Source organism: Dasypus novemcinctus, chromosome 6 (assembly GCF_030445035.2).
Source record: "Dasypus novemcinctus isolate mDasNov1 chromosome 6, mDasNov1.1.hap2, whole genome shotgun sequence".
NCBI classification, from domain to species: Eukaryota; Metazoa; Chordata; class Mammalia; order Cingulata; family Dasypodidae; genus Dasypus; species Dasypus novemcinctus.
The window spans coordinates 51,853,219-51,997,397 of NC_080678.1; the positions used below are offsets into that span (position 1 = coordinate 51,853,219).

The window sequence follows — 144,179 nt, forward strand, 5'->3', positions numbered from 1 at the left end:
ATTCTATTAACACACAAGAATATGTAAACAGTTGGCACAAAAATGCAAGTGACATATGGCATAGTCAAACTAAAGTAGATTTGGAATTGAGTAATCATGCTAATGACTTAGAAAATGCTATTATATATCTAGGAGATACTGTATATAATATTCAAATGAGGCAAACGCTGAAATGTGATTGGAATGAATCAAATTTTTGCACCACTCCCTTGGCTTATAATAATAGTGAATATAATTGGACTGAAGTGTGAAATCACATTTTAGGATATAGACATAATTTAACTCTAGATATTCTAAAATTACAAAAACAAGCTTTAGACATGTCTCGGAATACTTTAAATATTCAATCTTCTGACTTTTGGGGTGAATTAATCACTAATCTAAATAAATTGAATCCATTGCATTGATGGAGTGATAAGATATTCCAGACTCCTTCTCTGGTGATGATTGGAGGACTCCTATTATTATCTGTGAGTCTCATTATTATGTACAACTGCATAAAAAGGTGGCTACGAGCACAAATACAACCCTTACAACTGATCCAGTCTGGTTTGACACAAAAGTACCCCTAAAATAATCATAGCTCAGCTGGTAGTCAATGATGGATAAGACTTTCAGAGGAAAGCAACCTAAGACAGGCACAGTTGCTTGATTAAATAAAAAAGGGGAAATTGTGAGATGCTGTGACCATGGTTAAGGTGCAGTTATTATCTGGGAAAAGGGCACAAAGAATGATGATCCAGAAAATAAAAGCATGTGTACTTGAGATTAAGAGGAACTCCGCATTCTCCTAATTCCTGTTCTGTGTCCAAGAACATGAAGGAGAGGAAGTGGGAGTGACAATCATTGCCAGAGTTGGATAAGGAGAATTTATTAAGTAGGTCAGCAAAAGATATAAAAGGACAGTTTAATAAAGAAAAATTGCCTCATTTCTTTAGAGATGATGGCCCCCTGAACCCTGTTGTGTTGTGTCTTTCTTTTCACCTCTGTGTTCATACAGGTTCTTCTACAACATACCATCACCAACCATCCATTACCAAAAGATTTCATCACCCACAACAGAAACTCTGCACCCTTTAAACAATAACTCCTCATTCCTCCAACCCACCAGCACCTGGTAACCTTTAACCTACTTTATGTCTCTATGAATTTGCTTATTCTAGATATTTTAGGTAAGTGGAATTGTTGTAGAAGTTGAGAGAGGTTCAATTATTTGTGTATAGAAAGGCCAGGACTCAGGAATAATTTCAGGAAGGAAAAAGATTTATTTACAGCCAGCTGGACTCAGGAGCCTTCTGTTCAAAACCTGAGCCCCGAAGAAGATTATCAAGTTTCTTTTATACAGGGTGGGGAGTCAAATGGTGCTTTTATCAAAGAAAATGACTTTCTTTGTAGTTAAGTGTTTGTCTGAGTACAAGATATGTTTTGAATTAACATATTGCCCACATTCCATTTGGATGCAACCTTGAATACACATCCTTTCTCAACATTCAAAGTCTAAAGGGCCTATATTACTTAATTGGATTTCTAGGCACACTTGGATACAGAATTAGATAATTTTGAATTCATGCACAGGCTATATTATATTTCCCCATTCAAGGCCAAGTTTAAGTTTATTTAAGCTTTGGCATCACTATTATCAGAGTCTCTCTGGACTGACTGGTATGTATATAGAGTTTGTATTGCTAAATTGTTTCCTGGTACTGGAGTTGTTGCCATGGTTACCAAGGGCAGGGCTGCAGCTTCTCACTGTCCCACTTGCACAGCTCAGGATACATACAGCTCAGGTTATCTACGAAGAGATGAACAGCCTCACACCCATAGCCCACATCAGAATTAGACAATGTTTGCTGCGGTGTTTTTAGTTTATTTCACTTAGCATAATGTTTTCAAGGTTCATGAATGTGGTAGCATGCACCAGCACTTTATTCCTTTTTGTGACTGAAATCATATTCCATTAAATATGGATACATATTTTGTTTATCCATTCATTTGTCGATGGACACTTTTGTATATTGTGAATAATGCTGCCATGAAACATTGGTGTATAAATATCTGTTAGAGTCGCTGGTTTCATTTATTTTGGGGGGTACACCCAGGAGAGTAGAAATGCTGGGTCATATGGTAGTTCTAGGTTTAACTTTTTGAGGAACTGCTAAACTTTTCCACAGCAACTATACCATTTTACATTCTTATCAACAATGCACAAGTTTCCAATTTCTTCACATTCTCATCAACCCTTGTTATTTTCTATTTTTAAAAAATAATTACAAGGGGACAACCAACAAGATGGCAGCAGAGTAAGGAGCTCCTGGAGTCAGCTCCTGCTACAGGGCAGTTAGTAAATACCCAGAGCTCTCTGGAGCTGGCTGAAGCACCTGTTTAGGGGCTCCAGGAGACCAGAAGAGCTTCCTGCCACATCCTTGAAGGAATGGAAGGAGAAGACTGCCCATCTGCAGAGAAGACTCATAAGTAGAGCGCTCCACGCCCCGGAGGCCGTACCCATCCACCACTGGAGGCACAAGTTGCCTCAGGAGCTGTTCCGTTGCTGGAATTGAAAGCTCCACTTCCCAAAAATGGGGGAGGAAGAGACAGTTGACACCAACATCAGCTACTGAGGAGTAAATTCAGTGGGCTAAAGCATAACCCTGAAAACAGCTAAAGTTTGAGACTGTCCAAGAGAGAAAGAGGCTGGGAGCCGCAATCTTAACTCCGCACCTGGCACAAGGGGAAGTGGGGTGAACTGAAAATCCCAGTGCTGGTGGGGACCAGCTTCTTCCCATCCAGATCAAATTGCAGGTCTCGCCTAAGCCCCAGCCCCATCTCCGGGAGGGAGGAAGCTGGGGGGCCTGCACCAGCCTCTCTAGGAAATTACTGGCCAAGGCTCAGAGGCCGTTGATTGTCCTACTTTGGCAGCACAAGTTGCCCCAGGAGCTGGTCTGTGACTGGAATTGGAAGCTCCATTTCCCAGAAATGGGGGAGGAGGAGAGAGTTGGCCACTGATTCTGGCTACTGATTAGTAGATTCAGCTGGCTAGGGAATAAACCTAGAACAGCTGGGGTGTGAATCTGTCCAAGTTGGAAAGAGGCCAGTAGCTGCCATTTTAACTCTGCCCCCAGCCTGAGGGGAAGCCAGGACCAAAAATCACAGTGATGGTAGGAACCGGTTTCTTTCACCCAGATTGGTCTGCAACCCTAGCCTAGGCTTCAGCCCCACCTCTGGCAGGGAGGAAGCTGGCAGGCCCCTCACCAGCTTATCCAGGTAACTGGAGGTACCTTTGGCTGGCAGACTGAATAATCAGAAGTCTACCGGGGCAACTGCGGTCATGCTGGACCTGCACTGCATAGATTGCTGCCCACACCTGCAGCTCCATTCCTGCCCCAAGCAGGGGGAAAAGGGGTGTGAAGCCTCATCAGTCTCTGGGCAACTAGAGTCTAGGCCTGCACAACTTGAGTTATTCCACATAGCTGTGACTCTGTCCTACCCCTGGCAAAGGATAAAGTTGGGAGAAGCTTCATTGGTCCCTGGGGCAATGAGGGCATCCTGAGCCTCCACAGCTTATAGGACCAACTACATCCTCGGCTTCTACTGCACAACCAGCAAGGGAGAAATGATAGGAAGCCCTAAACTAAAGAGAAAAACTATACCCAGAATAAATACTCTAGTAAAGCCCGATGCCAAGACACAAGCAAAAAATCACAATACACACCAAGAAACAGGAAGATATGGTCCAGTAGAAGGAACAAGATAAGCCTCCAGATGACATAAAGGAGTTGGGACAATCATAGATATTCAAACAAATCTTAATAAATTTCAATGAGAAGGCTAAAGAGATTAAGGATATTAAGAAGACATTGAGGGATGAGGATTTAGCTCAACTGATAGAGCATATGCCTACCATACGGGAGGTCTGGAGTTCGAAACCAGGGCCTCCTGACCCGTGTGGTGAGCTGGCCAATGTGCAGTGCTGATGTGTGCAAGGAGTGCCGTGCCACGCAGGGGTATCCCCCACATAGAGGAGCCCCATGCATAAGGAGTGCATCCCGCAAGGAGAGCCACCCCGTGCAAAAAAGGACAGCTGCCCAGGAGTGATGCTGAACACATGGAGAGCTGACGCAGCAAGATGATGCAACAAAAAGAGACACAGATTCCCAGTGCTGCTGACAAGAAGGCAAGTGGACACAGAAGAACACACAGCAAATGGACACATTCTTTTTTTTTTTAAAGAAGACATTGGATGAGCACAAAGAAGAATTTGAAAGCATACATAGAAAAATAGCAGATCTTATGGGAATGAAAGGCACAGTAAATGAAATTTTAAAACATTGGAACTGTATAATAGCAGATTTGAGGAGGCAGAAGAAACGATTGGTGAGCTTGAAGAAATGGCCTCTGAAAGTGAACATAAAAAAGAAAAATTTGAACAAGGTCTCAGGGAACTTAAAGACAGCAAAAGATATGCAAACATACGTGTCATGGGTGTCCCAGAAGGAGAAGAGAAAGGAAAAGGGGCAGAAGGAATATTAGAAGAAATAATGGTAGAAAATTTCCCAATCCTATTGAAGGACATAGATATCCATGTCCAAGAAGCACAATATACTCCCATCTGAAAAAATCCAAATAGACCAACTCCAAGACACGTACTAATCAGAATGTCAAATGCCAGAGACAAAGAGAGAATTCTGAGAACACAAAGAGGAAAACAAAGGATACCAAATAAGATTAAGTGCTGATTTCTCACCAGAAACCATGGAGGCAAGAGGACAGTGGTATGATATATTTAAGATACTACAAGAAGAAAACTTCCAGCCAAGGATCTTATATCCGGCAAGATTGCCTTTCAAAAATGAGGGTGAGATTTGAATATTCACAGATAAACAGAAACTGAGAGAATTTCTGACCAAGAGACCAGATTTTCAGGAAATGCTAACGGGTGTGCTAGAGCCTGAAAAGAAAAGACAGGAGAGAGGGGCCTGGAAGAGAGCCTAAAAATGAAGATTATAGCAATAAAAGTAACCAAAAAGTGTCAAAAGAGTGGTGAAAATAAAATATGACAGATAAAACTCAAATAGGAATAAACTTAACCAACAATGTAAAGCACTTGTATTCAGAAAACTGCAACTCAATGTTAAATCAAAAAAGCCCTAAATAACTGGAAGAACATTCCATGCTAATGGATTGGAAGACTAGATATCATTAAGACATCAATTCTACTCAAATTGATATACAGATTCAATGCAATCCCGATAAAAATTACACCAGCACTTTTAAAAATTGAAAACATGATTATCAAATTTATTTGAAAGGGTAAGGGGTCCTGAAAGCCAGAAACATCTTAAAAAGAAAAGCAAACTCTCATCTACAGACTTAAAATTTTATTACCTAGCTATAATGGTAAAAACAACATGGTATAGGCATAAAGACAGACTCATAGACCAATGGAACCAAACTGATAGTTCAGAAACAGACCCTCACATGTATGTCAAGTGATTTTTGATTACCTGTCAAACCCACACAGCTCAAGCAGAACAGTCTATTCAACAAAATGGTGCTGAAAGAACTGGATATCCATAGCCAAAAGAAGGAAAGAGGACCTCTATCTCATACCTTATCCAAAAATTAACTCAAAATGGATCAAAAACCTAAATATAAAAGCAAGAATCATAAAGCTTCTAGAAGAAATTGTAGGAAAATATCTTCAAGCCCTCATGGTAGATAGTGGTTTCTTAAAGGAGATAAGAGGAAGATTGAGACGGACTACTGAAGTTTAATGTATGTAGGAGTTTTAATTAGCTTTAATGTAAAACTGTGGAAATGTGTAGAGTGGATGGTAACAAATAGTAACAGCTAGTTTATAAATGGTAGTGTAGGGATGTAAATGCCTGTTGACAGAATGCTAGAGAATAATCTAGGAACTGAATAACACAGTAAACCAAGAGGTGAATGAGAATTGTTGATGGTACAGATGGAAGAGTGTCCTTGTGAGCTAGAGCTAGAGCTAGAGCTAGAGCTTGGGAATGTGAAGCGTGGGAAAAATATAATTGGAGTGACCTATGGACTGCGATTAGCAGTAATAATGTAATATGCTTGCATCTATGCCAAAGATGTACTGTGTTGATAAAGGGGCAGTATGGAGAATGTGTGCCAAATGTGCACTATGGACTTGATAACAATCAGATGATATTATTTTATCTGCAACAAATATTCCACCACAGTGTGGTGTGCTGATAGATGGATGTTGTTTGGGAATTCTGCACATGTGCATGATTATTTTATAAATTTACAACTTCTGTCATAAAAAATATATTTAAAAAATATAATAGGGTGGGTTGAGGAAAAATACACCAAATGTAAGATAAAAACTATAATTAGTAGTAAGATTTTGACAATCTTCTTCCATAATCTGTAACAAATGTCTCACACCAATGCAAGGTGTTGGTGGAGGGTTGATGTATGGGACCCCTGTATGATGTTATGCATGTCTGCTTAACATCATACAAGGGTAAAAGTAAATTTCACAACTTTTACTATATAGTAAAACTTTTACTATATATTGTTTATGTATGTTCATATATAAATGATAAAAGATAAAAATACTTTGGTTAGTAGTAATATTTTGACAATGCTCTTTAATCATTAATTTAAAATGTTTAACAATAATGCAAGGTATTGGTGGTAGGGTGAGTTATAAGAATCCTGTATGATGCTGTGTATGCTTGTTTTGTAAGTTCACAGCTATTACTAAATATTTATTGTTTATATATGTTTATATGTGACTGTTATTATTCAGTAAATTTTTTAAAAAGCACCCCCCCAAAAAAAAAAAAAAAATTACAGGGGAGTGGATGTAGCTCAAGTGGTTGAGCACCTGCTTCCCATGTTCGAGGTCCCGCATTTGATACCTGGTACCTCATAAAAAAAAATTACAGATCATGTTTTAAGTGATCATATCATTTAAATCATTTAAATGATCATTTTTTAAATGATAAACAAGAATCTGTGGATTATAATGAGACAAGAGGATAGAAGACACTATAGATGAATTATTTTAAGATATCACTACAATTTCATTCTGTTTCTAAAAGTTGTTTAAGTGTATAATAGAACAACGATTAACTCAATAAAAAAACAATATTAAATACCATAACACAAACATTTTCAAATCAGTAAAAACCAAAGTTCTTACAAGGACGTATGAGACCATACATCATGCTTCCTTGCCCCCCATTGCCCACCACATTGTCCCTTGGTTGCTACTTGGCATGCCATGTGCAGTCAGGGTCTCTGCACTTGCTGTGTCCCCATCTGGAATGTTTCCTGGCCCAATAACTGCAGGGCTGGTTAAAACCCCTCTTTAAGTAACACTTCCCTTGGTAAAATTCGACATCCACTAACCCACTTTCCCAAGTAATCCTCCCTTACTAGGTTGCAGAGGTTTCCATTTCCCCTTTTTTAGAACTCTTACCTCCTAATGTTTATGCATAAGAAGCTTGCTTTACCACATGAGTTCCTGTTTTTTAGGCACAGCAGCAGTACCAATTTTAACTGGCTCTATTCACACAAGTATAAGTAGTTAAGAGAAGCTTGACGTAAAAGTTACCTTTGCCTAATTACAATACCAAAAATTATACACACTGGTATATTTAATTAGTTATTTTGCTGCCATTACTGTTTTTTTGCACACAGCACATGCTCAACTAAGTGCCCACCTCCTAACCTGTGCAGTCACACCCTACCTCCACTAATTTCCCTAACCAGCCCCCACAGATTTCCTATAAAATCTCGTAGGTCCCTAAGCCCAGGAAGACAGATCTGAGGACTGTCCTCCTGTCTGCACTGAGCTAGCCTTTGCAAATAAACTCTTTTCTTAAAATCCTGGTGTCACTAGATTGGCTTTTGTGCACATCGGGCAAAGACTCACATTTTGAGCTAGAACATTAATTCCCTTGTTTCTTTCAGGATTTGACTCAAATGCTGTCTGCTCTGTGACAAATTAAACAAATGGTCTGTTGGCAAGTAAATTGCTAAGAAGAAATGGAAAATTGAAACAGAAACAACAACTTGAAAATGTACCCTGACTTGTAAAACTGATAAACTGATCCAGATCACACTTTGATTTTTGTATCACAGTGAAATTTTTTTCCACACCAGTTTGCTCAGATGCATGTCTTTTTAAAACAGCTTTATTGAAATATAACTCACATACCATAAAATTCATCATTTTCAAGTGTACAATTCATGGTTTGATTTTTAGTATATTCACTACTTGTGTGTTGTTGTGCAACAATCCCACGAATTTTATCTAACTCCAAAGCATTTTATCACCTCAAAAAGAAAGCAAATACCCCTTAGCAGTAACTCCACATCCCTCTTTCTTCCAGTCCCTGCCAACCACTAATCTACTTTCTGCTTTTGTGAATTTGCCTGTTTTGGACATTTCATATCAATGAACTCATACAATAAGTGGGCTTTTGTGACTGGTTTCCTTCAACAAGCTTAATGTTTTCAAGGTTTGTCCACGTTGTAGTATGTATCAGCACTTCATTTATTTTTATTGCCAAATATATTCTATTGTATGGGTATATCACATTTTACTTATTCACCCCTTCAGCTGATGGCCATTTGAGTTGTTTCCATTTCTTGGCTATTATGCTGCTATGAACATGCATGAACAACTTCTTACATGGACATAAGTTTTCATTTCTCTTGATGTATTTATCTAGGTGTAGGATTGCTGAATCCAACTCTAACTCTATGTCTAGCCTTTTGAGGAACTGCCAGACTGTTATCCAAAGCACAAATAATAAGATAATTATGTAAGCCAATCAACAGTAAGATTTACTGAGTGCTTGCTATGGGTCAGGCACCATCTCAACACTTTTTATGGATATTCTTCATGTGATCTTCTCCATAATACTATGAAGGAGGAGGAACTAGTGATAGTCTCATTTTATAGATGGGGAAACTAAGGGATATCAAGGTTATGTACTTTGCCTCAGGTCACCTGCTAGTCAATATCCCCTTGTGAGCTGGGATACAAACACTGCACTTTTAACAACCGCTAAATATCTTTTGATTATAAGTGTCTGGTATTTTCCTTATATTAAGTATTTAAAAAAGAAAATAGTATTAAAAATGCCACTAGTATCATTTTGTTCCATAGAATGCTTAACAGTTGTTGGAACTCTAGTGTTTTCTGAAATATAATTTGGGAACTATTTTTCTAATAAACACCCTAAAAACTATCTTCCCAAATTCTAGGTAAATTATAAATTTTAAATATCAAAGTAACTTAGAAATGTATAAAATTACTTTAAAATAAAAGGGGATAATAAAAAGTTTAAAATTATCTAAGGGTGTATGCCATAATCAATTGTTGTAGAATTGAGAGAGGTTCAATTCTTTGCCTATAGAAAGACCAAGACTCAGGAATGATTTTGAGAAAGAAAAATCATTTATTGATGGCTGCTGGACTTAGGAGCTTCCTGTTTCAAACCTGAGCCTGGAACAAGATTTTCAAGTTCCTTTTATACAAGGTGGGGAGTCAAATGGTGCTTTTATCAAAGAAAAGTAATTTTTTTGTTAGTTAAGTATTTGCCTGAGTATCAGATAGGTTTTGAATTAACCTATCGGCCACATTTCAGGTGAGCTTGAATTAGCATCTTGTCCACATTCTGTCTGGATGCAACTTTGAATACACATTCAGTTTTATATCCTTTCTGAACACTTAAACCCCTATTACTTAACTGGATTTCTAGAGACTAGGCATACTTGGATACAGAACTAGATGATTTTGAATATATGCACAGGCTGTATTTCCCATTCGAGGCCAAGTCCAAGTTCCCTTAAGCTTTGGCATCACACCACCATCAGAGTTTCCCTGGACTGACTGGTATGTATATAGAGTTTGCATTGCTAAATGGCCTCCCAGGATTAGAGTCATTGCCATGGTCACTAAGGGCAGGCCTGCAGCCTTTCACTGTCCCATACCCACAAGTCAGGACACAAAGGGACGAACAGCCTCCCACCCATAGCCCACATCACAATGGTTGCAGACTTCTATTTTCAATAAATTTGCTTTCAGAAAATACCATTAGAGCTGGGCATAAATTGTTTTTAATCTCAGGAATATGTCCAAATAATCAGATGACCTAATTAGACAAAATAAGTCAAACACACACAATCCTAAGAAGCAGGGTACAGCATTTTATATTCAAAATTTCATTATTGTACAAATTATATAATTATGTGTGTACAGAAAATGGTACCAAAGGTTTTCTCTTGCTGCTGAGATTATTGTAGATTTTTGTTCTTTTAAGTTATTCTCATTTTTTCCCTGCAAATAACTTGTATTACTCATGGAATAAGAGTAATCTTAATATAATTAAAATACAGAAGTAGATAACAAATGAATACTTAGTATTTGCCAGGCAGTGTTTAAACACTTTCTTTTTTCAAACACTTTCCATGTATTTTAAAATATAATACAACTCATTTAATAGTCTTACAATCCTTATAAAATGGTTACTCTTATGCCCATTTTACAAATGAAGCAACTGAGACAAGGAAAGGCCCCAGAAACCTCTGGAAAGTAGGCAAAAATTACTAAAAAATGCATTGAAAGTTGTAGAAGAAACCGCACAGTGCCCCCAAAATGGCTAATGCACAAAAAATCAGTTACTGGAAACATCATTTTTGGCCAGTGCTTGGTTTTAACAATTTGTTTTTGACCAATTCATCTGGAATCAATACATCTGGGGTGAGGTAAGGGGCTTTTGAAATGGAGAAACAGGTTTTGGGGAGAAGGCATTGTTTGAGCCAAATCTTAGAAGACACCCAGTTGTTCACCAAGCTGGCAAGTTGGGGGTGGGGGTAGGCCGCAGGAGCACGGGATGGATGAAAGTATTCCAAGTAGAAGACATGGCCCATGTAATGGATGACCGCTTGGGGTCTTCAAGTTATTATACAGGGCAGAACAAATTTTTACATTCCAAGGGAGTATGAGACTGGAAATGCTACTGGAGACATAGACAGGAGCAGACCATTGAGGGCTTTTGTATGCCAGGCTTGAGTCAGGACACCACAGACCCAGGCAACTGTAGAGGTAAGCAGATATCCCACAAGAGTAAAGCAGGCCTGGTGTGTGGCAGAAGAGAGCAGTGGGGTGGATGGTGCCTCCAAGAGCACATGCCTAGTCCAAAGGGGTATCTGCTTTCTGCTACTTAGCACCTTGTTGTCATGTGGGAACAAGAGCCCCAAGACCCAGTGGCCCTATGGAGTTTTCGAGAGAAGCCACAGATATGAATTTTTATGTGAGTTCTTCTGATTTTGAACTGTTGGCCACTAACTCAAATTTCCAGAGTACCCTGAGGATCCAGCTGGATTGTGGATAAAACACATTTAAGGTATGAGTTCTGAGGTAGATATCATGTCCAGTTATGTGGGAGAGCACTGAAGACTCAGACTTCTTTATGTGGCCCCAGCTCAGGGCTGGGTCTTTAGTAGGTGTCCATAGATGTTGCTAATTGGAATCAAAGGTAGATTATATGGTAGGAATTAATGGGCCCATATAAAACAGCTTCTAGAAAGTCTCCTGGTGCTAGGATGTGCCACGGTCAGCCACCATTCCTTTTTGTGTTGGAACTAATTGGTAAGTCCAGAGGAGGGAGGGAAGAAACAGCCCTCGAACCACTATCACTGGTCAATGTGTGGCGTGTCCAGGATTCCTGAACTTCACAGATTCTCCCTCTGACATTTCTTTCCCCTTGTCCTGAAACCTCCTTTTCCTGGTAGTTTCAACTGCATGCCAATATCTCTTATCAGAGCTTCTGCTGGAAACAAGACAAGACACATTTAAATTATGTCCTTTTGGTGGGGAGGGGCAGGGCAGTCACTAGGAGCGGAGTGCCTAAGCATTGAATTGTTGTGCGGTAAGGGGGGAACAGGGCTTGACGCCTGGGAGACACTGAGGTCCTGAGAAACAATGTGTTATTCCTGCATTAAATACAACTTATTCATGGTATACATATTTTGATAAATTGTTGAATTTGGTTCTAGGTTTTTGCATCTATGTTCATGAGGTTTGCTTAGAATTTTCCTTTCTCAATATTTACATCAGATTTTAGTATTAAGAGTATGCCTGAGTTGGGAATTATTCTCTTTTTAAATTTCTTCTGAGTGTTTGTATAAAGATTTAAATATTTCACCCATAAATGCTGATGTACTCACTGGTGAAGACATCTGGACCTGGAGTTTCACAAACAGCAATATTTTTACTTTTAATTCAATTTACTTAAATAATACAGAATTATTCAGATTTTCTCCAAAATTTATTTAAACTCTATGTGGAAATGTAAATCACTTCCAGTTTTCACTGTTACAAAGGATGCTGTGACACATTCATATGAGTCTTTTTGCAAAGTTGTGTTTTTGTATTTTAATATGTTTTTATAAAATAAATCTATATCTGATGCAGGAAAAAAAAAAAAAAAGGAAACTGTGCTAGGGCTCACCTCAACGTTAGTAGCCCAGAGGTAGACTCTGAGATCGCTTTCTTGGGAGACTTCTGCCACCTACTGGTGTCGAGAGTGAAACAATAGTGTCTGTTTTAATGGTATAATTCTGAAGATAAAACTGCAATTTAAATTGTACCTTTTGATGAGATTTGACATATGTATATAACCATGAAACCATCACCACAATAAAGATAATGAACATATCCATTACCCCCAAAAGTTTCCTTATGTCCCTTTGTAATACAATCCCTCACCTCCAGCCCCAAAACTCTCCCCAGGCAACCACTAATCTTTGTTCAGTCACTGGAGGTTAATTTACATTTTCTAGAATTTTATATAAATGAAATCATATAGTTTGTAAAGTTTTTGTCTGTCTTCTTTCTCTCAGCATAATTAGAGTCATTTCATGTTGTGAAAATTAAAAGTTCATTCCTTTTTTCTGCTGAGTAGTAATTTCTTATATGAATATGCTATCACAGTTTGTTAATCCAGTTACCTGTTGATGCCCATTTGTGTTCTTTCCAATTTGGGGCTATTACAGATAAATTTGCTTTGAACATTTAAGTGTGTGGACATTATGCTTCCACTTCTCTTGGGTTAATATCTAGGAGTAGAATACCTGGTTCATATGATAGGTGCATATATAACTTTTTAAGAAACCATCAAACTGTTTTCTAAAGTGGTTGTATCATTTTACATTCCCACCAACAATGTATAGAGTTCCAATTCCTTGTCACCCTTGTCAACACTTAATTTTAGCCATTTTGGTGGGTAGAATTGTGGTACCTCATTTTGGTTTTAATTTGCATTTCTCTGATGACTAAAGATGTTGAGATCTGACTCCTTATATGTTTATTTGCCGTCCATATATCTTCTTAGTAAAATGTATGTTCAAAATTTTGCTCATTTTCTGAGAACAATTTTTTAGAACTTGTCAGTGTTTTTATATATATTTATTTTTTAATTACAGAAGTCATGAAGTTACAAAACAATCATGTACATGTGTTGAATTCCCATACAATAACCCTTCACCACCACACCATTGTGGAATAATTGTTACAGATTATTAGAGAATTATCATCGGACTATTACCTAACTATGGTCCATAGCATACATTTGGCATATTTTTTCCATACCTCCCCTAATATTAACACAGTACATCTTTGACATTGATGCAAGAATATTACAATATTGCTGTTAAGTATAGTCCATAAGGTACATTAATTGTATTTTTCCCATGCTTCTCCACATTCCCACCACCCTGCAATACTGACAGATGTCCATTCTAGTTCACAGAAGGGCATTCTTGCATTAGTATTATTAACCACAATACTCATCCACCTCTGAGTTCACTGTTATTCAGTCCCCAGATTATTCTCTAGCTTTCTTTCAATTGACATTTATATCCCTAGACTATCCTTTTCAGCCACAATCCCATTTATAAACCAGCTGCTACTCACTATACTATACTCTAGGTTTTAACTCCATGTTTATTCTTCATATTTAGTTCATATTAGTGAGACCATGCAATATCTGTCCTTTTGCGTCTGGCATATTTCACTTAGCATAATGTCTTCAGAATTTGTCCATGTTTACATATGTGTCCCAATTTCATTTTTCCTTACTGCAGCATAGTATTCATCATATGTATACACCACATTTTGTTTGTCCATTCATCAGTTGATGGGCACTTGGGTTGTTTCTGTCTTTTGGCAATTGTGAGCAATGCCACTATGAAATGAACATTGGTGTGCAGATGTCTGTTCGTGTCACAGTTTTCAGTTCTTCTGTAAATATTCCTAGGAGAAGAATTGCTGGATCATACAGCAGTTCTATATTTAGCTTCCTGAGGAACTGGCAAACTGTCTTCCACAGAGGCTGCACCATTTTACCATCCACCAAAAGTGAAGGAGTGTTCCTGTGAGTGGAAGACTGCGTTCTGGGCTTCTAGGTTCTTGGCTTATGTTACATAAAAGAATTTAAGGACATGCCATAGGATAGGCAAGGGAGTAAAGAGTTTATTAAGAAACAAGAAAAGTACATGGTCTGAGGCATGGACTGCGGGCATGTTGCAGAGTGAGATATGCACATGGGGCCCCAGGTAAGGCCTTTTTAAAGTCTTTCCTCCTCCCTCTTCATAATGTTGGGGGAGAAGCCTCATCTGTCAGTTCCCAGGGGGCCAATGGTGAGGCCTTTTGAGAGTATTTGGGGCTTTCCTTTGACCCCAAATGGGATTCTTGTTCCAAATGGGATTCTCATGGCCAGGGTCTCATGGCACTCCTCAGGAGGTTTCTGGGCGAGGTCTCACAGCAACGTGATCTGCTGGCCATGTTGTCTGCTGGGTCTTCAGCTGTGACCCAAGTCCGCCCTTTCCCTAGACTCACTCCCAACTCAGAGAGTTTATACCCTTATTCTTAAGGGGGCACACTTCCTGCTGGTGAGGGGGAGTAGGCCCTACCTGACAAGGTGTAAACCCTCTAGCTATTCTACTGTGGTTGAGGGAAGATAGGTCTGACACCCTGGTTGGAACTGAGTGAAATCCCCACATGCCTAATAAGGCATTGATTCTGTAAAAAATAAACTTAGAGAATAAACCATAAGAGTGTGAAAGTTCAGGTGTTCTCAGAGGCTGAATCCTTCCAAAGCTGATGGGAGATAGCATTCTTCCTGCAGTTCTTTTATGCTGTTGGTTAACTCTAGGGAGAGATTGTGCCAGACCTGCTGGGTTTGGTTTGCCATGAAGGTTGTGCCTAGGACAGCTAAGAGAGGTATGAAGAGAGGCACTGTCCTAGACATAAACTCACAAAGACAGTATAGGCAACAAGAAAAACATATGGCAAGCAAAATAAAAGACAGTACTTAGGAGAACCATTCCTTCATCTCTAGTCACGTTCATTAGCAACTTAGAAAATAAATTAAGTTTATCAAGCTAAAATTGTGAATAACTTTAAAAGCATACTGACTGCCAAGTTCTGGAATATATTGTTGTAGTAGTTGTGAGAGGTTCAATTGTTTGCATATAGAAAGGCCAGGACTCAGGAATGATTTTGAGAAGGAAAAATGATTTATTGACGGCTGGCCGAACTCGGGAGCTTTCTGTTTCAAACCTGAGCCCCGAACAAGATTTTTGAGTTCCTTTTATAAAAAAGAGGAAAGGCCAAATGGTCCTTTTGTTTCAGTTCTCAGTTGGCTTGAATTAGCACATATCTTCCACATCATAGGTAAGCTTTTAGCACGGACTTCATACATTCTAGATAAGCTTTTAGCACATTTGGTTTACATTTTCCCTGAATATTTAAAGTTTATAGAGTTTGCATTGATAAACTGTTTCCTGGGACTGGAGTCATTGCCATGGTTACCAAGAGCAGGACTGCAGCCTCTCACCATCCCACACCCACAAGTCACAGACAGCTTAGGTTAAGGGTATCTCCGAAGAGACAAAGAGCCTCACACCCATAGCCCACATCAATATGGGGTAAAAGCTTACAGTTACAAGGCCCTAAAGAGTCCAACTCAATGTTGACTTCTTACCCAAAGTCATTTGCTGTGTGATGAAGCAAGATGGTGCATGATGTCTTTGAGGGTTCAGCCTTCCTCTTTCCTCTTGAGGCCCTATGGGCCCAGTTTCTGATCTCTGCCATAGGCTGACTTAGGGCTCAGCTGCTCTGTTCTCTTCAGCTGCAAACTGTCAGGCACATGGCTCATTGCTCTTCCTGGGCTGCAGGATCAAAGTTTTCTCGTTGTCTGTGGTGTTCTCGCTCTTCCTCTGTGAATCTTTTTCTGTGTTCTTGATTGAGTATCCATTTATATAGCCCACCAAGGGGGTGGGGAGTCAAGCCTGTACACCTTAATGAAATCAGAGCCCTAATCTTGATTTAATCAAGTAAATGTAAAGCCTTTGAATTTAAATCAATCAAAGGGTATCATGCCCAGAGGAACAGACCAGGTTACAAACATAATCAATATCTCATTTTGGAGATATAGATCAGACTGCCACAAACTGCATATTTAATTTTTTATCCCCACCCCCCTTGCGAGATTTTGCATGCTGTCTGCTCTCTGTGTCCATTTGCTGTGCGTCCTTCTTTGTCTGTATTTTTATTTATTCCACCCCCATGGCTTGTTTTTGCTCTCTGCTCTCTGTGTCCATTCATTACATGCTCTTCTGCATTGTTGCTTATCTCCCTTATTTGTTGGGTCACCTTGCTGAGTCACCTCTCCATGGCATTTGCAGGTTGGGCAGCACTCTGTGGCATGTGGATGAGCCTGCCTTCACAAGCAAGGCCTGGGATGTGAGCCCAGGGCCTCCCATATGGTAGATGGGAGCCCAACTGATTGAGCCACAGCCACTTCCCTGCATACTGAACTTTTAACAATTTGAATAGAGCTTGTTTAAGAATTTTCATTTGTTAATTTGATATTACCATCCCAATGTATGAAGATATACACTGAGCAAATAGGCAGACACACACAACTCACTGATGCTACTTATAATTTTCATTCACTTACTAAATAAGTTTAACTGTAAAATAATATTTAAAAGTTTTCTTTGAAGCCTATTTCTAATTAACCTGCATTGTGACCATGTAGTTTTGCACAAGAATTTCATTCTTTTTAAATACTGGCTTATAGCCAAAGTGTTCCCAATGCTTTAAAATACAATTTACAACATTTTCCTTTACTTCAGAACTTAGCTTATTTCCCATTTTGACTTTAACAGACGTTACATGAGCAACACTAATTCCAGTATGTATTCACTGAGGTCTTTGAAGTCTCAGGGAAACTGGTTTCTCTCATGATTTTCTGCTTTTAGGAACCTCAGCCCTCAAGGTGGGAGGCCTGTCACTCCCTAGTCCCTGGAGACAACAGGACTCCATGGGCCCCTGAACTGGAAGAGTAGATGTCCAAGCCTGAGGGTCAAAAATTCCACTAGGCAGCAATCTAGTTCATACCTTGGTAACAGGAGGGAAATGAAGGTTATTCACACCAGTGGAAATACTGGAGACAGGGGTGTCTCAAATTTGCCTTCCCCTGAGCCAGAGAGGGCAAAAGTCCATTACTATAGCAAACATGAGCAAGGGTGTGGCTAGACCTGAAGTAACCATATAGGGAAATTCAGTTTATAACAACCATTACAGTAGTAGGTCTAAGCTAAATCCACCAGTTATAGTAATTTCAGATATTATCCTTCTGCTGCTTTATAATATAAAGGCATCTATATAATGATGTTTAGTTATAATTTCTAGTAAGTTTTTACTTTAGATTTATTTATGCATCAAATTCAATTGCAAGATAGTATTGAAATATAAAGATTCATTTTTATGTTAACTTTTACCATTATTTGGTTTGTAACAGGTGAACCCCAAATCTGATTTATGAGTTCCTAGGCACAAGCAGACTGGCAAAGTTGAAGCAAACACAGAATAGAAAAGAGAATTTTACATACATAGCATAGAGAAATACTTGGCTTTATAATCACCTTGACGGGAAACTCTCAGTGTCTGTCTTTGGTAGAAAACTTGTGCAGCAACCTCCAGCTTTGTTCCTGCAGGAAAATCCTGGGCAGCTGCTAGGTATGGAGCTAAGGGGTCCAGAGAAGCCCTGCCCCTGACAAGACACAAACTGGGGCTGCTCTGGGGGCTGCATCTCATTAGTTACCTCTGGACATGGGGTAAAGCCCTATGAACCTTTGTTATCACTGGAAGGATTAGAGTGTTGACAGGGAGCTAGGAATAGCAAGGGACTTTTTAACCTTAATTGATGACATATGAGGAGGTTCCTTATTCTACAGGGGAGAGGCTTAGTAAATGGCCTAGATCTTGATTCCCCATTCACTGCCCTTACTAGGCACAACTGAGGTTAGGAGATGTCTGGAGTGCAGGCTAGGGCCAAGAATTGGCTCCTAGGTTAATTAAGAAATTAATAGTTACCTGCCACATCAAGGGTCACCCGAGGCCTCCTGGTTGATTGTTCCTGGGTGGTTTCAGGCCATTTCTTCCTCCCCTGGGGCAAGGCCCCTAACAGTCCCCATTGGTGAGGCAGCTTGGGGCCAGGTTCCTGCAGAAACAGAGGCTGGATTCAGGTATCTCTGACATGATGGTGACTTTAACAGTAACAGTTAAAAGGTAAGCTTGCTTCTGGGCCTTATGCCTGCCCTTCCTCATCTGCTTCTCCATGACTCAGTCTTTTTTTTTTTAAAGATTTATTATTTATTTATTTCTCTCCCCCCTCCCTCAATGTTGTCTGCTCTCTGTGGCTCTCTGTATCCATTTGCTGTGTGTTCTTTTATGTCCGTTTGCATTCTTGTCAGTGACACCAGGAATCTGTGTCTCTTTTTGTTGCGTCATCTTGCTGCATCAGCTCTCTCTGTGTGCGGCGCCACTCCTGGGCAGACTGCACTTTTTTTCGTGTGAGGTGGTTCTCCTTGTGGGCCCACTCCTTGTATGTGGGGCTCCCCTAAGTGAGGGACACCCCTGCGTGGCACTGCACTCCTTGTGTGCATTAGCACTGTGCATGGATCAGCTCACCACACAGGTCAGGAGGCCCTGGTTTTGAACCCTGAACCTCCCATGGTGGATGCTCAGTTGAGCCAAATCCAGTTCCTGGGTGACTCAGTCTTGATTGTTGAAAACTGCAAAGGCTGTTTCTAAAAGGAAGTTAATGGAAGTTTGGGGGCCCAGGGAAAGTTTCTGTAGCTTTTGATGGATATCCAAGGCAGACTGGAGCTACTAGGAGGATCTGTCCTCCTCTAGAGTTAGGATCTACAAGACAGTATTTTTATTGCCTCTGACAGCTTGCCTTGAAATAAGGTTGGGTTTTCATCCTGCCTCGGTGTAGCTTCCCTGAACTTATAATTGACTTCCTTATCCTTTAAGGAGACATGGCCACATGATCTCTGGCCCTCAGATCTGTCTGTCCTCTCTTCTCTTACACAGATTTAACTGGAAATCAGGGTCTCATACAGTGACCACTCTCAGCCACACTGCAGCCATGTGCTGTGGCAGGAAAGATTAGCCTCTTCCCTTTTGGACCATCAGTAGCAGGTTGTCCCAATTAGAAGCCACCCATTATCCTAGGGGAGGACAAATGCATTCATCAGTCCTGGTAGCATCCCACTGCTAGACCCAGTTGCATGGATTGCTCACTGAGCCAGCATCCTGGAGGTCAGGAGACCTGCTTGCTGACCCTACATTCCAGGGATCTGGAGCCTTATGTCTCTGGGCATCCCCAGAGCCTTAGAGGTCTTAGGGAAGTCTGGCTCTGGCTCCCAGACTGAAGGACCTAGCCAGACCCTAGGAAAGGGACTGGCTGGGACCTTTCTTTAGCCTACTTTGCAGAGGTCTTAGGAGATAGCCATGATGAGCACGCTCATCTCATGGCCACTCCTATGCTCTGAGTTCTGCAGCTAAACCTGACATTAAAAGGCAAGCAGTTAGGTGCCTGCCTACCACACGGGAGGTCCCAGATTCGGTTCCTCATGCCTCCTAAAGAAGACAAGGAAGACAGTGAGCTGATGTGATGGGCTGTTGTGGTGAGCTGACACAACAAGATGACAATGAGCAGACATAGAGAGCAAAATGCCAGAACAAAACAGTGAGGTGGGGGGGATAAAATAAATCTTAAAAAAAAAAAGGCATGCAGACACTGATCTGTGGCCTACAAGCAAACAGCTTCAGAGGCCCTGGACGTAATGGATTAGAAGGAACTTCAGAGCCTCCCGGGGGCTCAATAAAGAGCAAATCTTTCAGTGTAGGGGGAGAATCTCAGGGTTCACCAAAAAAACAAAAGAGGGCACAGACAGACCTTAATAAAAAGCTTAGACTCACCAGTACTAGCCGGGTGTCAGGGGAGCATTACTTGCCTCTTTGTGTCCTGACTTGACTCACCAAATAATGTTAGTGGAAAGCTCTGGGTTCTGGGCTTCTGGTTCTTGGCTTATGTTGCATTAAAGAAGTCAAGGACATGCCATAGGATAGGCAAGGGAGTGAAGCGTTTATTAGGGGAAAGTGGACTTCGCCCAATGGATAGGGCATCTGCCAACCACTTGGGAGGTCTGCAGTTCAAACCCCGGGCCTCCTTGACCTGTGTGGAGCTTGTTCATGTGCAGTGCTTATGTGTACAAGGAGTGCCCTGCTATTCAGGGGTGTCCCCTGCGTATGGGAGCCCCAGGCGCAAGGAGTGCTCCCCATAAGGAGAGACACCCAGCGCAAAAGAAAGTGCAGCCTGCCCAAGAATGGCGCCGCACACATGGAGAGCTGACAAAAGATGACGCAACAAAAAGAAACACAGATTCCTGGTGCCGCTTATAAGGTTAGAAGCCGTCACAGTAGAACACACAGCAAATGGACAGAGAGAGCAGACAATTGGTGGGGGAGGGGGAGCGGTGGAGAGAAATAAATAAAAAATAAATCTTTTTAAAAAAAGTTTATTAGGAAACAAGAAAATGAGAAAATTACATGGTCTGAGGCATGGACTGCAAGGCATGCTGAAGAGCGAGATGTGCTCGTGGGGCCCCAAGTCAGGCCTTTTTAAAGTCTTTCCTCCTACCCCTTCACGATGTTGGGGGAGAGGCCCCAGCTGTTTGCTGTTCTGATTGGGTGCCCCACCTGTCAGTTTGCAGGGGACCAATGGTGAGGCCTTTTCAGAGAATCGAGGGCTTTCCCTTGACTGCAAATGGGATTCTCACTCCAAATAGGATTCTCATGGCCAGGATCTTGTGGGATCCCTCAGGAGGTTTCTGGGTCTCATGGCTTTGTGGTCTGCTGGCAATGTTGTCTACTGGGTCTTCAGCTGTGACCCAAGTCTTCCCTTTCTATATACTAACCTGTGTCATTCCTATTTTTCCACATCTTCTCCAAAACTTATTTTCTTTCTTTTTTTTTTAAATAATGGCCATTCTCTGCAGTGTGAGATGATATGACATTGTTGTTTTGATTTGCATTTCCCTAGTAGCTAGTGATATTGAGCATTTTATTAATGTGCTTTTGGCCATTTGTATTTCTGATTTGGAGAAATGTCTAATTAAATCTTATGCCTATTTTTAAATTGGATTGTTTACTCTTTTATTGCTGCGTTGAATGATCTCTTTATATGGAATGGAAATCAAATCCTTATCGGATATGTGGTTTTCAAATGTTTTCTCTCATTGAGTGGGCTGCCTTTTCACCTTCTTGGCAAAGTCCTTTGCATCACAACAGTGTTTAAGTTTGAGGATATCCCATTTATCCATGTTATCTTTTGCTGCTTGTGCTTTCAATGTAAGGTTTAAGAATGCACCACCAACTACCAGGTCTTAAAGATGGTTCTTGCTTTTATATTTAGGTCTTTGATCCATTTTGAGTTAATTTTTGTATAGGGTGTGAGATAGGGGTCCTCTTTCCTTCTTTTGGCTATAGCTAGCCAATTCTTCCAGCACCATTTGTGAATAGACTGGTCTTACCCAGCTGGGTGGGTTTAACAGACTTGTCAAAAATCACTTGACCATAGATGTGAGGGTTTGTTTCTGAATCATTAATTTGGCTCCATTAGCCTATGTGTCTATCTTTATGCCAGTACCATGCTGTTGTTGTTGTTTTTTTAACTATTTTAGCTAGGTAATATGATTTAAAGTCCAGAAGTGAATGTCTTCCAACTTTGCTTTTCTCTTTTAAGATGATTCTGGCTATTCAGGGTCCCTTAACCTTCCAAATAAATATGACAATTGTGTTTTCCATTTGTTTTAAAAATGCTGGTGGAATTTCTCCAGGATTGCATTGAATTTGGGTAAGATTGACATCTTACTGATATTTAGTCTTCCAGTCCATGAGCATGGAATGTTCTTCCAATTATTTAGAACTTAAAAAAAATTTTTTTTAGTAATGAGTTGTGGTTTTCTGAATACAAGTGCTTTGCATCTTTGGTTAAGTTTATTCCTAAGTATCTGACTCTTATAGTTCCTATTGTAAATGGAATTTTTCTCCTGACTTCCACCTCAGATTGCGCATTACTAGTGTATAGAAACAGCAGTGATTTTTGCATAATGATCTTGTATCCTGACACACTACTGAAATTGTTTATTAGTTCTAGCAGCTTTGTTGTACATTTTTCAGGACTTTCTAAGTATAGGAGCATATCACCTGTGAATAGTGAAAGTTTAATTTCTTCCTTTCTGATTTGGATGTCTTTTATTTCTTTTTCTTGCCTGATTGCTTTAGCTAGAACTTCTAGCACTCTATATTGAACAATAGTGGTGACAGTGGGTATTCTTGTCTTGTCCCTAATCTCAGTGGGAAAATTTTCAATCTTTTACCACTGAATACAATGTTAGCTGTGGGTTTTTCATATATGGCCTTTCCCATGTTGAAAAAGTTTCCTTCAATTCACTTTTTTGCTAATTTTTGATTGGGCTTTATATTAGTTTGCTTGGGTCACTGTAACACAGTACCACAAACTTGGTGGCTTAAGATATTAGAAATTTATTCTCTCATAGTTCTGGAAACTAGAAGTCTGAAATCAAGATGTTGGCAGAGCCATACTTTATTTGTTAGTAGTCACAAAAGTTTTATAGTAGAATATCAGTAAGTACACTCTAATCCATATTTTATTCCTCCATTCTGTGGGCCCTGTGATGGTAATGTCCACTCCACCTCTATATTGAGAGAGGGCTTAGATTCCACATGGATGATGGATGCAATTCTCCTGTTTGCAGTTGTAGGCACTTTCAGTTCCCTGGTGTGGTGATTGACCATCTTCACCTCCCTGTTAGCTGACTTGGGTAAGTACAATGAACCAGAGAGTAGGAGTTGCAACTCTGCTGAGGTTCAGGGCCCAGCTGGCACATGGACAGTCCAGAGATTCAAGTCTCCTGAGTGTACACCAATGCTAGCACCAAGCAAAGGTTCATTAAAAGTGCAAAAGAGGCATGTGTAGAAAGGTCACATCTGAGTCCAACTCCATCACACAGAGACACAAATTCCAAAATAGGGCCCACTGATATGGTACTGAGCTCTAGAGCTATCTGCTATGGCCATATCCCTGTGGGCCTCTGTAGTCCTCAGGAGAACTGGGGTTGTATCCACTTTGGCTGTTTCTGGGGTCTTCCTGAGTAGTGCATAAGCATGACCCCTCTGATGATCTCCTGACTCTTTCTTGAAGACTCTCAGCCATATAAACCCATTTGTCTTTGCCATTTCCCCTTTTTATTCAAGGTGAAAAATCAGTTTTTAACACATGATCCTACATGTGGGCTGAGATATTCTGCTGGTCTGAGTTGACCCTTTTATTCATGGTCTTTTTCTATTTATATCACCAGCTGGTGCTTGGGAGTAATCCCTTGGCACCAGGGAGGCTCATCCCCGGGAGTCATATCCCACACTGGGGGGAAGGTAATGCATTTACATGCTGAGTTTGGCTTAGAGAGTGGCCACATTTGAGCAACATGGAGGCTCTCAGGAGGTAACTCTTAGGCACCCTGCAGCTCTAGGCCTAGTTCATATTTCAGGCACACAGACTAATAAGCATAGTCATCAGTATCAAGGGCTCATTGTTGGAAAATCCTTCTTTGTTGGTCTCTGCCGTTGCACTTGGGGGATGGTTGCTATTCCACTGGGGAATGTGGTAGAGCTCCCCTGGCTAGGAACTCAGCAAAACTCCCTCAATTGTTGTTTGTAACTGTTCTCCAAACATTTTTATGTCCCCTATATACATGCCCTGGAGAACTCCCTCCCAATCACGTGCCCCCTCATCCATATCACCCCATACCAATGTTCCTCCCCTGCCATAGTCGAACCTCTCTGTGCTCCAAAACTTCTTCAAAAATGAAGCCTAATATATTGCCAAATTCAATTAATAGGAAAATGAAATATAGTGATGGGTTTAAAGATTAGAATTACACATACTAATTTATAAATACTAAGATAAAATAAAAATAAATTGTTGTAATAATAAAAATGAACAACATTATAAAGATTTATTTTTAATATTTTGCCTTTCATCACTGTAATAGGTGTTGCCCTATATGTTCAGTGTCAAGGCACTTTCTTTCCTTTCTTCCTCAGTGTCTGCATCCATTCCTTAAAAAAATTTTTTTTCCAATTTTTAATTTTGTCTTCGAAAAAGTTTTAGATCACAGTAATTCACATTTACAATATAGGGGACTCCCATATATCCAATATCAAACCCTTTCCCCCTTCCCCAGCAATGATCTTTTTACCTGTTCCTGTTACATTTGCTGCAGCTGATGTACAGATTTTGAAACATAGCTTTCTTACATGGTTCCATTTTGGTTTACATTATGGTTTATATTTTAGACTACAATTTTCTAAATTTTTAGTTTCCTGATGTTTTATATTATGGGTTACATTTTGGCTCTAGACTTGTATACATTTTTGGTGTACATTAACATGTCCTATTTCCATTGTTACATGATCTTGTGGAGCACTTCCATTGCCCCCCGGTTGCCCTGCTTCCATCTATTCTTTACCTCTCTCCCCCTCCCCTTGGGGCCCACAGTGACAATCAATCTTCACTACTTGAGGGACCAGATTTACAGATACTTGCAACAATGCTGAGGGCTTGACACACTAGACTGCCGTAACCCATTGGGAGCCACCGATTCTCTTGAGGGACACAATTCTGTTTGAGAACATCAGGTCTTCCCAGGACATGGGTACACCTTCACACTCATTGTATGGTCTCCACCCAATGATTTAATACTCTATGACAAACTGAGCACTCACACACTCCCTAGCAGCCTGCCACTTAAGCACCTTAAACATGTAATCCTTTCTTATTATATTTTGAAAGAGTTTTCTCAACCTTATATTTTCAACCATATACCTGAGATTCTCCCATATTCAACTGTTCCTCCCGGTGCTCCCCCCAATTCCTTGGGCCATCTGACCCATCCTCCCAACCCTAGTCCCCCTCAAGCCTGAAAATCTCCACCCAATGATATCCATATGCCTCTATCTTATCTCTTCCCTGTGCAAATATTTACCTCCAGCTTATCATACTTCACCCATGCAGATGTCAGTGTGCAACCTTCCTCTCCCCCGTGCAAAGTTCCTTTAAGCCTATCTTTCAGTCTCTAGTTCTCTGAGACAGCTTTGTTTGCTTGTTTCATATCAGAGAGGTCATGTAGTATTTGTCCTTTAATGTCTGGCTTGCTTCAGTCAACATAAGATCCTCAAGATTCATTCATGTTATCACATGTGATTGTACTGTATTCCTTCTTATAGCTGAGTAATATTCCATTGTATGTATATACCACATTTTATTTATCCATTCTTCTGTTAATGGGCATTTGGGTTGATTCCAACTTTTGGTAATAGTGAATAATGCTGCTATGAACATTGGTGTGCATATATTGGTTTGTGTCCTTATTTTCAGTTCCTCTGGGTATATACCCAGCAATGAAATTGCTGGGTCATATGGCAAATATAGCTAACTTTTTGAGAAACTGCCAAACTGTCATCCAGAATGACTGGATCCTTCTGCATTCCCACCAGCAGTGGATGAGTGTTTCCATTCCTTCATATCCTCTCCAGCACTTGTAGTCTTCTGTTTTTATTGATAGCTGCCAGTCTTATGGGAGTAAGATTGTATCTCATTGTAGTTTTGATTTGCTTTTCCCTAATGGCTAGTGATTTTGAGCATTTTTTCATGTGCTTTTTAGCCATTTATATTTCTTCTTTGGAGAAGCATCTGTACAGGTCTTTTGCCCATTTTAAAAATGGGTTGTTTGTCTTTTTATTTTCAAGATATAGGAGTTCTTTATATATGCAGGATATAAGTCTCCTATCAGATATATGATTACCAAATATTTTTTCCCATTGGGTAGGCTCTCTTTTCACTTTCTTGACAAATTCCTTTGAGGTGCAAAAGGCTTTAATTTTGAGGAAGTCCCATTTATCTATTTGTTCTTTCGCTGCTCATGCTTTTGGTGTGAAGTTCATGAAGACATTTCCTATTACAAAGTCCTGTAGATGCTTCCCTACATTATTTTCTAAGGCCTTTATGGTCTTGCCTCTTATATTTAGGTCTTTGATCCATTTTGAGTTAATTTTTGTATGAGGTGTGAGATGGTAATCCTCTTTCCTTCTTCTGCATATAGATATCCAATTCTCTAGGCACCATTTGTTGCAGAGGCCATTCTCTCCCAGTTGAGTGGGTTTGATGGCCTTGTCGAACATCAGATGACTGTATATATGAGGATCTATATCAGAACTCTCGATTTGGTTCCATTGGTCAGTGTGTCTATTCTTATGCCAATACTATGCCATTTTCATACTGTAGCTTTGAAATATGTTTTGAAGTCAGGTAGTGTGATTCCTTCTATTTCATTTTTCTTTTTTGATATATTTTTGGCTATTTGGGGCCTCTTTCCTTTCCAAATAAATTTCATAGTTAGTTTTTCTAGTTCATTAAAAAATGTTGTGTTGATTTTTATTGGGATTGCATTGAATCTGTAGATCAGATTTGGTAGGATAGACATCTTAATAATATTTAGTCTTCCTATCCATGAGCAGGGAATATTTTTCCATTTATTTAGGTCTTCTTTGATTTCCTTGAACAGTGTTGTGTACTTTCTGTGTATAAGTCTTTTACATCTTTAGTAAAATTTATTCCTAGGTATTTGATTTTTTAAATTATTGTAAATGGTATTTGGTTCTTGATTTCCTCCTCAGATTGCTTATCATCAGTGTACAGAAATGCTACTGATTTTGTGGATTGATTTTATCATCTGTGACTTTACTGAACTCATTTATAAGTTCTAGAAGCTTTGTTGTAGATTTCTTAGGGCTTTCTATGTATAGGATCATGTCATCAGCAAATAGTGAAATTTTGACTTCTTCCTTTCCTATTTGGATCACTTTTATTTCTGGTTCTTGACTCAGTGCTTGAGCAAGTACTTCTAACACAATGTTAAATAGAAGGGGTGAGAGTGGGCATCCTTGCCTTGTTCCTGATCTTAGAGGGAAAGATTTTAGGATTTCACCATTGTAAATGATATTAGCTGTGGGTTTTTCATATATACCCTTTATTGTTTTCAGAAAGTTTACTCCTATTCCTATCTTTTGCAGTGTTTTTGTTGAGAAAGAGTGCTGTATTTTATTGAATCCTTTTCCTGCATTTATAGATACAATCATGTGTTGTTTTTCCTTCAATCTGTTTATGTGGTGTATTACATTAATTGATTTTCTTATGTTGAACCATCCTTGCATACCTGGAATGAAACCCACTTGGTCATGGTGTAGAATTCATTTAATGTGTTGTTGAATGTGATTAGCAAGTATTTTGTTGAGGATTTTTGCAGCTAGGTTTATTAGAGAGATTGGTCTATAATTTTCCTTTCTTGTGATGGGAAATGTTGGCATCATAAAATGAGTTAGGCAATGTTCCTTCTATTTCAATTTTTTGGAAAAGTTTAAGCTAGATTGATGTTACTTCTTTCCAGAATGTTTGGTAGAATTCACCTGTGAAACTATCTGGCCCAGGGCTCTTCTTAGTTGGGAGTTTTTTAATGACTGATTCTAGCTCTTTACTTGTGATTGGTTTGTTGAGATCATCAATTTCTTCTTTCATCAATGTAGACTGCTTATGTGTTTCTAGGAATGTGTTCATTTCTTCTAAATTGTCTTTCTTGTTGGAATATAGTTTTCAAAATATCCTCTTATGATAGTTTTTATTTCAGTGGGATCAGTGGTGATATCCCCTTTCTCAGTTCTTATTTTGTGTATTTGCCTTTTCTCTCTTTTTTCTTTGTTAGTCTAGCAAAGGGTTTGTCAATTTTATTGATTTCTCAAAGAACCAGCTCTTTGTTTTGTTTATTTTTTCAAGTGCTTTCTTATTTTCTATTTCATTTAGTTCTGCTCTGATCTTTGATATTTCTTTCTTTCTTCTTTCTTTGGGGTTAGTTTGTTGTTTTTTCTACTAATTTCTCCAATTGTACAGTTAGTTCTTCAATTTTAGCTCTTTCTTCTTTTTTGAGGTATGAATTTATGGCTATGACTTTCCCTTGCAGGACAGCTTTTGCTGCATCCCATATGTTTTGATATGTTGTGTTATCATTTTCATTAGTTTCAAGGTAGTTATTGATTTCTGTTGAGATTTCTTCCTCAACCCACTGTTTTCCTAAGAGTTTGTTGCTTAACTTCCACATCTTGGTGCCAAATCTGGGTCTCTGGCCCTTGCAGATTTCCAGCTTCATTCCACTGTGCTCAGAGAAATTGTTTTGTATGATTTCAATCTTTCTGAATTCATTGAGACTTTCTCTGTGGCCTAGCATGTGGTCTATCTTGGAGAATGATCCATGTGCACTTGAGAAGAATGTATATCCTGCTCTATTTGGGTGAAATGTTCTGTATATGTCTATGATATCCAGATCCTCTAATATATTGTTCAAAGCCTTTGTTTCTTTATCAATTCTCTTTTGAGATGTTCTGTCCAATGGTGACAGTGGTGTGTTAAAGTTCCCCACTATAATTGTCAAGGCATATATTCCTTCTCTTAGTTTTTGCAGTGTTTGCCTAACATATGTGGAGGTGCCCTTGTTAGGGGCATAAATATTTATGATTGTTCTATTTTTTTGAATGATTATACCTTTCACTAATATATAGTGTCCATCTTTGTCTCTCACACAAGTTTTGTGTCTATTTTGGGGAAGTAGACTTGGCTCAACGGATAGAGCATTCACCTACCACATGGGAGGTCTGCAGTTCATAGCCAGGACCTCCTTGACACATGTGGAGCTGGCCCACGTGCAGTGCTGATGCATGCAAAGAGTGCCGTGCCACACAGGGGTGTCCCCTACATAGTGAAGCCCCATGTGCAAGGAGTGTGCCCAGAATGAAAGAAAGTGCAATCTGCCCAGGAGTGGTGCCACACACATGAAGAGCTGATGCAGCAAGATGATGCAACAAAAAGAGACACAGATTCCCAGGCTGCTGACAAGAATAGAAGCAGACACAGAAGAACACACAGCAAATGGACACAGAGAACAAACAAGGGGGGGGGGGTGAAGGGAGAGAAAAAAAGTCTATTTTGTCTGATATTAATATAGCTACTCCTGCCCTTTTTTGGTTATTGTTTGCCTGTAAGATTATTTTCCAGCCATTCACTTTCAATCTCCTTGTGTCCCGGGATCTAAGATGTGTTTCTGTAGACAGCATATAGATGGGTCATATTTCCTTATCTAATCTTCCAATCTGTGTCCCTTAACAGGTGAGTTTAATCCATTGACATTCAGAGTTATTACTTTCAGGGAATTACTTATGTCAGCCATACTTTCTTTGGATTTGTGTTTGTCATATATTGCTTGATTTTTAAAAAATCTCTTTTCATTGTTTTAGTTCTTACACTCTCCTCCAACTCTGTCTCTCCTGTTTTTTCTTTCCTCCTGCAGAACTCCCTTTAGTATTTCTTGAAGGGCAGGTTTCTTATTGACATACTCTCTCAGTTTCTGTTTATCTGTGAATATTTTGAACTCTCCATCACTTTTGAATGCTAGCTTTGCTGGATAGAGTATTCTTGGTTGGAAATTCTTTTCTTTCAGTACCTTGACTGTGTCATACCACTGCCTTCTTGCCTCCAAGGTTTCAGATGAGAAGTCAGCACTTAATCTTATGGAGTCTCCTTTGTAAGTAATGGTTCTCTTTTCTCTTGCTGCTTTTAGTATTTTCTCTTTGTCTTGTGCATTGGATAGTTTGACAAGTATATGTCTTGGGCTGGGCCTGTTGGGATTTATGCTATGTGGGTTGTGTTGTGCTTCCTGGACATGTACATGCATCTCCCTCAGTAGGTTTGGGAAGTTTTCAGCTCTTATTTCCTCCAATACCCCTTCTATCCCCTTTCCCTTCTCTTTTCCTTCTGGGATGCCTATAATGCATATGTTTGCATGTTTTGCATTGTCATTCAGGTCCCTAAGTCCCTGCTCAATTTTTTCTATCTTTTTATTGATCAATTCTACTATCTGTTTGATTTCAGATATACTGTCTTCCAAATCACTAATTCTTTCCTCTGCCTCTTCAAATCTGCTCTTATTTGCTGAGAGTGTATTTTTGATTTCTTGCATTTTGCTGTTCATCCCCATCATATCCGTTATCTTTCTGTGCATGATTACAATTTCTTCTGTATGCCCACCAAGTGTTTTCTTAATATCCTATTCTCTTCCTTCATTTCATTAAGTTGGTCTATGCTACATGTTTTGAGGGCTTTAATTAGTTGTTTGGTGTTCCACTCCTCTTTCTGGTTTTTAGTTTGTTCATTGGATTGGGTCATGTTTTCCTGATTTTTAGTGTGGTTTGTAGTTTTTTGTTGTTGTCTGGTCATCATTTTGATGGGTTTATTCAGTTAATTAGTTTTTTGTGTGTGTTGGGATTCAATTTGTTGTTGTTTTTTTTTTGTGTGTTAAGTCTTCCCTTTGTCACTTTGTTCTTCTTATTCTATTTCCTTGTTGTTGGCTAAGTTCCCTTGAAAGAAAATATTAGGGACAGAGACAGCAAAAGGGGTAAGAAAAGAAAAATATAATAGTAGTATTGATAGTGGATGTTAGTAGAAGAACAATATGAGATCCTGAGGAAGCACTAATTTTGTGTAGTCTCTCCTAATCGACATCCAGATGCCTCCTTCAGGATCATGTCACCACTCTGCTGATCCTGGGGTCCATGTGGGTCTTTCTTGGAGAGCTGTGTGAGTGGTTTTTAGTCAGCTGGCAGGACCTTGGTGGGCCCTGCATCTAGCTCGCACATGCACTCCTGGGACTGCAGGGGGACTGCAGGGTAGGGTCCCTGCTTCTAGCGGTCTGGCTCACTGTAAATAGTAAAGTCCCCCTGCTGGCCCTGAGGACAGGCATTAACCATCTGCCAGTGAATCCCCACCATACTTTCTATGAAGACCATAGAGGAGGATCTCTCCTTGCCTCTCTTTAGCTTTGGTGGTTGCCTGGTGATCCTTGGCTTGTACCTGTATCACTTGAGTCTCTGCTTCTGTCATCATGTCTTCTTCCTTGTGTGTGTCTCCTCAGTATCTCCCTATCCTTATAAGGATATCAGCGACATGATTCAAGGCCCCCTCTAATCCAGTACGATCTGATCTTAATTTGCATCTTCATTATATCTGCAAAGACTTGATTTCCAAATAAGGTCAGGTTCACAGGTACTGGTGCTAGGATTTGAACATATTTGGGGGGACATAATTCAACCCATTACTGGATTTTGAGTTTTATTACATTTGAGTCTAAGTTGTAAAGAGCATACCCTGTCATTTTTATTAAGTTTTAAAAACAGCTTTTTAAAAACATAACTCACATAAATGAGATTCACCTATTTAAAATGTACATTCAATATCTTTTAGTATTTTCTGAGCCTTGTGCAGCCACAATTAATTTTAGACCATTTTCATCACCCCACAAAAGAAATCTGCACCCCTTAGACATGACCGCACAATCCACCACAACCCTACCCCTAGGCAGCCACTAATTTGCTTTCTGTTTCTACAGATTTGCTTATTCTGCACATTTCCTATAAATGGGATGGTCTTTTATGTCTGGCTTTCACTTAGCATAACATTTTCAAGGTTCATCCATGTTGCAGCGTGGATCATCACTTCATTCCTTTTCATGCTGAATAATATTCCATTGTGTGCATGTGTCACATTTTATTTATCCATTCATTAGTTGGTGGACATTTCGGTGGTTTCCCTTTTTTGGCTATTATGAAAAATTCTTCCGTGAATGTTCAAGTACCAGTGTTTTTTTGTGGATAAACATTTTCATTTCTCTTGGGTATATACCTAAGAGTGGAATTGCTGGGTCATAGAGCTACTCCGTGTTGGGCCTTTTGAGTAACTGTCAGACTGTTTTCCAAAGTGGCTGCACCATTTTACATTCCCACCAGCAGTGCATGAAGGGTTCTGAATTCTTTACACACCAACACTTGTTGTTATCTATGTTTTTGATTGTAGTCATTCTAGTGAGTATAAAGCAGTATCTCACTCAGTTATAAAAGGTCTTTTGAAGAGCATGTTTTTTTTTTCCTCTTAATTTTGAAGAAGTCCAATTTATTGATTTTCTTTACAGGCTGTGTTTTTGTGGTGCATTTAGGAAACCTTTGAGAAACCCAAGTTCCCTAAAATGTACTCATATTCTTCATAACATTAGCTCTCAAATTTATAATTCTGATCCACTTTGAGTAATTTTTGTGTAAGATTCAGGGAGATAAGTGTTGAGGTTCATTGTTTTGCCTATAGCACTCCAGTTGTACCAGCACCATTTGTTGAAAAGATTCTTTTTTTCCCCAGTGAATTGTCTTGACACTTAGGTGAAAAATTTTTAAGCAGCTTTAGTCTAGGGCTAATTTTGCCCCAGTCCTGAGGCAATACTCAAATGAATCCTCTGTCTATTCCCCTTTATGTTACAGTTCTACCATGGAGAATCCTCATCTCTCCATTCAGAGGCTGCTGGTCTTGGCCTGGGCTCCCTGCTTCCTGCTCTGGAATTCTCTCCAGGTGTTAATCTGGGCAATTGCAGAGCCTCCTTCGTGCATTTTCCTTCTCTCAGGGAGCAAGCACTGTCCTGCACTGTTGTTCTGTTGTCCAATGTCTGAAACCATTGCTTCACACCTTTTACTTTCTGTTTGTTTAAGGGAAGAGAGTAAATTGGGTCATTATTGCTACAGAATCATGGCATGAAGCAGAATTACTGTTAGTATTATTGGTCCAGTCTTTGATCCACTAGGCTGGTTTGCAAAGTGCCCATCACACACACATACACAGACACAATACCTGTCACCTCCTGTCTTCTGTAAACTCGCTTTTTTATAGTAAAAGTATAGGTCATTCATCAGTCATGTGGGTTACGATGGGGCAAAACAGGAAGTGGGGGCGGGAAATCCTCCCTTACTTGTATGAATGAACTTCTTGGTTGTATTCCCTCCCTCCCTCTCTTCCTTCATTCTAAGATGACAACCTGGAGTTAATTTCCCTGGGTTGCATTTGGGCTGTTTTGCTTTCTACCTTTATGACTTTGAGAAATTTAACTTTTCTCAGCCCTAGTTTCCTCACCTGTTAAATAGGGATATGGAGATAGTTGTGAGGATTGAATGAAACACTCTACGTAAAGGGCTTAGCACAATGTCTGGCACAGAGAAATTCTGCTAATTCTGATGCTCATTTCTCAGTGAGTGCTCACCTCCTTCAAGGTATCATTGGCATTTGTTCTGGCTGATCATTTCTTCTTTCTTGAAAATTTTCTTCACTTGGTTTAAGTTTAAAACTGTTATTTCTCCTCTAACCTCACTGCCTTCTCACTGAGAATTCTTTATATCTTTGGAACATAACATTCTTCAATCTGATCCAGTTTCATGGCTTTAAATACTGTCACTAAACTTATTGCTTCCAAATTATATTCCTAGTATGGACCTTGACTTTAAAATATCTGTATCTGCATCTACATCTGTATCTATATACTCACCTTCTTTACAAGAATGTTTTGCTGATGTTTGCCTTTGGCTCCAGATCCATTTCCTGTCCTTCTCCTATTCCACTCTGTGCTACAGAGGCTGGAGATGGAGGTGTGGTCCCTGCAGAGTGCATTTCATAGGCTCCTGTGTCAGGTGGCTTCTGGCTGAGGTTGACTCATGGGAGAGACTGGTGGGAAGTTGGAGAGCAGAAGGCAGGGAAAGCCATGGTATTTCTAGCTTCCTTCTCTTGGCCCAGGGTGGTGTCTTGACAATGTCTCCAATCCACCAGCAAGTCCTGTCAGCTTGACTTTTTGAACATACTGAGAGTTTACTATTGGCTCCGCTTCCACTGCCATCACCACCCTGATCCAAGTCATCATTGATCCTTGCTTGGATAGTTGCAGTAACTTTCTATCTAGTCTCCCTGCTTCCATATTTGACCCCAGTGACCCCAGTGATCCTTCTAAACTGTAAGTCAGATTATATTGCCCTTCTACTGAAACACCGACTTCTCATCTTGGTTGGAGGAAAAGGCAAAATCTTTACCATCACCTACATTTTGCCCCAAGACAACAAACTACCTCCAGGACCTTATCTTCTACCACGCTTGACCTTATGTGCTCTGTTCCAGTCACAGTGGTGTCATTGCTCTTGCTAAAACCTACCAGGAAAATTTCTGCCTCAGGACCCATATTAGTCAGTCAAAGGGGTGCTGATGCAGAATACCAGAAATTGGTTGCTTTTTATAAAAGGTATTTATTTGGGGTAGGAGCTTACAGTTACCAGGCAATAAAGCATAAGTTAGTTCCCTCACCAAAGTCTATATTCATGTGTTGGAGAAAGGTGGCTGCTGATGGCTGTGAAAGGTGGCTGCTGATGGCTGTGAGGGTTCAGACTTCCTCGGTTTTTCCTTTTCAGGATTTTGCTTCTCTCTGAATTCAAGGTTCTTTCCTTCCCAGGGCTTGCTTCTTCCTGGGCTCTGGGTTCCTCTCTTCCTGGGGCTGGCTTCTCTTTCCTCTGTGAGCTTACTTCCTGGGGCTCCAGCTTAAGGCTTCAGCATCAAAATCCAACATCAAAAACCGTCAACTCTGTCCTTTGCCATGCCTTTTATCTGTGCAAACCCACCCACCAAGGGGTGGGTGTTGCCGCCTTTCTCCACCCCTCCTCCCCTTCCAGCTCCCGCCATCCTTCCCGCCAGTCCCGCCCATATTGCCAACCCACAATCTGCCCTCTTCCCCAGTAACTGCTTACCTCAGGTCTATCCATCAGCTTCAGCCTGTCCACAGCCGCCCCTTAGCCAACCCTCCCTTCATCACGCCCCTCCCTCTACCCAACCCTATATAGCTAAGTGTGCTTCCGTAATAAAGCAGACCTGTTCTTGCGCTCAAGCGGTCTCCGTGGTTTTTCCCCAACCGCGCGTCCCCCATGCCTGGAGAACCGGTGCTCCCTCTTGGGGCACCCCCCGCCGGTGGTTCGGTGGTTCGGCAGGAGCAAGCCCCCCCGACTCTTGGGCCTGAGCGAGGACGAAACCCTCTCGCTCGGCTACAGGTGGGGACTCAATGCCCTAATGACATGTCCCAATTAAAGCCCTAATCATAACTCAATCATTCCCAGGTACAGACCAGATTACAAACATAATCCAATATCTGTTTTTGGAATTCATATAACTATATCAAACCGCTACAGGACCTTTGCATTTGCTATTCTCTCACCTGGAATATTCTCTGCTCATTATCAACATGGCTCTCAGTCATGTCTTTCCTGTCTGTGAATGGATGTCACTTAACCAGAAGTCCTTCTCTGAGCACAGAATATATAACCTGGCAGTTTCCTTCACTTATCTTTTTACTCTGTTTTATTGTTCTTCATAGCACTTACTGGTAGCAGAATGCTCTGGGTTCTGGGCTTCTAGGCTCTTGGCTGTGTTGCATAAAAGAATTTAAGGACATGCCATATGGTAGTCAAGGGAGTAAAGAGTTTATTAAGAAACAAGAAAACAAGAAATAAGTACACAACTTGAAACATGGCTTGTGGGGATGTGACCAGCCCCAAGTTGGGCCTTTTTAAAGTCTTTCCTTCTCCCCTTTCCTAATGCTGGGGAGGGTCCCTGGCTGCTTGCTGTTCTGATCGTTGGTCTCACCTGTTAGCACTCAGGGGGTCAATGGGGAGGCCTGTTATTTGGAGGTATTCATGGCTTGAAAGAGTTCCAAATTGGACTTGGTTGTCAGGGTCTCTTCCCAGTTTTCCTGGCTTTGTTTGCCATAGCAGGCAGGTTGCAGGCAGGGTCTCACAGCCTTGTTCTCTGCTGGGTCCCAGCTATTTTCCCTTTCCCTTTACCAACCTGCCTCAAGTCCCCCCCTCAAAGAGTTTACAGTCTAATTCTTAGCCATCTCATATGTTATATAGTTATTTGCTCATGGTGTGTCTTCTCCCATTAGTGTATAAGATTCAGAGGAAAAGGGGCTTTGTTTGGTTGGCTGCTATATCCCCAGTGTCTTAATAATTACTGGCACTTAGTAGGTGCTCAGTAAAATTTTTGTTCAATGAAATGTTTAATAAATAACATGCATATACTAAAACTACTCCATTTCTTCCTTTCTGTTTTCATCAAAACTTTAATAATAATGAAAATAATACTATGAATTACAGACTTGCTTTGTGTCAGGCAAAATGCTAAGCGGTTTAGATGGAGTAAACTATTTTCATTTCTAGAGCAGGAACAACATGTGCTAGGCATAGAGTGCGCCAGAACTACAGGACAACCTGGGGCAGAGCGGAGGCAGCCCCCTAAGCGCCCGGGTTGGTGTGGCGTGGGGCAGCCAGGCTCGCCCCTCTCCCACGACTCTGCAGGGTCCCTGCCCGCCTAGCTTGGGGCCACTAGAATTTAGCTCCTGCCCCGCAGGGAGGCTGAGGCGGAGCTCACGGCGCATGCTCCATCCAGGCCGCTGGAAGCGCGGAAGCGGCTGCACTCAGCGGGGGCGGAGTCCCCTGACACTTCCCTACCGCCCGCTGCTCTGATTGGCGGCTGCAGTAGCCTGGGCGGGTCCACGCCTAAAGGCGTGGGGGGCTCGTCACCCCCTCCAAGGCTTGACTCTGCTCTCCGACCCTGCTGCTGCCACTGCAGCTTTGTACAGCGGCCGAGTAGGTCGGCTCCGAGGTGAGTGCGCCCCGGCCTCGCCTGCAGGCGCGGAGGCGGCGTGGGAGGCCGCGCCCCGCCGCCGGGGGACCTCCTGGGGGCGCGCGTGGTCCCAGGGTGCTCACCCTCCGCGCACCTGAGCCTCCGCTGGCCGCGGGACCCTCCGCTGTAGGACCCCGAGCGTCCTGCCTGGCGTCCCCAGCACCCAGAAGGCGAGGCTCTGCAGTTGCCCGCCCTTCTTCGCGCGGTCTTGGTTTCCCTGTGCAGCCCGAGCCCCCAGAATGGGGCGCGCCAGGATCCCTCATTTCCAGCTGCTCTTCGTTCTCCTTCTTCCTTCTTGCTATTAGGTCCCGCAGATACGCTGCTGACCTCTCCAACTGTTAGCCAAGGCGTGATTCAGAGCAGACTTTAGCCTCAGTCCTGGTTACAATCCTGGCGATACTGCTGTTTCATCAGGTGGCACTTTACTCCCGGCTCTTAACTGGGTAAACCTCAGTTTGCTGAAAAATAGGTTTAACGGTACTGCATAGATTTGGTGGAATAATTGACATAATGCGTTGGAAGCGCTGCCTGCGGTGGTGGTTCTGCGTAGCAGGAGTTTAAATGGGAGCCATAATAATTCAGTATGATTATGATTATTATAAAGATAAACAACAAACTGCTGTTGGCCGTTTTCTTTAGCCACTCCCACCCCATTTTTCAGAACCTGTATTGTCCATCTAACGGTGCATAAAGTTCCGTCACACACTGGCTCTGCCCTCTGGGGCTGCGGTAAAATGATAGCAGGCATGCACTTAATAGGATTGTTACAATATAGAAGGAATTGGGTAAAGATGTTGAGAGCCCAGAAAAAGACAGAGTGGAGCCTGTGGGTGAAAGAATCCAAACTTACCTGGAGGAGGCTTCTTTCTCGTTGCTTGACTAATAGACTAATATGTGGAGAAATGTGCTCAGTAGTGTGTTGGAAGACAAAATGAACTTGGTGATATTTCCAGTTTAGTAGTTTCAGCTGTTGAAATGTTGTAGAGAAGTGGGGTGTGCGCGGTATTGAAAGTCAGGACACAAGAACTCTGAGAAGGAAGTTGGTTTATTTCGACCAGGCGGACTCGGTGGACTCTTGTCCTAAAAATAACCGAGCCCCAAATAGCATTTTTCAGTCTCTTTTATATAGAGGAAATAGGATTAGGGAGACAAACGGTGAGTGTATGCAAACAGACTTTTTGTTAGTTTCTTCAGTGTTTTATCTGAGTATCAGATAGGTTATTTCCTCCAGGTAAGTTTGATTTAACACATATTCCCCACATTCCAAGCCAGCTTGGATTTAGCATATCTTCCACCTTCCGTCTGGATGCAACCTTGAATACACATTCAGTCTTACACTCTTTCTGAACATTCAAAGACTGTAGGGCCTATATTACTTATTTGGACTTTTAGGGACTAGGTACACTTGGAAACAATTTTGAATTTATGTACAGGTTATATCATATTCCCCCACTTTGAGGCCAAACTTAAGTTATTAAGCTTCGGCATCACTATTGTCTGAGTCCCTCTGGACTGGCTGGTATGTATATAGAGCCATGAGATGGGCAGCTCTCTGCCTTTTTACTACACTATTTATTAGGGTGCTCATTCTGTTTGTGATGAAAGGGAGGAGGCAAGGAAGGATGGTGCATGCTCCTATGAAGAAGGCAACTATCCCCAGTAGAAGCTTGGAATTGTTTACTATTGATTGCCAGCTTCCAAAGGGATTATTTAAATTCCAACCATTCCAGGTTTGCACTGGGACATGAGCAATTTTTACCATTTTGCTTGTAATTTCATCAATAACCTTTCCAGTATTATCTAATTCAGGCAGCAGTTAGAGAGATTGAATTTTCCACAAACTCCCCTTCAGCTGCCAAGAGATAGTCTAGGGCAAGATGGTTTTGATAGATAGCATTTCTGAATTTAGTTTGCTGTTGGGCTAGTAAGTTTAGTGCATGGGCAGTTTCATTAGTTATTATTTCTACCACAGCTTGTAGGTGGATGATTCGGTTTAGCATATAGATAGGGGTTCGATAACCCCACATGCCATCCTCTGCCCAAGTTGCTGCTGGTACATAGTATTGGATTATATGCTCAGGGGGCCATTCTTCACCTCCCCAGGTAGTGACAGCTTTTTTTTCTCTTATGTTTTGATATACTGGCTGGCTTAGCTCTTTCCCTTCTGTTAAGGGAATGAGGAAGAAGGAGGGTTTTATTGTACCAAGCATACAAGTTCCACACCAGTTTCTCAGAAGTTCTCGGAACGCAACCTTCCCACAAATCCAGTACAAACCATTTGGGGCGGTAAAGGGGCCCTTTGCGGTGGAGTTCCACACTGTGATTAATTTGGGGAAAGTATGATTTATAGAATGAGGTCAGATTCGTTCCATGTTCCCCAAGGCTCTGTTGTATTTGTGGTATAATTTTGGAATTTTCCCCCTGTACATGTTAGGTTTCTAACAGCTATGGAGGAGCTTAGGCAGGCCCTTGAAGCACAATATTTTCCTATGACAGAAGTTTTCAAGGGCCACATACTATCTCGGGGGACAGCCGGAAGGTCAGTTGCATTATATGGTTGGCTGTAATTGTATTCACTGGTTTCCCATGGCCATTGGTCTCCCATATTAGTACCTCCACGTACGTAGCACAAGGAGACATTTAAGGCTGCTCCTACTACTTCAGCCAGGCTTATAAAGAGGTTTCTTGCTGCTTGTGGGATGGAAAAGGGCTTTTCCATTTTTTCATAGAAGGAGTGGAACACAGAATGGGCCTTACTTGTGAGTGGGTATTCCCGATACCCAACCCAGATGTAGGCTCCTGGGTCTATTCCTTTACCATCAATGCAGAGGCCTATTTGGACTTCCTGAGTCTGCCAGGATTCAGGTTTAAGGATGGTGAGGTTTAAAGGGTTACATTGACCACGTGGACAGTTAACCGGGGCCAAACCCTTGGTGAGGATAGCTGTTTGTTTAGCTATGTCTGTGTTCCAGGTGGCCCAGGTGACACAAGACCAGTAGGGGCAGTAGCATGCACCTATATATTTGCACCAAAAGCCCCCCCCCCCTTTGGGCTGCACTTTTTATTTCTGGAGCGCACATGTACTTATTGTTATGAGTATATGTCTGCTCCCAGCTGAGCCCTCCATAATCTGTGTTCCGTGGTATCCTGGAGTCTAAAGCTTGACATGCGTCAAATGGAAGGGACATTCTTTGGTTTTGGCTAGTGACTGGGGTGGAGGAAAGTAGATCCCCATTTTGATCAAGCACTCTTATTTCCCATTTACAGGAGACTGTTGGGGGTCTAGGGTCATAGCAGGTTATTTGGCCAGGTGCGTTACAGACACTATAGGAGATTCCCTGAAACTGACAGATGGTTATCTGGCCCTTGCAGGTGTAATGACTATGATATATTAATGTGGTGTTGACATGGGCCCCTGTACGCACCTTTTGAATACATGGCTCACACTCTGTGGCATCGACTTGGGACCAGGGGAGGCTTAGGGCTAGAAGTAGGAAAAATAACCAAAGGGGCATTGTAACGGATTAAACCGGATTCCTAATTTTCAGCTGTGTGTAGACCAATCAGCCTCCAGGGTGTGATTGGAGCAGAGCTCGGTGTTCTGTCCTCAACCTTCAGCCGTGCGTGGACCAGTCAGCTTCCGGGGTGTGACTGGAGCAGGGCTTGGTGTTCCCCTTTTTTGCAAGATGAGTTTGGTTGAGCTGTGGGTATCTGGAATACAGGTCCAGGACTCTGGGGCAGCTCGCTTGACTCAGCTATGGTGTATCCACGAGGTGATTTCAGCTACTTTAACTGCAGTGGGGGTGGATAAAATGACAAGATAGGGTCCTCGCCATCGAGGGTTTAGTGGAGCTGACTTCCAGTCCTTGACTCAAACTGCATCTCCAGGCTTGTACGGGTGTACAGAGCTGCTTAAGCTTATAGGGGCCCTTTCTTGGACCCAGTGATGCAGGTTATGTAGGGTTTTTCCTAAGCTGATCATTTGCTGAGCTTTTGACAAGTTTCCTCTTTCTCTGAAATCCCCTTCTATATTTCTGATTAAGGGAGGAGGCCTCCCAAAGAGGATTTCATAAGGGGTTAGGCTTAGTTTTCGGCTTGGGCTGGCTCAAATTTGTAGGAGAGTACTTGGAAGTACCTGCACCCATGTTAGCCCAGTTTCTTGGCAAATCTTGGCAATATAAGTCTTTATTGTACCGTTCATTCACTCTACCTTTCCTGAGCTCTGAGGATGGTAAGCGGTGTGCAGTTTCCATTGGATGTGCAGTGCCTTTGCAATCTTTTGAGTGATTTTGGAGATGAAGGCAGGTCCATTGTCAGAGCCAATTGAGAGCAGTAGCCTATAGCAAGGAATGATTTCCCTGAGGAGAACCTTAGCTACTTCTTCAGCTTTTTCTGTTCCAGTGGGAAAGGCTTCCACCCAGCGAGAAAACATGCAACCAAGGACTAGGAGATATTTATAGCCTCCAGATCGTGGCATTTCAGTGAAATCAACTACTAGATCTTCAAGAGGCATACCACCAATTCTCTGGACCCCTGGGGCTGTTGTGGGCCCCTGGCGAGGGTTATTCTTTGCACATGTCACACACCATTGGCATACAGCCTGGGAGATAGTGACTAGTCTTGGGATGTAGAAGAATCTTTCTAACACTTCCTTAAGATGGTTTTTTCCCAAGGGTGTGTTCTCAAGGTAGTCTTGAACTACAGTTGCTGATAATATTTGTGACACAACTATTCTGTGATCAGGCAATGTCCACCATCCATTTTCTTCTTGTGTCCCGCCCTCTGAGAGTATCCACTCTCTCTCAGCTTGAGTATATTGAGGCTCTCGGTGACTTAAAGGCTGCGGGGTGAGAGCAGGCATTGTATACTGGAGGTTCTGATAATTAAGAGGTTGAGAAATGAGAGCGGATTTCAGATAGGGATCCCTCCCGTGCCACTCTTTTTGCTTCAGCGTCTACCATCTAATTTCCCTGGGTAATGAGGCTGTGGCTTGTCCCTTACAGTGCATTACAGCTACTTTGGCAGGCTCCCAAACTGCTTCTAGTAGCTCCAGATCTGTGTGCCATATTTAATGCTCTTCCCTCCCAAGTTAATGAGTCCCTTTTGTTTATATAAGGCTCCATGCGCGTGCAGGGTAAGAAAGGTGTATTTGGAGTCTGTGTAGATGTTAACTTTGGCTCCAGCTGCAAGTTGCAGGGTTCGGGTGAGGGCAATGAGTTCAGCTTTCTGTGCTGATGTGTTATCTGGGAGGCGATGCACCTCTGCTGTGGTTTCAGATGTTACTACAGCGTATCCTGCTCGCCAATTGCTGCCCTGCATAAAGCTACTCCCATCTATGAAGAACTCCATGTCAGGGTTTGCCAGTGGCTGGTCTTGGAGATCTGGCCGGCTGGAATATACTTCTTGCAATGTTTCCAGGCAGTTATGGGCTGGAACCCCTGGCTCCACGGATAGCAGGGTAGCTGGATTTAGGATTTTTACAAGTTCCAACTGGGTGGATGGATTTTCACATAATAGGGTTTGATATTTAACCAGGCGGCTGTTAGTAAGCCAATGTGTTCCTTTGGCTTCTAAGATTGTGATTACTGCATGTGGAATCCGGACAATTATAGGCTGCCCAAGAGTTAATTTTATAGCTTCTACTGTAAGCATGGCTGCAGCTGCTATGGCTTGCAAACATGAGGGCCATCCCTGGGCTACAGTGTCCAGTTATTTGGATAGATATGCTACAGGTCTTTGCCAGGAACCGAGGTATTGAGTGAGTATTCCTACTGCGATGCTTTGGCGGTTGTGAACATAGAGGTAGAACGGCTTAGTGAGGTCTGGAAGTCCCAGGCTCGGTGCTTCCATTAGAGCTTGTTTGAGAGCAGTGAAAGCATTTTTCTGTGGGCTTTCCCAGAGCAGGGGATCATGATCTCCCCCCTTTGTGGCTTCATATAAAGGGCACATGAAGACCCCAAAATTGGGTATCCAATTGTGGCAGAATCCAGCTGCCTCAAGGAACTCTCGCAGCTTCCGGCATGTGTTGAGCTCAGGGAGACTACAGATCACTTTCTTTCTTTCAAGTCCAATTTACGGTGCCCCAGTGTTATTTTATAACCTAGATATTTGACCTGAGGTAGGCAGATCTGGGCTTTTTTCTTAGACACCCAATAGCCCTTTTGCTGCAGATGCTTTAAAAGAGCATGGGTTCCACCAGCGCAGTCTCGATAGGTGGGACTCCCGAGAATGAGGTCATCTACATATTGGAGAAGAAAACAGTTATGGCTTTCTGCTTTAAAGGATTTGAGATCACTGGCCAGGGCTTGTCCAAAAATAGTGGGTGCATTTTTAAATCCCTGAGGCAATTGCGTCCATGTCAGCTGCTGCCTTTCACCTGAGTTTGGATTTTCCCATGTAAAGGCAAAAATCGGCGCCTCCGGGGTGCTACCCGAATGCAGAAGAAGGCATCCTTAAGATCTAGGCATGAAAAGTAGATTGCCGATGAGGGTATTAAGCTGAGAAGAGTATAAGGATTAGAAACCACAGAATGAAGGGTTATTACTGCCGAATTAACTGCTCGTAAATCCTGGACTGGATGGTAATCCCCATCAGCCTTTTTAACTGGGAAGAGTGGGATGTTCCACGGAGACTGGCATGGCTTCAATATGCCCTCATTCAGCAATCTCTGAATATGTAGCTGGATCCTTTCTTGCGCTTCACGTGGAACTGGATACTGCCTTATGCTTACTGGACTGGCTGTGGGCTTTATTTCAATAATAATTGGAGGAATGTCATGTGCCATCCCCATTGGGGTACCCTCTGCCCATACTTCAGGCACATCTTCAAAGGGGAGCTGCATGGCCATGGATTGGCCAGTCTCGCTGAGGCAAAACAGTCTCCATTCCTCCTGCAGAGGAAGGGTTGGCTCAACTTTCGGAGGGTCTTGTGGCCCCAGTGTCAGTGTGGATTGCCCTGTGGCATTAAAGGTAATTTCAGCCTGTATTTTAGACAGCAGGTCTTGACCCAGGAGGAGGACTAGGCACTCTGGAAGATAAAGGAATTTGTGAGTGACCTCCTTTCCCACAGTGTTGCAAGTCCTGGCTTCAAGGAAGGGCCATTGGGTACTTTTGCCAGTTGCCCCTACGATAGTTGCTTGTCTTTGATAGAGGCCCAACTGGCTTGGTCATTACAGAGTATTGAGTCCCAGTGTCAACCATCATATGTATGGTGCGGCCCCCAATTTGGACTCCGACCATAGGCTCTGTGGGGCCGAGAGAATAGGAGCCCAGTCTGTCCTAATAATCTTTATCAGAGTCCTGCATTCCTGCCAGCCCAATGATCTGATCTGGAGGTTTTTTCCTTGAACATTTACGGGCCCAGCGTTTGGGTTGTGATGCCCCACTGGCTTTTCTGGCTAATGTTTTGGCTGCAGAGGCTGGGTCAAGTGGCCAGCTGGGACACTCACTTCCAATGCCCATCCTCTTTGCAGTATGCACACTGATTTCACCCTAGACATGGGCCTTTCCCTCTCCTTGGGGCTGGGGCTTGCCAGGTTACCTTCCTTAACACAAGAATGGATTTTTCCACAATTGCCACTGCCAGAAGATCTGCCTTTTTTTCATTTTTGTATTTTCTTCCCTTCTTGTTTCTATATCATGGTTGACATAGACCTTAGTAGCTACTTCCATGAGCTGAGAGATGTTCATTCCAGCAAACCCATCCAATTTCTGCAGCTTTTTTCAGATGTCAGTCTGTGATTGGGCAACAAATGCTGCATTGACCATTCTTTGGCTCTCAGGAGCATCTGGGTTAAAGGGCGTGTGTACACGAAACGCTTCACACATTCTCTCATAGATTGAGCAGGACTCTCATCCCAAGCCTGTAGAATTTGACTGGTCTTTGCCATATTCACTGCCTTGCGGCTCCCCGCCTTGAATCCTTCAACTAAGGCCCTAAGGAACATTTCTAGTTGGTTGAGCCCGATAGCGCTAATTGGATCCCACAGGGGCTCCTCCTCTGGGAACTGCAAGCGGGTGTATTGATCACTGTCCCAACGTTCCCTCGTTCCCTCAGGTGGGTGCTCTCTAAGCCAGGTTAGCGCTCCCTGCGTGACACGCATTCTCTCCTCAAAGTTCAATAAAGTCATTATAAGTTGTTTACAATCAGCCCAGGTGGGTTTGTGGGTCTGTATGATGGATGGACTGGAAAAGGTCTGTCATGGCCTGAGGCTTCTCCAAGAATGGAGGGGTGTGGCTTTTCCAGTTAAAAAGATCCATTGTTGTAAAGGGCTGATAGATGAATGTCCGGTTTCCCCCCTGAACCTGGCCAAATGCATCGTAAAAGATTGGGGTCCGGGCTTCATGGAGAGGTAGCTGGAAGGCAGCCTTTCTCTCTGCTCCCTCTGCCCCCGGGGCTCCCTGTGGTTTGAGTTGCTACCTCTCAGCTTCTCCTTCCAGACTGATGGGCAGTACAGCAGCGTTGCCAGGGGCAACTGGCTGTAAAAGCAGCTGGTCTGCATTTTCCCTTGCGGAAGGTGTCAAAGACAGACCGCTGCAGAGATACAAGCTGCTGTGGGGATGGCATAGGGCTCTCAGGTGCAGATGGTGATAAAAGCAACTGTGGGGATGGTATAGGTGCCCTCTCTGATGGTGATAAAAGCAGCGGCGGGGACAGTGTGGGCGTCACACTTCCCCGCATGGATGACTACAGCAGGGCACTGCTTAGGGAGACTACCTCATTTTCATTCCTTAGTACTGCTGGGGCGGGAGTCATCACATAAGGCGACGGAAATTCATGTTCCTATGGCCCTTCTAAAATGGGTGGATCAGCACTGGATTTGGGGCACACTTTCTGTGGATCCTTTGCACGGTGATTGTTTGGTCTGGTCCCTGGGATGGCACTCCTCGGTTTCTGAATTAAGCAAATTCTAGCTTCCTTAGTCATGCACTTCCCTAACCAAGGTGGGTTTTGGCTCACAGTGTTTTCCCAAGTCTCAATGTAAGGGAATTGGTCTGGATGCCCTGGATTTCCAGTTACTGCATCGTGGACTTTACGGATGATCTGGAGATCCAAAGTGCCCTCCTGGGGCCAGCCCATGCTGAAAGTTGGCCATTCTAATTCACAAAGCATCCTAAGCTTTCCTGGCTGAAACCTTATGCTGTACACATCTTCACGGAATGCATGGGGCAAGTTTTTCAGCATACAACCTAATGGGGTTTTACTGTGTGTGTTTCCCATTTCCATCCTGTGCCAATGGTGCACAACAGTCACTCAAGCCTTACGCTTCATCCGTCTCCGGCTGCGTCCCTTGCAGGAGCTTTCAGTGCTTCTTAACCTTAGCGGATCGGTATAAGCCCGTGATACGGAAGAGGGTCCCTTTGCAGGGACCCCCCAGACTGCCCTTGATCGTATGATGTCACCATGGAATCACGGATCAGGACTCCGCATTCACCCCACAGAAGTGATTTTCTGCGTCTCACTCAAGTCGCCACAAGCACACGCACACAACCACCCCTCTTTCCTTTCCTCAGACCTGGGGAGGAGGCGGCTTCCTCCTGTATTCTCAGGAGTACTAGGGCCTCCCCTTTGAGATATGATCAGGCTCCCTCCTAATTTTAGAATTAGGTTTTTCCTGTACTGTGCCCCCAGGGGCCTTACAGTCTGACATGCGGAGCTCCTTGCTTCATTCTCAGGGTCTCTCAAACCTTCTGGTGCCCCTGGCTCATCCAGGAGGACTCCAGCAAAGACCACAACCTCTTTCTGGACTCAAATGGGGTGTCCAGGGGTGCCCAGGGCTGGGTTTCACCCGGGCCCTCCTGGCCTCCCTGGAGACATCCGGGAGGGGCAAACAACTGCTGCCACCTCTGACTTTCTCAGCGCAGTCCCTTCGTGGTCACCAGAAGTGTAGAGAAATCGGGTGTGCACGGTATTGAAGGCCAGGACACGAGAACTCCAAGAAGGAAGTTGGTTTATTTTGACCAGCTGGACTCTGCAGACTCTTGTCCTAATAAAAAACCGAGCCCCGAATAGCATTTTTCGGTCTCTTTTATACAGAGGAAATAGGATTAGGGAGACAAACGGTGATTGTATGCAAACAGACTTTTTTGTTAGTTTCTTCAGTGTTTTATCTGAGTATCAGATAGATTATTTCCTCCAGGGTAAATCTGATTTAACACATATTCCCCACATTCCAACCCAGTTTGGATTTAGCATATCTTCCACATTCCATCTGGATGCAACCTTGAATACACATTCAGTCTTAAATCCTTTCTGAACATTCAAAGACTGCAGGGCCTATATTACTTATTTGGACTTTTAGGGACTAGGTACACTTGGAAACAATTTTGAATTTATGCACAGGCTGTATCAAGTCTAGTGGAAATCTCTCTCTTGACGGCTGGTTCAACTTCAGTTCAGCCAATAAATGGGAAGCAGCTACTGCCAGGTGGTTCATTATTTTTGAATTCTGTCTATAACTTTTCATTATTCCTTTCCAGGCTACTCCTTATTCCCTAGTGATAAAGGAATTTTGAAAAATTTGTATTTATGATAACAAGTAGCCTGGGTGTGTACAGCATTTCCCAACCACCATAATCTAAAGTCTAAGTACAAGTACAAGGAACAAGCTTGCTATGCCAGTGCAGGTTTAAGACATGTTTCCTTCTGTGTAGAGGATCACCAGTGCTCAGATAAATAACTTCTTGGGGAATTTCTTTTTTTTTTTTTTTGGTGCTGGAGAGGGGATTGTACCTGAGATGTGGTATGTGGGAAGCCAGCACTCACCTCCTGAGCTACATTGGCTCCCCTGAGTTACTTTTTCATTTGTTTGCTTGTTTGTTTGTTTCTAGGAGGCACTGGTAACCAAACCTGGGTCTTCCCATGTGGGAAGCAGGCACTCAACCGCTTGAGCCACATCCGCTCCCTCAAGTCACTTTTTATATCCTGTCCTGAGAACCAGTTTCTTAAAATTTAACAGCATAATTAAAGACTTGTAGAATATTCAGTTTAAGCACAGGTCTTTTTTTTTTTTTTTTAAGGCTTATTGAGGCATAATCGACATATAATTGCAGGACATAATGCATAATGGAAATGTATAATTTTATAAATTTTGACATACACATGAACTTGTGAATCAGCAGTACAATCAAGATGATGAACATCTATCCCTCACCCCCTCATATTTTCTCAAGCTCAATGGTAATCTTCCCCTCCGACCCCTCCTCTCCTGAGGCAACCATTGACCTGCTTCCTGTCCAAGTGAGATAATACAGTATGTGTTCTTTTTTGTCTCACTTGTTTCACTCAGCATAATTATTTTGGTATGCATTCATGTCTTTTTTATCGATAAATAATATTCCATTATATGAATAGACCACAGTTTGTGTGTCCATTCTCTATTGATGGGCATTTGGATTTTACCAGTTTTGGGGTATAACACACAAAGCTGCTATGAACATTTTTATTCAAGTCTTTGGGTATACATTCATGCATCTTTTTAAGTGAGTAAATTTATTAAAAAAAAAAAAAAAGGACAGGACTGTAGTCCCAGTTTTGCCACCAACCCCCTGAGCATGCTTGGGAGAGTCTTTACTCCGCCTTTAACACCCACAAGGTCTTGCTACACTGTGGTTTTGAGTCATAGCCAGAGACTAGATGTTTTTGTTGGGGGTTGGAGGGACTCAGGAGGAGACAGGGCTGTCCTTCCCCTTCTGTTTCTCTTGCAGGCTCTCTCTTCTTTCATTTCAGTTTCTTCCTGGGGTGACGCATTTGAATCCTGCCCCATCGCTCTAGTAAAATAGTGGGAGACAAGAGCTAGTATTGTCCCAACATAAGTGGAAGGGAAGTGGTGGGAAGCGTTCTCACTCTGTCCTCTTCTGAGCCCTCCTGTTATTTTTTTCAGGAACGAGTTTGATTTTGTGGTCACATATTAATGGGGGTGGGGTGGGGTAGTGTGCGGGTCCTGGGATGGTGGAGTTAGAGGTGGAGTTGTTCCTAGTACAGTGTATATGTATTTTTGGCTTCACTATCTGGCCTTAGAAATTTGTTTCATATTTGCCAAGGGTACCTGTGGGTGCCTTTTCAGAACTTGTTACGGGAGCACAGATCTGCTAATGTAATATCATGTAGTAAAGTTTCAGCAATTAATAATGGACTGTTTTATACAGAATGAAAATGTGGTTCTTTGGGTTGGTGCTCTCGATCTTCGGGACTGTGCAATGCCAGCAGCCCAGAGGGAAGCTGACAACTGTGGATCCTGAAGCATTTATGAATGTGGTAGGTTTCTCAGAATCATCTGCTTTTTTTTTTTCATTTTTTTCACTTTTTTCTTATCTTTTTTTTTAAAAGATACATAGATCACACAAAATATTACATTAAAAAATACAACAGGTTCCCATATACCCCACTCCCCATACGCCCCACTCCTCCCACATCAACAGCTTCTTTCATTAGTGTGGTCCATTCATTGCATTTGATGAGTACCTTTTGGAGGACTGCTACATAGCATGGATTATTGTTTATGTTGTAGTTTACACTCTCTCCCAATCCATTCAGTGGGTTATAGCAGGATATATAATATCCTGCATCTTGTCCCTGCAATATCATTGAGGACAACTCTAAGTCCTGAAAATGCCCCATAGTCACCTTTAAAATACATTTTAAAATGCATTTGTAACAAGTGTTATTTTCTTAAATCCAGTTGTGTGGCCTAAATGTAGCCACCAACTCTAATCTCCTTCTATCTCATATGCTTTTTACTTTCTCTGAATCTTAGATTCAGTTAGCTTGATTTTTTTTTAACGAGGTTATATGTATTCACAAATCCCATTTTATTGTTAAAATATATACTTCTTCATAAGAAAAAATGATTTTCATTAATTCATTTACTTGTCAAGTTACATTACACTGGTTTTAAAGAGCAACTAAAAAGTGTCAAAAAGTTTGCAATAATGTTACTGTTGAATGCCAGTTTTAGAATACATTGAACAAGTTTGTGATTAAGAATGTCCAGGGGGGGGGAAACGGACTTTGGCCCAGTGGTTAGAGCGTCCGTCTACCACATAGGAGGTCCGCGGTTCAAGCCCCGGGCAGGGAACACAGTTCAGTTTCAAAATCTTACGTGTCTGAAAAAATTTTATTAGAACAAATAAGCAAATCAATTGCTTAAAAATAACTTCATGATTAATGAAAACATCTCAAAGTTAGTAATTTTAAGTAAACAGTACAATCTAGGGATGCTTCTTTTTGGTGTAAAATATGGGGAAAATACAGTTATTAAAGAAAACAACCTGAAAACATTATTGGGGACTTTGAGATCAATTCATATTGAGCCAAGAGAGTTTGACCTGACATCAAGATCTTAAACTTAAGTCTTTTTTGTATCCAAATCTTTCTTTTATCTTTCCTTCCCACCTCCCTTTTATTATTCCTACTTATAACAATGATAGAATTAAAACCTTTTAATTGATTATGGTTACTTACTTATTTACATGAAGTTTTCTGTATTATTGAGTTATCCCTATTTCACCTAGATCCTGATGAATGTAAAAGAAAAAATTGTGCCTGATATTGTTGAGTAGACAAGGATGACTTTATTGAAAGATGACTGTAGAAATGGGATCCTAGTACCTAATTTCAGCCAAAGGGCAGCAGGGTTTTTAAGGGCTGAGGGAGCTAGTGGGAAAGTAGTTGGAGGACATTAAGGGGGTTGCTCACTGGGATAGGGCTACAGTTTCAGCAGAGCAAAAATTCAAAAACAATTGATTTTTAAAAGTAAAATCTGGAGAATATCATTGGCTTTTGTCTTCTCCTTTGCTTTTATTATGGGAGACCTTATCCGATTCTGTCCGTAGCATTGCCATTGTTCTTTTTCTCCACAGAGTGAAATGATCTCTTACTGGGGATTCCCTAGTGAGGAACATCTAGTTGAGACAGAAGATGGATATATTCTTTGCCTTCACCGAATCCCTCATGGGAGGCAGAACCCCTCTGACAGAGGTAAGGATGTTTTCTTGGGAGAGAAAGGAAAGATCTTAAAAGTAATTGTGCTGCTGGAATTTGGCTGGTTTTTATGGCAGTAGCTAACCTGAAATGAGATTATTTTTAGAGCAATGTACTAAAAGTGTTATATTTATGTTACATTTATGAAAGACATACAAAATACTTCCTCTTTTAAAGAAGTAAGGACAAGAGTCATCCAGTCTCATAATTAGCTTGAAGCTTCCAAGGTCAGATTTGTTTGAGTCTTGACCAGAATCTCTTTCCTTGGCATAGGGAGCAAGAGGTATCTTCTTCAGTGAAATCTCCTGAGCATTAAGTAGCTTAGGTAATACATTTGCAGAGTTCAAAAATCAAGGAGAATAAGGTAAAATAACTCCCTCCCATCTCATTCCCCATCTCCCCCATTTCTTGTGTATTCTTTCAAAATCTCTTCTTGTATGTAAAAACGTATACAAACATAGATTCTTTTTTTCCCTAACTTCTTCTTGTATGAAAGATGTCATGTAACACACACTGATTTATTACTTGTTGTATCATTGAGATCTTTCCGTACACTATGTAGAGTGCTTCATCATTCATTTCTACAGATATATGGCATTCTGCTGGGCAGCCATATCTTGGATTATTTAACAAATGTTCAATTAATGGACATTTGAGCTATTTCCAGTTTTCTGCTAACAAATATTGCTGCAGTAAATAACCTTGTATGTGTGCAAGATTATAATATGCATTTCCAGAAATAGACATTTTTTGGGGATAGAGGATGTATGCATTTGTGGTTTTGATAGTTATTATTAAATTGTTTCCATATGAAGTCGTATGGATATTTATTCTCAGTAGGAGTGTATGAAAGTTTTTGCGGTAGTGTGTGTTTCTTATAACTCAAGCAGAACTGCCCTTTCCAAAACAGACTCAGGAATTTTTTCACAGTTTACTTAAAATTGTTGGAATCTGATCCTTATTCATTCATCTTTCCAGAAGTAGGTTATTCTTTAACACTTGCTTTTTCTGCAAACTTTCCTTGGGAAATTAAGGTTGAGAGTAACATCAATATCTCTTCTTCATTTAAAATTTTATATGATAAGAAGGGCCTTCTTTTGCCTCAATTCCTTCCCAAATTATTATTATTATTATTTTAAAGATTTACTTTTTATTTACTTCTCTCCCCTTCCCCCCGCTCCAGTTGTCTGCTCTCTGTGTCCTCTCACTGTGTGTTCTTCTGTGACCGCTTCTATCCTTATCAGCGGCACCAGGAATCTGTGTTTCTTTTTGTTGTGTCATCTTCTTATGTCAGCTCTCCGTGTGTGCAGCGCCATTCCTGGGCAGGCTGCACTTTCATGCTGGGCGGCTCTCCTTACGGGGAGCACTCCTTGAGCGTGGGGCTCCCCTATGCCAGGGACACCCCTGCATGGCACAGCACTCCCTGTGTGCATCAGCACTGCGCATGGGCCAGCTACACACGGGTCAGGGAGGCCTGGGGTTTGAACCACAGACCTCCCATGTGGTAGGTGGATGCCCTATCCATTGGGCCAAGTCCGCTTCACCCAAATTATTATTCAAAGCAGATTTAAAAGCCTTCAGTATTAATGTGAGCTTTGTATCCTTCTCTAATTTTTTCTTAATCTAATTAGTCTATTTCCTCCTCCCCTCCCCCCAATAAATCCTAGCTATAATAGGGCTTTGATAATGCTTAAGTGGCCAAGACAACCAATGGGCTTCTTGAAATTTACTTTCTAACTCTTTTATGCATACATGCCCTTAAGATTATTTCCTACAAACAAGTTACCAAATGAGTGGTGAGTTGCATTGAGGACTTTTAGTTTTTCTTCTGGCTAAAACACACAAGCATAATTTTATGCCAGAGTGAGCATATTATCTTTGTTTCCTTCCTTTTTTTTTTTTTAACTTGAGTAACCTGTGTATACTGATTTCCAATCCCACATAAAGAAATTTTGATAATTTTAATTATATTTTATTATAGTCATTAATTGCTTATTATAATCAGTAATGTGACTTATTGTTAAGAGATGCCAGGACATCAGTAAAACATGCTAAGGGAATGTGGGTCCTCTTTGTGTATCCTCCTCCAGGCTTTTCTCTCCATATAGTAATTAAACCAAATGGTGCTATATACTCTACAGATGTTTTGCTTCTGCCACATGTGCAGGTGTCTTGCTCTGGATTATAAAAGAAGAAAATTCTTTTTTTTTTCCCTAAAGTTTCATTTTTTATTTATTTTTCCTCTCCCCTGCACCTGCCCTGCTGTTTTTTTGCTGTCTGTGTCCATTTGCTGTGTTATCTTCTGTATCTACTTCTCTTTTTCGTTTTCTCATCTTTCTCCTCTAGGCTTCAGAGGGATTTGATCCTGAGGACCTCTGATGTGGAGAGAGGTTCCCTGTCAATTGCACCACCTCAGTTCCTGGTCTCAGCTGCACTTCGCTTTGACTCTCCCCTTTGTCTCTCTTTTGTTTTGTCATCATTTTGCTGCATGACTCACTTGCATGGGCACTGGATTACTGCAGACATGGGCTCACCACGTGGGCACTTGTGGGCACTTCGTTCACCACATGGGCACTCATCTCACTGCATGGGCACTGGCTCACTGGGCAGGCATGCTTTCTCTTCTTCTTTTTTCATCAGGGTGTCCCAGGGATTGAGCCTGGGTCCTCCCATATAGTAGGCCAAGGCCTTATCACTTGAGCTACATCTGCTTCCCAGAAAGAAAATTCTTGATTTGCTCCCAGATGGTGGGAAGAAAAGTTAGGAGACCTCAGTTTTAGATGTAGGTCTACACCCAGCTATTGTTGGATTTTGTCTAGGTTTTGACTATGTTTCATAGTGATCTAAGCCAGAAGGAAGGCAGCCAGAGTTGGGGTCCGGAGGCAAGAGAGCACATTCAGGCCTCATGCCTGTTTTTTGAACCATTAATTATTTCTCCCCTTTGCTAATGGCATAGGAAGAGTTATAGCTGTTTGCTGTTTTGATGGATTATCTCAGCCATCAGTCCCCCATGAAGGCCCAGTGATAATGTACTTGGGGACTATCTGGGGCTTCTCCTGGCTTCCAGTGGAAGTCTTTTTTCTGAATGGCAGAAACTTGGGGAGGATCTTCCAGCAGCCATCTTGGGGTTATTGATGCCCATCTGGAGTTCCTACCAGGTTCTAGATCTATCTATTGATTCTCTATCTTACTAGCCGGCTTCATTCTCCCCTCAGAGAATTTATACCTTTATTCTTAAAGGGGTGATGAAGGGAAATGATCTTTCTTTTGTAGCTACTTCCTGTTGCTATTCTATCTCATTTGGAGGAAGATGGATCTGGCATCTTGTGCAAGGCTGGATGAAGTTTCCATATGGCTAATGAGATGTTGATTCTGGAAAAAAGAGACTTAAATAGAATTTTAAGACCATATGGTCTCACTAAGAGGACACTGGACCACAGAAGTAGAAAAGGCCAGGTACCTGCAAAGCCTGCATTTTTGTAAAGTTGATGGGAAAGAATATTCTTTCTTCAGTAGAAAAAGAAGAAGTATTGCTCTTTTTAGTTAGTTAAAGGAGATGAAAACAGACATGTTTTTTTTAAAGGGATGTCTGGTTTGCCCTCCCCCTAGCAATAGGCATTTGGGCTAGGGTGAGAGGGAACAGCTGACTTTGACATAGACTCTACTTAGTTTTTTCTCTTGAAGAGGTATTTCAGGCTGTCCAGTGACTGGCATTTGTACATCCCATCAGGTGCTTCTGGTGAGCGGGCACTTTCTTGGGTAGCTGGTTTCACTCAGGAGTAGTGTACTGAGCTGGAAATTCCTTTAATTTTAATACCTGTGGGAATGATTAGAACTACAGAGTAAAGTTTTTTACATTTTGACTCTAATTGAGAATGAGGTTTGTTTTCTTGCTAAGTTGTGATCAGAACCTGGTTTCTAGGTTCTGGGTGAGGAAAGATTTTCCATGGACAATTTCAAAGGGGCTAAGTTGAAGTGGGTCTTACCCACCTCGCTTGCTGATTCCTTCAAGTGGGAAAATGCTGAGCCCTTGTAGGATGGTATGTGGATTCGCCAGTCCTCCCCAGAGTACGAGTGGGACAGGTTCTGGAATAAGAGTGAGGAGGGAGACCTGGGCTAAGCACATTTATTAACTATTTAGAAAATGAAGTTTACCAGGACTTTTAACATGTTCAATATTTCTCTGTATATGGTCTAGAATAGAAAAGATATCACTGTAATCATCAGGCATATATCTAGAGTAGGATATAGGTATAGTACTTAATACTAGTTAATGTACTACTGAATGCATAAGTTTCTTCTTTGAGCTGCAATTAATAGATTCAAGTTCCAGGTTTGCAATACCTTACATGTTGTCTCTCCATGGGAGCATGCCATAATGCTAATTGTGCTTAAGTTCTACTCACAGTACTCTGGTGGTCATTACTCCACTTGGTATGTTCTTTACACAGCCAGCAAGCCGCAGCACCATTGACTCTAGAGAGAAGGTAGGGTTCAGTATTCCACTGGCCTGGTGCATAGCACCCTTTGGCGCTATGATCCAGTGCCAGGTGGAGGCAATATCCATTGTACATTTGGCTATATCCAGCCATCGTTGGCTGCTGCAGGAGTTTGAAACTGCAACGTAGTCTCCATTGACTTAGGAGCACAATCAGAGATGTAGTAGAGACCTTTATTGTTTTGGGAGTCACTGATCATCCTAGCCAATAACTCAAATGGAGAGGCAACCTGCAGTGTATTGAAAGCCTGTTTGGAATGCACAAGAGTTTGACAATGCTGAAGTCTATCTCTTGACCTTTATACACTTTTTAAACACTTCCAATGCAGTATGTAATATATTAAGTGAACTTTTTAGTACTTGGTTTCTTCTATATTTTTACCATGAATATGTTAATTAGGAGATACTCTTAGAGTTTCTAGGAAGTTTTTACTTTAAGGTAAACTGAGTACCTTTATTAACTAAGCCTCAAGAATTTTATTAGTAACAACTTTGTGAAGTTTCTCTGCTTTTCTAGCAGCTGAATAAATTTCACTTGGGATTTATACAGTAAGTTCACTTGCAAGACAGTATTGGCATTTAAAGACTCATTTTTAGTTTACCTTTCATCGTTGTTCAGTTTGTAACAGGTGAACCCCAAATATGATTTCCTAGGCACAAGCAAATTGACAAAGTTAAACAGTTTTCAAAGTTGAACACAAAGTTAAGCACAGATTAAAACAGAAGAGAGAATTTTATACTCTTAGCATTTCTAGGAACTCTTTTTTTAAAAATACCATTTCATTTATTTATTTTTTAAAGATTTATTTTTATTTATTTCTCTCCCCTTCCCACCCCCCCCAGTTGTCTGCTCTCTGTATCCATTTGCTGTGTGTTCTTCTGTGACCACTTCTATCCTTTCCTTATCAGCAGCACCAGGAATCTGTGTTTGTTGTGTCATCTTGCTATGTCAGCTCTCTGTGTGTGCGGCGCCATTCTTGGGCAGGCTGCACTTTCTTTCATGCTAGGCAGCTATCCTTATGGGGCGCACTCCTTGCGGTGCAGCTCCCCTATGTGGGGGACACCCCTGCGTGGCACAGCACTCCTTGCATGCTTCAGTACTGTGCATAGGCCAGCTCCACATGGGTCAAGGAGGCCTGGGGTTCGAACCATGGACCTCCCATGTGGTAGGCGGATGTCCTATCCATTGGGCCAAGTCCGCTTCCCTGTAGGAACTCTTTGATGTTAATTGATGGCACATGAGGTTTCTTACTTTCCAGGAGAGGTTTAGTAACCACTCTGGATCTTGATCTCTATTCACACTTTTTATAGGTACAACTGAGTTTAAACAGATGTTTGAGGTATATTTCCTTATTTCTTTAAGGAGACATGACATGAGGTTTCTGGGCCTTAGATCCACCTGTTTTCTTTCCTTAAACTGATTTTACTGGAATTTAGGGTCCTATACAGAGGCTGCTCTTGGCTATACTGTCACCACATGGACCAGCAGTAGTCAGAATTTCCTGATTCCTGAGAAGAGACTCCTGTGGAGAGTATGCTGGTACGCTAGAGGCTGCGCCCATTATTCTAGGAAGAATGAAGAAGCACTTTTTGGTCGACTGATCTGGCTTCCCAAGTCCTAGTCTGACTTAAACATTCACCACACCACATAATTTGGAGCTGATGCTCTGTTCCAGCATCCTGAGAATTTCAATTTTCAGAGCCTTCCTGGCATACAGGCATCCCTATGGGTGACCTAGGTTCTGGGGGATATCTGATGCTTCCAGTGATCAGATCAATGCACCCAAGTTGAATCGGTGGGAGACTGAGCAGTTACCTCAAATCAGAGTGCCTGAGATGTTTGTCTCAGGGGATTTTTAGCTGCCTTCTGAATGGAAGGGCCCAAGGAGTGGGGGCTGTTCAGAGTTTACTGCTCTGGTTGTTGGCGCCTCTGACATTTCAGGGTCTGAGACTGAATGCACTGTTACCCAAACAGAAGCTCCTGAGTTAAATCTCAGGAAACGTTTGGTTGCTGTCTGAATTGAAGCGCCTGAACTTCAAAAGTCTTGGGGGACATTCAGAGTTACTTCTCTGGTTCCTGCCACCCTGAGAATCAGAGATCCTGCTGCTGGGCATTTCTGGGGCCACCTGGACTTGGAAGATAGATCAAATACATCACATGCCCTTCAAGGCAAATACTGCTCCCTCCTTGGAGAAGGAGCAGAAAGCTTCTTCCTCCTATCCTTCCAGAAGTCTTAGATGCCGTCCTAGTTTGATGACTTTACTGTCTGATAGTTTCCCAGTTAGACCAGCCATCAAAAGGCCATTAAATGATTAATAATTAATTTTTCTAGCTAACAGGCTTTGGGGCCCTAAAGCAATAGCTTCCTTGGTAGCAAAGGTATTTTCCCAATTTCACAGTTTTTAAGACATTTCAAAACATTCTAACACAAACCTGTAAAGAGAAATTTAGTAATTAGAAGTAGGAAGGTAAAAGCATGGAGAAAGGTTAATTATGCAAGGGAATCCTGACCTGTAACTACTCTAGGGAAGGGAACTCCCTTGGCATCCATCTTGCCTCTGACTGCCCCTTCCCACTTCATCCCCCAGGTGGCCAGATAGGAAGGCACTTGCAAAGGTGTGGACCTGGGAAGCCCCTGGCTCTCTGGGTCTCTGTCACTGCTGTGCACCCCCTAGGGGAGAGGTGAGAGAAGGCAAAGGCTACTAGCCCTGAGGGCAGAGCCAACATCTGCTGAAAGGGCTTGAAAGATTGGCACAGTGAGTTCCTATCCTGTGACCCAGCCCTCCCGACTGGGGTCAGATCTAAAAGCCTGGCCACGGCACTGATGCAGAGAGTTCCAGTGCCACAGCCTCTTCCCTCCTGGGATCCTGTTTAAACAGGTGAACCTGTTTAAAATGGAGAACCAAATGAACGCATTAAACAGGCAGAAGGCCATAGTTTCACTGACCAATAAACTCCTGGACTGGCTTGCCAAATATGTTACTGGATTTTATCTAGGTTCTTGACTATGTTGTGTAGTATCCAAGCAGGGAAGAAGGCAGCCAAAGTGGGGGTCTAGAGGCGAGAGAGTGCATTTAGGCCTTGTGCCTGGTTTTTGAACCATTAGTTATTTGGCTAATGGCAGGGGAGGAGTTATAGCTGTTGCTGTTTTGATTGATTACCTCACCCATCAATCCCCCATGAAGGCCCAATGATAAAGTCTTTGGGGAATATCTGGGGCTTGTCCAGAAGAAGTCTTTGTTCTGAATGGCAGAATCTTTTGGGTGGGGGTCTTCCAGCAGCCATCTTGGGGGTTATTGATGTCCATGTGGGCTTCTTGCCAGGTTCCAGATCCATCTGTTGATTCCCTATGTAATAAAGAAATCTTCTTCTGGAAGAAAATAAGGCTACCCGATTGTGGAGAAGAAAATAATTTATTCTCAATCTTGAAAGAAGTGACGCACAACCAGAAAACATTGCTAGTGCCCCAAACAAAGACAAATGACACAATTTATACCCCTAAACCTAGCATGCAAGCCCTTCCTCTGTTTCTCCATAGATTGGATACTTGAGAGGTTACAGCCTATCTGAGAAGTCTAACTCTCCTGTACAAGTTTTCCAGTTTTTGATTAACCACTTCCCCCATCACATTCCAACCATTTTAGTTTTTACCTGCTCCTTTTGCCAAATAAGGAATGGAATTTAGTGCTGAATTGGTATTGACGTAGCTCTTTCTTGTGCATCCTTTTTACTGGCAGTAGGACTGGCTTAAGCTGGTTTCCTTTGTTTCTACTTAACCTGGGAGTGGGAACTGAGGCAGGAGGCTGCCAGGTTACATTAATTAATATTTTCTTCCTTTATGTGAAAACTAAACTAAACTCTGTTTCTTACACCTATCTTACTAGCCAGTTTCACAACTGCTTATATACTTTCACTTCTGTAAACCTCAGATTCTTCAACTGTAAAAACATTTACTTGACCAGGATGATCTCAAAGTTCCCCTTTAGTCATCTTCACTCTCTGGTCTCGTGGGTTTTCTCGCCTACCCCCCTCCCCTCCCCTTCCCTTCCCTCCCCTTCCCTTTCCTCCCCTTTCTCTTTCCTCCCCTCCCCTCACCTCCCTTCCCTTCCCTTTTCTTCCCTTCCCTTCCTCCACCTGCCCTTCTCTCTTTCTTTCTGGGTGGGTAGGTTTGTGTGTTAGGGGGAGGAGGTTAATACATTGGTCTCCAGAGTAGGGAGCATAAACAAAGTAACCTAAGCTAAATCTTTTTTTTTAATTAATTTATTTTATTTTATTTCTCTCCACTTCCCACCTCCCCTCCCCCCCCCAGTTGTCTGCTTTCTATGTCCATTCGCTGTATGTTCTTCTGTGTCTGCTTATATTCTTGTCAGCAGCACCAGGAATCTGTGTCTCTTTTTTCTTTTCTTTTTTTTTAAAGATTTATTTTATTTTTATTTTCTCTCCCCTCCCCCTCCCCAGTTGTCTGTTCTCTGTGTCCATTCACTGTCTGTTCTTCTTTTTGTCCACTTCTGTTCTTGTCAGTAGCACAGGAATCTGTGTTTCTTTTTGTTGCGTCATTTTGTTGTGTCAGCTCTCCGTGTGTGCAGCGCCATTCCTGGGCAGGCTGCACTTTCTCTCGCGCTGGGCAGCTCTCCTTACGGGGCACACTCCTTGCACGTGGTGCTCCCCTACGCGGGGGACAGCCCTGCGTGGCACGGCACTCCTTGCGCGCATCAGCACTGTGCATGGGCCAGCTCCAGACGGGTCAAGGAGGCCCGGGGTTTGAACAGTGGACCTCCCATGTGGTATATGGACGCCCTATCCACTGGGCCAAGTCAGCCTCCCCTGTGACTCTTTTTGTTGTGTCATCTTGCTGCATCAGTTCTCCATGTGTGCAGCACCACTCCTGGGCAGGATGCACTTTTTTTGCACTGGCCGACTCTCCTTACGGGGAGCACTCCTTGTGAGTGGGGCCCCCCTATGTGGGGGACATCCCTGCGTGGCAGGGCAATCCTTGCATGCATCAGCACTATACGTGGGCCAGCTCCACACAGGTCAAGGAGGCCCTGGGTTTGAACTGTGGACTTCCCATGTGGTAGGTGGATGCTCTATCCATTGAGCCAAATCTGCTTCTGTAAGCTAAATCTGTTCATAGAATTGTTGCTCCCATCTTCCTACTCTGTTCTGAAGAGGCCTCTCTAGTTGGGTGATCAGTGACATGTATATAACTCCTGCTGTGAGCTCAACTCAGAGGGAAGTTTTAAAGGGAATCTGTGAGAAAGGGGTGAGTAATCTAAGGGAATGAGCGATTTTCCTTAGACCTGAATAGGTACTTCTCTGATGGTTTGCAATTCCCTGACTCCAGGGAGCACACAAGATTGAGGGTTTTAATTGTCCTTCAGCTCCCATCTGAATTGTCCTTCACTCCTGTTTGGAAGTGGTGGTGTCACTTTGGCTCTTTTAAGACCAAAGAGACAAAAAGGATCCCGAAGGTCCTTTGGTCCTAGAGTGGCATCTGGAACTCGTGGGACTCATGGGACTCATCTCCTCATCCAGGCCACTCCTGACTTGCCCGGCTATTAATAGCACTGCTGTCCCTCTAATGACCCGAACTGGAAACTACAGAATATTTCTTGACTCCCATCTTTAAGTAGCTGTCAAGTTCCTCTCTAGGCTGCCCATGTTATATGCTTCAGTTCACCCCACCCTTTGCTTTCCCTGCCCAGCACCAAGCTTAGACTTTTGTTCACAGCGCACCAGAAAGAACCTCAGAAACCAAGAGACTTGAACCATTTCCATTTGTGAGGCTCCCCATAGATGAAAAAAAAAGAACAAATTTTAAAACAGGAATATAGAAATTCAGTCTTGTAATTTAGAAAAGCAGTACTTTTAAGCACACACAAATATAATGCTATATATGTATACAATTTACAAGAGAATTAGAATTTGTATTAAAGCATTATTCATTTACCTGTACCTCATTCAGCATGGAACTTGATATGACAGCTGTAGTGATGGTGTTTCAGTCCTGCCTCAGTGGGCCTCTCTGATTATCTGTAACCTAACTTGGAGATCATTAGAGACTTCTCATGAGCAGAGGGGCTGGTCCGTGGCCCAGCTCTGTGTCCTCTTAGCAGCACTGCTCTCCTCTCTGACAGACTCCCTGTTTGTTTGTTTGTTTTCTTTGTGCCTGTTAAGCTTCTCAAAGCCCAAGTATAATTATGTGATTCGGCCATTCAACAATCTTCAGGGCCCTAATGAATGAAGATACCCACCTTTACTTATATTCTTTCCCTCTAGCTGTTGTCTGTACCATTCATCCTTTCTATGTAGTAGTAGAACTTTGAAGTTCATCATGTTCATGATGATAGTGATTATCATGATAGGCTATAATTTCTATGGTGACCTACTCTGTAGGGGTAAAAATCTCTCTCTCTCAAGGTTTTTTGAGGAGTGCTTGAGAACCATTGATTGCCAGCCATGTTTATCTAAGAAACATTATTTTTTAACTGTATAGGTTTTAATTGGTACCAGAGCAAAATTACAAATATTATAATTGAAGTTGGGTCTGTTATATTCATAAATATCAAAAAATGATCCCTGGTACTTTCAAATCCAAATGAGTTACTTCCTCTTTGCTAGACTCCTCCTGGACTTCAGCTGGTGACATACCACTGGGACAATGCCTACCATCCTATCATTTTTTCCCCAGCTGAGGCCTTTTATTTGTATGTATGTATTATATCCCTAGGAAAAATAATTCCAGGATTTTCCTTCCTGTGTGTTGTCATCTTGGTTCCTTTTTGGTCCATTATACCAGGTGATGTCATCAGTACAATGAAACCAAACTGACAGGTGGGAGCAGATTATTCTGCCATTTTTCCAGATCTTTTGAGTTGCACATCAAATCCGGGACTAATCACTCTGCACTTGTTTAACCTGCTTGTGAGTTTCACAACACTTTTCCTAGCCCACTGATTAGAAATGATTTCAAATTTGGCAATGTAGTCATGCTTCTTCATCACAGAAACCAGATGATGATTTTTTTTTTTATTTTTATTTTTTTTTTATTTTTTTATTTTTTATTGACTTTGTAATAATATTACATTAAAAATATATATGTGAGGTCCCATTCAACCCCACCCCCCCACCCCCCCTCTCCCCCCCCCCCAACAACACTCGTTCCCATCATCATGACACATCCATTGGATTTGGTAAGTACATCTTTGGGCACCTCTGCACCTCATATACATTGGTTCACATCATGGCCCATACTCTCCTCTATTCCACCAGATGATGATTTTTGAAGCACGGCATAATAATAATCTGGCAGTTCTCTCTCACATCAGCCAGGATGTTCATGTGCAGCATTGTGGTGGATTGGAAAGGTGGCAGAAATACTCTGTCTTTTTAAAAATAATAATTCTTTCTATCCTTCCAGGCTCAACTTGAATTCCAGCTCTCCCTGATTGCTCAAGTGAAGAGGAAACCTCTTCCTCTGACAACCAAATGACTGTCTAATAACCCTCTTGACATCCTTTTCTTTTTCTGCTTCTGGGTTGACTTGTTTGTGTACTTCTCCTTCCTCAAAACTTCTCCCTACAGCAATTTTTGAAGGCAGAGACTAGGATATTTTTGTAGCCCTCCTAGCGACTAGCAGCCGCTGTGCATGGCAAGCCTAACCAGGAGTCATATGAGGGCACTCTTCGGAAACCTAATGAAAGCAATGGACATTAAGTAATGTAGTTTTTTTTCCTGTCATCATTTATTCCTTCCTTCTTTCACATCATGTGCCATACTCTGAGTTAAATGCTATGGGCACAGTAGGAAAGAAGACAGACCAAATCACTGCCTCCATGGAGCTTAATGATCACACTGACTCTGGCTGGTGGTGGGGAGAAAAGCATTCCAAAGAGGGTGGTTTCCTTCCCTGCTCCGTGGTGCAGGTGCCATTGTGTTCACTCCTGCAGAGGGTCGGCCCTTTGCAGCTGGACAACTGTGTAAGATGAGGCTGCAAGAAGCAGCAGAGGGTGCAGACTCCTGAAAGCTGCTTGTGTAAGTGCAAAGTGCTGGACTCTGGAGTCAGTGGAGATTGTTAAATGAGTGCTCAGATAGCTCAACATAATTATCTTACTATCCCTATTTTATAGATGAGAAAACCAAGCTTTCAAGGGGCTAAATAACTTGTCTAACTTGGTAGTGAAGACGGGATTCACACGGGCACTGGACTAAGTTCCTAGTCTCTCTACATTTTCTTGTTCTTTGCCCTGATAGAGCCACATGGCAGCCTGTTGGACAGGCTTCTATTATTTAAGTTTCTAGCTAAGAGATTTAGGAATAAGCTTTTCCTTCTCATTTACTCCAGTGGTTAAAAGACCAGTGGTTAAAAGCAAGGAGTTTGAAAAGAGGAGGCTGGCGTTTCAACTGTGGCTCACTCCTAGCACAGGGCTCCAGGGCAGGCTACTTACTGTCTCCAGGCATCAGTTGCCTCATCCTCAAAGCCAGTTGATTATACCATCTTCCTTCTAATGTAATCCATATATAATACAGTGCCTGCACATAATGGGTAACAGGCTAAACACTAGCAATAATGACAATTCACCAATTGTCAGAATTTCATCTTGAGTAGGTGGGGCAGGCTCAGGAATCCCCTTAGGTCCCAGAGCTCATGTCAGAGGCTTCTCACCACAGTTACTTGTTTATAGTGTTTTTAGCTGGTTTTTGATGCCACGTCTTCAAAATTAGAATTAGGCTGTAAAAATGAATTCAGTAGCCTCCGTCTTAGCCAGTCTTAGGGATAGTTGAACCAGCCCTTGAACTTCAGGTTTGTGTAGAGTTGAGTGTCTACTTTGATAGATATGAAGCCTTCCTGATCTGTTCAGACTCACAGACCATTGCAGAGAGGTGTGTTCCAGGGCAAATCATTGCATTTCTCAATACAAAGTATTAGGAATGTTTGTGTACCATAAGCAATGTCCTTGTTGCCATTTTATTTAGGCCCTGCCATTGCAGGGGACAGAGGACCCTTAAGCAACTTAGAGCATATCTTCTAAGCTGTTCTAGAAGTCTCTGGGCTATAAGGCTTCTTCTAAATTAGCAAGGTGCAGGCCTTTTCCTCTGCCATCTGAGAGCAAGTGAACCTGGGCTGTCAGGCTGGGCAGGGAGCTGTGATCCCAGGCAAGATAAAGATCTCGGCTGCATCAGAGTTCCCTCAGGAACTAGTTTGAATATATAGATTCTTGGACCTTAACTATGAACCTCTGGACATGGGCTCAGGAAGCTGAGTACTTAACAAGCTGCCCAGGTGGGTCTGGTGAGCAGCCAGGATAGGAGCTACTGAGTAGACTCTGAAAAAATGTTTTTACACCCAAAATGTGGCATTCAGTTTCATAAAGGGCTGTGTCTCCTCACACCCACACATGGAATGATAGAATTTAAGAACCCTGAGGGTAGATCGAGGCAAGGTGGCTGAGAGGGACTTGTGGGGATCTGACACCCCCTTGAAGACACTCCCCAGCCTCTCTCTTTAGGTAGTTAAAGCCAGGTCCAAGAGTCATGCCGCCTGCATCGGAATCTAGGTTCTACTGTTGCTGGCTTCTTGACCGTGGACAGCTTATTTATCCCCTCTGATCCTCAGAGTCCTTATCTGCAAAATAGGGGTAAAAACTGGTCTCCTGTTTTGTTAGTTTTCCTAGTGCTGCTGGGACAAATTACTGCAAACTTAGTGGCTATAAACACAGATTTATCATCTTACAGTTTTGGAGGTCACAAGTCCTAAATCAAGGTGACAGCAGGGGCTGTGTTCCTTTTAGAGGTTCTAGAGGAGACTCTGTTCCCTGGTCTTTTCCTGCTAGTAGAGACTGCACACATTCCCTGGCTTGTAGACTGTCATTCCAAGCCCTGGTTCCATTGTCACAGCTCATTTTTCTGACTTTGATCCTCCTGCCTCTATCTCATAAGGATCCTTGTGATTACAATGAATCCTTCTGGATATCCCAGGATGCTCTCTTGTCAGGATCTTTAAGTCAATTATATTCACAAAGTCCCTTTTGCTGTGTAAGGTAATTCCTGGGGTTTGGAAGTAGACATCTTTGGGGGTCCAGGATTCAGAGTACTGTGCCAACTCAGAAGCTTGTCATGTGGCTTGTTTGAGATAATGCATGAAAGCCCTTACAGGGAGCCGAACACAGAGTCAACACTTGGTATGCTCTTACTGTTACTCTGCTTTTCTGAGTTAAAGAATGTCACTTCATTTTATCTTTCTTTATAGTGCTAGTACTATTTTATGATATATATTTATTATGATCATCGGTGGCTATTTTTGTTTTAAATCTTTGATAGGTATCAGGCACTCTATCACCTTTAAGAAAGAACACCTGCATTTCAGAGGGTTTGAGTATTTACAAAGTTTCACAGCTAGTAAAAGCCAAAGCCTGGCTCATGCCAACAGCCATCTTTTTGCCCCTATTCTTTTTTTTTTTTTTTTTTTTAGGTGCATGCGTTTATTATCAATCTTACCAACACAAAGGATTGTGATACACAATTTTTAAATAATAAAATACACAGAGACCTTTTTATAAATTCCATATAGCCAGTTGATTCTCGGGGAATGTCTTTTAATAAGTTGTGACTTTTAATAAACAAATTTTAATTTGAATGTAGCCAAATTTAAATGTTCTCCCCTAATGACGTAAGCTCTTCGAATCTGGCTTAAGGAGTCCTTACCTACCCCAATTTCATAGAGATATTGTCCTACATTTTCTTCTGAAACTTTTTAAATTTTGTTTTACATATTTCAAAATTATTTTCAAAATTGTTTACAGTTATCACTGATCTTTGCTCTTCCAAATCACCTTTAGAAAAAGCTTGTCAAGGTCTAAGAAAAACCATGTCAGGATTCTGATTAAAACTGTATTCAATTTATAAAGGGATATGAGGAGATTTGACATCTTTATAATACTGAGCTTTCCTATTCATTAACATGGCATATGTATTAGTCAGCCAAAGGGTGCTGATGCAAAATACCAGAAACTGGTTGGTTTTTATAAAGGGTATTTATTTGGGGTAGGAGCTTACAGATACCAGGCCATAAAGCATAAGTTACTTCCCTCACCAAAGTCTATTTTCATGTTTTGGAGCAAGATGGCTGCCAACGTCTGTGAGGGTTCAGGCTTCCTGGGTTCCTCTCTTCCTGGAGCTTAACCCTTCGGCATCAAACTCCAACATTAAAAACCCCCAGCATGGAAAAGCTTCAACTCTGTCCTTTGCCATGCCTTAACATGCCATTAGGGCCACCCTAATGCCATGGCCCAATCAAAGCCCTAATCATAACTTAATCTTGCCCAGGTACAGACCAGATGATAAACATAACCCAGTATCTATTTTTGGAATTCATAACCATCTCAAACTGCTACAGCATATTTCTCCTTAATACCTTTCAATAAAGTTTTATAATTTGCCCCAGAAAGGTCATGTATATTTTTCATAAAATTTATTTGTCTATACCTTATTACTTTCTTTTTTTTATTATTATTAAAATTATTTATTTTTACAAATTACATTCAAAAAATACGAGGTCCCAATCAACCCCACCGCCCCCACCCCTCACTCCCCCCACAGCAACACTCTCTCCCATCATTGTGACACATCCATTGCACCCAGTAAGTACATCTCTGAACATCACTGCACCCCGTAGTCAGTGGTCCACATCATAGCCCACACTCTCCCACGTTCCATCCAGTGGGCCCTGGGGGGATCAACAATGTCCTGTAATTGTCCATGAAGCACCACCCAGGACAACTTCACGTCCCGAAAACGCCTCCACATCTCATCTCTTCCTCCCATTCCCCAAACCCAGCAGCCACCATGGCTACCCTTCCCACACCCATTCCACATTTTCTCTGTGGACATTGGATTAGTTGTGTCCATTGCACATCTATGTCAAGTGGGGGCTTAGATTCCACATGGATACTGGATGCACTCCTCCTGCTTTCAGTTGTAGACACTCTAGGCTCCATGGTGTGGTGGTTGACCTTCTTCAACTCCATGTTAGCTGAGTGGGGTCAGTCCAATAAATCAAAGTGTAGGAGCTGAAGTCTGTTGAGGCTCTGGGCCTGGGTGTCTTATTATCAGTCCAGAGATTCAAATCCCCTAAATATATCTTAAACCCCAGCACCAACTACAATTCCAATAAAGTAGCATGCAAGTCTTGAGGGAAGAGATCCCCTCCGAGTCCAATTCCATCATGCAGAAACACCAGCTCCAAAGAAGGGCCATCTGCCATGGCAGTGAACCCCATCTGCCATGACCATAGAACCCGTGGGTCTCTTTATCCCTCAAAAGAACCAATACCTGGGGATTGTATCTACTTTATCTGTCTCTTAGACTCTGCTCAGTTGTGCATAAGGGCATTCCTTCTGACAACCTCCAGACTCTTTTTTAGAGACTCATAGCCTTATATTCTCATTTCTCCTTTCCATTTCCCTCTTACATTAGGTCAAACAGCATTTTGAAGTCATGTTATTATGTGTAGACAGGGATATTCTGCTGATCCTTATTGAACCTTTAATTCAACGTCATTTTCTAGTTGCATCTTCAGCTGGTATGTGGTAGTGATCCCTCGGTGCCAGGGAGGCTCATCCCCGTTTTTGCCCCTGTTCTTGACCTACTGATTACTTTTCCTTTTGGTTCAACCTTTTCAGAGCGTGGTGGAGGCTTGTTGAGACAAGTGTTGCGGTGGAGAAGGGCAGGAGCTTGGGAGGCAGGAGGAACTTCCCCACTCACCCGATCAACTTCCTCCTGTGGCTTGTGGCTGCAGCAGATTCAGTTTTGGAGCCTGTGTAATGCCCTCTTCACCTCCACCCACATTTGGGCCTAATCAGGTGGTCACCATCATGCTGCTTCTCTTTGTCAGCTCTGTGCTAATGACTTACGTGACCTGGATAAGGTACTTTGCTGTCTCTGGACCAGGAAGTGATCCTTCTAGGCCTTTCCATCAGCTCCCAGTCTTCCTAGAGCACATCTGATGGGAGCATCCCTTGTCTTGTTGGTTTGTTGCTCAGACAAAGCTAGGCCTTGTGGAGCTGGGGTGCATGCAGTAGGCTGGTCTTCAGAGGAACTGCCTGGGTGGGCAGGGTCGGGCGGGCAGGGTCAAGGTTGGTGTCCCTGCCTCCATTCTCTATCTCCTCCACCTACTGGAGATTATTTTCTTCTAAGACTTGATGCACATCCTTCTAAAAATAGCTTTCCTCTGTTGACCCATCATTCCCTGGGGTCCTTCTGTATGTTCTAGGATGACTTCTCTCTTGTTAAACCTTCTTTCCTATAGCAAAGTGGTTAAAAGCACAGACCCTGGCATAGGATATACTTGGGTTCAAATCCCCAACTCCCCTCTTACTAGCTCTAATTCTACCTTAGGCAAATGGCTTGACATCTCTTAGCCACAATTCCTCATTTTGTTAAATGGGAATAGAACCAACCTCATGGCATTTTCAGTCCAGTACCTACACTTAAGCACTCAATAATAGCTGATTATCATTTCAATCAGTTTCTCTTAACAAGGTGAGAAGAAATCCAATTAAAATGATTCACTAGAACAGGGGCTCTTAACCAGGGGTCCATGAGCTTGAATTGAAAAAAAATCAACTTATTATCTTTATTTTTCTGGCCTCTAACTGAAATCTAGCATTTCCTTCACTTGTGAATGTGTGCAATAAATAAATTACAGTAGTGTTCATTTCACCTGCCTGGCAGATGCATCTGTGGAACAAAAAAGATTAAGAACCCAGCACTAGAAGGTGTGAATGCAGTGAGCAAACCCACCCACAGAGAAACTTCTTTTGCCAGCAAATCCTTAAATCCTTGATGGGTTTTGGGATGTGTAAAAGCTATATTTTACCTTTCTTCTTGTCCCTGCAGGGAGCAGTGAGAGAACTGGCAGACAGGAGGGAGGCCTGTTTCCCATGCCCTCGTCTTTTTAGCACTTTCTTGCTTTCATGCAGTTAAGCAACTTAGTGCCCAATTTTCACTGATTTTTCTACCCCAGGATTTAATATTTTCTTTGAGGATGACCCATGATGCATAATAGAATTACCACGTCCGAAGTGTATTGAGTTATATCCACTGCATCTACCTCATGCTGAGGGCCTTTTGTTCCGAATGAAACAGGGTTTCTTGACTCCCAAGTCTGTTACTTCCACTATGTCACAGTGTCCCAGGGACAGGTGAGAAGAAAATAAATTCACATATACATATATGTATATGAATATTCAAGTGAATTAATATTTATGAATTTGTGCTTTTTTTCTTTTGGTTTATTCTGCTAGGATACATTGTGAGAAATGCAATTATTGGGTGAAATTATACACATCATTTATAAGTTCTTAAAAATACATTAAAAAGTAAATAAGCCGGTGTGTCTTGTTTCAAGGCATGTAAAAATAGTCTAGTTTCGCTACCACCCTGCCGGCACTGGTTAAAAACATTATTTACTAATGTTATGTAGAAGTACATTGCTACCTCAATATGTTTATTTGTTTCTATTTCATTATTTGTGGAATCTTATGAATGATCCATTTAGCATTGTATCACATTTGCTTTGAAGCTTGGTTCTGCTAACTGTTTTAAATGTGAATGTCTTTCAGGTCCCAAGCCAGCTGTGTTTCTGCAGCATGGCCTCCTTGCAGATTCCAGTGTCTGGGTCTCTAACCTCGCCAACAGCAGCCTGGGCTTCATTCTCGCGGATGCTGGTTTTGACGTGTGGATGGGGAACAGCCGGGGAAACACCTGGTCTCGGAAACACAGGACTCTTTCAGTTTCTCAGGATGAATTTTGGGCTTTCAGGTATATTTGAGTTGATTACAACACGGGCCTCTTTCCTTAGTGCCCTTAGTTCAGACGTGTGGGGATTTCAGCAGTGAAGGTAGATAGAGTGTGACTCTGAGGTCACAGGAGAGGGGAAACTGATGTCTTGTGAAAGGTTTTACACCTCCTTAGTTGAATAAATAGCAGTAGAGGACAATAAAGATAAATAATTACAAGCATTAGATTTGATTAGGAATTAGGAATTCTTAAGTTATTTTGGCATTCCTGCTGGTTTGGAGGCTGCTGGGCAAATTTTATCCCTTCTCCTTCCCCTTCCTCCATAAACATGTATTCCATATGTTCATTTTTCTTCTTTCCAGAAATTCTCACCTCTGAAATTCTCTTCTTTCTCTTACTTCTGGCTCTAGCAATTAATAGCAGTATGACATTGGACAATTTAACCCAGGTCCTCTGTGCTTCAGTTTCCTTACCTGATGATGGGGATAATAAACACCTACCTCATAAGGTAACTGGGAGGTTAAAGAAGGTACATGAGAAGCATCTGGCCCAGAGTTTGGCCCATCGTAAGTGCTCATGAACAGCCGGCTTTTCCATCGCAGGTGACACTCACTCATGTGTGCACTACTCACTTGCAGGGCTTCCGAGTCCTGTGCCCAGGACCAGGCATTAGAGAAGGAAGCTCTATGGTCTCCTCCAGGCTTGCTTCCCATCTGCCAAACCATACTTGCTGAGGACTTGAAACACAAGCAGGAGAGCTTTTACCTAAAGACACAACAGGAATATGTTTCTTGTAGCACTGTTCACAATAGTGAAAAACTGGAAACTACCCAAATGCCCATCAACAATGGACTGGAAAAATAAAATGTGATATAATCTCACACTGGAACGAGAACTAACAACCCATAACTATATGACATGGTTGAAGTCAGATACAGAAGAATACATCCTGTATAATTCCATTCATATAAAATTTCCAAGAATGATAAAACTATATTTGGTGTGGAAAATTAGGATAGGAGTTGCCTTTGGGAAACATGACAGGAAGGGGCTCAGGGGTACCTCTGGGCTTCTGGTAATGTTCTGCTTCCTCTGCTCAGTGCTGGTTTACTGAGATATGTTCAGTTTGTGATTATTCTTTATGTATATGCCAGTATTATTTGTATGTAATATTTCAGTGAATCAGTTCCTTTTTGGCTTACAGTTATGATGAGATGGCAAATTATGACTTACCAGCTTCAGTTAACTACGTTCTGAATAAAACTGGCCAAGAACAATTGTATTATGTGGCTCATTCTCAAGGCACCACAATAGGTATGTAATGAAGGTGGAAAGTTTATATAATGTCTTTTTTTGCAGAGTTTGCATTTGTTCTTAAAAGTGAAATATAAAGAAATAGTGTTAGTTCACATAAAAGTTTTTTTTTTTCTTGTTTTCTTTTTTTATGCCAAGCAGAAATAATAATAAGGGCAAGGAATTTTGGTAATATTTGGTTTTCTCTAGAAATTCAGATTTTAATAAAATGGATAAACTGGTGAATGGCTCTGTTGAAATTAGATGAGCCTATTATATATTATACTAGTTAAGCAACATATGGGGATGTTAGATGGTGGAAAACATTGTTTTATAAGTTCAGAGACTTAAAAAAAATATACAAAATAATACATTGACCTTTAAAGTAAAATGGAACAAAACTAGCTACAAGATTGCCAGGTTACACTGCCATTATTTAAAAACAGTTTTTAAACTTTATTTGCATTTTTATTTATGGTTATTAAAAGTAATGTGTTGATTGTAAAGAAAGTACAGTTTAAAGAAAATAAAAATTGCCTGTGATTCTACCAACAAATTCTAATATGAAAGCATCAGAACCCAAAAATTTTAATTCTTAGGAGGTTAGGGACCTGCCCAAAATAATTTGTTTAATTCTCCCTTTTCTGTTGCATATCTAGAATGTTTACTGTGTATAACACCTTTGCAGTCATGTTGTATGATCTCCTTAGAATAAGTTCTAGAAGAATTACTATACTACAAGTACAAATGCTTTTAAGTGTCTTGGTAGGTACAGTTAAATTGCCTCCCTGTCACTACCACCAAACACTCTTTGTTAATTTGGAAGGCTATAACCAAAAAGGAACTTGAATATATTTGCATTTCTTAGGAATGGAGTTAGGCTCTCTTCTTTGACCTATCTTTTTATGTCCTTTGCCCCACTTCTTTGTCAGGTGACATTTTAGGGTCTAGTTTAAGGCTGGAAGTGGCCTGAAAGGAAGCTAAGAAATATTTTAAAGTTACAGATTCTAAATGTGCATGAGTTCCTTTTTAAGTGGTTATGTAACTGAAGGGCCTGCTGGTCCTTAGGGATGGAAGGAAGGAGGAGTGGGGGAAGATGATGATCAGGTGGAGCTGTTGGGGATGGACTTTACATGGCAAAGTACAAATTGCTCAAGGAACAGGGAACGTCTTCGGCTTCAGGCAATCTGAATTTCTTTCAGTGTATATCTAGGTTGAGATTTGGAATAAGCACTTTAAAAATATTTGTTTTACCAGTTTAATCTTAGTGTTTTTGCACGTAGAAATTCAAATGGGCCCCGTTTCAAGTGTTTTGCTCCCTGATTGCAGCATTGCTGGCCTGGTTCTCATGCTTTCTATAGAGCATGACACAAAAGGGCAGCCTCTGCCTTTTCCAACAGATTCTCAACATGGAATTCCTATTTTCTTTCTTTTGTTTCCATAGGTTTTATAGCATTTTCACAGATCCCTTGGCTGGCCAAAAGGATTAAAATGTTTTTTGCCCTGGCTCCTGTGGCTTCAGTCGAATTCACCACTAGTCCTGTAGTCAAATTAGGAAAACTTCCAGATCTTCTCATCCAGGTACATTGATTACCACTCCCCCTGCCCAGAAATTTCCTTTTCAGTTTTGAAGAATTGACCAGTGGTGGGAAATGTAGGCCTTCCTACTCTTCAATTTTTGTCAGTAAAACAGAAGGGTTTTTCTTTCCCCCTTCACCTCTACTTCCAGATCTGGGGAGTCAGGGAGGAACACTGTTAGTTGTACATCAGTGCCATATCGTACTCATGGTTGACATTTGTCAACTTGACTTTCTACCCACCACACAAAGCACAGGAAAATGGAAGCCAGTAATTTAAATATCCTTGCAGTTGCCCTTTGTTCCATATAGTGAGTTCTTACACAGGAGGAGGCAGGCGATGGGAGACAGGAAATCCGCTCTTCCCAAAAGTCCATCCTTAACCACACTGGGGTGGTTGAAATACACAACCACTAAACTCAAGCCAGTTACTTCCTCAGGGGTCAAGTCAAAGGCTATGAGACCTCAAACTCTGTTAAGGAGGAGAAGCTTTCTTTCAGGAAGAGGAATTTAGAGCCTTCTGAGGCTGAGTAGTTCATTATACATGCATTATATATGTTTTACATATGTGCCTATATTTGTATATGTATATGCACACATACACGCATGTATGTATGTAATCCTGTACATGAATATATATAAACAAATCAAATATAACATGTCTCATGCACCCTTTAAAAGGCTTTCACAGGAATTGTGGCCTGTCCTCTGACCTTGGAACCTGAGAGCATGTGAGATGGGATGCTGCACGTCAGAGAGCAGAACATGCATGTAAAATATATCTCCCCCAAAGCCAATTTATTTTATTTTTTAAATATATTTTTTAAAGATACTTAGATTACATAAAATGTTACATACAAAAAATATAAGGAGTTCCCATGTGCCGCATTCCCCACACCTCCCACCCTCCAATTTATTTTAATACCCTAATTAGTAGATGCATTGATTTTCATTATAAGCAATTCAAAGATTACAAATAAAGTACCCCTCAAATACCAAACCACCTCCTAGTCCCCTGCCTGGAATTAAGTGGAACCCTCAGTTTGGGGTATTTTTCTATAGACCTCTTGTGTGCATTTACATACATACGTATGTTCTGGGGGGAAAATATTGTTTTGTTTTCATATAAATGGTATCTTACTATATTATGTCATTCTACAGATGGTAGGACTAACATGTTCATTCATAAACTTCTACTACATTCTGCATTGATGTGCTGCATAGTAAGCTTTCCATTCACAGGAACTAGTGTTTGTTTAAACAGGACTCCTGTAGTGGACATCTAGTTTATATGTATATCTTCCTTATGCCTGTTTTTGGCTATTTCCCTAGAGTGGACATGGATAAGTGAAATTGCTGTGTCATAGGGAATGTGCATTTTTAAATTACTTGACTGCATAAACACATATGGCTTTCAGAGTGGCTCTGCCGATTTAAACCCTATCAGCACGTTATGAGCAATCCATTACCCCATTCTGGAGGGTCTTTATAACAATAAAAACTCCCAAGTACCTCAGTTCCTGGAGATTGTGAATTAGTAGTGTGTTAAAATACAAACTCGTTCTCCCCCTTCTTTCTCCCTCTGCATTGGAGAAAGTGTGTTGTTAAATCTGTAGCGGGGCCTGGGGATCTGTGTCCTTCACAAATCACCCTTTAGATTCTGATGTAGGTGAGAGAGCCTGGATTTGGGATCCTCTATTCTAGATGATTGTGTTTTATAGTATTACAGAAAAATGACAAAGTGGATGATCAAATATTCATAAAACCTTTGAATTAGCTGCTCTGACAAGTGCATGTTACTTTCATAAAAGTTAAATTTCTCTTCGATTTCTTTCTGAAAAGACAAATTATAAAGAAATCAATGTTGATATGCATAGGTCTGTATATGCATAAGGTGATTCTTGCTTTTTCTGTATATTCTGACCTTCAACATAATTTTGTGGAGTTTGTCACATTAGTGCTGGATAGCAGTTTTGAAGTACAAGGTCAACCTCACATCCCATGTCAGTCAAAAAGAAAACTTAGTTTATTGTGATTCAGGTCATTGATGGGTCATCCTATAAACTTGTTTGTTTGGTGTTTTTTTCCCTTTCTTTCTGTTTGTTTTTAACAGAGAGCCTCACAAACATGCTTTCGTCACATGTGACCATTATGTAGTCGCAAAGCAAGAATTTGTAAAAATGCCTTGTCATGTCACTTGACCTCTGCATGCCAAATTTGCTTCCTCGATCTCACCAGCTAATTCTAGAGTGATAAGCCTGGAAAAAAGGAAAATGAAAGGTGACCTGATGTTGGTCTTTAGATTTAGATGGGATGTCTTGTACAAGACAGACTTCACAGATATCGTAAGCTTGTGTGTTTGTGGGTCAAATTTGCCTGGAGAAGGGTTGAATATGGTCTGTAACATGTTTTAAATTTAAATTCCACCATTTAAAAAGTGGAATATTTAACATTAAAATCTTGATAACTGATTATTTTTGGGGGTAGAGGAAGAAGCTGTGCACCACTGGGCCCATAGTCCTATCCCCAGAAAGGACAGAGCCTGCTGCTGTTGTACCCTTGAGACAGAGCACAAGCTTTCCAGTTCTCTGCAGTTGTCAACAGTCCCTAGTTGTAAACACGGAGGCAGGTGGCATTTTCCCATCACAGTTTTACTAATTTATATTTACATGCTGCCTTTTAGGCTCTTGAATTTTTCATTCCTCCTTGACCCTCCAGAGGGTAGGAATGAGCAAGAGTGTAAATTATAAATGGGTTTGGGTTCAATATAAGGAATATTTGTTTGTTTCCTATTATACAAATGTGGGAAGGTCTACCTTGGAAGCATAGTAATTACTCTGGATCTACTTGAACATAGGTTCAGCTACCATTGGTCAGGAATGATGTAGACCAAGGTGTTGACAAACTTTTTTTGTAACAGGCCAGATAGTAAATATTTTCAGCTTCGTGGGCCATAGGTATGTTGCCCTGACTCAATTCTGCTATTTTAGTGTGAAAGCAGCGAGGGCCAATACATAGATACATAAGTGTGTCTGTGTTCCAATTAAACTTTATTTTCAAAAACAGGTAGTGTGTCCGATTTGGCTCCTGACTCCTGATTGGACTAGGTGGATATACCCTCAGCAGAAATTGCTAATCAATCACAGCCTCAAGTCTTTCTCAGAAGTCAAGATCAGTCCATCACAGTCAGGTGAAAACTGTCTGGGGCTGGCTCTGGGATGAGTGAGCATTAAGGCCCTTTCCCACTAAACAAGGCATCTGTAAAATGAGTAGATTTTCTGCCTCCTTCATTTTGAGAATTTAGGCACATGTCTGTAACATTGGGGTAGATTATCAGATTTTGCCTTAGTAAACTTATGGCATCAGTATCCTATTTGAATCTCCACTGGTTGTCATTTTACTCCTGAATTCATCCACGGATATCCTTGCCTCTGGGCTCTGCTTCTAAGGTGGGTCATGGAAACCTTTGTACCAGAAAGAGATACCGAATAGATTCTTGGGTTTCTTTCTCTTTTATAGGATTTATTTGGAGTCAAAGAATTTCTTCCTGAGAATGCATTTTTGAAGTGGCTTAGTACTCATATTTGTACCCATGTCATTCTGAAGGAGCTTTGTGGAAATCTCCTTTTTGTTCTGAGTGGATTTAATGAGAAAAATTTAAATATGGTATGTATGTTTATAGTAAGTCTTACTTAAACTTTCAATGACTTTGTTATGTCTGTGAATGTATTTATTTGGATTGGATGATATATGCGAGGCAGGAATGACCTCATTAGAGCTCTAAAAGGTCTTTCATTTCAGAGACAGAAGAATTAAATTCAGTAGGTGCTTAGAATTCTATCTGCTGCAGTCATTAGGCAGGCAGTTATCACCTCCCTACATTGTATCTATATGGAAATATTGAATGAGAAGATCTGTCACAAATTTCTGATATTTATTCTGATGATATTTTTCATGTAAAAAATTACTAGTTGTGTTTAAATTTGACTGTTTCCACAAAATATGTGCATATGTGTATATGTGCATGTGTATTTATTTTATAACGTGTAAACCTTTGGCCAGCAATATACTGGTGTTCCTAAATATATTTGTCATTTGTAATGTTGCATTTTTAAAAACAGGTTTTAAAATTCTGGAGTGAAGACTATAGGGATTTTTAAAAATGATATTTCTATTTTTTTCTGCTGATGAAAATAATGTGACATTTGTATATAAAATTTTGAAATTCAGAAAATCATGAAGAAGGAAAAAAAACTACCTATAATCACAACCCATTGGGCTGCATGATTACCACGTAGTTGCCTTTCATTTCCTTCCTACATAGTCTGTGTGTGTGTGTTGTGCATATTTTTATAGGACTTATTTATAGTTGAGAAATTTTTTCCCACCCATAATCTCTCGTATATTTAAGATTATGACTCTAGTTTTTAATGTTTTAAAGGATATGTGTATTACTGATGTCACCTTAATGCTGTTTGCATTCATATTTCAATGTATTTATTTTACAGTCTAGAGTGGATGTATATACAACACACTCTCCTGCTGGAACTTCTGTGCAAAACATGTTACACTGGGGTCAGGTAGGTATTCCAGGAGCAAAGTTGGCTCGGTGCGCCGGCACTGGCTCCACGTGTAGGTGCTTTGCTTGCCGCACAGGCACGCTTTCTCTTTTTTTTTTTGCCAGGAGGCCCCAGGGATTGAACTCATGTCCTCCCATATGGTAGGTGGAAGCTCTATCATTTAAGCCACATCCACTTCCCTTAAGCCTATTATTATCAAACTATCAGTGTCACTCCCTTTGTTGTTGAGCAGTGAGAATCTGTATTTTAAGAAATAAATTAACAGCTGCCCAATAGCTTCTTCTGCTTCATCAGGTTGGGGAACCTTTGCCATGTGATAGCACTTTAGTGAACTCAGTGGCCTCAGAAATATCCTCCCCTGGGAGTCCTGTTCTTAGCGTCTCCCTGGGACTCAGGAACCAGAAAGGGCCACATGGGGCTTCAGCTCCTTATCATGAAGGTCGGCTGCACTTGAGATGTCAGTGACTCAGTGACAGATTGCTGAGGTTTAGCCCAGGGGCACCTGCAATGGAAAGTAGTGCAGTACATGCTGCACAGCACTTTCACCTTTTAAGGTGTCCTGAACCCTTCAAAAATCCTCACATTCACACATTCATTCAGGCTCCTGCTTTTCTCTTAGTCACATGTCTATTTATAGTCACTTGTTTTCTTTCTAGACCTACCACCAAAATTCTTCTACCTTTTCTGAGCCTATTCCCCTTTCTCCCCTAGAGGATATTTTGCCAGAAAGGGTGAAATTCTGTCGCCTGGGCAGTTAATGCACTCCTAAGGATGCGTGGAGGGTGACTCAGCTGACTGAAGGCGCAGGCTGTGCTGTGCTCTAGCTCAGTGGCCTTGGCAAGCGCCCGATTCTCAGATCCTTGGCAAAGTACCCATGACCACCCCCTAGCCTATCAGGAGCCCTGCTCTTGTTCCAGCCCCTTTTATGTGGCAGCTGACTAGAGTGAGGGTTGCAGGCTGAGTTCCCCAGCACAGCTCTCTTGCCCACTTGTGACCTTGTGACTTTAGGCTCTACTTACTTTGGAATTTCTTTCATAACCATTTCCAAAGCCCAGACTCCCTGCAGAAGGCAGCCTTGCCCTTGACCCTTGTGCCTTCTGTGTTATCTCTTTGTCAGAAAAATAGCTGCTTGGCAGAGTGACTTCACAGGACTCTTTCCTTGATCCCGCCTCCTCTGGGCTGTTGGCCAGAGGCTGCCACCCTGCCTGTCGGGGACCCCTTGTTCAGGCTGCTCCAGGAGGCAGCCCTGGTGCCTGCTGGGAGCGGCTGCTGAAGGTGGGTGTGGCCTGGGTGTTGGCGGCTGAGAGCCCCAAGTCAGGTGTGGATTTTGGAGGTTCCTGTGGTATGAGCTGGGAGGTGCCCTCAAAGGCCATTTTATTCACAGTACAGTCAGAAGTTTGCTTTTTGCATAAGTAATTATCATTCAGTTATTCATTTCCAAAACCTAGATCTTTACTTGGCTGTTAAATTTAATTTACAAATGTTATTCTTGTTAGAGCCTGACAAATTCCAAACAGCCCCAGAGCTGAGACTCTGTTTCTCTCTCTGGCCCTCTTGCGAGCCCTGCCCGAAGCCCAGGTGCTCATTCCTGTGTGAAGGCTGGTTCTAGTACATCTTTATTGTTGGTCAGAAATACTTAGGGTGCTAGTAAAAATATGGATTCTTGGGCCCTTCTCAAGATCTGTTGAAAATCAGAATTCCTAGGGAGTGTATCCCTGGGATCTGCATTTTTAATAAGTGCCCCAGCTGACAATGTACTCCATTGTTTGCAACCTAACTTTAAAAAAAAAAATTATTGGTAAGATATTCCTTAAAACATTGTAAAAAGAACATTTAACATAATGAACACGCATTATGATATTTTAGAAAATACTTGAGTGCAAAGAAGAAAAGCCACCTATGTGTGTACCACCCAGGGGTAGGCACTAGTAGTAGTTTGGTATAATCTTATAGTTGTTTGGTATAATCATTCCCATGACAAAAGTAGGATCCTAGGACACACACTTTCTGTAACATTCCTTTTTATTGAATGAAATAACATTGTATTTGTTAGATACAAGCTGAGTTGCTGTATCAGAGACCCAAAAATACAGCCACTGAAGCAATTTCTTTCTTGTAATACAGAAGATCAGTGGTCTGGGCTGGTGGTGGAGGGGTGTGGGTGTGCGCCACAAAGTCATGCAGGGACCAGTGTACTCCACCCTGTAGCTCTGCCACCCCTGGGTGCTGTCCTGCTCTGCCTGGGTGAAGCTGGGTCATCTCCATGTCTGCTCCAGCCCACAGGAAGCGGGGAGCGCGGAAGGGCGAGGGGCTTGATGTTTAGGAGGTAGCTCAGAAGTGAGCCAGATGGCCATGCCTAGTTGTGAGGTGGGGGGGAGGTGTGCTTTCTACCTGGGTGGCCAGTGTTCAGTGAACACCTGAGTGGTTCTAGTTACTGAAAGCAGGAAGGCAAGAATGGACACTGGGGGCGAGAATGTCCAGGTCAAAACTAAATTTCAAAAGTATTCCTAATGCAAAGAAAGTTTTCCATTGCATGAATTTTTTTCTCCTCCTCTTCTTCTTCCTCCTCCCTCACCCCCTCCTGCTCCTCACTTCTCCCCACCATCTCTTCCTCATTATAGTCTTTTTGTGATATCAAACTATACTGGGAATATATTGTGTTATATTGTATTATAGATATGTTTTTATACATTGGGCAGATTGTTTTTCTTAGGATACACTTGAAGAGGTAGACTTAGTGATCAGACTGTTGGCCTAATTTTAAGACTATTTTTAAGACTTCAATACATATTGTACTATAAAAATTACTATTTACATTCTTGTTAGAATTTGAGACTTAAAAATAACTGTAAATGTCACTTTAAAACTGTGTATCCTGATATTACAATTATTTCCTCCTGCTCTTCAGCCACATAAGGTTATTACATAAGTGTAACCATAGTACATATTGTTATTTCTGGCTATTTCCCATCTAATACTATTTATAAACATTCTTTAGAAACAGTTTTCTGTTTCTGTCTTATCATATTTATATTTATTATTTATGGCATGGCATACTGTTTGTTCATATTGTTGTAACATAATGCAGTTAACCAAATATCAAAGAATTTTAGCTTATTTCTGTGTTTTTGTTGCTATAAACAACCTTTTCCATATTTCCCTCCTTCTGAGGTGCCTTTTTAAGTGGATAGTTTTTGAAGTCCTAAGTGACTTTCAGTATAAAATTCAAGCTTAGAAGTTTAGCTTGAGTTATAGGCAAGTTTTTCCTTTATATTCCTACTCAGCTTTATATAAATGCTGAAAGGTGGATTTGACCAACTGGTAAATTCATATCTGAGAACAGCAGAAGAACAATTCGCATTGAGATATTTTCACTGAAATTGGAGAGGGAACAGGTGCAGTAAGAGGTGCTGTAAATCTGTATTTTGTTCTACTTGTTAAATGTGCCACATGTATTTAATAACTGTCATTTGAAATGACAGATGCTAAAATTTCTCCTTTAGCAATCCTCTGTGGTATCTAACATTATGCTACTTTTTATTATATAAAACAGAAGAATTTATGCAATTGATAAGGCTGAACCTTCACATACATTATAAGCATGGTTGGCTATCTTTTTGTACAGTTAATGTGGCATCACCATGTGGCTGAAGGTTACACTTAATTTCCAATTCATTAGGAATGCCAGTTATGGATTTAATTCTTGACATATTTTAACTTGGGGGTCTGGGGAATTATGGCTTTGCATTATTCCATTTTTAAAAATAAGTGACTTGTTAATAGTTTTATATCAGACTCTTGTAAGTATGCAAATGTTTAAATTGTAAATAAGATATCATCCCATGGCTTTAGCCTCCCCAACTAGGTGGAAGTTATACTGACCTGCAGTACAATTTGGTGATTACAGCAGCTCTGGTACTCAAAAAAGAAAAAGTGTTACATTATTGAAAAAGAAAGAAATAGCATTACTAGACAAGTAGGATGGGTATATAGAACACATGATGGTTTTATATCTATGTATATTTTCTTTCCCAAGTAAAACAGTTATTGTCTGAAAAAGTTTGATTCAAATTTAAGCAGAAAACATCATCAAAAGATCATCAGGTGAGCTTGAAGAAATGGCCTCTGAAAGTGAACATATAAAAGAACAGATGAAAAGAATGGAAAATATTGAACACGGTCTCAGGGAACTAAATAACAGCAAAAGGCATGCAAACATACATGTCATGGGTATCCCAGAAGCAGAAGAGAAGGGAAAAGGGACAGAAGGAATATTTGAAGAAATAATGGTAGAAAATTTCCCAACCCTATTGAAGGACATAGATATCCCTGTCCAATAAGTACAACGTACTCCCATCCAAAAAAATCCAAATAGACCAACTCCAAGACACATACTCATCAGAATGTCAAAGGCCAAAGACAGAGAATTCTGAAAGCAGCAAGAGAAAAGCAATGCATAACAATAAAGGGATATCCAATAAGATTAAGTGCTGATTTCTCACCAGAAACCATGGAGGTAAGAAGACAGTGGTCTGATATATTTAAGATTCTACAAGAGAAAAACTTCCAGCTAAGATCTTATATTCAGCAAGACTGTCTTTCAAAAATGAGGGCAAAATTAGAATATTCACAGATAAACAGAAACAGAGAATTTCTAAGCAATAGACCAGATTTTCAGGAAATAGTAAAGGGTATGCTAGAGCTTGAAGAGAAATGATAGGAGAGAGGGGCCTGGAAGAGAGTCTAGAAATGAAGATTATATCAATAAAAGTAACAAAGTGTCAAAGAGTGGTGAAAATAAAAAATGATAGATAAAACTAAAATAATCAGGAATAAACCCAACCAATGATGTAAAACACTTGTATTCAGAAAACTGCAACTAATGTTAAATTAAAAAAAAAAAAAACCCTAAATAACTGGAAGAACATTCTGTGCTCATGGATTGTAAGACTGAATATCATTAAGATGTCAATTCTACTCAAAATGGTATGCAGATTTAATGCAATTTTGATAAAAATTCCACCAGCATTAAAGAAAAAATTGAAAACACGATCATTAAATTTATTTGGAAGGGTAAGGAGTCCTGAATAGCCAGAAATATCATAAAAAGGAAAAGTGAACCCTCATCTCCAAACTTTAAATCATAATACCTACTATAGTGGTAAAAACAACATGGTATACTGGCCTAAAGACAGACACAATAGATCAATGGAACCAAATTCATGGTTCAGAAACAGATCCTCACAGGTATTGCCAAGTGATTTTTGACTAGCCTGTCAAACTCACACAGTTCAGGCAAAACAGTCCATTCAGCAAATGGTGCCGAAAGAATTGGACATCCATTGCCAAAAGAAGGAAAGAGGACCTCTATCTCACACCTTATCCAAAAATTAACTCAAAATGGATCAAAAAACTAAAAGTAAAAGCAAGAACCAAAAAACTTCTAGAAGAAATTATTGGAAAATATCTTCAAGACCTGGTTGTAGGTGTTGGATTCTTAAAGGAGATAAGAGAAGGACTGAGTAGACTACTGACGTTTAATGTATGTAGAAGTTTTAATTAGCTTTACTGTAAAAGTGTGGAAATGTATAGAGTGGATGGTAACACAGTGAGTGACAGCTAGTTTATAAATGGGGATATGACTGAAAATGGTAGTCTAGTTATGTAAATGCCAATTGACAGAATGCTAGAGAATAATCTAGGAACTGGATAGCACAGTAAACCAAGAGGTGAATGAGAATTGTGGTTGATGGTACAGATGCAGGAGTGTCCTTTGTTAGCTAGAACAAATGTATATCACTACTGTAGGGTGTTGGGAATGTGGAAAAGCTGGAGTGACCTATGGACTGTGGTTAACAGTAATAATATAATATTCTTGCATCTATGTGAAAGATATACTGTGTTGATACTGAGACAGTATGGAAAAAGTGAGCCAAATATACACTATGGACATGGTAACAATCAGATGATATTATTTTATCTGTAGCAAATGACACACCACATTGTGATGTGTAGATGGAGGGGTGGTGTTTGGGAATTCTGCACATGTGCATGATTGTTTTATAAGTTTACAACTTCTGTCATAAAAAATATATTTAAAAAATAATAATAGAGTGGGTTGGGGAAAAACTCACCAAATGTAAGATAAGGACTATGATTAGTAGTAAGATTTTGACAATATTCTTTCATATTTATAACAAACGGCTCATGACAATGCAAGGTGTTGGTGGAGGGTTGATGTATGGGACCCCTGTATGATGTTATGCATGTTTGCTTTGTAAGCTCACAACTTTTATTATACACTTGTTTCTCTATGTTCATATATAAATGATGTAAAGTTAATAATAGGATTGGTTAGAGGAGAAATACTTTGCTTAGTAGTAATAGTTTGACAGTGCTCTTTAATCATTAGTTAGAAAGGTTTAAAAAGTTATTGGTGGTAGGGTGAGATGTTTTATATAATTGTTTGATGTTGTATATGTTTGTTTTGTATGTTCACAGCTATTATACACTTATTGTTTATGTATTTTTATGTATGAGTGATATATTTCAATAAATTATAAAAATTAAAAAAAGGTCATCAAATGGAAGCAAGTCTTGATCCAGTATAATTCAAAGCATATGTTTGTAGCTACTTTCTGTGCCCTATTATAGCTACTGTCCAATTATACTATATGAGAAATTGAGTCATTCAGTTAAGGAAAGCAAAAAAAAAGTTATTTAATTTTAAATTACAGTTTGAAAATAAAGAATAAATTTGGTTATCTATATAAAATTGATTTCTGAGGCCCTGGCTAAGTCCAGCAACCTATGAGGTTATCTCAACTTCCGTATCAGATAACTTTTTCCCAAACTGTCTTCTTTTCAGGCTATTAAATCCCAAAAGTTTCAAGCCTTTGACTGGGGAAGCAGTGCCCAGAATTATTTCCATTACAACCAGGTAAAGTCTTCCAAGTCTTCAGAATAAAATGGACCCTGAAAGCTCATCAAGGAAGCCAGCCTGGGGTACTGGGTTCTGATAGGGGTCATTACTATGGGAAGTATTTGGGAGAGTTAGGAATGCGTTTGTGTTTCCTCATTTGATTCCAAAACAACACAAGCCCTGTGGTGGGTGTTGTGGGATGGGCCTCTCCTCCTTGCCCTGTCATGGGCAGTAAATATGAATCTCCACTGTGATGTGTCATTTCATCATACTACAGACACGGACTTAGCAGTCAGACCATCCTAGAGTTGTTACCTGCTGGCTCTGGGGCCTTGGCCACATTACATTGCCTAGGTCTCCTTTTCCACACACAGGTAAAATTACCATTTTTGAGTGCTGAGTGTATGGTGCATTTCCTCTGCCTCCTGTGCAATCGGTGTGATTATATCTGATGTACAGATGAGGAACCTGATGTTTAGAGAATTTTTATAGCCTGCCTTCCATCCCCAAGGGAGAACATGGGAGGCTATAACTCCAAAGCACCTTCCCAAGCCCTTGGTTCCTCTACCTGCCATCTGGTAGGTGGGGAGAGCTGTGCCTCTCACAGGGGACCCGGCCTCTGTCATGGTGCCCCATGTGGCATATGGTAGCATCTCAATAACTAGCGGTCTTTATCCTTCATTGTAGGTTTGGGTTTTTTTTGGTTGTTCTGGTAATGGTAATTGAAAAGGCAACCTGATAGTGATTTTCCAAACTTAATCTCTTCTCTGATCAAAGTAACTACATATTTAATGGAGACTGTTCTTTGTGACTTTGAAAATTTTAAAAAATCAACTTTCTCTTTTTATTTTTAAAATTGTAGAGTTACCCTCCCACTTACAACGTGAAAGACATGCAGGTGCCGACTGCAGTCTGGAATGGGGGACATGACTTGCTTGCAGACGTCAATGATGTCAATGTCTTACTGACCCAGATCACCCGCTTGGTGTACCACAAGACTATTCCTGAATGGGAGCATCTCGACTTTATCTGGGGCTTGGATGCCCCTTGGAGGTTGTATAATGAAATTATTCATCTAATGAGGAAATATGAAAGCCAGACTTAAAAGATGTAGAGTTCTTTCCCAGGCCTTTTTTCTTTTTATATCCAAGGAAATTGTGAGACTTTGAAGATGCCAAATTCTTTCCCTTGAGGATTAGAAACCCACTAGCTATTTTTGTTTTTTGTTTAATTAAAATCACCAGCTGATTAAGGAATTAATGTCTCAACTATAGTGTTGTTTCTTTAAGTCTTTGTGAAAAGATACTTATCATTCTGTTTATCCTTCCCATTTAAAATGCACTGTATTACCTTTTTACTCCCACGCAAGGAAATTAACACATGTTGGACTTTTTAAACTATTGTTCATTAATAAATGACTTGAGAAAATCTCAGTGTAAAAGTATCTAGCTTTCATCTCCTTGCTTTTCCATCTAAGGATCTTGTATTTAGGGATCTAAGTGATACATTTCTCATGCTTATATTTAGTAGGTACAGAGTTAAATCTAGTGTAATCCCAGCTGTGCCGGTTACAAAGAACCCATGATGAATATTATTTATCAAACTTATCTGTGATAGCTGTGATTTAGTAAATGGTTAAATGGCTCAGGCCAAACAAAATAATTTGCTGAAATCTTTGAAAACTAATTGCACTGAATCCCATAGAGAGACTTTATCACTGGTTTTCCCTGATATTAGTGTGCTCTTTTAACCAGCTGCTGTATCTCAGTAATGATGTCATGGTGAAGTAAAAACCCATGAGAAGAGCATCCAAGTTTAATTTTACACAAAAGAAATGTGACCATGACTGTTTTCACACCAAGATTCAGGGACTCGTTTTCTTTTTTGTAGTTGTATATGTGTTCATATTTCTAGTCCTGATTTGCATCCATCTGTCAGGAAGCCCATATTCACATACTTTTCTTGCAATGTTTCCTTACAGTACTCTTAGGTGGACAGATGTTTTTGTGATAGAGTTAATTTAGCTGCAATAACAATATTTAGTATTGGTTAATATGTGCAAGCAGAATACTACTACTTAGTAACATTTAAGAGTCTTATTTAAAGGTTTCAATAAAAGTGAGCCTCAGGCCTGAAGAATTGTGTGTATGTGGTTTGTCCATGATTTAATTGCCTTTTTATTCTTCCCTTTTCCTTTTGGCTGGACTTAAATCTTTCTTTCTCATCTTTTCCCAGTCCTCACTCATTGTAAGTCTTGCTGCTACTGCTCATGAACATCTGCTCCTCTCTTTTGGGGAGGAGACCACATTCTCAAGAGTAAGGAAGGTTAGAGATGTTTGGAAACACTAGCTTCATAAGTTATCCTGTGGGCACCATGTTAGTGAGGCTGTGGGTGGAGACTTGGCAGCCCTCAAACCCTGTGCAGGTAGCCCATGGGCTGCAGGCAGGAGCATGGATTTGAGGGCTATTGGTCCAACCCCTCCTCCATTGTAGAGATGAGGCAACTGTGGTAGTCAGCTAAAGGGGTGCTGATGCGAAATACCAGAAATCTGTTGGCTTTTTTTTTTAAGATTTATTATTTATTTATTTCTCTCCCCTCCCCACACCTCCCCTCCCCACCCCCGTTTGTCTGCTTTCTGTGTCCATTTGCTATGTTTTTCTGTATCCGCTTGTATTCTTGTCAGTGGCACCCAGAATCTTTGTCTCATTTTGTTGCGTCATCTTGCTGCATCAACTCTCTGTGCATGTGGCACCTTTCCTGGGCAGGTTGCACTTTTCTTTCATGCTCAGCGGCTCTCCCTATGGGGTACACTCCTTGCACTTGAGGCTCCCCTACTCGGGGGACACCCCTGCGTGGCAGGGCACTCCTTGCGCGCATCTGCACTGCACAGTGGGCCAGATCATCACATGGGTCAGGAGGCCCTGGTTTTGAACCCATGTGGTAGGTGGATGCCCTATCCATTGGGCCAAATCCAATTCCCTCCATTGGCTTTTAAAGAGGGTATTTATTTGGGGAGAAATTTACAGTTACTGGGCCCTAAAGAGTCCAACTCAAGGTACCATTAAGAGGTAATTTCTCACCAAAAGTCTGTTGCCATCTGTTAATGCAAGATGGTGGATGGTATCTAAGGCTGAGCCATCCTCTTTCCTCTTAAAGGCTCCATGGTAATACCATTTCAGTTTTTAAAGTAAAACTTATGTTTGTGCATGCAAAAAAAAAAAAAAGGCTCCATTGTCCCAGTTTCTTTCAATCTCAGCTGTAGGCTGGCGTAAGGCTCATCACTCTCCCTGGGACTCATTTCTCTCCAGGCTCCACTGCTCTGTTTTCTCCACAAGGTCAGCTGTAGGCTAGCGGGCTCATCTCTTTTTCTAGGGCCATGTCTATGGAGCACTCTCTTTTCTTGCATATCTGCTTCTGTGGTCTCCTTCTCCATGTATTTTCTTCCATGTGAGTCTGTTTTATCCCCATCAAGGGGGTAGGGTTTCAACCCTGCATGCCCTAATGATGTGATCAAATAAAAGCCCTAATCTTGATTTAATAACAGAAAAGTGAAACCTCTGAATCTAATACAATCTAATATGCCCAGAGGAACAGACAGTTTACAAACAATCCAATATTTATTTTTGGAATTCATAAACAATACCAAACTGCCACAACAACCAAGGTCAAGAGAGGTAGGTCTCATGATAGGTCCCCTGGAACATAGACTTGGAGCCCCAGTAAGATCTCTCCCACTAGGGTGTGGCTTGAGGGAAGGGGCTATACCTTACTTATCTCTGTCTACCCAGAATCTAACCCAGGGCCTGGAATGTAGTGAGTCTCACTAGGTATATGTAGATAGACCAAATGAATGAAGAATGAGTGGACTTCTTCATGTAGCTAAGGAAAATTAGATGCTCAAATAACATCTGGGAAACTCTAGTGAGTGAAATGGAATCAGTGTGATTTTTCTTACACCCAGAGGAAGGAGTAAAAATGTACTAGAGGCAAAGGGTGTGCATGTGCAGGAGGGTACCCCCTCCCCCACTGGCCATATGTCCCCAGTGAGCTCTTCTTTTTCTTTGAACCAAGACAAAGTGGTTTGGCCAGGCACATGCAGGATTCCTAAGGCTGGGGAGGAAAAGACAGTGAGTGGGTATCTTTGTGGTCAGTAAAGCTCCCACACACCAGACCATAAGCTGTAGAATGAGTAGGGGCTGCTGTCCACTTGCCTGTTTTGTTCTTTGCCTCTTTTCTCTGGGGATTCCCTCAGTGTGTGGACCAGTCTAAAGGTGGGGATGTTGCACATTGGTTCTTACTGGTTGGGCATTTGGCTTTTCTAGAGGCTTCTTAACCCCAACACAGCTGCATAGACCCTTTGTATCCTTATGACCTTGGCTTCATTGACATAGTTAATTCAGCAGCTGAGAGTGTGTAGCAAGGTTGGAACTTTGCCTAAACAACCCTGGACAGGTTGGTATGGGCTCTGACTCTGTTTTCAGCTGGCTTTGATGTGTATTCTGTTGAACAAAACTCGATGTTCTCCCACAGATCTTTAGAGCAAGGAAAGGACTAGTTATTCTGTCAACTTGGAATTCTTCTCTAAGACATGGGGAAAGGAAGAGCCACTAAATGTCACCACAGTTAAGAAGGAAGAAAGTCATTTTTCCTGTTGCCACAAGAGGGCAGACTTGGTTCAGCTCGCAAACCTTCCTCAGAACCTGTGACTTCATTTCTTAGGGAGGCTTTCCTCAGGGAAGGAACTTGGCTGCTTTAGGAGCCAGTTGGTAGTTTGATGACTGATACGGTCACCTGTGACAGTGGTCATGTCTATCTAGAGTTCTAATTCTTGTCTAATGGATAACATCTGAAAAAATTTCCCGAAGAATAGCTGTCTCCCAAATGTGACTTATGAAAATAAAATGTTGCCTAGAAGGTGAACAAATGGTCAGCACCACAGGCTTGGGTAGGTGGGTGGGGAATGAAGAAGGCATTAACCCAGACCTCAAACAAAGAGGCCTAAAATTTAGACTATTGAAATTATCTCCAAATAAGTTTTTTTGTGTGTGTTTGTGGATATTAAATGTGATAATTTGTTCAATGTAAACATTTAAAAAATACTTATTTTTAACTCTTGGAAATCTATTTTTTAATATATGGAGAGATTTTAAAAAGTGAAAGTAAGGCTCTTCAAGAAATGAAGATTGACTGTCACTGTGGGTCCTAAGGGGAGGGGGAAATAGGTATTGAATAGATGGAACCAATGTAACTGTATGGGCAATAGAAGTGTTTCACAAGAGTATGTGAGGATGGCTATAAGACATGTAAAATTACAACAAAAATATATAGGGGCTGATAGGCCAAAATGTAAATCATAATGTAAAACATAAGGTAACTAAAAATTTAGAAAATCGTATAGTCTAAAATATAAACCACAATGTAAACACAAATGTTACCTTGTTTGAAAGCTATTGTCTCAATATCTGTACATCAGTTTCAGTAAATATGGTATGAATATGTTAAACGATTATTGCTGTGGAAGGGAAAATATTTTATGTTGGATATGTGGGAGTACTGTATATTGTATATATGAATTACTGAGATCTAAAACTCTTGTGAAAATAAGCTTAATAATTAGAAAAAAGAAAAGAAAAAGATAGGATGTAGAATTTTTCCAAATTAATATGTATTCTATATCTAACCTTTAAACTCATTGCTATATTCCATTTTACGATTAGGGGAACCTGGCAATATATTGGGCTTCACTTTTCAGGAAGTTTTGGATCACAGAGAGGTTCAACAATGGCAGCGGAGGAATACTGGTGTGGGATGTTATTGACAGGGGACACATGGTTGGCAGGGAGTTCTACAGGGCATATATCCAGGGTACATAAAAATGTTTGGATATTTTCATAGTGGATACAATTAAAAACAACTGAGGGAGTGCTGAGTTCCTAGCCAGGGGAGCTCTATCACAGTCCCTAAAGGAACAGCAACAACCCCCCAAGTGCAATGGCAAAGACCAAAAAAGAATGAAGGTCCAATGAGCCCCTGATACTAATGACTATGCTTGTGAGTTTGTGCACCTGAAATAAGAACAAGGCCTAGAGAAGCAGTGTGCCTAAGAGTTACCTCCTGAGAGCCTCCATGTTGCTCAAATGTGGCCTGTCTCGAAGCCAAACTCAGTATGTAAATTCGTTGCCTTCCCCCCAGCATGGGACATGACTCCTGGGGATGAGCCTCCCTGATGCTGAGGGATAAGTACCAGCTGATGATGTAACTAGAAAAGGACCTTGAATAAAAGGTTCAACTCGGACCAGCAGAATATCTCTGTCTACATATAATAACAGGAGTTAAAAATGCTTTTTGACCTAAATCAAGGGGGAAATGGAAAGGACAAATGAGTTTATAGGGCTATGAGTCTCTAAAAAAAGAGCCGGGAGGTTATCAGAGGGGTTGCCCTTATGCACACGTGAGCAGAGTCCCAGAGACAGATAAAGTAGATACAACCCCAGGTATTGGTTCTTCTGAGGGTTACAGAGACCCACAGGTTTTATGGTCATGCAGATGAAGTTCAGTGCCATGTCAGTTGGCCCTTCTTTGGAGTCGGTGTTTCTGTGTGATGGAGCTGGACTCAGATGTGATCTCTTTTCATAAGCCTTTCCTGTTACTTTACCAGAATTGTAGTTGGTGCTGGGGTTTAATATATACCCAGGGGATCTGAAGCTCTGGACTGACCATATGATAGCCAGACCCTGAGTCTCAACAGACTTCAGCTCCTACACTCTGGTTTATTGGACTTATCCCACTCAGCTAACATGGAGTTGAAGAAGGTCAACCACCACACCATGGAGCCAAGAGTGCCTACAACTTAGAGCAGGAGGATTGCATCCAGCATCCATGTGAAATCTAAGCCCCCTCTTGACATAGATGTGGAAAGTGATGTGGGCTATGGGTGTCAGGCTCTTTGTCTCTTTAGAGATAATCTAAACTATCTGTGACTTGTGGGTGTGGGATGATGAAAGGCTGCAGTCCTGCCCCTGGGGAGCAGGAAACAGTTTAACAATGCAAGGTCTATAAACTTTAAGTATTCAGGGGAAATGCAAACCAAATATGCTAAAGGCTTATCTAGAATGTCTGGAGTCCATGCTAAAAGCTTACCTAAGATGTGAAAGGTATATATGCTCATTGAAGCCTATTGAGAACTGAAACAAAGCGACCATTTGGCCTTTCCTCTCCTCACAGTATAAAAGACATTTGAAAATCTTGTTCAGGGCTCAGGATTCAAACAGAAAGCTCCTGAGTCTGGCCAGCCATCAATAAACCATTTTTCCTTCTCAAAATCATTCCTGAGTCCTGGCCTCTCTATACTCAAATAATTGAATTTCTCTCAAATTCTACAACAAAAGGACACAGCCAATCCAAGGTTCACAGGATGAAGGAATAGAATATGGATTAGAGTGGACTTACTGATATTCTATTCATGAACTATTGTGATTAGTAATCAAAGAAAATGTGGCATTGGTGTGAAGAAAGTGGCCATGGTGGCTGCTGGGTGTGGGGAATGGGAGGAAGAAATGAGATGTGGAGGCATTTTTGGGACTTGGAGTTGTCCTGGGTGGTGCTGCACGGACAATTACCAGACCTTGTATGTCCTCCCTTGGCCCACTGGATGGAACGTGGGGAGTGTGGGCTATGATGTGGACCATTGACCATGAGGTGTAGCGATGCTCAGAGATATATTCACCAAATGCAATGAATGTCTCATGATGATGGAGGAGAATGTTGCTATGGGGGGAGTAGTGGTGATGTGGGCTATGGGTGGAAGGCTCCTTGTCTCTTCAGAGATAACTAAGCTGTTTGACTTGTGAGTGTGGAACGGTAAGAGGCTGCAGTCCTGCCCTTAGGGAAAATGGCAACAGGCTCCAGTCCCAGGAAATGTTTAACAATGCAAGGGCTATAAACTTTAAGTATTTAGGGGAAATGCAAAAAGTAAATATGCTAAAAGCTTATCTAGAGTATCTGGAGTCCATGCTAAAAGCTTACCTAAGATGTGGAAGATATATGCTAATTGAAGCCTATTGAGAACTGAAACAAAGAGACCATTTGGCCTTTCCTCTCTGTATAAAAGATGTTTGAAAATCTTGTTCAGGGCTCGGGATTCAAACTGAAAGCTCCCGAGTCCCGCCGTCCGTCAATAAACCATTTTTCCTTCTCAAAATCATTCCTGAGTCCTGGCCTCTCTATACTCAAATAATTGAACTTCTCTCAAATTCTACAACATTTTTGGCGACCGCTAAGGGACAACAAACGAAGGCCAGAGATGGTAGCATTTTGCTGCCCCTTCCAAATCCCCGAGGAAGCCGGGAGGACTCGGGTGAACCCCAAATCTGGGCGCCCCTGGATTAAATTTAATCCAGAAAAGATGTGGGCTCCACCAGAATCTTCCCAACAAAAATCGAGGGCAATGGAAGGTCTGAAGAGAAAGATTCTGGGAACGAAAAAGAACTCCGAACATGGAAGAAGGTAAGACTCCCCTGGTGAGCAGAGTCTGGAAGGCCCTAGCTTTAATTGCTAGGAAGGGGAGGCTGATCACCTCCCGAGAGAACCCTAGTAGCCCCAGAAGGTTGGGGGGAAGCCGTTCTCTCTAGGCTTGGGAAAAGGAGAAAAACCGGGGAAAAGCCCTGGTGTTTTGGGTTTATCTAACTGCATGTTAGAATCTGGTACTGGTCTTATATCCACTAAAGGAGTGGAGTCTTGATTTTAATAGGAAGGGCTATTTATAGGTTCAAGTCCTAATGTCCTGGAAATTGGTCTAGATTAAGGAAAACAAAACTTGGTTACAGGAAAATGGATCGGCTTTTCTGGTGGAGCTTGGTCTGGGTGTAAAGTTTGAACAGTGGAAAAGTCTAGCTGAAATCTTTTGTTATGGTGCTAATTTGTGAATGAATTCACTTTATACCAAATGTTAAGTGTTCTGAGGTTTGTGATGGCTGTGGGGGCAGCCATGGTGAAAATAAATATATAAACTTGTGGGTCAAATTAGTGACCTTTGTGCTTCTGTCTGTGTCAGCTCAATGCTAGTGTTGGAGTTGTGTCCTTATGTAAATTGGAATTACAGCTGAGCTGGAGCCCTCCCTTGCCATTGGCAAGGGGGTGAAATGATTCTGGGGCAAAAGCTGAGGAGTCTGGATGTTTGCGGAGTCTAGATGTTTGTCATGCTCTGCTGTCTTGTCTCTGGTCTGGCCCTTTGCCGGGGCTTGGAGGCCATCTGTGTCCGTGCCACGCACCCAAGTTTGTTGGGAATGTCCCAGTCAGGGTGGCTGGGTTCCTGGGAGAGTTGCCAAATTTGAGTAGGTTTTGTCTGCCCATTTTGGCTGAAAGCTGGAAAGGGGGGAGTGGCTTGCCCCTTTCCAGTGAGTCCACCCTTCTATTCATAAGCCGCATTCCTGTTTGTTGTGTACCCGACTGCCTGGAAGCGGGGGAAGTGAAGGGGGTGAAAAGCAGAATCAGAATAAATGCAGTAAAGTTCCCTCCTTAGGGTGTCAAAGCCAAAATACCTTTGGTTTCTTCCCAGGTTCTTAGAAGGTATTGTAGTAACTTTAAGTAAGAGAATGTGTTCTGTGAAGGTAAAATTTGTCTTAAGGGTATAAATAATTATAAAAGTTTTACAAAGCATTGTTTAAATTAAGGTATTTAAATGGCTAATTGCAGAAAGTCATTATTTAACAAAACTGAATTGATAATAATAAAAGGCAATTTTATAACAAACTTATTCGGCAGCCAATCTCCCCTGCCAACTTGCTTCCAAAAAACTGTTTCTGGTATTACATGCTACTAAGTATTTAAAGTGAAGAAAAGTTCATTATTTTAACAAGCTTGTTTAGTATTAATGGCAATTATATGTTGTAAGAAGTTTGCCTGGTAACTTAGTATGTGGGATATATGGAGTGTGTTTTTATTGTTAAGGAAACAGAAGATGATTTTGTCCTAAGATAAAATGATTGATTATTGGAAAGAGTAGAGTGTGGGACAGAACCTGAATGAATACTGAAAGTGTAGAAGGTTTGTGGAAGGAAAATTTTTATGATTAAAATTGAGTAAGATCAATATACAAAGAAAATCTTTTATCAATAGCTTCTTGTGCTTTAACCTCATCATTTCTTCAGTGTTTAAAGAAGAGTCTTACCTCTTTTAAAAGAACATTTATGTTCTAGAAATCAAATCCTGAAATGTAGCTTTTTATTTCAAACTAACTGCAAGAGATTTATTCTTTTACTTTAAAGGAAAAATTAAAGTAATGGTTAAGTTCATTTAATATGTTATAAGTCAAATGAAAGGTATTTAAAGGTGTTATAAAATTAATAGGTTTTTAAAAAAATTAATAAAACTGTAACTAAGAGTTAAAATCATTTATAAATGCATTTATATTATAAAACAGTGGAATGACAATAACTGAAATTATAGCTGGGTGGATTTAGCCTGAAACTATTATTTAAGTATAAATTCTAAACTAACATTTCCTTTGTTAATGGTTACTTCAAGCCTAACCTCACTCTTTGCCTTTGCCTATGATTATTTCATAATTGAGAAGAGCTGGGACATCACTGTCTCCTCTCCTGGTATTAGTAACCCTTTCTCTCATGAATTCAAGTGTAACCTAAATAAATGGCTGCCTGATGGAATAAGGTTAAATGACCACTGGAGTTTTATTATCTCCAAAATCAAAAGGGGGGTGGAGGGGGAGAAGTCTCCTGCCTTGACGGTCAGTGTTCCTAAGAGTGGCAATTCATGAGAGAAAGCAGTCTGTCTCCCTGAGGCTTCAAATAGCCTCAGTAAATATATATAAAATTAATCTCGTTGCTTATCCAAAATTCTGCTAATTTCAAAGTAAAATATAAAGTTCTAAAACAAAATGGTGCTAAGGCATTGAGAACATTTCGGTTATTACAGTCCATTAAGTAAAAAGAAAATTCTTGTGGTAAATTGCATGGTCATAGTGCAAATTAAGAAGAGTTTCAAAAGTCTTTGAAAAGTTTAAAGTAACTAAAGTCATGTTGTTGTGTCAAACTATTCATGTCTGCCTATTTGCTCAAATTGTTGAGGTTAAATATGCAGTTATATAAGTAATATGTATTTCTGGACCCCTAATTAATTAAGCTAAACAGTATATAAAATAATGCAAATTATAAGTAATATCAATGAGTTGTGTTTGTGTCTAACTCTTTGTGTCTGCCCATTTTTAAAAAATCCTCAATGTATGTCTTCATACATCAGGATAATATCAAATTAACAAATAAAAATTCTTAAAAGAGGTCTATTCAAATTGTTAAAAATTAAATATGCAGTTATATTTATAAATATTCTTTTTTAAAAATATTTATTTATTATTATTTTTTAAAATTACATTAAAAAAAAATATATGAGGTCCCATTCAACCCCACCACCCCCGCCCCCCACTCCCCCCACAGCAACACTCTCTCCCATCATCGTGATACATCCATTGCACCTGGTAAGTTCATCTCTGAGCATCACTGCACCCCATAGTCAATGCTCCACATCATAGCCCAGACTCTCTCACGTTCCATCCAGTGGGCCCTGGGGGGATCTACAGTGCCCCTTAATTGTCCGTGAAGCACTATCCAGGACAACTCCACGTCCTGAAAACGCCTCCACATCTCATCTCTTCCTCCCGTTCCCCACACCCAGCAGCCCCCATGGCTACCGTTCCCACACCCATTCCACATTTTCTCTGTGGACATTGGATTGGTTGTGTCCATTGAACACCTATGTCAAGTGAGGGCTTAGATTCCACATGGGTACTGGATGCACTCTTCCCGCTTCTAGTTGTAGACACTCTAGGCTCCATGTTGTGGTGGTTGACCTTCTTCAACTCCATGTTAGCTGAGTGGAGTAAGTCCAATAAGTCAAAGTGTAGGAGCTGAAGTCTGTTGAGGCTCTGGGCCTGGGTGTCATATTATCAGTCCAGAGATTCAAATCCCCTACATATATCTTAAACTCAGCACCAACTACAATTCCAATAAAGTAGCATGCAAGTCTTGTGAAAAGAGATCCCCTCTGAGTCCATTTCCATCACGCAGAAACACCAGCTCCAAAGAAGGGCCATCTGTCATGGCAGTGAACCCCTTCTGCCATGACCATAGAACCCGTGGGTCTCTTTATCCCTCAAAAGAACCAATACCTGGGGTTGTATCTACCTTATCTGTCTCTTAGACTCTGTTCAGTTGTACATAGGGGTATTCCTTCTGACAAGCTCCAGACTCTTTTTTAGAGACTCACAGCCTTATAATCTCATTTCTCCTTTCCATTTCCCCCTTACATTAGGTCAAACCACTTCCCGAAGTCATGTTATTATATGTAGACAGGTATATTCTGCTGTTCCGCATTGAATCTTTAATTCAAGGTCATTTTCTAGTTGCTTCTTCAGCTGGTATGTGGTAGTGATCCCTCGGTGCCAGGGAGGCTCATCCCCGGGTGTCGTGTCCCACGCTGGGGGGAATGCATCACATCTACACGCTGAGTTTGGCTGTGAGAGTGGCCACATTTGAGTAACATGAAGGCTGTCAGGAGAAAACCCCCAGGCACAATGCTACTCTAGGCCTTGTTCTTATTGCAGGTGCATAGGCTCAAAAGTGTAGCCATTAGTATCAAGAGCCACTGTTGGGCCCTCCTTCCTTCCTGGTTCTTGCCGTTGCACCTGGAGGATTGCCGCTGCTCTCCCAGGGCCCACAACAGTGACCCCCCGGCCAGGAGCCCAGTACCCCCCCAGCTGTTGTTTTTAATTGTTTCCACTATGAGTATATATAGACATTACCATATACCCTGGGCATATGCCCTGTATAACTCCCTGTCAACCATATATATCCTGTCAATAACATCCCATATCAGTATTCCTCCGCTGCCATTGTTGAACCACTCTGTGATCCAAAACTTCCCGTAAAGTGAATCCCAACATAATGTCAGCTTCAGAAGAGCCTTAGATCACCAAAATTCATATATACAATATACAGTATTTCCCCAGATCCATATAAATATTCTTAAAGCCCAAATTAAACTAAGCAGGATGAAAAAGTCATAGAAATCTGATTATAGAAACAATTAGGAAAGGGCCTCCTTTGCAAGAGCTTTAAAGGCAAGACTAGGTGTAGCAGATTAAACCTATCTACTAGGCTAGGGAATTAAGAATCAGTTTGCCTGATAATTTCCCAGTTTAAACCTTTGTCAGCCATAAAATGCAAAAAAACAACAACAAAGATTAGGTTAATTTTCACATAAGAAAAATGTTGATGTAACCTGGTGGCCTGCTGCCTCAGTCTCCCACTCCCGGGTTGGACAGCAGTGGAGGAGACCAGTTTAGGCCAGTCCTATGGGCAGTGGAAGGATGCCCAAGAAGGAGCTAACTAAGTTGGTGCCATTTCAGCACTAAATTCTATTCCTTATTTGACAAAGGGGAGCAAGTAAAAACTAAAATGGTTGCAATGTGATAGAAGAAGCAGTTAAATCAAACTTTTGCGTGGGAAAGTTAAATCTCAGATAAGCTGTAACTTCTAAAGTATCCAATCTATGGAAAAACAGAGGAAGAGCTTGCATGCTAGGCTTAGGGGTGTAAATTGTGTCATTTTTCTTTGTTCGTGGCACCAGCCATATCTGGCTCTGCACCCCTTCTTGCAAGATTGAGAATAAATTATTTTCTTCTCCACAATCTGGCGAGCCTTATTTTCTTCCAGAAGATTTCTTTCCAACAAAATAAGGGTAATTAGTGGCTCTATTAACAAATTTCAGTAAGTAAAGGAAAGTCCATAAAAACTATGGAGAGATCTTTCCTGGGTTATGATTTAAAAAATTAAGTAATTGTGTAATGTGTTTTAAAACCTGGTAGTCAGTATGCATGTGTTTTAAAACCTGGTAGTCAGTATGCTTTTAAATTAATAATTTTCATAACTTAAAGAAGTTTTTAGCTTCCTGTAAGGGAAAAAGAGAACATTCCTTGCATAAACTATTACTATTATGGTTTCAATTTTATTTAACTTGAGTGTAATCTCCCATAGTTAATTTATAAACTAAATTAACACTATGTACGAAATCTTTAGAGTAATGAAAATTGTAAGTTCACATTAGTGAAATTAGGCTAAAGGAAAAAGATTGTAGATATGCTCTCTTAAATAAAGAGTGAATTTCTTTCATTGGTAATTGTAATTTAGTAAGTTTATTTAAACATGAGGTGGCTAGTCAATGTGGTTATAGTCAATTATAAAGAGTTTGTAAAACATCTTCCAAACTGAAAATGTTTAAATAGTTCTAGTTGTAGAAGTCATTGTTAACTAAAAAAAACTTAGATTGGTATTGGTAGCAGAAATAACTTCATGATAATAAACCTGTCTGAAGGCCACTGCAAAGTACACATTTTAGTAAATGGTAATAAAAAGTTGTCTTGATTCTCATTGGAAATATTCTGTTTTCATTCTAACAATGAAAAATAATATTTTTCCTCTATTACTAAAGTAAAGTACCTACTGTTATCTTCATAATAAAATTGTGTAAGTAGACAGTCATTTAATATATGATGTGTTGCATTAAATTGGTTAAATATATATATAAACAAGGAATAAATGTTAACATTATCAAACTCTTGTGCATTCGAACCAGGCCTTGTATACATTACAGGTGGCCTCTCCATGTGAGTTATTGGCTAGGCTGGTCACTGACCCCTCAAATAAAATATGTGCTATATCAGTCTCTGGTTCTGCTCCTGAAGTCGATGGAAACTATATTGCAGTTTCAAGCTCCTGCAGCCAATAATGACTCAGTACAGCCAAATGTACAATGGATATCACCTCCAGACTGGCACTGTTCCATGGTGCCAGAGAGCACTATGCACCGGGCTAGTGGAATACTGGAAAATCTCTCTAAGATGAAGGATGCTGCAACTTGCTCACTGCGTTGAAGAACATGCCAAGTGGAGCCATGATACCAGGATACTGTAAGTGAAACTTAAACACAATTGGCATTATGGCCTGCTCTCATGGAGAGATAACATGTAAGGTATTACAAACCTGAAACTCAAAACTAATAATTGCAACTCTGAATCCTTATGCATTAAGTAATACATTAATTAATATTAAGTGCTGTACTTTTATCCTGTACTAAATATATGCCTAATAATTGTAATGTTATCTTTTCTATTTTGGATCAAGTGCAGAAGTATATTAGACATGTTAAATTCCTGGTAAAATCATTTTCTAAACAGTTAATAACATGTCTATAGAATAAGGTGGCAGTCTCAGCCAGTCTCAGTCAACTTCTATATTCTGCTGTACTCTGCTGCGTAGTAAAAGTGAGGCTTGCTTGCTGATGGTGAGTCACCTATTGAACAAGTCAAAATTGCTAGAAATTGTACAATGAAAACCAAGGTGTAAAAATCTTTATTCTGTAGTTCTGATCACTCCCACAGGTGAAAACTAAGAGTATTTCCAAATTAGTGTTCTAATCCTGAGTGAAGCCAGTTGCCCAAGGAGTGCCAGTTCACGAGGAGCATCTAACAGAGCGAATGAGTGTCAATCATTGACCAGCTTGGAATGTGTCTTCAGATAAAGCTAAGTGTCTGTTGCAATTTATCTCTAAAGATGGATAACTTAAAAAGGAATATATATGCTGTTCCCACCAGCTTTTAAGGAGTGTCATCTTTATAGGCATCTAACCTTGTCTACCTCTGTAATCCAATGTGTCCTCTTTTAAAAATGGGTATTCCAAATTTTTAATTAAGTTTGTTTCTTTCAGAGTGAACATCTTATTAACCATATGAAAACTTCATCCAACTTCGTACAGAATGCCAGATCCATCTTCCTCCAGTTAGAATAAATTAAGAGTTTTACACCATATTAGGCAATGACTACAGCCCATGGCCAGCAGGAAGCAGTTACAGAAAAGAGATCGTCTCCCTTCAGCACCCCTTTTAAATTAAAGGTGTAAACTCTTCAAGGGTAAAATAAAATTAATAGATGGATCTGGAACCTGACTGGAAATCCACGTGAGTGCCAGTGGCAGCAGAATAACTGCAGAAGGCCCCTGCCCAAGATTCTGCTGTCCAGAATGAAAAGTTCTAACCTTCTAAAAACAGTCCTGGATGCTGTACTAAAGACTGATAAATAATCAATCAAAACAACAAACAGCCATCCACCTCATAGCTCCAACAATAATTATGCCAAAGCTTAGCAAGTTAAACTTTGGCAAAAGGGGGGGAATGATGTGGGCTATGGGTGGAAGGCTCCTTGTCTCTTCAGAGATAACTAAGCTGTTTGACTTGTGAGTGTGGAACGGTAAGAGGCTGCAGTCCTGCCCTTAGGGAAAATGGCAACAGGCTCCAGTCCCAGGAAATGTTTAACAATGCAAGGGCTATAAACTTTAAGTATTTAGGGGAAATGCAAAAAGTAAATATGCTAAAAGCTTATCTAGAATATCTGGAGTCCATGCTAAAAGCTTACCTAAGATGTGGAAGATATATGCTAATTGAAGCCTATTGAGAACTGAAACAAAGAGACCATTTGGCCTTTCCTCTCTGTATAAAAGATGTTTGAAAATCTTGTTCGGGGCTCGGGATTCAAACTGAAAGCTCCCGAGTCCGGCTGTCCGTCAATAAACCATTTTTCCTTCTCAAAATCATTCCTGAGTCCTGGCCTCTCTATACTCAAATAATTGAACTTCTCTCAAATTCTACAACAGTGGGGTGAAGGGGAGGGGTGTGTATGGGGACCTCATATTTTTCAAATGTAATATTAAAAAAATGAATAAAGACAAAAAAAGAAGAAGAAAAAGAAAGTGAAAGTAACACTGGTCTCTTTTGACTCCTGAAAGGAAGCATTGGGTAGTAATCTGATTTTTTTTTAAAAAAGCTTGTCAGACATTCTTTCAGAGTATTTATGCAATGTGTTAAGCTGCAGATTCCAAGTCCAGTTCCAAATTAAACAAGTAAAATTCTTTCTCTGCCAGATGGTTTTAGTGGTACTAAAAGAATGCTTTGAACTTTCACGGTGTGCTGTCAGAGTTTTTAAGGTCTTTTCCTAAGGCTGTGATCTTTGCAAAAATATCTTTGAAGGTGAGATGAATAACATTATCTCTGCTTGAAAGGCAATGGTGTTCCTTTTAATTTAGGATGATTTTTATATGCTATAAATGTTTTAAAAGGGTTGATAGTGCTTGCAACAATTTCAGCAGAAGCATAGCATAGATGGGTCAAAAATATAAAAGTGTTGAAACCGAATGTACATCATTATCTGGGTCAATAGGGACATCAGTGAGTCTCTTAGGGGAGCTAACACCCCGTATTCTTCTTCAGCATCCCCTACTGTTTTTGATAGGAATAAAGTTTGGTAAGTCCTTGGTTAAGTGCCAGGTAAATGCAGCTTCCAACACCAAATTTCTGTAGAGATACTGTGGAACTGACCAGGTTCTATTCTCTTTGGCTGTGAATCTTGCCTTTCCTGAGCTAAGTCTTCATCTTCAAAAGGAGGGGTTTGATTCTGATCTTTGAGATGACCCCACTGTCTCTGAGTCTCAAGTGTAACACATCATAATAAACATTCCTCTCTGATAGCCAGGCATCATTTTGGTTTGATAGGTGCCAAAAGAGTCTCACCCTCTTTTAGAAAGAAAAAAGAAAAGAAAAGAAAACCACATAGGTCATTTAAAAAAAAAGAGTTCATGTAATTGGTAATGGGTTTTGCTAATTACATATGCAATTTTTTTTTAAGGGAAGAGTGGCATCCAAAGTCTTTTGAGAGCTGATATAAAATAAATTTAGATTGTATTAATAAGCACAGATTTAGTTATTGTATTTCAGATGCGTGATTTGATCCCTGTGATAGCTAGTAGAGGAAGGATTCCTGTCCTCCAATCCTGTCAGAAAGACCATACCAAGATAAAAAACATTATACATGAAGTCAGGCTCAGCTGGAGTGTGTAATAATGTGACTGACACCCTATCAGCCATGGAAGTCAGTAAACACTTCCTCCTGTGGGAAACCTCCCTTGTAGGTGAGTAGCTCCAACTGCATCAATTAGTGCTCCCAGAAAAAAATGGGTTATATTTTTTAGCCTTGATTTAGAGCCACCATCTTTTATTTTATTTTCCTCCCCTCTCCCCCACACCCTGCTGTTTTTGTTGTCTGTGTCCATTTGCTTGTGATCTTCCGTGTCTGTTTCTCTTTTTGTCTTCTCTTCTCGTTTTCTCCTCTAGGATTCACCAGGATTCAATCCTGGGGACTCAAACGTGGAGAGAGGTTCCTTGTCATTTTCACCACCTCAGTGGCTGGTACTCTTGCCTCTCGCCTTGACTCTCCCTTCATCTCTTTTTTTGTTGCATCATCATCTTGCTGCATAGTTCACTGTGGGGCACTTGGCTGACCATGTGAGCACTGGCTCACCATGCAGGCACACCCTTAACCAGGAGGCCCCGGGGATTGAATCTGGGTCCTCCCATATGGTAGACGGATCCCCAATCACTTGAGCCACATCTGCTTCTGCCAGCATCTTTTGAAATGATCTTTTTCACAATTTCAGTTGAGTCCACAAATATCTTTTGAAGACTCATGGGCAAGGCATAATGTTTGGCACAGCAATAAGAATAATACCTACTTCTTGGCGGGGTGGGGAATCCAGCTCTCCTGAGGAGTAAATGAAATCGCTTCAGGTAAAGCTCTTAGCTAGCGCCTGGCACCTAATAGGCAGACATTACCTGCTGGCTTTGCTATATTATTTTTTTCCCATTTAATGCTCATGACCGCCTCATGAAATGGCTTCTACTACTACTCCCATTTGGAGGGATAAGAAAACCAGAGCTTGGAAGGAGTGAAGCGCTGGCCACCACCGCAGAGACAGAAGAGGCAAAGCTGAGACTGGGAGTGGTCGCTGGCTCCAAAGTTTTTGTCCCAAGCCTCTATTCTCTAAGCGCCCCGTGCGTCCCATGTCAACCACGCGGTCAACGCGGGGCTCGTTTATGCTGATCCGGGGGTCTCCAGTACCGACCTCTGTGTGCTCAGTGTCGGTTCAGATGACCCCAGTTCGGGGGCGTAAAAGAGAGAGGATGAGGGCGGCCCCACAGCCGGTTCTCTGGGGAAGGGGCTGGAGGGCACGGGGCAGGGTGGCGCCGCGAAGCCTGCCACGGGAAGGTCAGGGTAGCGCGACATCATCTGCTCCTTCACCAGCCTCCTGGGAAGCGTCAGGACCGCCCGCATCATTCTCTGGAGGAACAAAGTGGGCGGTTTACTGATTTCATTGCTTACACCCCAGCCTGAAATGCAGTGGCTTTTTACCCAGACCAGCACCGGCTCTGTGTGTTAAATCTAATTAAACATTTTTATCTTATTTTATTATTATTATTTTTAACTTTAAAAGGAAGCTCTGCAGCCGGGGCCCCTTTCCAGGGCCGCTGTGCCCCGGGATTCCCGCAGCTGCTCGGTGCGCCCCGGGGGCGCCGCGGAGGGTCGACTCTCAGGCTCGGGCTGCGGGACCCACCTGGTGAGTCTGAGTGCCGCGGGGTCTCCAGTTCGTGGCGACCAGGGCGGGAAAGGCCGTCTCGGAGACGCTGAGACCAACCAGCCGCTGGTCCTGTCCCATTTCCTGCGCTGATTGCCCCACGGGCGGCCGGGGGACCCGGATCCTTCTGCGGAAGGCGAGTTTCGCTGCTCATTTCCGCTTGGAGCTACAATTAAGGCTGCGTAGAGCAGAAAAGATCCAAAATACAGAAGGTACATCGCTTTAAAAAAATTTTTTTTAAAGACGCAGAAATGTTTTCGTCTTTATGAAAACACATGTGCAGTTACACGGATGCGATTAAAAGTACAAGTAATTCTTCACTGGTTGCCAAAGGGGCACTTTCTGGGAGAAGTGGAAGTTGTCTGTCTGACTTGGAATGGTGATAACACAGGTGAATTGAGTTGTCAAAACTGAGGGAAACTACACAGAAGATCTGTATATTGTATGCAAATTGTAGTCAGTTGAAAAGGACAGAAAATGTCAATTGCATGCATATGAAAAGTTAGCTTGCATACGTAAAAGCTCATTCAGGCAGCTTTAGGTGTGCGTGTTTATAGCCAAGCTTCTTTGGGGACTTAACCTCCTCTTCCAAGCTCTGCGCAGCCAGGAAAGAAGTGAAAACGCAGCTGCCACCACTCGGGGCCAGGCTGCATGTCCCAAGAAAAGCCGAGGGGACCGGTGGGCAGCAGCAGCCTGGCCCGGCCCTACCATGAGCCGCTGGAACAGCTCCGACTCCCAGGTCCTCTGCGCCTCGGGCCAGCTGTTCCTGCAGCCCTTCTGGGACCGCTTGAGAAGCCGGGGGGCCTTCCTGCAGTCTCCGTTCTTCCCGGTCATCTTTTCCATCATCACCTACGTGGGCTTCTGCCTGCCGTTCGTGCTGCGGGACGCCGTGTGCCCCTGGGTGCCCGCGCTGCGGCGCTACAAGGTCCACCCCGACCTCTCGCCGTGGGCGCGGCAGCTGCTGCCTTGCCTGGGGCAGACGCTCTACCAGCACGCGGTGTTCGTGCTGCCCGCGACGCTGCTGCACTGGGCCCGCAGCCCCCCAGCCTGTCCGCCGACGCCCCCGCGGTGCTGGAGCTGACGCGCCACGTCGTGGTCTGCCTGCTGCTCTTCGACGCCAAGTTCTTCGTGTGGCACCTGCTGCATCACAAGGTGCCCTGGCTGCAGCGCACCTTCCACAAGATGCATCACCAGAACGTGTCCTCTTTCGCGCTGGCCACGCAGTACATGAGCGTGGGGGAGCTGTTTTCCCTGGGCTTGTTCGACATGGTGAACGTGGTGCTGCTCGGGTGCCACCCGCTCACCGTCCTGGTGTTCCACGTGCTCAACATCTGGCTGTCCGTGGAGGACCACTCGGGCTACGACTTCCCCTGGTCCACGCACGGACTGGTGCCTGTCGGGTGGTACGGGGGCGGAGCGCACCACGACCTGCATCCCTCCCGCTTTAACTGCAACTTCGCACCTTCCTTCACACACTGGGACAAAATGCTGGGGACGCTGCAGTCTGCTTACGCCAAGTAGCTGCGTGCCTGGCAGGGGTGGTGCCCTCTCAGACCCGGGATACTGTGCATTTCACTCTTGCATCAGGAGAAGAACACTAAGCTGTTTCTCTTTGTATGCATCAAAAAAGAACAGGCACTTCTAAACTGATGGAAACTGTTGTAGATAAAATCTGATCTATTTTTGTGGGCTGGCAAACAATTTATATCATGTTTGTATATCAATGCAGTTGTATTCTAGGTGTCGAATTCTAGCTCATTTCAATAGCTTTTATTCCTAGATATGAGTTAGATAATCAACACTGGCATATTTAAATCATCTCTAAAATGATTTGTTTGTAGAACAAGGAATGCCCTAGGTTTGAAAGTGTCCTAGAATCAGACTGAGAGAATAGATTTTAACAGAGGATCAGATCTCTGAATTTATAAACTATGAAATATGTTCCTGCTGGACAGTGACCAAGATTATAGTATTTTTTTTTCTTTTTTTCACAGAAATGTATATTTATATGAAAGAAATGTTATTTGTGCTTTAACAAAACAAGTAAAGACTCCTGTTTCACCGACGTTTTGACTGATAATTACTAAAGAAGGAAGAGTGAGATGGAGTGAGGTGTCCTTCAGAGCCTAGAGCAGCTGTCCATGGGGGTTGGGCGTCCTGTGGGTGGTTGTAGGCCTGGGTTTCTGGTTGGTCTAAAGATTTCACAGAGGGAAAAACAGCAAGTATTTGTATTTTCTATTGTTCTGAATGCTTTTCAGCTGATTTCTGCCTAAGGGGCAACTGGTAGATGATCTGGAAAGTTTTAATAAGAGACTAACACTGGGCAGCCATCTGATTGTTTTGTATGGTAGGAGGATCATGTTCAGGGGGATGTGAAGAGAATTAGAAAAGCACCTTGCAGGAAGCAGACTTGGCCCAGTGGTTAGGGTGTCGTCTACCACATGGGAGGTCTGCGGTTCAAACCCTGGGCCTCCTTGACCCATGTGGAGCTCGCCCACGCGCAGTGCTGATGCGCACAAGCAGTGCCGTGCCACACAGGGGTGTCTCCACGTAGGGGAGCCCCACGTGCAAGAAGTGCGCCTGTAAGGAGAGCCACCCAGCGTGAAAGAAAGTGCAGCCTGTCCAGGAATGATGCCACACACACGGAGAGCTGACACAACAAGATGACGCAACAAAAAGAAGCACAGATTCCCGTGCCGCTGACAATAGAAGTGGACAAATAAGAACACGCAGCCAATAGACACAGAGAACAGACAACTAGGGTGGGGGGGAAGGGGAGAGAAATAAATAAAATAAACAAATCTAAAAAAAAAAAAAAAGAAAGAAAAGCACCTTGCTTTGCAAAACAGATAAGTCAAATGTGTGCATTAGAGTGGTAAGCCTTCTTTCATGAAGCCAGCATCCTTGGGTAATGCAAACGATCACTGAATTCAGTGGGTCTGCCATCCAGGATTTTTGTATTTTCAGTTTTCTTAATTAAAACATCATTCAAAATGCATACCTCTCTCTTAAAGAATATGGGGAGGTAACAATGTAGTGAAATTTGGCCCCAGATTCCTGACTCCTCATTTGTTAAAGATGATTCCAAGATGATTCCAAGATGATCTTGCAGATTACTCTTGTCTGTAAATGTCTCTATTACAGCGCACACCTGCATCACACAGCACACAGTTCATCTGGTTGCTGCCTAATTGTTTTCCCTTAAGGTTTGAATATAGCTTATTTTGTGGAAAGTTGGAAGTTAAGATGTGTAAATCGAGAGGTTTAATAATTGCGTGTGGAAGGCTAGGACTCAATAATAATTTTGGGAAGGAAAAAAAAAGAATTTATTTACGGCTGGCCAGGCTCAGGAGTTTCTCTGTCCAAAACCCCAAGCCCCAATAAGATTTTCGGGTTCTTTTTATACAGAGGAAGACCCAAATGGCCTTTTGTTTGAATTCTCGATAAACTTAACACTTATTTCCCACATTCCAGGTAGGTTTGAATTAACATATTTAGTTTGCATCCTCCCTGAATATTCTAAGTCTATAGAGCTTACATTGTTAATTGGCTTCCCAGGACGGGAGTGGTGGGCATGGTTACGAAAAGTGGAGCTGCAGCCTTTCAGTGTCGGGCACACACAGCCTAGGTTATTTACAAAGAGACACAGCCCCTATTCATACCTCATATCATTCCCCCCTCCCCCCTTATGCTAGCTTACTTGCTAAGCTTCACATAATTATTGTTGGAGTTATAAGATGCTTTTTGCCAGCTTACTTGCTAAGCTTCACATAATTATTGTTGGAGTCATGAGGTGGGTGGCTGTTTGTTGTTTTGATTTATTAATTTCCCAGTGAGGGCTTAAGGACAAAGGCCCTGGGCAACATCCGGGGCCTCTTCCTGTCTTCAGAAGAAGTCCTCATTCTGAACAGCAGAATCCCCCCAGCAGCCATCCTGGGAGTCATGGGTGCCCACGTGGAGTTTTTTTTCCAGGCTTCAGATCTATCCATTAATTTTTATTTTCTTTTAGAGAGTTTACACCTTTAATCTTAAAGGGGTGCTGAAGGAAGATGATTCTTTTTCTGTAGCTACTTCCTGCTGGCCATGGGGCTGTAGTTCCTACCTGGCAAAGTATAAAAACCTTATTGTTTTATTTTGACTAAAGGAAGATGGATCTGGCATTCTGTATGAAGCTGGATGAAATTTTCACCTGGCTAATAAGATGCTCATTCTGAAAGAAATAAGTTTAATTAGAATTTTGGAATACATGGTTTTTTAAGAGGATACTGGATTACAGAAGTAGAAAAGATGACACCCTTTATTTTTTTTTTAAGTTGGTGGGGAACAGTATATAGATATATAGATATATTTTCAAGTTATTTTATGTTCTTAGTTAACCCCCAGAAAGAAATTTTAATAGATAACAGTATTAGGTACTTAGCTTGGTTCTGAAGATGCATTTCAGGCTGTTCAGTGATTGGCACTCATGTGTTTCATCACGTGCTTCTGGTGAGCTGGCACTTTCTTGGGCAGCTGGTCTCATTCAGAAGTAGTGCATCAAGTTGGAAATTTTTTAACTTTTAGCTGTGGGAGTGATCAGAACTACAGAGTAAAGTTTTTTACATTTTGGCTTTAATTGAATAATTCCTGCTAATTTTGACTGTTTAATAGGTGACCTACTGTTAGTAAGCAAGCCTCATTTTTGTTATACAGTAGAGTAGTAGGGTGGCCTGGTGTTAATTAACCGGTTACCAGTAAGCCACTGGTGCCCCTGGCCTTAAGTACATTCTTTACCCAGTATGGGGTGAAGACTTTGAGAGGTTGCCCCCAAGTTAGTTTGGTGACCCTTAGATTAAAAGGGCTATTGGCCCCACTGTTTTTAGCCAAGATGGCTATTTTTATTTTATAGACATGTTATTAACTACTCAGAAAATGAAGTTTACCAGGAATTTTAAATATGTTTAATGTACTTCTGTACATGATTTAGAATAGAAAAGATAAGACTATAATTATCAAGCATATATTTAGAACAGGATAAAGGTACAGTGCTTAATATTAATTAATGTATAAGGATTTTGAGTTGTAATGAATAGTTTTAAGTTTCAGGTTTGCCATACTTTACATGTTATCTCTCCATGAGAGCAGGCCATAATGCCAATTGTGTTTAAGTTCTACTTACAGTATTCTGGTATTTATTGCTCCACTTTGTATGTTCTTCACAGAAGCTGCAGTACTGTTGACCCTAGAGAGAAACTAGGGAGTAGATTTTACCGGCCTGCTGCATAGCACTCTCTGACGCTATGAGACTTTGTCAGTCTAAAGATGATATTCATTGTACATTTGGCTATACTTAGCCACTGTTGGCTGCTGCAGGAGCTTGAAATTGCAAAGTAGTTTCCATCCGCTTCAGGAGCATAACCAGAGAAGTAGTAGATATTTTTATTGTTTTAAAGTTCAGTGACCAAGCTAGCCAATAACTCATATGGAGAGGCAACCTGCAATGTATTCAGGCCTGGGTTTGAATGCAAAAGAGAGTTGACAATGCTGAAGTTTATGTCTTGATTTTCATATACCTTTTAAACATTTTCAATACAATGTGTTACATATTAAATGAACTTAACTTTTTAGTACTTTGCTTTTTATTTTTACCATGAAGTTATTAATTAGCAGGTATTTTACTTAGCAGTAGAGGTAAAACTATTTTTCATTGTTAAAATGAAAATGGAAGATTCCCAATGGAATCAAGGTAGCTTTTTATTACTACCATTTAAATATGTGCATTGAGGTGACTTTTAAACAGATTTCATTGCTAGATGTTATTTTTTGTTATCAATATTAATCCAGGTTTTTACTTAATAATGGCTCTTTAGAACTAGAGCCATTTAAATGCTTTAGTTTAGAAGATGCTTTTACAAACACTTTACAATTGACCACAATTACAGACTGGCAAATTTACCTTAGATTACAATTAGTCGCCAATGGAATTTACTTTATGCATTTAAGAGAGAGCAGCCCTATATTTAATTTAATTTTCTTAAACACGAACTTACAGCTTTTATTATTTTAAAGATTCAATACAGATAATGTTAACTTATTAATCTGGTATCCCCTAAACCAAAGAGATACTACTTAAGCTAAACAAGTTGAAATTGTTATTGTTTAAACAAAGAATGTTGTTTTCTTTTTCTTTACCAGGGTTTAAAATCTGTTTTTTGATCATTTAAAAACTGTGAATAATTTTAAACTTCTAGGCTTTGGAATATAAAGCTATTATTTAATTTATTCTAATTATAGTTTAATAAGGATTTTTATAGCTTTTCCAATAGTTTTTATATTTAGATTTTTATAAGATTTTTTATATCACTTGGTCTAATTTGGGGTTTAGGAATATATATTATTTATATAATCACATATTTAACTGTAAGCATTGTTTACTCTTGGAAAACATGGCAACAGTTATTTCTGATTCTTGGTGGAAATGGCAAATCAGAATTAATTTATATTATTAGGCAAGGTCAAAGATAAAGACAACTTTCCCTTTCAAAGGATAAAGAGGAAATGAGAAGACCAAAAATATTTAGAATGACACAAAAGTGATATAGGTAAACTTTTTCTTTTAAAATCTAACTATAAGTTTTCTAAAGTTCAGTTATTAAGTTGAATTGTTAAGGGGTGGGTCAGACCCGCAGGAACCAGAAGCAAAGGCAAATGTGGTTTATAATTACATCACAGTGGTTGAAGTTTAAGGGTGAAATTAGTTATAAAAAACTATAAGATAAGTTTGAGTAATAATTACTATTATTATAATAAGCACTAGATAAACTTGAAAGTAGCCAAAAACAGAGGTAAATTAATTTAATGTTACTATTACAATAGCTGAAATTTAGGCTATGTTTACTCCACTGTAATTGTTTCAGTTATAAATATATATATATATATATATAAAGGTACTTATACAATGATTTTAATTTTTAGTTACAGTTTCTAGTAAGTTTTTACCTAAAGGTGAATTGGGTACCTTTATTAATTAAGCCACAAGAATTTTATTAATAATATCCTTGTGAAGTTTTTCTGCTTTTCTAGTAACTGAATACATTTTATTCACTAGTCATGCATTAAATTTACCAGCAAGACAGTATTGGCATTTAAAAACTGATTTCTAGATTACTTTCCACCATGATTTTCTAGGCACAAGCAAACTGGCAAATGTTAAACACAGATTTTAAAGTTGAACACAAGATTATGCACAAATAAAAATAGAAGAATTTATACCTTTAGCATTTTAAGGAACTTTTTTACTTTAATTGATGGCACATGAGGTTTTATTTTGATTACTATTCACACCTTTTATAGGAACAATTGAGTTTAAACTGAGAAGTTTAAGGTTTATTTCCTCATGAAGTTTCTGGGCCTCAGATTTATCTGTTTTGTGATTTTTTTTTTTTTTTGCAGTTTTTTAATGAGTTTATTGTTTGACAGTTTCCCAGCTAAACCATTAAAGGGCTATTAAGTGATTAGAGGTTTATTGTTCTAGGCAATAATTTTTTTTCTAGACAAAGAAGGTACTTTACCAGTTCTACAGTTTTTAAAACATTTCAAAGCATTTTTACACAGACATGGAAAGAGAGATTCAGAAAAGCAGAACCTGGGCAGAAGCAAATTATGCAAATGTATTTTGGCTGTGATGACTTGGGGAATGAACTTTTATTGCATTCATCCTGGCTCTGCTTGGTGCTCCATCCACCTCCCCCCTCCTAGGCAGCTGGACATGATCAGATAGGAATGCAGCTTATAAATTGGAGGCATGGACCCACTGGAGGGGCAAGGCCCTGACTCTCCACCCCTGTCATGCATCCCCCATAAGGGAAGAGGAGGGAGAAGGTAATGGCAGCAAATTCCAGGCTGCTAAAATGGCTTGAAAAAAGCCTTCCAGGCTTGGCACCTTCCCAGGGGACCCCTGCCCTAGCAGGGCCATGATTTAAACCACTGTTTCACCAGCCATCCTAACAGGAGCCAGCTCCAATAAACTTGGGTGCGTGGCCTGGACATGGAAGAAACCCGAACCCTGGCAAATGGAACAGACCCTGAGGCAAAAGAGTGAAGTATGCATATTTAGACTCTGTGGTTTTGCTTTATAAATTACAATCATTTCACTCCTTTGCCAATGGCAAGGGAGGACTCCAACTAACCAAAGTTCACTACTTCATAAAATTACACAGTCCAACATCATCATCCAGAGGCATGAAAACATTCTGAACAGACACAGACAGAAGCACAAAGTCTATCATTCTGACCCACAATCCTCATTCTTCCAGCACGGCCACCCCTAAACAACTTTTGTAATCCTAGGAAGAGGGAACTTTCAACACCAAACCTTTAACAGGACTTTCTATTTACCCTTGTGGTCTACAAAGCAAGCTTATTTGCAATCCAGCACCAAAACAAAGATTTATTTCTGGCTAAACTTTTTCACCATTTAACCCTGCACTCAGATCAAGCCTCACTATAAAGCCAATCCATTTTCCTATAACCAAGATTTTCAAATTCAGACCAATTTTCAAGAAGCATTAAGACCTAAACTCATCAACATTTTTTCTACTGTAATCAAAACTTTACTATCCTAGTGAAAGCAGAACCAGATGCTAACCACAGTTAGCAGAACCTAAACATCAGGGTTTTGTTTGTTTGTTTGTTTTTCTCTTTCCTTTCAGACCTGGAGAAGATGGCTTCCCCTCAAATTTCTGGAGGTAGTGGGGTCCTCCTGGGAGGTGATTGGGCTCCCCTTCTGGATGTGGGCTATGGGTGGGAGGCTCTTTGTCTCTTTGGAGATAACCTTAACCTTAACCTAAGCTGTCTGTACTGACTTGTGGGTTTGGGATGGTGAGAGGCTGCAGCCCTGCCTTTGGTAACCATGGCAATGACTCCAGTCCCAGGAAACAGTTTAACAATGCAAAATCTATAAATTTTAAATATTCAGGGAAAATGCAAACCAAATGGGCTACAAGCTTATCTAGAATGTATGAAGTCCATGCTAAAAGCTTACCTAGGATGTGGAAGATATATGCTAATTCAAGCCTATTGAGAACTGAAACAAAAGGACCATTTGGCCTTTCCTCTCTGTATAAAAGGATCTCAAAAATCTTGTTCGGGCCTCGGGATTGAAACAGAAAGCTCCCGAGTCCGGTCTGCCATCAATAAACCATTTTTCCTTCTCAAAATCATTCCTGAGTCCTGGCCTTTCTATATGCAAATAATTGAACCTCTCTCAAATTCTACAACATTTTTGGGGGCTCTCCCAAGATTGCAAACAAAGGCCAGAGACAGTAGCATTTTGCTGTCCCTTCCAAGTCCCTGAGGAAGCTGGGAGGACTCAGGTGAACCCCAAATCTGGGTGCCCCTGGATTAAGTTCAATCCAGAAAAGATGTGGGCTCCACCAGAATCTTCCCAACAAAAACTGAGGGCAATGGAAGGTCTGAAGAGAAAGATTCTGGGAACAAAAAAGAACTCCAAACATGGAAGAAGGTAAGACACCCCGGGTGAGCACAGTCTGGAGAACCCTAGCTTTAATTGCTAGGGAGGGAGGCTGATCACCTCCCAAGAGAACCCTAACAGCCCCAGAAAAATTGGGGGGAAGCCGTTCTCTCTAGGTCTGGAAAAAGGAGAAAAACCAGCAAAAAGCCTGGTGTTTTGGGTTTGTCTAACTGCATGTTAGAATCTGGTACTGGTCTTATATCCACCAAAGGAGTGGAGGCTTGATTTTAATATGAGGGACTGTTTATAGGTTCAAGTCCTAATGTCCTGGAAATTGGTCTGGATTTTTAAAAACTTGGTTACGGGAAAATATCGGCTTTTCTAGTGATGCTTGGTTTGGGTGTAAAGTTAAACAGTGAAAAAGGTCTAGCTGGAATCTTTTGTTATGGTGCTGAATTGTGAATGAATTGTCTTTATACCAGATGTTAATGTTAAGTGTTCTCTCTAAGGTTTGTGATGGCTACAGGGGCAGCCATGCTGAAAAAACATATATATAGAACTTGTGGGTCAGATTAATGACCTTTGTGCTTCTGTCTGTGTCAGCTCAATGCTGGTGTTTGAGTTGTGTGGTTATGTAAAGTGGTGGAATTTAGTTGAGCTGGAACCCTCCATTGCCATCAGCAAGGGGGTGAATTTATGGGGCAAAACTGCAGAGTCTATATGTCTGCGCATGCTCTGCTGCCTCCTCTCTGGTCCGCCCCTTTGCCCGGGCTTGGGGCCATCTGTGTCCACGCCACACACTAGAGTTTGTTGGGGCTGCCCCAGTCAGGGTGGCTGGGCCCCCGGGAGGGCTGCCAAATTTGAGTAGGTTCTGCCTGCCCATTTTGGCAGAAAGCTGGAAAGGGGGGAGGGGCTTGCCCCTTTCCAGTGAGTCCACACCCTCTATTCATAAGCCGCATTCCTATTTAATTGCTGAGCTCTTGAGTGCCTGGAAGGGAGGAGGTACAGGGGATGAAAAGCAGAATCAAAATAAATGCAGTAAAGTTCCCTCCCTAGGGTGTCAAAGGCCTTGCATTCTGCCCAGTTTCTTTGTTTTTCCCAATCTCTCTCTCTGTAAGACTGTAGAAATACTTTGAAATGTTTTAAAACTGTAAACTTGTCTGAAGAAAGGAGGCTATCGCTTGAAACAATAGACCTCTAATCACTTCATAGTCTTTTCAAAGGTCTGGCTGGGAACTTCAGGGTTGTGAGACTACAGCAAAAAAAAGGAAAAAAAAAAAAAAAAGGAATCAAATGCCACTTTGAGATCTATGTTTGGTGTTTGTCAGTTGCTGGTGCCTAATAATTCATGGTAAAAAGGTAAAAACATAGTTAAAAATGAATCTTTAAATGCCAATACTCTCTTGCTGGTAAATAAAATGCATAACTTGCAGATGAGAATTTATTCCATTACTAAGAAAAGGCAGGACTTCACAGAATTGTTACTAATAAAATTCTTGTAGCATAATTAATAAAAGTATCCAATTCACCTTTAGGTTAAAACTTAATGAAAACTCTAAATAAAAGTTAAGATCATTTATAGATGCATTTAAATTATAAAACAGTGAAAAAATAATAACTGAAATGATAACTGAGTGAATTTAGCCTGAAACTTATTTACTATAAGTGTAAATTCTAAACTAACCTTTCCTTCGTTTATGGTTACTTCAAGCCTAACCTCACCCCTTGCCTTTGCCTATGGTTATTTCATAATAGCTTCTGCCCCTACAGTCCAGAGAAGAGCTGGGACATCCCTGTCTCCTGGTATTAGTAACCCTGCTTTCTCTCATGAATCCAAATGTAAACTAAATTGCTGCCTGGTGGAATTGTTAGCCCTTAAGGTTAAATGACCACTGGAGTTTTATTATCTCCAAGGACTTGGGAGAATAAAGGAAGTCTCCTGCTTTAACTGTCAGTGTTCCTAAGAGTGGCAATTCATGAGAGAAACAAGTTTGTCTCCCTGAGGCTTCCAATAGCCTCAGTAAATATACATAGAATTAATCTTGTTGCTTATCCAAAATTCTGCTAAATTCAAGGTAAAATATAAAGTTCTGAAACAAAAGAAAATGGTGCTAAAGCATTGGGAACATTTTGGTTACAAGCCATTAGTTAAGAAACAAAATTCTTGTGCAAAACTGCACAGTCATAGTGCAAATTAAGAAACGTTTCAGGAGTCTTTGAAATGTTTTGCAGTAACTTATTTTGTAAAAAATGGAAGTTTTAAGTAACTAATGTTATGTTTTTGTGTCAAATTATTCATGTCTGCCTATTTGCCCAAATTGTTAAGGTTAAATATGCAGTTATATAAGTAATATATATTTCTGGACCCCGAATTAAGCTAAACAGTATATAAAATAATGCAAATTATAAGTAACATCAATGAGTTGTGTTTCTGTGTCTAACTCTATTTGTGTCTGCCCATTTGCTCAGTGTATGTCTTCATACATCAGGATGATAATATCAAATTAACAAGGGAAAATTCCTGAAAGAGCTGTATTCAAACTGTTAAAAAATTAAATATGCAGTTATATTTGTGAGTAAATATTCTTGGAGCCCAAATTAGACTAAGCAGGAAGAAAAAGCCATATAAAAATCTGACTATAGGAACTACTGGGAAAGGGCCTCCTCTTTGCAAGAGCTTTGAAGGCAATACTAGGTGTGGCAAATTAAACCTATCTACTATGCTGGGGAATTAAGAATCAGTTTTACCCTGTAATTTCCCAGTTTAAACCTTTTTGTCAGCCATAAAATAAAGGTAATTAGTGGGTCTGTTGACAAATTTCAGTAAGTAAAGAAAAGTCCATAAAAACTATGAAGAAATCTTTCCTGGGTAATGATTAAACAAATTAGGTAATTGTGTAATGTGTTTTGAAACCTGGTAATGAGTATGCTTTCAAAAATTTTCATTTTCATAACTTAAACAAAAAGTTCTAGCTTCCTGTAAAAAAAAAAAGAGAACATTCCTTACATAAACTATAATGATTTCAATTTTAATTAGCTTGAATGTAATCTCCCATAGTTTATAAATTACCCATTAACTAAATTAAAATTATATGTACAAAATCTCTAGAGTAATAAAATTGTAAGTTCACATTAATGAAATTAAGCTAAAAAAGAAAGATTGTAGATATGCTCTCTTTAATAAAGTAAATTTCTTTAGTTAGTAATTGTAATTAATGTTTATTTAAACATAAGGTAACTAGTCAATGTGGTTGTAGTCAATTATAAAGAGTTTGTAAAACATCTTCCAAACTGAAAATATTTAAATAGTTCTAGTTCTAGAAGTCATTGTTAACTGAAACTTAGATTGGTATTTATGGCAAAGAATAACTTTGTAATAATAAAACCTGTCTGAAGGCCACTGCAAAGTGCATACTTAAGTAAGTGGTAATAAAAAGTTATCTTGATTCTATTGGGAATCTGTTTTCAAATTAACAATGAAATATAGTTTTTTCCCTCTGTTACTAAAGTAAAATACCTACTAATATCTTAATGGTAAAATTATATAAGAAAACAGTCATTTGATATATGATGTGTTGCATTAAATTATTTAAAATATATATAAAAACAAGGAATAAACTTTAACATTGTCAAACTCTTTTGTGCATTCAAACCAGGCCTTGAATACATTACAGGTTGCTTCTCCATGTGAGCTATTGGCTAGGCTGGTCACTGACCCCTCAATTAGAAATATTTGCTATATCAGCCTCTGGTTCTGGTCCTTAAGTTGATGGAAACTATGTTGCAGTTTCAAGCTCCTGCAGCAGCCAATGATGACTCAGTACAGCCAAGTGTACAATGGATATCACCTCCAAACTGGCACTGTTCCATATTGCCAAAGAGCACTATGCACCAGGCTGGCAGAATACTGGAAACTCTCTCTAGGATCAATGATGCTGTGACTTGTTCGCTGTGAAGAACATGCTAAGTGGAGGCATGATACCAGGATACTGTAAGTAAAACTTAAACACAATTGGCATTATGGCATGCTCCCATGGAGAGATAACACATAAAGTATTACAATCCTGAAATTTAAAACTATTAATTGCAACTCAGAATCCTAATACATTAATTAATATTAAAGTATTATATTTTTATCCTGTACTAAATATATCCCTAATAATTATAACATTATCTTTTCTATTCTGGATCAGGTACAAAAGTATATTAGACATGTTAAATTCCTAGTAACTTTATTTTCTGAATAATTAATAAACATGTCTATGAAATAAGGCAACAGTCTTAGCCAGGCTCAGCCAACTTACTATTCTAGTGTACTTTCTATGGTGTAGCAAAAATGAGGCTTGCTTGCTAATAATGAGTCACCTATTAAACAGTTAAAATTACCAGAGATTGTACAAATAAAACTGAAATGTAAAAAAAAAAAAATTTATTCTGTAGTTCTGAGCCACTCCCATAGCTAAAAACTAAGAAAATTTCCATATTAGTGCACTAATTCTGAATGAAACCAAGTGTCCAAAAGGTGCCAGTTCACCAGGAGCATCTAACAGAACACATGAGTGCCAATTATTAAACAGCCTGAAGTGCATCTTCAAAACAAAGCTAAGTATGTATTGCAATTTCTCTCCAAAAATACCTTAGAGAAAAGAAAAAAAACTATATATATATATATACTGTTCTGTTGGGAGCAGTCAATATGAGTATACACTGAGTTCAGCAATGCCAGTAACATGGCCACCAGAGCGGAGCCCACTTCCTTATTCTTCTTCCTCCCCACTCCTTTGTTCTCCGTTTCCCGCCACTGCCTAGGCTGATAAAGCAGTACGCAGGTGCAAGGCGCGAAACTGAAGTCTGCCTTCCACCCCAGCAACAGCAGTCACCAATCCCTGAACCCTGCCACTTACCCCAGCAACAGCGACAGCCAATCCCTAGCCTCCACCTCCTCACCCACCACTCCTCCCCTTCCCAAGAGTATATATGCTTTGTTCCCTCAATAAAATTTCGCAGCTTGATCAGAACACTGTCTTGCTGTCATTCTTCGTGTCTCTTGTCCCACCATTCCTCCTTAGCAGGTCTCCGAGCCCTCGTTAGTGTCTCGCTAGTGTCTCACGGGTTGGGACAATCACAGTTGGCACCCAATGTGGGGCCCGGAGAACCGTGCTGAGAGTGGAACACCGCTTCACCACGTTCGAGAGCGCTCTCATCACTTCGACCGCAGCAAAGGTCAGCCAACAGCGGTGAGAAAAGATTGAGGGGAAGGAGCAAGTCAACCCCAAGAAAGGGTCCCCCACCATCGGAACAAGGAACAAGTAAGTAAATTCATTAAAAAACCTCTAAAATTTATTGTCATGGGACAGGAACAATCTTCTCATTTGTTGTTTGTTAGTCAGATTAAAGAGGCACTCAAGACACGAGGAATCAAGGTTAAGAAAAAGAGTCTCCTCGAATTTTTCAAATTTATTCTCAAAACATGCCCCTGGTTCCCTGAAGAGGGCACCATAGATGAAAAATGTTGGAAGAGGGTAGGCGATTGCTTAAATGATTATTATAAAACTTTTGGTCCATCTAAGATTCTGGTCACTGCCTTTAGTTATTGGCAGTTGGTTCAGGAAATTATCAGAGTCTCCCCTCGTTACCCTGATATCAGCAAAATTATTGCAGAGGGCGAAACCATTCTTAAGTCTCAGGCACCCTCTCGGGCCATGTCCACCTGCGGCTCCATTTGTGGTGAACAAAATCAAGGAAATGAGGACCCAGATAGCATGGGCCTCCGCTCATTTGAAGAGGGAATAATGCCCTCAGCCCCTGAAAACCTAATTCTACTCCCAGAAGTTCCCTCCACCCTGCCCAAACCCTCAACTAACACTGAGCCTATAGAGCCCCACCCTCCTCCCCTTCTCAAGCCTCGAGAATTCCCAACCTTCAACCCCCCCATATCCTCTCTCCTCAACAAATCCCTTCCTCTTCCCAGTTACTCATACTCCTTCTCTAGATCTCAGTCCCTTACTAACCTTCGCTCATCACATGCAATCTCTTACCCAAACCCTAGTATCTCTCACCTTACCAAAAGAGGAGCCCAGGGGCCCAGCACTCGCCTTTCCTGTCCTTCAGAGTCAAACCCGGCACTCGCCCGCCACATCTGACCATGCCCACCAGCCGTTAAGTTCGCAAAATGGCGGCCCAGAACAGCCCAGTCTTAGTTCACAAAATGGCGGCACGGAACAGCCCGGTTCCAGCTCACAAAATGGCGATTGCACCATCATAGTCCTAGATGACTCTGATGATGAAAACAATAACTCCGATTCCGATGAGGAACGCAATCAGCCCGTCAGTAGCGTTCGTCCTTCCTTAGAATTGGGCCCTTTTAACTCTATTCCTTCCTCGGCTCCTCTGCCAGCTCTGCCGGCTCCTCTGGCTCCAGCTCCAGCCCCCGCGCCCACCACTGCTGCTGCCGCCATAGCCCCAGTCCCCGGGTCAGCTGCCGCTACCGTAAACTATAAACCCCTCAGCCTAAAATACCTTGAAAAATTAAAAAAGGCAGTACACTCTTACGGTGCTACTGCCCCCTTCACGCTCACCCTCGTAGAAGGCTTAAGTGAACAAGAGCTCATTCCCAACAACTAGTTTCAACTAGCTCACGCCACACTCTCAGGTGGCGATTATATCACCTGGAAATGTGAATATGAGGACAATGCCAGAGCCTTTGCCCTCTGCAATGCTAACAAGGCCGAGGCAAAAAGTTGGACCCTAAAAAAATTTATGGGACAAGGAGTATACCAACCCAGCTCAATTCAAGCACAGTTTAGCGCTGGTCTCCTCTCTCAAGTCCAAATGGCAGCCCTTAAGGCCTGGAGAAAGCTTCCTCAAAAAAGTGCCTCAACTTCCTCCTTAGCCAGACTTACGCAAGGGCCAGAGGAACCATTTGCTGACTTCCTCAGCCACCTACAGGCCACTGCAGAGCATCTATTTGGCAGTTCTGAAAGCAGCAGTGACTTTATTAAGCAACTAGCCTTTGAAAATGCAAACGAGGCCTGTCAGCACGCCATCCGGCTGTTTCACAACACTGACCTCAACAATTATGTGAAACTTTGTGCCAATGTTACTCCCGCAAGAACTATTGGCCTGGCCATTGGTGCAGCCTTTCAGGACCTAAAAAAGAGCCTAGAAAATCCTAACTCCCCTCCCTGTTTTTATTGCAAACAGCCCGGCCACTTTGCCAGAGATTGCCCTTTGAAAACTCAGCCCCGCCCACTAACCATTACCCCCAAAACCATTCCTGGGATTCCTCCATGACCCCGACCATCCACTATCTGCCTGCGATGCAAAAAGGGGTATCACTGGGCCTCGGAGTGCCATTCTAAGATTGATGTATATGGCCAACCCATCCGACCAAGGGGGCCGGGAAACTCTTATGGGGCCAGCCCCAGGCCCCACCCAGAACAAACCCCAGGGCAGTAAGGTTTGTTCAGCCCTCTTCTCCTGTGATACCCGCGCTTCCAACGGTTCACCATCCTGCCACATCTCCAGCTTATGGAGAGCAACAGGAAGCGCAGCATTGGACCTCTGTGCCGCCTCCGAATCAGTATTAACCCCAGAATCTAGTCCTCTCCCCATTCCAACAGGAGTATATGGGCCGTTACCCCCAAACACTTTTGGCCTTATCTTGGGCAGAGCCAGCACCTCCTTAAGAGGGGTTCAAGTCCTCCCAGGAGTACTAAACAATAATTTTAAAGGCGAAATAAAAATAATTGCAGCCACCTCACATAATATAGTCCCCATCCCTGCTGGCACACGAATAGCGCAGCTTATTATCTTCCCCTTACATCAAATTAATACAAATTTCAAAAAGCTGCAGCGTACCTCTAAAAGCCCTGGTTCCTCTGATGTTTTCTGGGCCCAAGCCATAACTCATAATCGGCCCACCCTAAAATTAAAACTAAATGGCAAATCTTTTGAGGGTATATTAGATACAGGAGCCGATGCAACAGTTATCTCCTCATATCACTAGCCTAAATCCTGGCCCTTTACCGCGGCCACCACCCATTTACAAGGGATAGGTGAAAGCACCAACCCCCTCCAAAGTTCCCAGACTCTGAATTGGGAAGATAACGAAGGAAACAAAGGCACAGTTGTTCCGTATGTCCTTCCTAACCTCCCGTTAATCTGTGGGGTAGGGATATCCTTGCCCAAATGAAAGTCTTTATGTGCAGCCCCAATAACACCATCACTGCCCAAATGCTTAATATGGACTTCCTCCCTGGTAAAGGCTTAGGTAAAAGTAATCAAGGCATTAAACAACCTATCTCAGTAAAACCTAATGTAAATAAAACAGGACTTGGGTTCCCCCAGGATTTAACATAATGGCCATTGACATTCCTGTACCCCATGCTGAAAAGATTTCCTGGAAAAATACAGCCAGTATGGGTTGATCAATGGCCTCTAACCCTAGAAAAAACCCTAGCAGCCATAGAGTTAGTACAGGAACAACTTGCTGCTGGGCACATCAAGCCTACCCAGTCCCCCTGGAATACCCCCATTTTCGTTATAAAAAAGAAATCGGGTAAATGGAGACTGCTACAAGATTTACGGGCCATCAATAAGGCAATAGTCCCCATGGGGGCCTTACAACCCGGCCTCCCTTCACCAGTTGCAATCCCTTCCAATTTTCACAAAATAGTTATAGATTTAAAAGATTGCTTTTTCTCCATACCCCTTCACCCTGAGAACAGGCAGCATTTCACCTTTAGCATTCCTCAAATTAATTTCCAAGGCCCTATGCCCCGATTTCAATGGAAAGTCCTACCACAAGGCATGGCCAATAGCCCCACCTTGTGTTAGAAATTTGTTGCCACCGCAATTAATCCAATTAGGCAAGCTTGACCACAAATTTATATTCTTCATTACGTGAATGACATCTTGTTAGCAGGATCATGCCCAACTGAACTCCATTCCTGTTACCAAAGTCTTCTTAAATACCTAACAGCAAAAGGCCTTTTAATAGCCCCTGATAAAATACAAACTTCCAATCCCTTCTCCTACCTTGGGTTCGAATTATGGAATCAGCAAGTTCTTACTCCTCATATTAAACTACACACCTCCCATTTACTAACATTACATGATTTCCAAAAACTCTTAGGGGACATTCAATGGCTTCACCCTATCTTAAAATACCCACAGAAGTGCTCCTCCCACTCAATGAAATTTTAAAGGGAGACATTAACCCCTCCTCTCATAGGAATTTAACCATAGAGGTAGCACAAGCACTTGAAATTATAAACCAAGCCATTCAAACCCAAACCTGCTATCAAATAGACTACCGCCACCCTTTAACTTTTATAGTTCTAGCTACAGCCCATACTCCAACGGGTGTTTTCTGGCAATCTTATCGCAACCAGCAAGACGGGTGAGGTCGTCCTTTACTCTAGGTCCACCTCTCCGCTACCCCTCCCCGAGTACTTTCACCGTACATCTCTCTCACAGCCTCCCTTATCACCAAAGGCAGACAAACTAGCTGCCAGCTCTTTGGTAAAGACCCAAACTCCCTTATTGTCCCATATACACAAGAGCAAATTAATTGGCTTTTCCAAACTGACGATGAGTGGGCCGTTGCATGCTCCTCCTTCACAGGTAACATTGACAATCATTATCCAGCTGATCCATTAATTCAGTTTGCCAAAATCCACCCATTCATCTTTCCAAAAATCACAAAACAAAAACCTATTGACTCAGCTCTTTTAGTTTTCACTGACTGCTCCGCAAACGGAACCTCCACCTATGTTATCCAAGATCAAGTCTTCTCCGTATCTTCCCCTTATGCCTCAGCTCAACTTGTTGAACTCTATGCAGTCCTGCAGGTTTTCTCCTGCCTCCCAAATCAGCCATTTAACTTGTACACTGATAGCGCATATATAGCTCATTCAGTGCCTTTATTAGAGACAACCCCCTTTATTAAGCCATCCAGCAATGCTGTGCCACTATTCTCGAGGATCCAAAAGGCCATTCTTACACGGCAACACCCATTTTTCATCGGGCATCTCCGTGCTCATCAGGGCCTTCCTGGGCCCCTAGCTAAAGGAAATGCACTGGCAGATGCCGCCACCCGATTAGCATGCCTTACCCTCTCCACCCCTCTAACTGCAGCCACACAAGCTCATGCACAACACCACCTAAATGCAAGCACCCTCCGTCAAAAATTCAATATCACTAGAGAACAAGCGAAGGAAATTGTTAAAACCTGCAAAAATTGTGTAACCCAATTGCCAGTCCCTCACCTAGGGGTCAACCCCAGGGGACTTATCCCAAATGAAATTTGGCAAATGGATGTAACTCACCTCGCTAAATAAAAGTTGGCAAATGGATGTAACTCACCTCGCTAGTTTTAGGCAACTTAAATACATCCATGTTTGCATCGACACCTACAGCGGTTTATTCTAGCCAGCTTACAGTCAGGAGAAGCCTCAAAGCATGTTATATCCCACTTATTGCATTGTTTTTCTATCTTGGGTCAACCCAAAGTTATGAAAACAAACAATGGCCCTGAATACATTGGAAAAAACTTTCAAACCTTTTGCCGACAGCTACAAATCAATCACGTTACAGGTATACCATATAACCCTCAAGGCCAAGGTATCATAGAACGTGCCCATCGCACTTTAAAGAACACCTTGAGCCGCCTAACTGAAAGCTCTCTCGGCCTCTCCAAGCAGCGGCCACGAGACCTCCTGCATCATGCTCTTTTTGTTCTCAATTTCCTTACCTTGGATACAAATGGGCAATCTGCCGCCCGACAGGCACTGGCACCCTGCCATGCAAACGCAGCAAGTTACTGTTATGTGGCGTGATCCTTTAACATTGCAATAGAATGGGCCCAACCCCGTAATCATCTAGGGACGAGGCTCTGCCTGCATATATAACCAAAAAGGAAATGGCCCTCGCTAGCTACCAGAAAGACTAATAAAACATGTTAACCCCCCACTCTCCTAACCGCAAACTAATCCTTCCAGGGAGATAATCTCCCCCTGAGAAAAGCTCTCTCTTCTCTTTTACAGTTCGCTCAAGAATCTACAATAAGTCCCTGTCATAGCGGCGGCCCGCATCAGGAAGACACACTACCTCAACCAGACGTGCCTGGTTCAGCCTTCGCAACCACACCTCGGAGAAGTCTTCCGTCTCAGTCAACAACCGAGCAGCCTCCAATCAGAGCGCCATTCCCAACTCCATCTTCCGAATGCTTTTCTCACTTCCTCCACAGCCACTAATATTCTATTTCTTTCTCATAACCTTTGCCTTCTTAACAATATTTGCTGCCGTCTGTCTAGCAACTGTTGCCCCAAAAGATTGGAACCTCGGCCAGTGAATTCTACTCGCCACCGCCTTTCTGTTTCTCATCTCCATCTTCACCTCCCTCGCCGTCTTTCTCTCATAATGAACTCACTAGGCTTCTCTCTGCTCAAAACCATCCCCCTTTTTCTCCTCTGTCTCCCCGTTGCACTCACCAACCCCAGCCATCAGCCCTTTAATTGGACATTGTCCCTCTGGCAGTAGGAAACTATCCTTGCCTTTAACGTCACCTCAAGTACTCCGTCTTTCACACTCCATGTTTGTTGCCTTTCCAGCATGGGTATGCACAACTCTTCAGGTTATACCTACACGAGAGGAGGGAAAAAAGAAACTTTCCCTTATTACCCCCACACTTGTCCATACCGCTTTGGTGAAAATTCCCCCCTTGCTTGCCATGCAGTTCAGGGGGCCACAACTGGCGACGTCTGGTCCATTCCTGGCCACCCGTTCTTTGGCTATTATATCTGTCCTTCCTCTTTAGGCTCCTCCTCATCTTCCTGCCACAATCCCGCACACTATTATTGTCCTTATTGGGAATGCATATCTATAGGAGTAGGATATCATGGAGCCCCTCTCTACGACCGTCATATTTCTTTAGTTAGTCCCTATTAGCCAAACATCACCCTACGAGTTAAGAATCCCAATAACATTCAATGGCTTCATGGCCGTACTTGGGGAATACGGCTTTGGATGACCGGTTATGATTATGGTACTTTTTTCATTATCAAGAAAAATCAAGTTTCCCTCTTGCCGTCCCCAGTCCCCATCAGTCCCAATCAGGTTTTTAATCCCCTTCCCCCTCCTGCCAACTCCCTTCGTACCGCAACACCTGCTTCTTCTTCTCCCCTACCACCCCGCTCACCTACTCCCGTAAACCCACTTATATCCCTTCTTAACGCTACGTTTAACACCCTAAACTCCTCCAATCCCAACCTTACCCAGAATTGCTAGCTGTGTTTCTCCTCCGTATCACCCTACTACGAGGCTATAGCCACCAATGCCTCTTACCAAACTTCCGCAAACAGCAATCCCGCCTTTTGTAATTGGAACCAAACGAGAATAAGACTAACAATCCAGTCTGTCTCTCAAAGCGGGCTCTGTATCACTAAAATCGGAGGCACTATTACCCCCTCCATGAAAACCCTTTGCAACCTTACTGCTACCCCTGAAACAACTGCAAAGTTTCTATTACCCCCTAATAATACAAAAATGGCTGTGTTCTTCCACCGGTCTCACCCCATGCCTTAGTGTCTAAACCCTTAATAGTACCAAGGAAACCTGCGTGCTTGCCATCATACTCCCCCGCATCTATTTTTACAATGATAACCAATTCTTTAACTCCTGGCAGCGCCATCTTCTACCAGTCCATGTACAAAGGAGAGAAGTCATCACCGCTATTACAATTGCTTCACTTCTAGGTCTCGCTGGAGCCGGCACTGGGATCACAGCCCTAACTACACAACAAACATCCTTTTCCTCTATCAGGAGAGCCATCGATGAAGACATAACCCGCCTAGAAAGCTCCATTTCCCATTTAGAAAATTCCCTAAACTCATTATCCGAAGTCGTCCTCCAAAATCGCAGAGGCTTAGACCTCCTCTTCCTTAAAGAAGGGGGACTTTGTGCAGCCCTAGGAGAAGAATGCTGCTTTTATGTTAACTACTCTGGCCTTATTAGAGATAATATGGCCCAAGTCAGAGAGGGACTAGCAAAGTGTAAGAGAGAAAGGGAAACCCAAGGGAGCTTCTCCTGGGGATTTAATGGAATCCTTCCTTACATCCTCCCCATACTGGGCCCATTAATAACCATACTTCTCATACTATCCTTCGGACCTTGGGCCATAAAAAGAATCATCCAGCTAGTCAAAGACCAAATTGACTCCGCTCTTGGCAAGCCCATACAGGTGCATTACCACCAGCTCCACCTTGCTGATCAGGGTATATCTATGGACCATCCAGACTGCCTCCCCTATGAAATCAACACCCACCCCCCCCCCCCCGCCAATAAGCTGCTGAGTGCAAGGCACAGCACTGCAGGAGACAGTTGGAGGTAAGCACAACCTAACTGTTCTCTGAGAAGCACGCCTCATTCTTATAGGGGTTCGCTCTGCTTTCAAGGGTCGCTAGGCAAAATGCTTCTCCAGCTGGCAGCCAAAGATGGGTAAGATCTCCCGGGAGACAACCTAAGACAGGCGCAGCTGTATGGCTCAAACCAAATTCAGTTGGCAGTCAAAAATAGGCAATAAGACCTAGAAGGCAACCAAAAACAGGCATAAACTCGTATCGCATTGTGCCTGTACAGGATGCTGAAGGCAGCCTACAGGCGCAACTGTGGGGCCAAAGAGAATACTGCATTTACCTATGCAAACCCCCCTCCATAAAACCCCTTCCCGAAAAAATCAGAGCTGTCTACATTAGGGAAATGAGGCCTCTACTTCCCTCAGCTAGCCGTACTGTGCAAATAAAAGAAAAAGAGGGAGATGTTGGGAGCAGTCAATACGAGTATACACTGAGTTCAGCAATGCCAGTAACATGGCCACCAGAGCGGAGCCCACTTCCTTATTCTTCTTCCTCCCCACTCCTTTGTTCTCCGTTTCCCGCCACTGCCTAGGCTGATAAAGCAGTACGCAGGTGCAAGGCGCGAAACTGAAGTCTGCCTTCCACCCCAGCAACAGCAGCCACCAATCCCTGAACCCTGCCACTTACCCCAGCAACAGCGACAGCCAATCCCTAGCCTCCACCCTTACCCACCGCTCCTCCCCTTCCCAAGAGTATATATGCTTTGTTCCCTCAATAAAATTTTGCAGCTTGATCAGAACACTGTCTTGCTGTCATTCTTCATGTCTCTTGTCCCACCATTCCTCCTTAGCAGGTCTCTGAGCCCTCGTTAGTGTCTCATGGGTCAGGACAATCACACTGTTCCCACCAGCTTTTAAAAAGGGGTGCCATCTTTATGAGCACCTAACCTTGTCTACCTCTGTAATTCAATGTCCTCTTTTAAAAACAGGTATCCCAAATTTTTAATTAAGTTTGTTTCTTTCAGAGTGAACATCTTATTAACCATATGAAAACTTCATCCAACTTCGTACAGAAGGTCAGATCCATCTTCCTCCAGTTAAAAAAAAATAAAAGTTTTACACCTTGTTGGGCAATGACTACAGCCCATGGCCAGCAGGAAGCAGTTACAGAAAAGAGATTATCTCCCTTCAGCACCCCTTTAAGATTAAAGGTGTAAACTCTTTAACGGTAAAACAAAATTAATAGATGGATCTGGAGCCTGACTGTAAATCCACATGAGTGCCAGTGGCCCCAGGATTACTGCAGGGGAGCCCCTGCCCCAGGATTCTGCTGTCCAGAATGAAAACTTCTCAACTTCTAAAAACAAAGTCCTGGATGCTACACTAAAAATTGAAAAGTAAAGTAATCAATCAAAACAACAAACAGCCATCCACCTCATAGCTTTAACAATAATTGTGCCAAAGCTTAGCAAGTTAAGCTCTGGCATAAGGGGGGAAATGATGTGGGCTATGGGTGGGAGGCTCTTTGTCTCTTTGGAGATAACCTTAACCTAACCTGTCTGTACTGACTTGTGAGTGTGGGATGGTGAGAGGCTGCAGCCCTGCCGTTGGTAACCATGGCAATGACTCCAGTCCCAGGAAACAGCTTATCAATGCAAACTCTATAAACTTTCAATATTCAGGGAAAATGCAAACCAAATGGGCTACAAGCTTATCTAGAATGTATGAAGTCCATGCTAAAAGCTTACCTAGGATGTGGAAGATATATGCTAATTCAAGCCTATTGAGAACTGAAACAAAAGGACCATTTGGCCTTTCCTCTCTGTATAAAAGGAACTCAAAAATCTTGTTCAGGGCTCAGGTTTGAAACAAAAAGCTCCTGAGTCCTTCCATTTTTCCTTCTCAAAATTATTCCTGAGTCCTGGCATTTCTATACACAAATAATTGAACCTCTCTTAAATTCTAAAACATTCTAACATTTAAAGTTAGGTTTTCCTGACACTGTGCCCCCCTGGCAGGGTCTTATCTGGGGTGCAGAGATTTTTCACTCCCAGAATTTTCTTAGACCTTCCATTGTATCCAATTCTAGCTGGGAGGATTCAAGCAGAGCCCACATCTTTTTTTCTGAACTGAAGAGAGTCCAGGGGCCCAGATTTGGGGTTCACTTGAGTCCTCCCAGCTTCCTTGGAGACATCAGTAGGGGTAGCGAAGTGCTCCTTTCTCTGGACTTTTGTTCTAATTCCCAATGAGCCCCCAAATTTTGTGGAAATTAAGAGGTTCAATAATTGTGTATGGAAGGCCAGGACTCAGTAATAATTTTGGAAGGAAAAAAAAGAATTTATTTATGACAGGCCAGGCTCAGGAATTTCTCTGTCCAAAAACCTGAGCCCCAAATAAGATTTTCAGGTTCTTTCTATATAGAGGAAGAGCCAAATGGCCTTTTGTTTGAGTTCTGGATAAGCTCGAGTTAACACTTATTTCCCACATTTCATGTAGACTTGCATTAACATATTTAGTTTGCATTAGACTTGCATTAACATATTTAGACCTGAATATTCAAAGTCTATAGAGCTTACATTGTTAATTGGACTGGAGTGGTTGGCATGGTTACGAAAGGTGGCACTGCAGCCTTTCATTGTCTGACACCACACAGCTCAGGTTAACTATGAAGAGATACAGCCCCCACCCATAGCTCATGTCAAAGATAGAAAAGTGTAAAGCAAGGCAGGTTTGCAGCTCAGCTTATTCCTTATGATCCAAACTATCTTGTTTAAAGGTAAAAAGTCCATGCAAAGTCCTGGTCTCCATAGTCGGCCAAATGAGTCTCCGTAGAAATGTGTTTATGCCCAACAGATGGTTGGCGGAAGGCCGCTGGACTGCCCAGCCACTCTGCTGATTTCCTCGTATCCCCCCCCCCTCCAATGTGCTCCCTTGGCTTCTGTGCTTCTGGACACCTCCTCATCTGTCAGCAGCAGGACCATGCTGGCACCTAAGATTTCATGCATTGATGGTGTGAGTGAAACCCACAGACACAGGAAGTGAGCTCTGAGGGGAAGGTGCTATATTGGGGACAGTATGTCAATATGAGCAGCCTGCCCCCTGCAGAACCAAAAGGTGTGGAATATACGGAAAGTGCAGCTATTAGTCATTTTGAACAGTTGCAGGAACCTTGAAACTGCCCTTTTAAGCTTGGATAATGAGGGTTTTTCACAGCTTACCTTCAGAGACATTTTAAAAAATGTGTCATGCTGCCTCACTGTATAAGGGAGTTTTGGATTTGGGGCAAATTGTCCACATGGACAGTATTGGTTTGGATTTAGAAACACTTTCTCAAATCACTTCTTATCAGTCTGTAATGCCTTGGGAGGGAGTGAGAGAGAGGAGAAGATGGACAATTTTTCACATATTTGGAACCTAACAATAACAATCAGAACAACAAAATAATAATAATGAGGAAGCTAAGTGACTTGTTCCATATTATAAAATACTGGGTGTTGGAGTAGTTCCTGAATTTAGTTCTCATGGTGTCCTTTACGCCCCTCTTATGATCATCACAGCAGCAAGAAAGATGCATGCCTTGGAACACTTGTTCCCTCCTAAGCCAAGGTCCCTCAAATACGGCAACCCTGTGGCCCAACTGCTCTGACGTGGCTGTCCCTGGATTCACAGCCTCTGCCTGTGCAGTGGAGAAAGCCAGAAAAGCAAGGCCTCGGCCAGTCTAGGCAGGAGCTGGCCAAGCAGGGAGGCAGGTCTAAGACTCTTTTTTTCTGCATCCTTCACTGCAGATTGATGAAGAGAAGAGGTGTTCACAAGTTAGATCACCTAGGTGAGAATCTTAGCTCTAGTAATTTAGTAGCTGAGTGACTCTGGGCAAGTTACTTATCCTTTGTGGCCCAGTTTCCTCATCTATAGAATGTGGATTATCATAGAATCTATCTCACAGGGTTGCTGTGCAGGTTTTTGAGTTACTTTATATAAAATTCTAGATCAGCTGAAGATGATGTCTATATTTGTATTTGCTATGATTGCTGCTTCATGATGTGATCACCAGACTGCAGTTCAGAACTCTAACCTTCTGTCCTCAATTTTGAGTGCTCCCTTATACGAAGTGTGATGGTTGATTTCATGAGTCAACTTGGATAGATAATGGTGTCCAATTATTTGGTCAAGTACTGGCCTGCTTTCTAATGTGAAGGTATTTTGTAGATGGGATTTATATCTACAATCAGTTGATTGCATCTACAATCTTCAAAGGAGATTGCCCTTAGCAATGTGAATATTCATATTCAATTAGTTGGAGTCTTAAAATCCGGAACTGAGGCTCTCAGAGGTTAGAAGAAGAATTTCTGCTTTAATATCAATACTAGCTCTTGCTGGAATTTCCAGCCATCCAGTTCTCCTGGGGAATTCAAACTAAGGACTTCACTACCACCTGTATCAGAGTTTCCAGCCTGCAGCTTGTACTACAGAGTTCAGACTTGCCAGCTTTCATGTGTGAAGCAAATTTTTATAATAAATCTTTTAAATATATATGTATACACACATACACATAGGAACACATGCATATATCCTGTTGGTTCTGTTTCTCTGGAGAAGTCTTGTTGTAGAATTTGAGAGAGGTTCAATTATTTGCGTATAGAAAGGCCAGGACTCAGGAATGATTTTGAGAAGGAAAAATGGTTTATTGATGGCTGGCCAGACTTGGGAGCTTTTTGTCTCAATCCTGAGCCCCGAACAAGATTTTTGAATCCCTTTTTTTACAGAGAGGAAAGGCCAAATGGTCCCTTTTTTAAGTTCTCAATAGGCTTGAATTAGCATATATCTTCCACATCCTAGGTAAGCTTTTAGCATGGACTTCATACATTCTAGATAAGCTTGTAGCCCAGTTGGTTTGCATTTTCCCTGAATATTTAAAGTTTATAGACTTTGCATTGTTAAACTGTTTCCTGGGACTGGAGTCGTTGCCATGGTGACCAAGGCAGGACTGCAGCCTCTTACCTTTCCATACCCACAAGTTAGGACAGACAGCTTAGGTTAAGGTTATCTCTGAAGAGACTAAGAGCCTCCCACCCATAGCCCACATCAGTCTAAGTAAGTCAGCAGGTGACCAAATAAAGCAGAGTTTTTCATTCTGCTTCCTTCACAAGCTGCTCCTCTCTAGTCTGCATTTCAAGGCCAAAGTTTTGGAAAGAGGCGAAGGCTGTGTTTATCTGATTCTACTTTCTCAACTCTGAGTCATCGCTCCCACTTCTTTCTCAAAGTTTTCTTTCTTGGTTCACTGCTATAGTCCTACCGATGACATCTAATGATTTCTTTTGTGGTTTTTCCATCTCCTTGCCTTTCTTTCTTTCTCTGTTTTATTTTTTATATATATTTGTTTTTTTGTGACTGTTCTTTCCTTGGAATGTACTTCTTGCTTGGCTTTATTGAAGTTTTTCTAAACTGTTTTCCTTCCTAATTCTCCAGCTGTTTTTCTCCTGTCATTGGGTCCCTTTTCCCCATAGCAGGGAAACAAGCCTCAAGGTACTTCTCCTTTTTCCTCAAAAATATCTATAACAATATATGAATATACAATATATCTAATGTATTTCCTTCTTACCATCTCCTAATATACCCTGTAAATATCCTATTGCATTGCATTGTAACTCACAAACACACAAACACCACAAAGGACCATGTTTATGCACACACACCATATACATGAGCATATGCATTCTCTATATATTTTATATACACACACAACCTACATGTATGCCTACTATTATATGATCATGTAAATGCACACATGTGCCATATGTATATGTGTATATACCCTGTATATGAATAAATAGTATTCATAAATATATAATATACACACTCTATGTGCAATTGTATTATACAGATTAAATATGTACACATGCTATATATGCACAACACACTATTATACATATGTCTATATATAGGTACATACTCTATGTATGCACCCACATGATATATAGACACTGTATATGTACACATAATATATGTGTTTACTCTCTATACACCTCTCTTTATAAATACATATACCATTACCTTTTTAGTCCTGTTTACCATTCATCTCCACTGTGAGTAAAATATCTAGTTCTTGATAAATAACTGGTTCAGTGTTGCATGAATTCTGGAAGCACTAGAAACACTCCTTTCCCCTTATTCACATCTTTCTCATCCTGACCTTTTTCTTCTCCAACCTCCATCACTAGTCCATCCCAACTTCCCATCAATGCCACACTCAAAACCAATGGTCTCCATTCTAGAGAAGGTCACAGTGTACTGGGGAAGACGATTGTGCAGGCACATGCCTCTAATCTAATCTGGTTAGTGCTATAATGGGGATATGAACAGGTTGTTAAGACTCTACAAATAGCCACAAAAATTATGATTACACATAAGAGATAATGAGGTTGTCCCCAAACAACTGTGGATGGGATGGTGAGGAGGAAATGATAATGTCTTTTATTATAAAAATTGCATATGCTCAAAGAAACATTTCAAACAGTATAAAACAATATAAAGTAAAAAGTTAACTCCCCTCCACATTCATTTATTCCCACTCTTTCTTGAACACCCAATCAGAAAGTATCTCTCTCTGTCTCTGTCTCAGTATTCCTCTCTGTCAGTTTCTACTTAGCTATATCTATCTAAACATCTATCATCTATCTATCATATTTTATCTATATTTCTTTTCAGTGGTGATGCATTTAATGGTTTTTTTAACGCTTAAGAAAATAAAGTTGTTGTGAGAAGAAATCCTTTTGAACTTGGTACACAAGGGCAAAGGCATTTCCCCCTAGATATCTTGTGCTTATTTCCTTCGTTGTCTCTCCTGACATCACTCTCAGAACCAGAAGAAGAACCAGGTTCCCTGTCTCCCATGGCTTCCAGGGAAGGCTGGCTTGGTGGTGGAACTGCTGCCCTTGAGAGGCCAGGTTTGCTTTGGCAGCTGGCAGTTCATTCCCTCCCTGAGGCCTCTCACAGCCTCCTCCCCCCTCTGCCTCCCCCTGAAGCAATTGTCTTCTCAACTGGAGGGAATGTCTCTGAAGGAAGAGGCCTTTGATATCTTCAAGCTCTTGCACTTGAGGGTGCTAATGCTTTTGTCTGGAATTTGTGGCTGGGTGTGAGTTGCCTGATGACCTGTTTTGGGGGGAATCATCGAATCCCCCTCTGCTGTTCCACTGTGAAGTGGGTGCAGGTTGGGGTAGTACCAAGGGGCTTTCGGGCTTCTTAAGGCTGCTGTGAAAATCCAGGGAGACGGATCAATAGGAAGTCAGTGTAAGAGTGTGCAGAGGTGACCATGTGGACCTCAGGCCTGCATGAAGGGAAGATGGTGCTACAGCGCCTGATCCCCTTCCACCCCCAACCATCCCTGCCAGGACTGTGCTTCCTCTCCAGCCTTGGGCTTCCTCCATCCAGCCCCACAGTCTCCAGCTCCATATTGGCCTCGGTTCTCTGGGTTCATCTCCTTTGCAAGCCCTGGCTCTTGCTTCACTGCCTAATCTTAGGAGCATCAGGGAGGTGGAAGCAGGAGAGGGCTGGGGAGGCTCTGGGAGACCTAGTTAGAGGACACTGGCCCAGGGCAGCCCAGCTCCCAGAAGTAGCAGAGCAGTAGCCAGAGCCAGAGGCTGTGTCAGTCTGAGACCCCCCAGGAGAGGGCTCTCTCCTCTGTGCTGAGGGACAGCACCAAGCCAGGAGCCTCAATCTGGTAGCTAAGGGGAATTTGGCAGCAAAGGGCTTTTGAAAGGAGAAGCCTCTTGGGGTTAGATACCTACCTCCCCTGATAGGTGAAGAAAAGGGAGTCACTCTTCCTCCACAGTGGCTTTGCTCACCTTCCAGTCCAGCATTGCTGAGGGAAGATGGTTTGAGTGCAGGCCCTGCCACATTCAAAGTTCCTGGAATGCTAAGGTGAAGATCTGGTGGCATTGACCTGTTTTACAAATGCGGAAATTGAGGCCCAGAGATGGGAGGTGACCTTTTTCCTGTCATGCTGCTAGGCTAGAACTCAAAGGCCCTTGCTCCCCCTGCTCAGCCTTGCTGTTTTCTCCCACCCAAGGCTCCTGCCCACTCAGAGCCCCTGGGGGCTGACATTTGCTGAAGATTGGAAATGTGGGGAATCAGACATGGCCCAACTGATAGAGCATCAGCCTACCATATAGGAGGGTTCAGGGTTCGATACCCAGGGCCTCCTGGCCCGTGTGTTGAGCTGGCCCATGAGCAGAGCTGCCATGCACAAGGAGTGCTGTAACATACAGGGGCATCCCCACGTGGGGTTTAACCATGTGCAAGGAGTGCCTCCTGCATGGAGAACCACCACATGATAAAAAGCGCAGCCCACCCAGGAGTGGCAACCCCCACACGGAAAGCTGATACAGCAAGATGACCTTACAAAAAAGAGGCACAGTACCAGAAAAATGACAATTTCATAAACCATAAATAAAGAAATAAGTATATCTTTTAGAAGAAAGAACTGGAGTCACCAAAATATTAAATGTGGCTATAATTAGATTAATGGTTATGGGTGATTATTTTTCTATTCTGTGCCTTTGTAGATTTCTAAATCTTTTAGAATAAAGAAATAATACATTTAAAATGAAAATCAAAGGTCATTAAAATATTTAGAAGGCTTGGAGTTTACAGGAAAGACTCATGGGCTAATTGGTTTTTTAAAAAACAATGTTACGTCCTTGTTACACAAATGTCACCTCTCTCTGAGCCAAACTCAGGATATAAACTCACTGCCTCCTCCCCTAGGCCACCCCCCTCTGTGTGTGACAAGACTCCTGTGCATGGGCCTCCCTAGCACCAAGGGATTATTACTGAGTGCCAACTAGTGATGCATTTGTAAGAAGACCTTGATCAAAAGGAGGAAATATTAAATAGAAATGGGTTTTTATGGTGAAGAGATTTCAAAATGAGTTGGGATGTCAGTCTAGAGGTTTTGCTCTAGAATCTCAGGAGATTCTCATTGACTGCCATAGTAAACTGTGCCTCAAGCAGAGGGTTCCTGAGGGCTCTAGAAAGCTGTGGACAGTATAGGCAGGGCAGACAACCTCAGCAAATTGGCACCCCATCTGTGGGCCTTACCATGGAATATATGATAACTCCTATCTCCCCATATATCAGAGTAAGACTCCTTTATAAGTTTCCTACCCATGGTTCTTCTGCCCCTTTTATTTGAACCTATAGTTAGTACTATACACATTAAATATCTGTCCAACAGGCTTAAATCTTTGGTCTGTTCATATGCCAGTTGAGCCCTGAATCTCAGCAGAACTGCAACACATAGTCTCCAGTTCATTGGACTCACCAGGACAACTGACAAAAGGGTGATGATGGACAATGCCCATCCCCAAAAACAGACTGTTATCTACAACTGCAAGCAAGACACTTCCATCCCTCTGCCCCACGGGATCTAAGCCCCCTCTCCAATGGAAACAGAGTGGGCATCACCATCCCAAATCCTCAAGATTGAGGAATGAGCAAATATAAGGAAGGAATGCAACTATGGACCAAAGTAGACATTATTATTCTAGTAATGGGAGAATTTGTAACCTTGATTTAAAGGCAGAGGTCATCAGAGTTTCTGAGGGGAAGGAGAGGGAAGAATAGGTATAACATGGGGCATTTGTGGTATATTGGAATTGTTTTGCACAATATGGCAATGATGGATACAGGCCATTAATCATTATGCCAAAAGGTATAAAACTGCAGTGTAAAGTGTAAACATAATGTAAAGTATAGATAATGGTTAGTAGCAAAGTTTGTACATGTGTTCATCAGTTGAAACAAATGTACCACACTAATGAGAGATGTTAGTGGGGGACAGTGTGGGAAGGGAAGAGTGTGCCTCTCAAAGTCTACACTTTGGGTCTCATTTTCATTACTGACTTGTGCTGTCATCACCTCAGTCAATTTTAGAATGTTCTCATTAAGTCGAAAGGAAAAATTCCATACTCCTTATACCCCCTATTGTTGTCCCTTAGAATTGATATAATATCTTGTCATTGCTGCAAAAATATTACGTTATTACTGTTAACTATTGTCTGTAAGTTACATTAGTTGTAATTTTCCCACATATCATGATGTTCTTAAAACTTGTAAAAGAAAAACATTTCCTGTATTTATACTATAAACCACACTCTTCATCCAGCACCCAAATCACTGTTATACAGTCCCAAGATTATTCTCAAGCTTTCTTTTGATTGATATTTATGTCTACAGACTACACTTTCAGCCACAATCACATTTGTAAATCAGCAGTGTTAGTTATACTCACTATATTAACATCAACTCTATCCATTTCTGCACTTTTACAATAAACCTTATTACAATTTCCACATACATTGAGCATCAACTCCCATTCACAATCCACATTCTATCTCCTATAACCTATACTGTAGAGTTTACCTCCATGAGTTTACACATCATATTTAGTTCATATTAGTGAGATCATACGATACTTGTCCTTTTGTGTCTGCCTTATTTCACTCAACATAACGACGTCCTCAGGTTTCATCCATGCTCTTATATGTATACTGATTTCATTTCTTCTTACAGCTGAATAGTATTCAGCTGTGTGTATAGACTCCATTTTGTTTATCCCTTTATTGGCTGATGGACAGTCAGGCTGTTTCCATAGTTTAGGATTTGTGAATAAGGCTGCTGTGAACATTGGCATTCTTTGTGCCCTTTTAAAATCATTCCCACCTCTTCCTGTATCACCTTCCCCAAACCAGGAAACCACTGATCTGCTTTCTATCACTATACATTTGTATAGATTTTCTAGAATTCTATGTAAATGGAATCGTATAGTATATATTTGTGTTGTTTCCCAATTTGGGGTTATTATAAGTCAAGCTGCTTTGGGTACTTCTGTACAAGTCTTTGTGTGGAAAGATATTTCCCATTTCTTTTGGATAGATACCTAGAAGTAGAATGCCTGGAACTTGTGTATATTTAACTTTATAAGCAACTGCCAAACCATTTTCCAAAGTGATTGTAAGCATTTCAGCATGTAAGAGTTCCAGGGTATTTTGCATCTCCAACAATATTGGTCAGGTTTTTTAAAAAAATTAAATATTCTAATATGTACGTAGTTGCTTTTCAGTGTACAGGCATACCTCCTTTTATTGTGCTTCACTTCATTGTGCTTCGCACATATTGTGTTTTTTACACATTGAAGGTTTGTGGCAACCCTGCATTGAGCAAGTCTATGGACACCATTTTTTCAATAGCATGTGCTCACTTTGGGTGTCTATGTCACATTTTGGTAATTCTCTCAATATTTCAAAACATTTATTATTATTACATCTGTTACGGTGATGTGTGGTCAGAGATACTTGATGCTACTGTTGTCATTGTTTTTGGGCACCTTGAACCATGCCTGAAATAAGATGTCCAACTTCATTGCTCCATGTTGCGTGTGCTCAGACGGCTCCACTGACCGGCCTTTCTCCCATCTCTCTCCATCTTCTCAGCCTCCCTATTCCCTGGCACAACAATATTGAAATTAGGCCGATTAATAACCTTACTCTAGTTTCTACACGTTCAAGTGAAACCAAGAGTCAATCGATTGAAGATAAAAACTTCATTTTACGAAATTGCCACAGCCACTCAAGCCTTCAGCGACCACCACCCTGACTGATCAGCAGCCATCAATACCGAGGCAAGACCCTCCACCAGCAAGAAGATTACAACTTATTGAAGGCTCAGATGATGGTTAGCATTTTTTAGCAATAAAGCATTTTGAAAGTAATGTCTATACATTGATTTTTAGATGTAATGCTATTGCACACTTAATAGACTACAGTATAGTAGTGTGAGCATAACTTTTATATGCAGTGGGAAACCAAAATAATTGCATAACTCACTTTATTGTGGTGGTCTGGAACTGAAGCCACAATATTTCTGTGGTATCCCTATAGATTTAATTTGAAATTCTATAACGCTAATGATATTAAGCTTATTGGACATCCATATATCTCCCCCCCCCAAGATGGCTCCCTCATCTGCTCCTTGTTTTATTTTTTTTCTTACTGTTTTTACTTGTTGCCTGCCTGCCCTTTTTTTTCTTTAGGAGGCAGCTGGAACTGAACCCAGGAGCTCCTTTGTGGGAGGTCAGTGCTCAACTTCTTGGGTCACATCCACTCTCTATCCATAAATCTTTTTTTTTTCAGATTTATTTATTTATTGCTCTCTGTGTCCATTTGCTATGTGTTCTTCTGTGTCTGCTTGTCTTCTATTTAGGAAGCACCAAAAACCAATCCTGGGACTTCTGAAGTGGGAGAGAAGTGCTCAATCTCTTGCGCCACATCAGCTACCTGGTCTGCAGCATCTCTTATTGTTTCTCATCTGTCATCTTATATTTAGGTGATGACCCATTTTGACCCCTACATTTCTGTTTATATAAGATCCTAGCTATAGATTGAAGTACTTTTTTACATACAGATATCCACCATTTGTTAAAAAGATTATCCTTTCTCCACTCAACTGTTTTGACACCTTTGTAAAAAATCAGTTGACAGCATCTGTGTGGATCCAGTTCTGGACCCCTTTGAATCATTGCTCTATTTGTATAGCTATATGACATTACCGCAGTCTTAATTACTGTGGGTTTATAAAAAGTCTTGAAATCAAATAATATATGTTGTCCAGTGTACGTTTTTTGTAGATACCCTTTTTGAGGTTGAAGAATTTCCTATCAATTTCTACTTTTTGAGAGTTTTTATGAGACAGGATGTTGTGTATTGCCTTTTCTGTATTTTTTTGAGATGATTATATGGTTTCACTATTTAGTTTGTTAATATGGTGCATTATACTGATTGATTTTCAAAAGTTAAATCAGCCTTGCATTCTTAGGATAAACTCAATTTTGCCACAATGTATTATCATTGTATTGATTGTTGGATTAGATTTGTTAAAATTTTGTTCAGAATTTTTGCATGTATGTATATAAAGGATATTATTCTGCAGGCTTTTTCTTTTAATGTATTTTTCTTTTTTTGGTATCAGTGTAAGGCTAGCTTCATAGAAAGAGTTGTGAAGTGTTCCCTCTTCTTAAAAGTTATAGGAAAATTTGTGTAGAACTGGGATAGAACACCTTCCTTAAATATTTAATAAAGTTTAAATGAGTATAAATAAATTAAGTAGAATTCAGAAAAACAACAAAGAAAATAAATAAAATCAAAAGCAATTTCCTTTAGAATATCAATAAGCCAGACTGACCAAGAAAAAAGAGGAAAAACAGAAATTACCAATATCAGATGTGAGAGAGGTAGCATAAGTTTCAAGCTCATTCTCAAAGAACTAGATAATCTAGACAACCCTTGATATAAAAAAGCAATTGAATCTGTATGTGTGTGTGGCAGGGGTAGGGGTGGGGGTATCAGCCCACAAAGAAAACTCCATTTCAAGGTTTATGTCTTGAAAATCAGGAATCTGAAACCCAAAGCTAGAAATGTTAAGACGTGCAAACTCACAAAGCAAGGAAGTCTGAATTAACAATCACTGAATCCATTTGAGATCATGGAGATTTAAATGCTTTGCTTTTCTCTAGTTACAAACTCAAAGAATCACTATAATGATGTGGAGAATATTTAAAACCTCTCCAAATTATTGTTATTTTAGACTAATTAGATTTGAGTGAGTACTCCATGTCTTTGCAAGCTGTCTCATAGCAGAAGTAGCCCTTTCTGTACCCTTGGTCTCAGCTACCAGTGCCAACAAAGACCGTAATTGGGTAGAACACCAATTGCTATCTATTGAGAATTGCTTCAACAAGAACTACCAGAAGACCAAGCAGGTATTCGTACCCCAGAATAAACATGTGGACCCCCTCAGCCTACAGAGTGCAAACAGCTTAGCCTGCTGACTGGTACTTGGACAGACCACAATGTTGTATTGATCCTCAGGGACTTGGACATTATTTTACTGTCTCAGAGAAATCTGTGATCACTCCCCATGAAGGAGTCACCTCTACTACTCTGTATTAAAATGTGCCTGCCGAAGGGAGCACTGGTCTATTGGGTCTAAATGTGTATGCTGGTAGATGTGTATGCATTAATGTACATGGTCAATTGATGATAAAATAAGAGGTCCTTCTTGTTCTCATTCCATATCTAGGTTCTTTGGGATAGGAATCTAGGCCTTTGGTGGGAGAGGAAAAATGTTTTTAGAAAATGGGAAGGTTTCTTAATTAATTGGAGGCTGGTGCTGATCCACAAGTCAATAGGGAGTTTAGCAAAGAAATTAGTCTGGACCAATATTGGAGGAGGTTGGAACCAGAAAAAAGAATTTGGGAAATAAGAAAGTCCAGATTTGTGGCTTAAAATAGTCCTTGTGGAGCTTGACATTGTTGCAAAAATTTCCTCCTCTAAGTGAAATGCCAGTGTAGTAATTTCACTGAAACCTAGTGTTTCTATTGCCTCTGGCATGGCAGAGAGCCACCGGATGTCAGCATAGTAAGGAGCTCCAAGAGTCAGCTCCTGCTAGAGGGCAGTTAGTAAACACCCAGAGCTATCTGGAGCTAACTGAGGCACCTGTTTGGGGGCTCCAGGTGGCCAGAAGAGAACTGTGCAACATCCTTGAAGGAGTGGAAGGAGGAGACAGCCCATCTACAGAGAAGACTCATAATAGAATGCTCCATGCCCCGGAGGTTGGTGCCCATCCTCCACTGGAGGCAAAAGCTGCCTTGAGAGCTATTCCATGGCTGGAATTGAAAGCCCCACTTCCCCCAAATGGGGAAGAGATGGTTGGGCACCAATTTCATATACTGATGAGTAAATTCAGCAGGCTACAGTATAATCCTCAGAACAGCTAAAGTTTGAGCCTGTCCAAGTCAGAAAGAGGTAGGAGCCACCATCTTATCTCTGTGCATGGCACGAAGGGAAACAAGGTGGACTGAAAATCCCAGTGCTGGTGGGGACCAGCTTCTTTCCTTCCGGGTCAGATTGCAGCTCCAGCCTAAGCCCCAGTGCCACCTCCAGCAGGGAGGAAGCTGTGGGGACCTGCTCCAGCCTCTCCAGGAAATTACTGGCCAAGCTGTGGAAGCTGGGTGATTATCCTACTCTGGTGGCACGAGCCATTCCAGGAGCTATTCTGAGGCTGGAATTGGAAGCTCCATTTCCCAGAAACAGGGGAGGAGGAGATGGTAGGCTGGTGATTTTGGCTACTGATTGGTAGACTGGCTGGCTGAGATATAAGCCTGGGAACAGGAGGGTGTGAACCAGCCCAAATCAGAAAGAGGCCAGTAGCCACCATTTTGACTCTGCCCCCAGCCTGAGGAGAAGCCAGGTTGACTGAAACTCTGTGTCGGTAGGAACCAGTTACTTTCATGCAGATCAGCCTGCAACCCACCTAGGCTTTCGCCCTGCCTCTGGCAGCAAGGTGGCTGAGGAGCCCTGCACCAGCCTATACAGGTAACTGCAGGTAACTTTGGCTGGCATAGACTGAAAATCAGAAGTCTACCAGGGCAACTGTGGTTCATCTTGGACCTGCACTATATAGATTGCTGCCCACACCCACAGCTCTATCCCCACCACAGGCAGGAGAGAAAGGGATGCAAAGCTTCATCAGTCTCTCTGGGGCAACTACAGCCTAGGCCTGCACTTGGATTATTCCACACAGCTGTGACTCTGTTCCTACCCCTGGCAAAGAAAAAAGTTGGAAGACACTTTATTGGACCCTGGTGCAATGAGGGCAGCTTGAGCCTCCACAGCTTACAGCACCAACTACATGCTTGGCTCCTACTGCACAATCAGCAAAGGAGAAAGGATCAAAAGCCCTAAACTAAAGAGAAAAACTGCACCCAGAAAAAAATACTCTAGGAAGCCAGATGCGAAGACACCAACAAAAAATTACAATCCACACCCAGAAACAGGAAGCTATGGCCCAGTTAAGGGAAGAAGTTAAGCCTCCAGATGACATAAAAGAGTTGAGACAACTAATCATAGATGTTCAAACAAATCTCCTTAATAAATTTGATGAGATGGCTAAAGAGATTAAGAATATTAAGAAGACATTGGATGAGCACAAAGAAGAATTTGAAAGCATACATAGAAAAACAGCAGATCTTATGGGAATGAAAGGTACAATATATGAAATTAAAACACAGTGGAATCATATAATAGCAGATTTGAGGAGGCAGAAGAAAGGATTGGTGAGCTTGAAGAAATGGCCTTTGAAAGTGAACACACAAAAGAACAGATGAAGAAAAGAATGGAAAAAATTGAACAAGGTCTCAGGAAACTAAATGACAGCAAAAGGCATGCAAACATATGTGTCATGGTGTCCCAGAAAGAGAAGGAAGGGAAAAGGGGCAGAATGAATATTTAAAGAAATAATGGTAGAAAATTTCCCAACCCTATTAAAGGACATAGATATCCCTGTCTAAGAAGCACAACATACTCCCATCTGAAAAAATCCAAATAGACCAACTCCAAGATAAATACTCATCAGAATGTCAAATGCCAAAGACAAAGAATTCTAAGAGCAGCAAGGGAAAAGCAATCCAATAAGATTAAGTGCTAAGTTCCCACAAGAAACCATGGAAGAAGGGAAACAATGGTCTGATATATTTAAGACTCTAGAAGAGAAAACTTCCAGCCAAGAATCTTAGAGCATGACTTCCACCAGCATAATGCTTCCTCGTCACTTGCTTTGGGTGTCAGGCATCTACTCAGCTCAAAATGGAACCCAACTGCTCTTGCAACACTGGTAACTCTTGCACCTGCACCGACTCCTGCTAATGCAAAGAGTGCAAGTGCACCTCCTGCAAAAAGAGCTGCTGCTCCTGCTGCCCTGTAGGCTGTGCCAAGTGTGCCCAGGGCTGCATCTGCAAAGGGACCTCGGACAAGTGCAGCTGCTGTGCCTGAAGTTGGAGATTCCAGTTTCCAGTTGTAAATAAAGCAATGTGTACAAATCTGAATTTTAATTTTTTCAGGCAGCCATGATGCATTTACTGCATTCCTTTTTCTATGAGATATGTGAATTACAATAAAAATCATTGACTTCAAAATAAAAAAAAAAGAATCTTATATCCAGCAAGACTG

General features: G+C 41.4%; 2 protein-coding genes across 2 annotated transcripts; both read left to right on the forward strand.

Moving 5' to 3' along the window:
• Nucleotides 1-36,893: 36,893 nt before the first annotated feature.
• Nucleotides 36,894-86,919, forward strand: LOC101445787 (lysosomal acid lipase/cholesteryl ester hydrolase). Its single transcript, XM_004461424.3, has 10 exons — nucleotides 36,894-37,109; nucleotides 49,277-49,385; nucleotides 50,990-51,107; nucleotides 70,231-70,429; nucleotides 71,613-71,722; nucleotides 73,146-73,282; nucleotides 76,798-76,944; nucleotides 77,787-77,858; nucleotides 84,727-84,798; nucleotides 85,643-86,919. The coding sequence occupies exons 2-10, from the start codon at nucleotides 49,278-49,280 to the stop codon at nucleotides 85,883-85,885; spliced, it is 1,206 nt and encodes a 401-aa protein (XP_004461481.1). The 5' UTR covers nucleotides 36,894-37,109; nucleotide 49,277; the 3' UTR covers nucleotides 85,886-86,919.
• Nucleotides 86,920-104,962: 18,043 nt separating this feature from the next.
• Nucleotides 104,963-106,034, forward strand: LOC101446266 (cholesterol 25-hydroxylase). The gene is given in 2 exon segments (XM_058299615.2): nucleotides 104,963-105,363; nucleotides 105,366-106,034. Coding segments are annotated over 2 exon segments (810 nt in total). The 5' UTR covers nucleotides 104,963-105,020; the 3' UTR covers nucleotides 105,833-106,034.
• Nucleotides 106,035-144,179: the final 38,145 nt, after the last annotated feature.

What these genes read in the sequence shown, in the direction of transcription:
- LOC101445787 (XM_004461424.3), top strand. Translation starts at nt 49,278, where the DNA reads ATGAAAATGTGGTTCTTTGGGTTGGTGCTCTCGATCTTCGGGACTGTG. An exon ending in GCAGAACCCCTCTGACAGAG is followed by an intron (nt 51,108 to 70,230) that starts GTAAGGATGTTT and finishes AATGTCTTTCAG; the next exon opens with GTCCCAAGCCAGCTGTGTTT. An exon ending in ATTATTTCCATTACAACCAG is followed by an intron (nt 84,799 to 85,642) that starts GTAAAGTCTTCC and finishes TTAAAATTGTAG; the next exon opens with AGTTACCCTCCCACTTACAA.